This window comes from Rattus rattus, chromosome 17, assembly GCF_011064425.1.
Source record: "Rattus rattus isolate New Zealand chromosome 17, Rrattus_CSIRO_v1, whole genome shotgun sequence".
Lineage (NCBI taxonomy): Eukaryota > Metazoa > Chordata > Mammalia > Rodentia > Muridae > Rattus > Rattus rattus.
The window spans coordinates 1,845,408-1,984,313 of NC_046170.1; the positions used below are offsets into that span (position 1 = coordinate 1,845,408).

General features: G+C 52.3%; 5 protein-coding genes across 12 annotated transcripts in view; 4 read left to right on the forward strand and 1 right to left on the reverse strand.

Moving 5' to 3' along the window:
- The first annotated feature begins 8,478 nt into the window (after positions 1-8,478).
- Positions 8,479-45,385, forward strand: Adgrg1 (adhesion G protein-coupled receptor G1). Its single transcript, XM_032887641.1, has 15 exons — positions 8,479-8,830; positions 15,535-15,625; positions 34,096-34,179; positions 34,640-35,062; positions 36,651-36,783; positions 37,144-37,291; positions 37,592-37,723; positions 38,193-38,309; positions 38,682-38,727; positions 38,974-39,077; positions 39,938-40,056; positions 41,112-41,380; positions 42,087-42,195; positions 43,216-43,484; positions 44,039-45,385. The coding sequence occupies exons 2-15, from the start codon at positions 15,616-15,618 to the stop codon at positions 44,167-44,169; spliced, it is 2,094 nt and encodes a 697-aa protein (XP_032743532.1). The 5' UTR covers positions 8,479-8,830; positions 15,535-15,615; the 3' UTR covers positions 44,170-45,385.
- A 3,009-nt stretch (positions 45,386-48,394) lies between these two features.
- On the forward strand, positions 48,395-76,974 carry Adgrg3 (adhesion G protein-coupled receptor G3). Of its 2 annotated transcripts, none has more exons than XM_032887972.1 (12): positions 48,395-48,461; positions 51,520-51,685; positions 65,254-65,389; positions 66,891-67,037; positions 68,106-68,240; positions 68,724-68,766; positions 68,886-68,983; positions 69,120-69,232; positions 72,105-72,385; positions 72,542-72,635; positions 72,942-73,216; positions 76,554-76,974. In XM_032887972.1, the coding sequence occupies exons 1-12, from the start codon at positions 48,410-48,412 to the stop codon at positions 76,664-76,666; spliced, it is 1,653 nt and encodes a 550-aa protein (XP_032743863.1). In that variant the 5' UTR covers positions 48,395-48,409; the 3' UTR covers positions 76,667-76,974. The 2 variants fall into 2 exon arrangements, with proteins under 2 accessions (XP_032743863.1, XP_032743864.1); XM_032887973.1 differs by having other exon boundaries at positions 48,410-48,461; positions 51,538-51,685; positions 68,724-68,763; positions 68,892-68,983.
- A 13,492-nt stretch (positions 76,975-90,466) lies between these two features.
- On the forward strand, positions 90,467-106,728 carry Drc7 (dynein regulatory complex subunit 7). Its single transcript, XM_032888109.1, has 17 exons — positions 90,467-90,672; positions 90,985-91,159; positions 92,375-92,500; positions 92,987-93,181; positions 95,517-95,675; positions 95,857-96,075; positions 96,844-96,969; positions 99,024-99,096; positions 99,847-99,975; positions 100,125-100,253; positions 101,306-101,526; positions 102,837-103,052; positions 103,609-103,719; positions 103,798-103,908; positions 104,858-105,052; positions 106,261-106,400; positions 106,484-106,728. The coding sequence occupies exons 1-17, from the start codon at positions 90,467-90,469 to the stop codon at positions 106,575-106,577; spliced, it is 2,625 nt and encodes an 874-aa protein (XP_032744000.1). The 3' UTR covers positions 106,578-106,728.
- A 2,739-nt stretch (positions 106,729-109,467) lies between these two features.
- Katnb1 (katanin regulatory subunit B1) lies at positions 109,468-128,236 on the forward strand. Of its 6 annotated transcripts, none has more exons than XM_032887809.1 (20): positions 109,468-109,592; positions 110,836-111,132; positions 115,285-115,415; positions 118,173-118,290; positions 122,714-122,814; positions 123,086-123,127; positions 123,639-123,722; positions 123,883-123,998; positions 124,322-124,393; positions 124,563-124,713; positions 124,819-125,009; positions 125,122-125,252; positions 125,542-125,592; positions 126,325-126,392; positions 126,500-126,619; positions 126,712-126,861; positions 127,085-127,161; positions 127,226-127,312; positions 127,439-127,555; positions 127,823-128,236. In XM_032887809.1, exons 2-20 carry the CDS (start codon positions 111,093-111,095, stop codon positions 127,953-127,955), a joined length of 1,980 nt encoding a protein of 659 aa, XP_032743700.1. In that variant the 5' UTR covers positions 109,468-109,592; positions 110,836-111,092; the 3' UTR covers positions 127,956-128,236. The 6 variants fall into 6 exon arrangements, with proteins under 6 accessions (XP_032743700.1, XP_032743704.1, XP_032743703.1 ...); XM_032887813.1 differs by having other exon boundaries at positions 127,238-127,312; XM_032887812.1 differs by having other exon boundaries at positions 126,503-126,619.
- Positions 128,237-128,938: 702 nt separating this feature from the next.
- Positions 128,939-138,906, reverse strand: part of Kifc3 (kinesin family member C3) — a 97,200-nt gene continuing 87,232 nt past the window's right edge. The window contains exons 7-22 of one of the 2 annotated variants that reach the window (XM_032887551.1): positions 138,838-138,906; positions 138,511-138,750; positions 138,046-138,219; positions 137,530-137,677; positions 137,308-137,438; positions 136,269-136,380; positions 135,347-135,528; positions 134,612-134,716; positions 132,995-133,125; positions 132,506-132,629; positions 131,769-131,898; positions 131,448-131,677; positions 131,094-131,228; positions 130,490-130,598; positions 129,749-129,775; positions 128,939-129,581 (exon numbers count right to left, since the gene is read on the reverse strand). The exon at positions 138,838-138,906 is cut by the window's right edge and continues 75 nt beyond it. In XM_032887551.1, coding sequence (XP_032743442.1) covers positions 129,771-129,775; positions 130,490-130,598; positions 131,094-131,228; positions 131,448-131,677; positions 131,769-131,898; positions 132,506-132,629; positions 132,995-133,125; positions 134,612-134,716; positions 135,347-135,528; positions 136,269-136,380; positions 137,308-137,438; positions 137,530-137,677; positions 138,046-138,219; positions 138,511-138,750; positions 138,838-138,906 — 2,025 coding nt within the window. In that variant the 3' untranslated portion in view covers positions 128,939-129,581; positions 129,749-129,770. The remainder of the gene's footprint in view (positions 129,582-129,748; positions 129,776-130,489; positions 130,599-131,093; positions 131,229-131,447; positions 131,678-131,768; positions 131,899-132,505; positions 132,630-132,994; positions 133,126-134,611; positions 134,717-135,346; positions 135,529-136,268; positions 136,381-137,307; positions 137,439-137,529; positions 137,678-138,045; positions 138,220-138,510; positions 138,751-138,837) is intronic. The other variant, XM_032887550.1, reaches the window with a different exon arrangement.

The window sequence follows — 138,906 nt, forward strand, 5'->3', positions numbered from 1 at the left end:
GCTGGCTCAGGGGTAAAGTATTTGTCTGACACACACCAGATCCCGGCTTCTATCCCCAGCACCATGAACAATCAATCATCAATCAATCAATCAACCAATGTAAAAAGAAACAAATAATACAGACTGAAGAAGATTCTCGAAACTGTGCTAGGTGGACTGTCACTATGGCTACGGTAGCGCCCACAAGGTAATTACCAGACAGGGAACGGTCTGAACAGTTTAGGGTGAGTATGGCCAGGCGGGGTACCAGATGTGCTCTCTTTCGCTCTCTTCCCCAAGATATGCCTCCATCCAGGCTTATGGCCAACAGCATGCGATCTTATTCGAATGGGCAACTTTGGGAAGGCAGAAATGCGTGGCTCTTATTTTAAGGACTTTTAGAAATATTTATTATGTAAGGATTGTATGTGTGCATTTGGCCAAACACATTTTGGCCACACATACCATGTGCTCGTGGAGGTCAAAGGTCAATCTACAGAGGCGGCTCTCTCCTTCCACCATGTGGGTCCCAGGGGTCAAACCCAGGCCGTCAGCGGTAGCAACTACATTCAGCCCCCATCCCTCTCACTGCCTAGGCCTCTTCTGTTCAGGAATGGGGAGCCCCAGAAGTGCAGACTCAGCTTCCAGGGGCCGCCTGTTGTCCAGCGCTCAGTCACGTGGCCACCCTTAACTGCAAGGTGACCTAGCAAAGGATGTTTGAACCCAGCCGTAAAACAGAGCTTCTACCCCTAACAGTGGTGATGGTATTGGGAGACAGCCAGCATCGGCATTGATTCTAGAAGGTCCCAGTTGGAGCCGGGGCTGGGTTCTGGCTTTAGATGGGCTCCATCCGGCTTCCAGTGGCTTTCAATCCTTCAACCACTGCCAAATTTTTAATAATTGGGTTTTTCACACAAAAATCACACTTCTAACTTCTCTGGCAAAAACTGAGGACCTGGCTACACGGTCCCATATTTCCTGCATCCTCTGAGCTGGGCACTGCTGTTGAGGGACTGGGCTCCCTGTGTGTTCTTCCCTCTCCTGCCTGCTCTACCTCCCTGCACTGGCCAGTTTTGCTGCCCATGAGTATCGCAGTTTGTAATTCTTGCCCCAGTTGCATCCAGAGACAAAGAGATGGAGGCCAGAGAAACAAGGGACCAACCCCCAGGAAGATCTCAGCATACCCCCTGCCTCCTCAAAGGACACCCCAGGCCCAGCCAGGTGATCCTGTGCTCGGGAGGAAGGATGTCAGCTTGTGGATAAACAGGCAGGCTGAGGTCTGATCTCCAAACTGGATTCCGTCCTTTTCTAGCGAGAGCATGCGGCGGTCGTTCTCCATGCCGCATCTTCAGACTTTATCTTTGGCCTCCTCGGAGCTCAAGGTGGGGACAGCGAATGTCTGCTGTGTTTCCTAACTGGACCAGATGTGATATGGAACTCAGGATGCGTGAGAAAGCAAAGGTCTTTATCCCCACGTGACATGGGAAGCCTGTGGCTACCAGGTCTGTATGAGCTGCAGTTTCTTTCCTCTGTGGTTGTGGCAGCACCCGTGGTGCTAACACTGTGGTGCTAACACTGTGGTGAGAACAGCTCTGGCAGGCTGTGGAGGTGAGAGCTGCACTTGGCTGGGCAGCTCTGAAAATACAAAGTCCTCTTGGATATAGGAGTGGGGCTGCCAATGCAGGCCTTACCGGTCTCCAGCCCCTGGGGCTGCCTTCTGGGGGTTTAATTATGGCCCAGGTTGGAATAGCCTTGGGGAGACCCAGCTTTCCTTTTGAGTATTTTTAAGGAATGACTTGTTTTAGAACTGGGCTCAGCCTGATACAGCCCCACATCTGGTGTTGGTCTCTAGATAACCCACGTACCTATACACTCACAAGTTTTGTTTTGAACAAACAGCACTTGCACAGCCACAATGGAAAGAATTCTAATGTGGTTTTTAAACACTACCCACAGTCCTAGCCCATGGTTCTGCATCCTGGCAGCGTTGTCTGAGAGCTTGTGACAACTAGGGCACTACATGGTGGAAAGGTCAGGCTTAGCAAAGTTGAGGCCCCAGTGGTAGGTCATCTCCTAAGTCAGTCACCTGAACCCAGTTCCAGCGTCTGCTCCTCAGAATGGCTCTCGTTGACCCCCACACTACATCCTCAGGCTTGGCTTAAATACTCTAAGTCTTGCTATGTAGGTGCTTTCCAGGGTCCCTAGGTACCAGCCCTGCCTCAGAGGAGAAATACTCTCAAGACAGGCAAAGACATAGACTTTGTGGTCTCTATTTCTACTGAAGTTACCACTATAGTAAGCATGTTGCTGCTGTGGCCATACAGATGTGACCAAATGTCCCCACTTACCTAGAACCAAGCAGTTTCTTAGAATGTAGAACTTTCCAGGCAAGGACAATCCTGGATAGAATGAGGTAGTTGGTCCCCTCAAGGTGAAAGCTGGGATGAGTTGTTCCTGGCACTGGGCATGTAGACTATTTCTAGCTCTTTGCTTGTCAGCCTGACAGCCCTGTCACGGTCACTTGTCACCAGAGCATCCCTTCCTCAGGGTCTTCCCCAAGATGAGGAGACCAGGTCTCTGGAGTTCCTTAGAGGACATGCAAGACACAAACCCATATTGTGGCCCATCTCTTATCTGAGCTCATGGGAAGCCATCTGGGGACCTAGGACAGAACTGAGGGGAAGACGCCAATGACAGGAGTTGACCTGTTCAAGCTGGCTCACAGAACTGCTTGGTAAATGTTTAGACCACCTGAGGCTTGGCTGTTAATGACTGTGAATGGACAGGAACTGGAGGGGGTTCATGGCAGAGGGATTGCCTAGCATGTGCTGGATTCCATCTCTAGCCACCCCCCCTTCCCCGACTCCCTCTACCCCAAATTAAAGTTGGGCATGTGCTTGCAGTCCCAACTACTTGGTAGGATGAGGCAGGAGGATTGCTTAAGGCCAGAAGTTTGGAGTCAGTCTACAGACAGCAAGTCCTGATCATAGGAAAATAGAAAGAAAGCTGAAGGGAGAGGAGAGGAGGGAGAGGGGAGGAGGGAGAAGAGGGAGAGGAGGAAGAGGAAGAGGGAAAGGGGAGGAGGAGAGGAGAAAGGAAAGGAAGGAGGGGAGGGAGAGAAGAGGGAAGGAAGAGGAGGGGAGAAGGGAGAAGAGAAAGAGAAGGAAAGGGGGAGGGGAAGGAAATGAGAGGAAGGAGAGGTGGAGGGAGAGGAGGAAGAGAGAGAAGAGGGAAGGGGAGGAGGGAGAGGAATTAAGTTACATAAACAAAATTATAAAGTAGTAAAACTCAGAGTGAGGAACTTCTTTTCTCTCTGCTTTCTAAGACAGGGTCTCGCTCTGCCGGCCTGGAATTTACAGAGATCCACCTGCCTCTGCCCACAGAGTGCTGGGGTTAAAGGTCTTTGTCACCATGCCCCACAGTGTAGCACTTTCTAACTATTCCATTTGGCTATAATCTGTTACTGTTGCTCAACTCTGGTCTCCCTTTGCCTCCTTTGTCGTGGCCATCAAGGTTCTAGGACCTGAGTACAGGATGATTTGACAGGTGTGAGGACGGGGTCTTTCCTGAGTTAATCAAGTTAGCTGGAGGCTCTAAGGATCAAGCCTTATAGAACAGTGAATGTGAGCCCAGACAGCCATGCAGGGACGGTGGGGACAGAGGCCCAGCAATGCCACCTGGTCCAGAAATGTCACAGATGGCTTCCATCCACCAGAAGATGGGAAGAAAGGTCCTTGGGACCCTCAGAAGGAACCAGCCTTGTTGACACCTTAACCCGTACTTTCTGGACTCCAGAACCAACGACACATCTGTGTTCTTTAAGCACTGGACTGTCTTGAAGACAGCGATAGTGTACTCACATACATAAAATAAATAAATACATCTTTTTTTTTTTTTAAAGAAACCAAAACCGTATAAATGTGTTGTTGGTTCTGGTTCTAGTCAAGGGTTAAAGTGTCAACAGGGCTGGTCCCTTCTGAGTACTCCAAGAACATTTCTTCCCAGCTTCTGATAGACGGAGACCATCTTTGATGTTCCTGGAATGGGTAGCAGAACCAGTTCAGGCAGAGTGGCTAATTCTAGCCGAGGACAGACACGTCCAAGGCTGCCTGACTTCCAGCTTCCTTGGGTAACTGGAGTCAGTGTCCAGGAAGGAGGTGTCCTCTCCCAGTTCTTTTTGCCGGTTCCCCTACACTTGGGCCCATTGCCCTTCTGAGCCTTCCCATCCTGCCTGTGCCCTGAGTCCACTCTTCTCGGGCTGCTGTTTCCTTACCTCCTCCAAGAAGGCTTCCCTGATTTCCTAAGCTAATGTGGATTCTGGATTCCATATTCTCTTCCTCACCCCTTGGTTATGTGTAAACATTCATCTTCATATTTCCTGGGTTGCCACATTAGTCCTCCAGCTTTGAAATCTCTTTCCCATCTTCCTCAAGGCATGGGTACCCTAGAAACAGACATACTGTGTGTCTGATCCCACAGAGAGCAGCTCGACACTTGGAAAACGTTGAATGAACGAATGAAATACATCTGGTAAGAAGTTTCATGGTGTAGACAAGCCGGGATAGGTAATCCATTCAGAGGCTGACGATGGCTCTGCTTGGCAATGCAGTTACATTTGGGTCTCAGCCTCCTGGTCCACAATCCCTGGACACGATCCAAACGCAGCCTGAGAGTCAGTGTGTGGCCGGGACCTGAACACACAGGTACTCCGAGGAGCTGAATGTTCTTACAGGTAAAAGGCTGTGGGACTTTGTGTGTGTGTGGTGGTGGGGGTGCCAGGGGAAGAGCTAACTTCCTGCACAGGGAGGTTAAGGGAAAGAGGACAGGTGGGGTTTCCCTGGCAGAGGAGGGTGGGAAGTGGGTTCCCTGTGTGGGTGGAATCTTACTTTGGGGCCAACCCCTTCTATGCTTTTCTGCTGGAGGCCCAGCTGTGACATTTAGTTTCCCCCCAGTTTCCTGTGTCTGTCTAGTGGGCTCATGGCGAGTGCCAACTCCAGGCTGAAGTGAGGGTGAGAGGCTGCAAATGTGATTCAGTCACCTCAAGACACAGGGCAACCTGGAGAAGAGCAGTGTCACGGAACACTGAGGATGTGGCCCAATAGTGTTGACTCATGGTGGAGGGGCACAGGCACATCTATCTCTCTTGGCCATAAACCGAGGACAGATATTGCTCTTAGATCTGCTGGCATGGGTGTGTCTTCCAGCAGTACCCTCCCCTTCCCCTGTACACGCTCCATCTCCTCATGTGACTCACTTGAAAACACCTCAGGATGGACGCCTCATTGTTCACTACTGACTGCAGGTCGGAGAAAGGCTTCAGCTTTGAAGCACCAAAGTGGCAAATGCTTAGACTGCAGCGGGGGTGGTTTCCTGACTTAGATTGGGCATAGATGGATGACTCTGTGTGGAGGGACCTCGATGCCAGACTTGACCTCAACCAGAGGGCACAAAGCTGCCGTGAACGAGCTCACTGAGAACTTAGCCAAGTCTGGGTCTGCCCCACAGCCCCGGGTGGCCTTGAACTCTCCATCCTCTCGCCTCAGCCTCTTGCTGGGGTGACAGTCATCACACCTGGCTTACCGTGAACTCGCCGAGGGCTAGGCAGTGTCATCAGCTACCCATCCCGACTCTTTTCTGCAGAGGACGGTGAGGCAGCCCAGCATGCTGCTGGGGTGGGCTCTAGATAGGTGAGCTCGCACACCCACATTCCTGGGAAGGATGATTTCTGCCGGGGCGGCCATAGGGAGACACTCTGTGTCACTGGAAGCAGTGGGGACCCCTTCTGTTCAGTAGCAGGAACAGCACTGAGCACGTGGAGGATTGCCAAAAGCCAGTACCTTTCCTCTGCTCTGCACTGGGGATGGGGAGCACTTAGAGGGCATTCAAACACGCGTCAGCCATTGATTGAGCATCTTTCCAGGAGTCCTCACAGCCTGGATAGGTGCTCCTAACACCTGCTGTGCACACAGACTGAGGCGGAGGGAGGTGACTGAACAGCAGGTGGGGCTGGGTTTCAGGCAGCCTGATCCTGCATCCCCACTCCCACCCCATCCCCACCCCCCACCCCATCATTTCCACTGCCCGCCCTACAGGGTGTTTGTTTTCTGAACCAGAGAGGCCCGGCACCTAGTACTTACTAGGCAAATATTAGCTCAGTGGATAAATACAGGAACTAGCCTGGGGAAAAAAAAAAATGGCCCGAGTCAGAAACCCTGCCTGAGCTCATGCCTGCCTGGATGAAGCCAGCACCTTCTCAATGTCCAAGGTGCGCTCAACCACGGCTTTTCAGAGTCGGGGAGCTCACCCCCTGACCTTGTGGGCTCCATCAGCTCTGAGAGAGGCCGTGGAAACTTAGCTTGAAAACATGAGACCCCCTGGGGACTCTCTCACCTTCTCACCAGGTACACTGTGAGGAAAGGGAAGGGACAGGATCTGTATTTTGTTTTCAGTGAGGGGTGGGAATAGGGCTGATTCTGGAGTTCAGCTGCCTGGGAGTGACTACAAGCCTGTTTCTGTGCTGACTCTGACCTTTTGGGGAGTACTCTGCCCCTCAGCGCTGGGTAGCTCCTCCCTCCAGGATGAAGGAGGAGTCAGTGACCCACGATTTGCATTTAGCTCAGGGCTGATTGCCTGGGTCCGGTTGGTTACAGTTCACCTCTGCAGGTGGCAGGTCTGAGACTTGGCCAGGCTCTTGTTACATTTTATTTCCTTAACCCACTATCCTAGGGGATGGTCTGGGTCGCCAGGAGACCGTGCCTCCAGACTCACAAACGCTCCACGGTGCCTGCACTGCCAGGGCACACTAAACCTTCCAATTCTTGCTATGTTTGGAGAGCAAGCAGAGCAAAAGCAGAGGTCCCCATTTGATAGGCGGTCTGAGGCACAGAGAGGTTAAGCAACCTTTCCAAGGAAACCCAGCAAAAGTGAGCTCAAGACTGGGATTCTGGCACCAGTCCTTGAGATCAGGTGACAGAATAGTAGTTAGATCACACGTGGGGGGGGGCAGGGCTGAAGACACAGGGGAAGATGTGAAGTGTGGGTGTGGATGTCACAAGCTAGGGAGTCACTGGTGGGCATACAGGAAATCATTGGGACTCCCCTGTGTCCTTATCAGGACAGATGGTATCTCTGGGGGCCACGAGGAACTGAAGTCAGACTTTTCCTGTGGGCCCTCTCACTCCCCATCTGCTCAGCTCTAGAGATCCAGCTTGTGCTGGGCAGAGGAAGTGTGCATGCCCACCCTGTAGCCAGGGGTTCTCATGAGGAAGGCATTTTGGTAGGATTGAAGAGTCTCGGCAGGGCCCGTCTAGAGCTGTCGCCAGCAAGCAGGTGCTGGCATCATCTTGGGACTGATGCTCCCTTTCGAGATCCTTCTCCTCTGTGGTCTCGTCTCCGCCTTTGGTTCCTTCATTCAGCTGCACGGCCGGCCGTGAGCAACCTTCTCCTCCTCATCCCTTAAGTCAGAATCACTGACCCCTCCGCCTTTGCTCTTCTGTCCACCAGAATGCTCTTCTCTAGATACTCCATAGGCTACCTGCTTGGATGCTGTCTGTATTCAAGCATCATCTCCCAATGAGAATCTAACACCGCTCCCCTCACCGGTATTTTCCTCCCCATTCCTCTTACTAGAGCTCTGGGTACATTATTGTTTATCCATTTGTCATCTGTAGCCCTGCAGCTCTGAGAGGGCAGGGGTTTTAGTGTGTGGCTTGTAGCTGTCTCTCCTATGCCCAGCGCAGTGCCTGGGTCACAGTAGGTTTTCCACAAACGTGATGGAATCCATCCTCTGGTCCATTTGTCCATCCACCTATCCATCCATCTTCTTCGTGCGTCTTTCCTGTAGAACGGACCCTATTCTGGGTCTGCCGTGGTAACTGCTGGGGTTCATAGACAAGAAAAACAGAGGGATTGATCTGAGGCTCAAGAAACACAATGGACTGAGTGGGGGTGTTTCCAAGGTAAATTCTATAGGAGCGACACCCCAGCCCACAGCCGTGATTGATATCCCTTGTTCAGAGGATCAGCTTCTGTTTGGATTGGCTTCCTGAGGGAAGTATGGCTCAGCTAGCAGGTTTCTATGTAGGGAGCTGGGTGTGCATCAGAAGAACCCACACACACACCGCCCCCCTGATGCTGGTACCTGATTGCAAGAACTTGAAAAAGAGGTGGGTGGCAGGGTCTGAAGGAATTGCATCCACAGGGCCTCTCCATTGCAGGGTGGAGCTTGCCTGGACTTCTCCCCTTGGCATCCTCCCAAGATACCTAGGGCAGTTGCCACCACCCATCCCTAGCAAAAAAGTTCCGTCCCTGTCCCCCTCACCCTCTGCCTGCTCTGGTTCCGCCTTAGACCCGCAGGGCATTTTGAGAACCCCACCCGCAGTCCCGGAGCCCTCCTGCATCCAGCCTGTGGCTGAGTTTGTATTGCGCTGTAGACAGGATAAGGGGCAGGATTCAGGTGGAGCCCCAGCTCGGAAGAGGGTGGAGAAGCCACAAAGGGCTGGCAGTTTGCAGGTGTGTGTGGGCGTGGCAGCATGCCTCCCACAGCCCGAAAGGGTCTCTGAAGCGCCGAGACCGTGTGATCCCAGCCTCCCACGAGGCAGCTCTTACTAACCAGGAAAGAGATGCCAAAAGTCCATGGAGGCTGAAGACCCTGTAAAGCTTCGCCAGAAAACCTAGGAGTGTTCGAGGGCACTTGGCACCGGAAGCTAGACCTGTAGGCGGAGCCTCACCTGGGTTGAGTTCACAGCTGCCTAGACAGGCTCAGACTAGGTGCTGGGCACCTGGAAGGAGGAGGCAGAGGCACCAGCAGTAAAGCCCATCTATCAACAGAAGGGCCTGCCTAGGCTTGGAGGTAAGACGCTGCTGTTAAGAGTGGGAGACGGAGGTAAAAGAGGGCTGCGGGTATGGCGTGGCTCGGCCCGCTTGACCTTGGTCTCAGGTGCAGCGCAGTGCTTGGGGGTTCTTGTGAGTGGGCTGGATCATGTCTCCCAGGGAACGACTAAGTTAGAGGTTCTAGCTGTTCCTAGGATACCTTGTTGCGCAGAGTGTGGGCTGGGCATGCTCAAGAGACGCCACTGGGGCACGTTGGCTGAATGTGAGGTGTGTCCCTCTTTGCCCAGAAGGGCACCATTGCCATGAGGGCCAGAGTGAAGCTTGGGTCCTGGCGTGTGGATGAGGACTGGCGGACATGAACCCCATTTTCCTCTTGGTCCCTAATGCTCCCCAAGTAGTTTCCTTCTGAGATCCGCGGGGGAACCGGTTTAGCAGCAGCTCACCCTGGTTGTTTGACTTCTGAGGAGGAAGAGGGGGCAGGCAACCTTTCCTGGTAAGCCAGCAAAAGGGCAGGGCTCACGGAGGTCTGTCTCTGCTGCTGCTAGCCACAGGTCCCCTTGCCTGTCAGCCCAGGTTTGTCCCCATCTGCAAGGGTCCTACCAACTGCTTCCCCCACATGGTGGCCCCAAAGATGCATCTGCACCGGAAGGAAAAGTTCAGGCTTGCTGTGGTCTCGGCGGGACCCTGGCATTCCTTCCAACTGGATCCATGTCCCTAGCTGTACCATGACGGAGGTAGACAGGGCCCCAGATGTCAAATCAAATACTGCTTCTAAAGCCCCAGTGCCCAGCCCCCAGCCCTAGCTCATGGCCCCCACCCAACCAGACAAAGGTGGGCGGCTGGCGCCGCTGCTTTGCCTCTGCCAGTCTGGCTCCCTGAGGCGTGTGGGCTGCACGGTGGGTCCCTGCTAATGAGCATCTGTTATCACTCCATTATGCCGCCTGCGCCACCTGCACCCCAGCACTTAATGGGAGACCCCGGGGGGTTCCCTGGCTGCTGGGCAGAGGGGCATGCAGAAGGCAGGAGGTGTTGGGGGGGGTGTCTCCTGGGGTTGGGGTTGGGAATGCTCTGCGGGATTTCTGCAAAGTACTTAGGATTCCAGCTCTTTATTGTATCAAAAGAGAAGCTCTGGAGATGGGTGGGGCGTAATCTCCGCGCTAGGGTAACTGAGGCAGATCCATTTTGAGTTCCAGGCCAACCTGGGCTACATGGAGAGACGCTATCTTGAAAGAAAGGGGGAGGGAAAAGGGAAGGAGGTGGTGGCAGCCTACTGGGATTTCAGGTGAGGAAATGAGTGTCTTTGTGACTGTCCAAGTGAGTCTCTCCGAGCCAACCTCTCACAAATTATCTGTGCTTGTCTGTATGGAGAAGGGGGTGTGGGAGCACATGAGGACACAGCCAAGATTCCGGTCCTGGAGACTGGCAGTGAGTGACCTGGCATAGTGCTCTCCTCAAGACGGAGCATGCCTTACCCATCCTTTCTATGGGCAAGACGTCCTTTCTACGACTTGAGTGTAGTCACTCACCCTCTCTGGGGGCTTCCTTTGCCTGCCTTGGCACAGATACGGCAATGCCTCTCTGCTTGATCAGAGACAGCTGGACCAATTCTGGTGCCTAAGCAGCTGCCACTCAACCTCGGGACAGGACCCGGGGAGGGGCAGCATAGCCTGGGTACGAGTGTGGAACAGTTGGCAGCCGCTGACATGGCCTTTTTGGGGAATGCTGATCACCTCAGACTAGGTCCAGCTCTCTAGCTGAGGCAGGGTGGCCCCTGTGGAAGTCCCTCTGTTCCTGCACACTGGAGCCATTTTAAGAGCAGACTCACAGAGGTAGGGAGATAACTTAGTTGGCAACATGCTTGCTGTGGAAGCTGGAGGGCCTGAGTTCGGATTCTCCAGCACCACAGTCCCAAGCTTGGTGGTTTGTGCCTGCATCCCAGAGAGGCAGAGACAGGAGGAGCTCCAGGCTTGCTGTCCAGCAAGTCTAGCTGAATCAGAGAGCTCCAGGTTCCATGAGAGACTCTGTCTCAAAAAGTAATTTGAAGGGCCAGCAAGGCGTTTCGGCTAAAGGGCTTTCCTTCAAGTCTGATGACTTGAGTTAGATCTCTGGATCCCGCATGAGGCAAGGAGAGAAGCAACTTCTGTGAGTTATCTTTTGACCTCCACATGCATGTAGTGGCACTGTTATCTGCACATGTCATACACACACACACACACACACACACACACACACACACACCTCCTAAAACATCTAACACATAAGATGGAGAGTGATGGAGGAAGACACACACTGGTGTTGACCTCTGACCTCCACACACATGTGCACATAAACATGCACACACATATATACTTCAGCATATGCTCAAAAGCAAACCCAGTGGTCAGGAGGGTGCCATACCCATTTTACATATGAGGACACTGAGGCACGGAAAGATCAAAGCCCAGCAGCTTGATGCTAGACTCCCACAGCAGTTATGGAGAGCTTTGGGGCAATTCTGAAAGGAATCAGAGCAGCCAGGAGCGTGGTTTGGAGCCTCAGTCAGTGGCTCCCCTGCGCCAGGCTGCTTCTGAGCAGAGTATAGGTCAGAGAGTTATGTCCTGAAGAGGCAGAGCAGGGAACCTCATCATGACAACCTGGGCTGCAGAGGGAACCTATGTTAAGAGATGGGTAGGGTCTCCCTGGAGGACTCTAGGTCTCTGGATCCTGAAGCACAGGCCCAAGCTAACAGACTTAGGACAGGACTCGTGAGGGTTTGTTCAAGGTGCTCACCTTAGCCCTGAGCTCAGGGGCTTCTGAATGCTAAGAGGCAGGGGCACGGGAATTTGACTCTCTGAGCAAGATCTGGCTGGTTCCAGCTCTCCTGCTGGCGGGCTCTTGGTGTGGGGGTTGCTAAGGTGAGGGTCAGACATTCTGTCATGCCACCACACGAACCGGAGGCTCTTAGCCAGTTTTGCCTAGCCTCAGGTAGTTGGGCACCCAGGCATGCCCACCTCTCAGGGCAGTCAGTGGGGGTGGCCTTGGAGGCAGCCAGCATGAACTTGGCTGGGGAACAAGACACTGGCTTCTTCCCTGCAGGCAGGAACGAGGTTCACACAGAGAGAAAGGTCATGTGACCATGCTAGGGACCAAGGCCACTTCTTGTTGGCATTTGATCAAACATCCCTGGGACCAAAAAGAGAGACCTGGGGTGGGGGGGAGTGTCTCCCCAGACCACAACCCTAGGGCTTAGGAAATCTGAGAGGCAGGTAAATGTAAACGGGCCACCCAGCTTAACTCCATCCCCAAGGACCTAGAGTGGACTCCCAATAAGGTCTCAGAAAACAGGCAAACTTGACTTGGGCAGACTCAGCTCGCATCCTGTCCTGGCCTTTATTCCACTTTATCTGGTATGATGTCCTTGAACCCCAAGCCTAGGCTTGAATCCTGGTGAGGCTCAACCCACCTTAATGGCTGAGAGAGGCCCCTGTTTCCTTTCCTCTGGACCAGCCATATTTTCCTACTTCTCCCCGGCTAGGGGAAGGGGATACCCCCCAGTAGGGAAGGCTGTCCTGGGCACTAGCACACAGCTGCCTTTGTAAGGGTGACTGAGTCACATGGACACCCCCATCCTTGCTGGACCCTGGGGCGATGTGACGAGAGGTGGCTTTATCATGAGGCTGTGGCTTCCCCCACGCTTGTGGGGAGGAGCCTTTCCCACGGGAATGAAGGGAGCGGGGAGGTGGCTGGGAGCACAGCCCTAGCACATCTGCATTACTGGCTACAGGATCGTGGGGGTGGCTTTGGGAAGGTCGCCTTTCTGTGCCTCAATTTCCATCTCTGATAAATGCACCAGGCATTCCTGTTGTATAGAAGCCCTTGTGTTCATGTTAGCATCAGTGTGCTGGGTATTACGCTCTAAAACATACAGGGACACTGAGCTTGCAAGAGAAGCCTGTACTTGAGCTCTTTCTGTAGAGTTAAAAACCCACCTCTGACCAGGCAGTGGGTTTCCCGGCTTTTTGTCAAGGCTGGACTCAGCTCATTCCTCTTGACAAGGCTGGCTGTGTAACCTGTTCTATTAGGCAGGCTAGAGAGAGATTGAGGCCTGAAGGTGCCTTGAAGTTGTACCGGCCACATACTTCAGGGGGCAGTAGCCCCAGCAAGCAGACCTCCCTGTTGCTTTCTCTTTTTTTTCTTTCTTTTTTTTTTTTTTTTCCGGAGCTGGGGACTGAACCCAGGGCCTTGCGTTTGCTAGGCAAGTGCTCTACCACTGAGCTAAATCCCCAACCCCTCCCTGTTGCTTTCTAACCCATAGCCATGGGTTCCTGTGTCCCTGAAGAGCTCTCCTTGGTGCCCAGAGAGCAGGTGCTAATTTTTTGTCTTCGACTGACAGTGAAGGGGTAGCTGGGTAGAGATGCTTGCCCAAGTCACCATCTGGCAGAGGAGTCTGCTGTAGCCAATTGGCCAGGGGTCCGCATCAGTATTCTCTCTCTTCCATTTCTTATAAAGAAGGGGCAACTGTCAGCTTCCTGTGCTCCCCACCCCATGCTGACTCTGTCACCAGCCTGTAGTCCCACAGCCCTCCCTGTGGAGCCCTTTTCTAGCTGAGTCCTGGCCTGGTGCTTCTAGTAGCCATGGGAACCAGAGAGGACATGTGGTTCCCTAATGCTGCAGATCCACTGTGCATTAGGGTAGCCTTTTCTCGCCGCCTCCCAGATCTGCACCCTACTCCTAACTATACATGTCAGGGATGCTTTTGATACCTCCCTCCCCTTTCCCTGTTTGGCTTTCCTCAGCCTTGTTTGTCTCAGACTTTGGATACAAGACTTTACCCCAGCTTTTCTCTGTCTCTATCTTCAAGACACGGCCTGAGCTCAGCCACTTGTCCACACTTCACATCACACCCACCCAGTTTAAGAGGAGAGACAGGCCAAACAGGATAGCCACCTGGGAATTCTGCTAAATGTTAAGTTCTTATGAGACAGATCTAGGGCACATCTGAAATCTGAGGTTTCTGGCAATTTTTCATAACTTGAGCACTGAGCACAGGTATCCTTCCTGTGAGAGTGGATTTTTTTTTTCAAACTCTTCCATTATCTGGATCCATTTCCTTCAAATGGATCTCCCTATCTCTCCACCCCTGCTGCTGTTACCCCTAGCAGTTTCTTCTGAAGGTCTCTTTTTCTTGAACTTCCTAACTTCAATATTCGGCTGGGCTCCGGAGCCATTTGGTCCACACCCAGCCTTTGGAGGGTATGGCTGAGAGCCCCTTGCTTTCTCTGTACACGGGTCTGCTCTGTATGGTGGTAGAGATGTTGAGGCTAAGGGCCTGTACCTGCTGGATGTTTGCTGAGAGCCCGAGAGCCAGCTGCATCTCACGGAGTGGTGGTGGTGTGCAGTGGGCCACTGGGCACCTGCTTGCCACCTCCTCTTCCCCAGCTGTGAGACCTTGAAGAAGTTAACTACCTTCCCTGAGCATCATTCCCCGCCCCCCTTGCCCCTCTTCCTTCTTCATTACCACATTCCTGGAGAATTCCTTCCGACTCATTAATTGTCTGGGCAGGTGCTGGGAAGCAGGGAGGAGGCAGAGGGAAGCCTGGAATGCTGAGCTGCAATGCCTGCTATTTTGTTACGGCCATTAGTGTTATTGTTGCCACTTGCCCTCATTAGGTTGTGAAATCCTCACCGCGCTTCATTTTGCTCACACAGTATGGGGTATGGGAGAGCAAAGTCCGGAGGCCTCACTCTGGAGGGCCATGTTTATCCCAAACACTCCCCATGCCACCCACTTCCCTCCCTTCCCCCAACCCCCTGGGCTGTGCAGGACCAGTGAACCTCAGCGGTGAAGGGTACATCTAACAGACAGAGTAGGCATGATGGGGTTGGCTCACTCCCAAATTGTTCTTTCTGAGGTTTTGGAATGACTCTTTACTTGGGCCTCAGTTTCCCATTTGGCTCAGCTGATAGACAGGCTATTTCCGGAAGTCCCTGGGGTCTCAGGGTCCAGGATGTGAGTTTTGAAAGGTTGAGACTGAGGTCTGGCTCCCTGCTGGGAAGACGCTCAGAGACATGGGTCAGCAGTCAGCCATATGTGGCCTCCAGCCAGGCGGCCTGACACCCCCTTCCTCTTGGAGTGCTTTCCGCTCTGCCAGTCAGCGCTGGCTCTGCCTGCTGCCACGGAGGTTAGACTGTCCTTCAGGAAGGGGTAGTTGTTGGCTGGGCCTGGAGGAAGGGGCAGCATCCGAGTGGCCTGTTGCCATGGCAAACTGGCTTTTTTGTAAGAACTTCAGGGGAGCAGCCCCCAGGGACTCAATAGTGTGTGTGTGTGTGTGTGTGTGTGTGTGTGTGTGTGTGTGTGTGTGTGTACACACTCATCCCAGCTCATACCCATTTTTGAAACTGTCACCAGGGTGCTGGGATGATGAGAGGAGAGACCCTGGTCCCCACTTGCCAGGCCTGAGTCATGGGCATCCCCCAAGGTCCCCGCCTCACCTCCGTCGGCCCTGCCTCCCTCTGAGAAAGCCATGACTCACAGTTAGCCAGTCATCTCATCGCCAGCCTGAAGGGAGGAGCCGAGCAAGAGCAGGGGGGTGTCCCGGCCTCCCCCCCGGTTCTCCGGTTCTCCCGGCTCCACACAGGCTGCCGCCTGGTCTCTACTATGGGAAAAGGGGCTGCCGGCTGGTAGGAGCCTTCCCCCCACCCCCAGCCAGTGCACTTGCTAGCTCTCGCTCACACTCTTACCAGAGACTTAGACTGGAAGACTCAGCGTTGGAGGTGAATCCTGAAAGGTGGTCCAGCTGCCTGGCTCCTTCCAGAACCCGCTGCATGGCACCAGGTACAGGACTAAGGGGGTGGCCAGTAGGTGGGAGGAGATGGGAGGGCATGTGGCTGCTAAGCAGAAAGTGTAGAATGTAAAGGGATCTTGGGGGACTTTAGTACACTGCAGGGGTAGAGATGTGTGTAAACCAAAAGGTGCCTGGAAACAGAATGGGGCCAGAAGGAACAGAACTTTCGAAACCATTAGTTGTTGGGCATTGGTGAAGCCAAGTCCCTATTGGTGTGGCACAATCTTGAGCCCACAGTGTGTTGGCAATGCTCTGTGCCTTTTGATCGACTGGCTGTTCTCAGCCTTAGGCTGTGGCGTTCATCTGTAATCCCAGTGTTTGGGGAGGTAGAGGTAGAAGGCGTTCAAGTTCAAGGCCTGTCTGGGCTATGAAGAAGCCCCGTGGGAGTAGGGAGACTCTGAGTGGGCAGGCAGTTTGTCTGAGCTCACACAGCAAGTCCAGAGATGGGGACCTGGGCTCCAGAAGAGGGCACTGTGGTAGACTGAGCCTGGTGCCCCTGACAGTAGCCTCCCCTCTAGATTCCCTTAGGGACAGGAAAGGGGCCCCTAGAGAACCAGGGCAGTCTAACAGCTTTTGACCAAGGAACGAAGGCACAGCACAACGTTGGTCTGAGCAGGAGGCACCTGGAGCGAGAGTCCTGGGAAGGGAGGCCAAGACGCCAAGAGCTCCTTACCCACTAACCACAAGTCCTTAGGGCCCCCAGCTGCTTGGGCCTGATAGGACCTCAATCCCCTTCCCCTGGTGTAGGAAATGGGGGCAGGGTTCCTGTCTTCCCCACTCTCCAACCAGCCATCTGTGTGTGGTGCCCGTTAGGGCCCCCAAGGGGCTCATTTTACTGAGGGGGGTGGGGTGAGTAGAGGCAGAACCCCTCGTCCCCCTTCCCCGCAAGGGAGGTTGCTGATCTTAAGCATTAAGTGCCTACTGTGTGCTGTGCCTACTGTGTGCTGTGCCTACTGTGCGCTGTGTCCCTACTGTTCTCCCTATTGCACAGTGAGCAAGGAGGCAAAGAAAGTCACTTGGAACTTGCAGGGGGCTCCCTCCCTCTAGCTCCTCCTCCCAGGAGTCAGAAAGAACAAGCTTCGGTCACTGGGAGCTGGTCACTGGGAGCTGCATGCTGCCAAGGGGTCCCCAGAGCGCAGGCCAGTCCTGGTGCGGGCTTCCCTGCCCTGTTCAGAGTCTGTGCTAGCTTTCGGGGCCAGACTTTCGTCTCCTTTTGCTATTAGGGGACCTGGAAACTTGAGATGCATCCCACCTTGGTCAAAGTCACTCCAACTGGTCTCTCTCTGGGTTGCATGGGGGTGACCCTAGCCACTGCGCTTCCGTGGGCTGAGGACTTGGCTTCTAGAGACCTGGGCAGGGGGATCCTGCCTTCTGGTATGATCTTTGGTTAGGAGGTTGTCCTCCTATTCAGCTTGTAAGTGGCATCGCCATCCTGTCAGGGACAGGCTGGTGAGGAGGTCTGATTGCAGAGGAGGGAGGAGATGGCAGGAGCTCTGGGACTGTGAGAAAGAAGGAGTGTCTGGCCCTAAACTGGGCAGAAGGGAAGAGGGAGGGAGGGGCAGTGTCCGGGCATAGATGGTTGGAATGTCCATGGCAGAGAATATAATATGGGGAGAATTTGGGGGGAACAATGAAAGCTCAGAGGCATGGGGCCAGCCACAGAACTGCAGCTTGATATGGGCCACTTTGGCATACTTCATGTCACGACAGAGGTTTCAGAATGCTGTGCCGTGGGAAGCAATGGTGAGAGGACCGGGCAGCAGGGTGGGCAGGACAGAATGAATGCTGTGGCTCTGATCCGCCCGCTCAGTCCCTGACAGCTCAGCCCCTAGCTGCTCATCGAGCCTCAGGCTCAGGGGATGGCTTCCTGGTTAAGGGAAAGGAAGTGGAACTGATAGTTCAACCACGGGAAGGGAAAAGAAGAGAGCGGACAGAGTTATGATGTGTTCTGCAGGGATGGCCTGCTTATCAGGATCCTGCATGGACAAGAAAGAGACATGGACAGGATGGCCGTGAAGGGGCCCCCCGTGGGCGATCTCCTCTCCAGTGGACGCCGAGCTCTCACTGGGATTCAGGATGCAGGATGAGCTTCTGGTCAGTAGGGGAGGGGACAGGGCCCCGATAAGGATGGTAGAGGTGCTGTTGGGGAGGTTGGGGGATGTGTGACAACACAGGACCCAAACCTCAGTGTTGCACCCTCCCCCTCGGGGTGGAGGTCCTCAGAGTGGCCCTGCTTTCTGACTCACATCAGATGGGGGCATCATGTGAGTGCACCCGGCAGCCGAGGGTGACCAGCCTCCAGGGACCTGGCAGATGGCAAGTAGAGGGGGTAGGGCAGGGCTGGCACAAAGGGGCCTCTCAAATGCAGTGGGTGGAGCACTGGCAAGCCATCCCTTGCTCGGCTGAGAGCTTGTCCCTGCTCCAGGCTCTGGACCTCCAGCCCCATCTGGAGTTGCTGGGGGCCCCTGGGGAGCCTGGAGATTCTGAGAGCAGCCTGAGCTGCCAAGGAGAGGGACTTAGGGTTGCCCGCTGCTAATCACTGGCCTGCCTGGCATGAAGTGGTCTGAGACCATGTGCTCTGAATTCTCCAGGTTCCCTGGAAGCCCAGCCTGGACTAGAATAACCCTGAACCTTCCATGCTGGGCTCAGTGCTTGCTTAAAGACAAAGGACAGGAGCGAGGTAGCTTCCCTGGTGAGGGATTCAAATCTTTGGGGCTCCGTGTCTCACTGTTTTCTGCCTCTCTGGTGAGGCAAGGAGATCCTTGTCTGGGTCCTAAGCTGGTTGTAGGAGGGCATGCCCTGCCACTGGCAAGCCCATTCATTTGGTGATGGAATTCAGGCAGACTTGCTCAAAGAGAACTTGGCTATACCCCCTCCTGGTTGTGTGGGTTTGGGCATGTGCCTCTGTGTCCTCATCTTTAACCGTATCTTCAGGGGGCCGATCCGAGCACCACAGAGTTAACATGAAAACATTCAGAATAGCTCTTGAACCATGGGGAGTTTGCATTCGTCTTTCTGGCTCCCGTTGGATGGATAGGCATACCGAAGTCAGTCATCACCTTCTTATCTCCAAGGCCTGTGGGGGAGCTGGACACTGGAAAGAGTCAGCTTGCCCCCGACTAGTCCGATCTGTGTCGGCAGCAAGGCTAGCATGATTGGGCACCAGGCTCCTGGGCTGGCACTGCCCTCGGTGGTGTTTGGAGTGCAGTTCCAGGCAGGCAGAGATAAGAGCTTAGTGCCGAGAAGCTGGCAGAGCATCTGACACCAGCAGGCAGGCCTCTCTGCACTAAGGGGAGACGAGCTGGGGATGAGGGACACTCTCCTAGTCCCCTGATAGGACCATGGTTCTGTGGCTAATAACTTCAGCCTCCTTCCCCATTTCAGGGCCACTTTGACTCCAAAACGATAAGGTGGGAAACTGTCCTTACTGCCTCTTCATCCCACCCTTCCGTCCCCAGGCCTCTGCCCACTTCCTTCTAGTGATACCTGCCTGGATTCTCAGTTCCTGTGGCAGAAAGTGGGTGAGCACCAGAGACTCATGTGACACTGCCAAAAGTCGGTTTCTCTGGGCCTCGGCTTCCCTGCCTGCGAGTGGAAAGAACCTCCACTTCCAGAACTTCCAGGCCTGCTTCTTGTAAGATTTGTTGCTAGAACACAGGGCAACACGGGCTACAAATGTATAGTTGGCGCGCTGCACTTCTGGGAGTCCTCAGTAGGCCCCGCTCGGCTACTCAGGGTGTTTGACTCTCAACTAAGTTCAGATCCTGGAAGGGTAACCTTGAGCAACTGGCGCTGGCCTCTCCTCCCCTCCCTCTGCTGTCCTGTCCTCCTGCTACTGTCCCCTTTCCTCTTCTCCTCCCCTCCTCTTCAATCTTACTCTTCCTTTTTGCTTTTTGACACAGGGTATAACTGTGTAGCCCAGGCTAGCCTCAAACTCGTGGTCTTCTCACCTCAGCCTCCCAAGTGCTGAGATTACAATCAGGAGCTGCCTCGTCTGGCCAGTAACTTCCTTGCTCTGAGTCTCATCTGCAGTAAGGCGAGGATGAAGGCACTTGAATCTCCAAGAGGCGCCGTGGGGAGCGAAGGATTCCTCCCTTAGCCACATGTTGCTAAGGCTCAGGAGAAGTAGGCTTCACCCTAATCTGCCCCAGACCTTCTCTATCTCCCACTTTGCCAGTGCCCTAGCATAGATCAGGTAGGTGGTTAGGAGTGTGGGCTCTGGGTCCGCCTGGTTCCATCCCAGCGCCTGCAGCTGTGTGAATTTGGATGGGTGCGTTAACCACCCTGCCCCCACCCTGGTTTCCTTTAGTTCTAAAGCAAGAGTAACAATGGCATCTTGAGAGCCATGAGACATTAAGTGCTTCCTTCCCAGTTCTCTTAAGTGCTTCGCTGCTAGTGGTACCATTCTGGAACCTTCTCTGGGGGAGCGGCGGCAAGTTTATCCCAGAGAAACGGTCTGCCCCTTGTCAAGATGTCACGTTATCAGGAAGGCTTCAATCGATAGATAGCCCATGCCCTCAGATATTCCACTGACAGGGTCTTGGTTGGCTGCTCTGAGGATCGTCCTGTCTGGGACTTCATCCTGCCTCCTAAGGCCTGGGGCCATACTGCCAGACTCTTGTCTGCTGGGTATCACTTGAAAGACAATCAGTTTTATTCAAGAGCCACCTCCTTTGGGACTGTCTTCCTCAGAGTTGTATCAGGGGTCCTTGGGTGCACAGATGCTCTTGTCTGGGGAGGGCTGCAGTAAGATGGTGGACGGACAGACTACACATGATGAGTAGTCTTTGCCATCTACTGTGTCTACTGTGTCTTCCTTTTCTCGGGAGAAGGACACTATAGACCTTGACTTTGTAGAACTCCCATGGCCCTTTAGACAGATGTTACTGGTCTGCGAGAGAAATCTCTCAGTAGATGGTGGCTTGCGTTCATCACTCACAGGTGCTCAGTAGTGGCGGGAGGGCAGCCCATTTTGACACTGACTTAGGGTCACCAGGTCTCCTGGGTTCTGCAGTCTTCGAGAGAGATGACCTCACAGTTAGTATTACAGTCAGTCATTTAGCTGAGGCTTCTCTCTAGAATTTCAAGTGCAGGGGAAAGATGCACTTGCGAAAGGCACAGCAAGGGGAGGTGACCTTTAGGCGTGGCCTGCTGTTAGATTATGGCCTGTTTGGCCACCATCCTGGATTCAGAGAAGATGCTTGGGTTCCAGCCAGGCTGGGGACCTAAGTAGCATTCCATGGTCACTCTCTTTTGTACTAAGTTCCCTTGCTCCCTAAGGCCTGGGTTGGGTGGCCATTGCCAGCTGAGTCCAGTTCTCGGCGTATAGTTTTATTTCTGGAAGCCTGGGTTTCTGACCTTGTGGTAGGTGACAGGTGTCAAGACCCACCTGTTTTGATGTGACATATGTGAGGTGTGGACCTCAGACGTTGGTCAGGACAGCTGAGTCATTCTGAGCCTGAGCCCGATTCCTGTCTGTTGTATCATCATCTGGGCACATGCCAAGTGGCTTGGGTTTGGCCAATAGTCTGGCACTGTGGCCTCCACACCGCTGCTCAAAACCCTCATTCTGTCTTTGGTATTTCTGGTCCTCCAAGGCTGAACTTTCCAATCCATGTTTCAGAGATGGTGAAGGTTCTTGGACAGTCCATGGTGGCAGGGACCTGGACTCTGGTCACTTGCCCAGGATCAGTCTTGCTCCCATGTGGTCACCACAGTTGTTCCCACTGGAGGTAGTTAACTTTCCGTTCTTGTATTCAAGTTGGTCAGAGAAGATCTAGAAGCGGGGGCTGGAGAGATAGCTTAGTGGTTAAGAGCACTGACTGCTCTTCCAGAGGTCCTGAGTTCAATTCCGAGCAACCACATGATGGCTCATGACCATCTGTAATGAGATCTGAGGCCCTCTACTGGTGTGTCTGAAGACAGTGACAGTGTACACATATATAATAAATAAATTTTAAAAAAAGATCTAGAAGGGACCTGGGGGATCATGAGGCTCTTCCTCACAATCTTTCTATCCACGAGCTTTCTCAACCCTGGGGGGATGGCCCCAGTGACCACATCCTTTAGTGTTTTCAAGTGTTATACAGTACGTGGGTAGTTCTAGTGCATCAGGTAATGTCTGTGAGTGACGTAATGCCGCCTGCTTTGATGGTCACTGCACCGAGCTCCTGGTGCATCTCTCTACATCTTCAGGGATGTTGTCTAAGCAGCATATGAGGAGCTGGGAGTGACACAACCATATACAGGGTCTGGGGTCTCTTGATCATCGTATAGCCCTGAATCTGGGCAGGGTGTCCATGCTGCTGCTCCTCCTCCACAGCGCTGGCTGTATCACCTTGCTGGATGTGTGGGCAGTGGGCAGGGCAGTAAGGAGCCTTCTTGCCAGACTCCTATGAGCTGTATTCCAGTTAGTAGATGAGCTTGCCCCAACCTCTTGGGATCCCTGCTGGTAGGTCTGGTCGCTGAACCCGGCACAGGATGAGCCATCACCAGCCGTGATTGGGGAAGACATTGGCCTGTCTCCCTAGACACCCTGCTGTGGGTTTCAACACAGCAGGTGCCCCATCTCTGTCTCTGTACTAAGGGGACCAGAGTTCAAAGCTGCAGTAAATGTGTTCTGTGAAGACAGTGGTGTTCACACAGCACATGTGTGTAGAGGGTTGGTCTGGTACAGTCCCTCAGCCGTGAGGCCTTGGGGTTGTGGTAAAACCTCTCTGGGTCTCCATCTTGATCGACCTCTGCCAAATGGCACGGGCAGCTAGCACTCCGCCCTGTGGCGCTGCCCACGCAAGGGTGGTGTGCTGCAAGAGTACAGTGGAGACGGACGAAGGAGTCACAGACTGGATTGGGATCCAGTTTTACCAGCTCCAGGCCCTAGGCATGTTCCTTCCCAAGCCTGCTTCCTCCGCTGTGCAATTGGAAAGAAAATTCCTCCTCACAGGTGACAGTGGAGGTGTGGGGTGCATGTCACGGGGCTCACAGGCATGCGGTCCCTGCTGCACCCTAACTCTGTTCTGTGTGCCTAATCCTAGTCTTTGGAGGCACCCACTCTGGGCTCCTAAGCCCCAGCACGCACTTCCTCCTGATCACCTCAGGTTTCTGTAGGAAGCCAGCTCTACATACAGAATAATACTGTGACCCGACTTCCTAAGTGAAGCTTCTTCCTGGGTTCCTTTAATCCCACACCATAAGAGCAGGCCCTTGAGGGGTCCAGGCTGGTAACATTGTCTGAAAAGAAACCCAGAGTTCCATGTTTACGGGTGCTGGTGGGATTTTTGACGTCGTGCAATCCAGAAGCCTTTGGAGTGGGGCCCCCTCTCACCCTGAAATGGGGTAGGAGTAAGAAAACCTAGGGGTGCTTCAGGGCTTCTCAGAGCTTTTGTTAGGCTGACATGCAGGCTGGAGTTTCTGACTCTCACAGCTCTCAGGCTGTGCATGATTTGGGGGATCCCTGCACTGACCCAACACCCAGCAGAGGGGTGTGCACTCCTCACCTAGTCAGAGGCTAGGGACAGCTCAGTGCCCTGGTCTTGAGCGGACGTCTTGAGCCTGGATCTACAGTATCAGGAATCAGCTGTTGGGGAGACAGAGCCTGGGGCCTGGCTTTGAGCCTCAATTCCTTTCATTTGCTTATGAGTTCAGCTAGCTGCCCTGAGCAGCTGCTGTGGCCCCACGCTGTGCCAGCTGGGGTGTCAGAGGCACTCAGACAGACAGACAGACAGACACAGCTCAGTGGCTAAGAGACAACATTGCTCTAGCAGACTTTGGTTCCCGGCACCCGCGTCAGGGAGCTCACTCTAGTCTACCCTTGACTCCAGACATAGAGATCTTATACCTCAGGCTTCCATAGCACCTGTGCTCATATGCACAGACACACACACAGAGACAAACATGTACCTACATACAACAATAATAGCCTTAAAGAGAAAAAAGAAGAAGACAGAACATGCCACCAAAGAACAGCAAACAAGCTAATTGCAAGGCCACTTCAGAAATGACCTAGGGCCCTCAAAATAGAACAGGTCACTAGAGAGAGACACCTTGACGGACACAGAAGTCACTTTGAATTGGGGAGTCACAGATGGCATTTCAGGAGAAGGACGTTTGAATGAAGGCCCATAGAAGGCCAGTGGGTGGGGAGGTCTTAGAAAGTGCTCACAATGGTGGCGGGGGTGGGGGAGCATGTGCAAAGGCCCTGGGTGGGTGTGAGGAGGGCAGGGTGACAGGTGGAACCAGGGTCACACTCGTGTTGACAGCTCTATTACTCTGAGCCTCGGACATCCGACAGACATTTCTGATCCCCTCCTACCCTCTGCTCTGAAGCTCAGTGAGGACAGAGATGGTTCTATCCCAGGCCCCAGTTTCTGAGCAATTGTTAGCAATGCCAGGCTTCTCATGGGTGAAGATAGGGAGGAAGCTCGGGGGCTGCAGAATGGGGATGTGTGGTCGTGCCCTGGTTTCTTGCCACAGTGAGTGAGTACCAAGTGTGTACTAAGGGTCTGGGTGCCCTCCCCCTGGGTTCTCAGAACCTCAGTGTCCAACCGGCTTCTTTGAGGTCTCAGGGTCCTTTGATCCAATATGGCTACCTTCCCAGCCAGTGGGTCTTGGAGCTCTGTCTGGAGGCAGAGGAAGGTGTCCCCACCCCCACCCCAGGACAGCAGCTCCTTTCTTTGCTTTCTTTTCCTCTTCCTCCAGGCCCAAAATAGAGCCTGAATGGTCCCAGGCTCTGGCAATGAGACAATAGTGGCCTGCTGACCGAGGCAGCCTGCTGGCCTGGGTCCACGGGCTGGAGGCACTGGGCTAGCGTGCTCGGGGCTCCAAGCCCAGCTGCTTTTCCCAGGGCCCGTGCCAGTCCTTCCACCTGAGGCTTGGAATCTCCTAGAGTCAAAGGTGCTCTGAGGAAAGTCTTGCAGTGACTCAGGCTCATCAGAGGCCTGGGACCCTGTGCCTCAGCCTTCCGAGTCCCACTCGGTCCTTATCTGCTGCTGACTGGAGCTGGAGGCCTCTAGTTGCCTCTCTGCTCTCACTCAAGTTTGGAGGTCAGAGGTGACCTCCTGGGATGAATATCTTCCCTTTTGACTCACTGGGTAGAAATGGGTCACAGAGCTAAGAGCTGTGCCCACTTAGAAAGGAGTGAGTGCCCTGTTTAAGGGGAGGGGACCAGACAGGATGAGATGGCTCATTAGAGTCTCAGAGATCTGCCTTTGAGTTTCATATCCTGCCCTTCCCAGCGAGGTAGCCTTGAGCAATCACATCCTCTCCCCAGACTCTAGAGTCTTGGTTCAGCATGGGCTCAGAGTGGTAGAAATGAGTTTCTAAAACGCCCAATGCTAGGTGCAAGGCCTCAGAAGCCTTGAATGTCCTGCTCTCTTCTTGGACAGGAAAAGAGAGCCCAGAAACTCCGTCCATAGCCTGGGAGTGCTAGAAGAGAGATAAGCAGAAGGAGCCTCAGGCCTGGGCTGACTCACGAAGGGGACTCTGAGTGAGCCGAGGCAATCTGGGAAGGCTTCTAGGAGGAGGCAGACTCTTGGCCTTTTCAGGGAAGGATGGCATACACTCTGTTTACTGCAGCCGATGGTAGGGATTAGAGGGTAGGCCACCTGATTTGTGGCCAAGGCCATAGGGAGGCAGGCAGCAAGTGCCCTCCTCCAACAGGTACTCATTTGGTCAAGGGTCTTACTCCCATCCTGTTCTAAAACCACACGGTCATTCTGGGGGTTAGAAGTGGTGGTACACATCTGAGAGCTCAGGACTCGAGGCTGAGGCAGGAGGGTAGCAAATTCTCTCTCCTGTAACCTTGTATCTCCCCCCACCCATCTCCCCAGATGCTCACATTAGCTAATGGCGGTGGGTTGTCGGGGAACCCTAGGGAAGGACCGTCAGACATAGCTGGTCCTCTAAGGGGATACACACAGCATACTTGCCTGGACTACATCGAAAGTCCTTCCTTCCCTCATGTTTCTCCCCTCCAAGGAAAAAATGTCATTGCTGACTAACTGGAAGAGTTCATGCATAAATCTTCCATTCTGCTTCTCTAGAGAACTTGGGTGCTCCGGGGCTTTGGGGTCCCCTCAAGACAGATCCCTGATGCTCTAGGACCTGCTCTCTCACATGTGAACCCAGTTTGTCCCTGCCAGTACCAGCCTAGCCTGGGGGGCCTTAGGATGAATGCGCTCATGCTTTGGTATAGACAAGTTAGAGAGCCCGCGCTCTAAGCCAGGCAGTGACGCAGTCCATGCAGCTGCCAACGGTTGCCAGGGGAACGGTTGCCAGGGGCTGCTGTCACCTGCGCCCCTTCCTCCCCCTTGGCGCTGGAGGCCCAGCTTCTCAGCCCAGCTTCCCGCCTGCCCCCTTTGTTTGGAGCGCTAGTAAGGGGGTGGTGACTGGGGGGGCAGGCTTTCATGCGACCTTCAGCCCCCTGTTCTAGGGGAAAGTGTCCCTTATTCCAGTATTCTGCTGCCTGCAAACAGGGAGTTTTCATCCAGTCACTCTAGCCTGGAGGAGAAAGCCAGGTAGACTCGCTCCTGCTTTTTCGGCTCTTTTTTTCCTCCCTTCTCCTGCTTTCCACCATCTCCATTCCTTCTCCTTTCTTCGCTCTCTTTCCTGTAATCCTGCATCCTCTCCCTCCTCCCTCCTCTGACACTGACATGTAGCTAATGGGTGGTGGGTTGTCGGGACCCTGGAGGCCATCATAGCTGGCCCTCTAAGGGGACACGAACAGCCTGGAGAGCCATCAGGAAGTGGTTAGGGGCAGCCACACTCCCTCTCTCTCTAGCTGAACATTTTTGAGTCTCAGCTGTAGCCGGTAGCCGTGGTCACAGCATAGGTCTCAGAGAAGGGTAGTGAAGGTAGCTGGACAAGGAGAGCTGGTAACACCACAGCCTTGCAAAGAGCCAGAGAGGAGCCGAGATCCGAGATCCGTTGTTACCTGGTAAGTTCATGCAGACCTTTGAACTGGGGTCTTGCACAGAGGGCAGTCTGCTTAACCCAGGGAGATCATTTCATTGTGACTTCTAAAGAGAGGCTCTCACTAGCCCGTAAGCTTTCTATTCAAGAGCGGGCCTCTTCTGGGGTTAGCCTGTATTTCCACACAAGCTTCACTCTTCACTGTGTGACCCTAGCGGGTGACTTGACTTCCCTGGGGGCCACACATTCATCTGTTCAGTGGGTCATGGGCTTTTTTCTCATGGGTTTTAAAAAGAAGATTAAATGTGTTAATGGTGGCTCAGGCCTGTAATCTGAACACTTGGGAGGCTGAGGCAGAAGAAAATTATAAGTCCATTGCCAGACTGGGCTACACAGAGAGACACTGTCTCAAAAGGCAAGCACGTAAATAAATGTATTAATTGCTCAAAGAGCTTTGAGTCCTGCCCTGCCTTTCTGAAGTATTTTATGGTATTGCTGTAGCTGTATTTTATAAGTGTAGCTGTATTACTGAAGGGGCAGGCACCTGCTTGTCACAGAGGAGCTGAGAGAACCTTTGTGTGCTCAGGGAGGGGCCCTCTGGTTACTGCCTTGGATCCAGCCGTAGTTGGGAGCTGCCTGGCTTTGTGTCCCTGAGCTGGCAGCGTCTGGGCCAGAATGGAGGAGGAGAGAAAGGAGGTTTGGTAGCTGACCTTGGGAACAGAAAGATCCTACAGTCCACGGATGGGCATTCTGCCTGGTCCAGCGCAGCCCCCAGAAAGCCAGCGGTTGGCCTTGGGCAACTCAAGAAAGCAGATGGGGAAAGGGGAACTTTGAGGGGACGTGGAGACAGCTGTGGTCTGAAAGGGAAGAAAGTCTAGCCAGGGCCGTGTGTCTTCTTTGTCCCTCACTGCCAACTCAAAGGTAGGTCTTTCCCTAATGCATGTACCCTAAATTGGCCAAGGATGGGGGTCATAGTCTCCCATTATAGAGGACAGGGGTCATAGTTGCCCATTGACCAAATAGGAAACTGAGGCCCACTGAGAGGCAAACTAGCTCAAGATTCCCGGTTTAGGTGGCCTCTCTGTAACTGCTGCCACCTGACTCTGGGAGTCAGATGCTGGCCCCGTGTACCGATTCAAGAGGCTGTCCACAGTGGTTCATTGAATACAACTGTGTGACTGTGTCACACTTGGCTTTGAACTAGCTTAGCGCACTCAGGGACAAGAAGCGACCAGGGCTGCACCAGAGTCCCTAGACTGCCCCAAGCCTTCGCCTATACTGGGCTACCTATGGTATGACAGATGTGAGTCCTCAGGGCATTACCCCTCCCTCTCCCATAGTTTCTCAGACTCTCCAGTGGCCCCAAGATTCCTCGGGGCTTTGAGCATCTCCATCCCTAGACTCCCATTTTCCTCGCTTCCTCCAGTGTCTTAGTTGCTGGAGACTAGAACACGAGCCTAGCTGGCGAGGAGACTGCTCGGCTGTAACGGACCGGATTGCTTCGGGTCAGGCACCAACCACGCTGTCCTTTCCCCATGAGCTGCCGCTGTAGACAGAGGGAGGCAGGATCAGCCTGAATGCGCCTCAGGCTCACAGGGGACCTGTCGCCTGGAAGTGTCCGAGATGGTGATGAGGGGCCCCGGGGAACACTGCAGCCTAAATGACTTCTGTGGCTCATCTCGTGCTAGCTAATAGCCTTGGGACAGCTTGGAAAACAAGGGGCGGGAGACAGTGTATGTGTGTGTGTGTGCACTGTTTCTACTTGTGGGGCTTATGAGAGGCTTTGTTATGCCAAGGCCCAAGAGAAAGTAGGGTCCAAAGGTCTCTCTAATCAGAGGATAAGTGGCAAGTTTTCCCACAGTAAGGCCAGGGAGAAAGGAGGAGGGAAGGGATGCAGTAGCCACAGTGGCTGAAACCATTGCTTTGAGGTCAGACGGGCTTGGTTTGAGTCATGGCACGACTCTAAGCCCTTTGCATATAAAGTTCCCTGCCTTTGGACAAGCATTGTTTTAGAATTAGTGGGGGGTGAGTGGGCTACAGAGTTGAGACCCTGGGCCACTCTGGATGCTGCTGGTGCTGGCACTGAGTGCCTCCTGGAGGGGACCTGGATTCCAGAGTCCCTTTCATTGTTCTGGACAGATCCCCACTGAGCCCCACACTTGGTGTGCTTCCTACTGGTCACCATGATACTGTGAAGGAGGCAGAGGCCTGAGCTGAGGGGACCGTGGATATGTTACAAGTTGGCGCTACAGAAGGACCTGTGGGTAAGGGCAGTTAAGGAAGTGACCAAAGGCTAGCTCATTCCGGGCTTGGTGATGGTCCTTAACCTTCCTAGCCCCCTGCCCACCATGTGCATGCCTAGTTGCAGGAGCAAGAAGCTGCAGAATGAACAACTGCTGAGGCCTTGCAGTCTTTGTGCCCACAGGCCTTTTGCTGGGCTGGCACTCAATGCTCACAGCTCCTCTCCTTCAGTTTCCCTCTGGGACAGGGCTGGCAAGGGTATTACAGCTCGTGGATGTTGGCAGGAAAAATCACAAGAAGGTGAGTCCTGTGCTAGCTGTGCAGTCTTCTATAGCAAGGCTGGGCCTAGGTGGTCCTATCTGGACCTATATGGTCCTATCCAGTCCTATATGTTAGCCATGCTCGGTGTGGTAGTTCCAGCCTGTAATCCTGGTACCAGAGGGGCTGAGGCAGGGGGATTGCTGTGAGTTCAAGGCCAGCCTGGGCTAAGTGAGAGACAAACAAAAACAAACAAACAAGCAACACAGAAAGTGAGCTCTGCCCTAGTGGGTAAGACCTGGGAACCTGCCAGCCTCCAGGGCAGGTGCCAACTTGATTTTTATAATCTTGCAGTCTAGACAGATTCCTGAAGCCTGAAGTCACGATGTTGTCCTGTGACCCTGCTGTTCCTTCTCAGCGAGGGGTAGGTTCTGAGGGGTCAGCTTGCTTGGGTATCAGTCACCCAACTGTGGAGCGGGATCAGATGCAGGATGCAGGGCCCAGCATTCACAAGTGTGGTCAGAGGCTGGGGACGTAGCCGAGTGAGCCCTGACTGAACGGGGAGGGGTAGCGCTGGTCCCCTGGGTCTGGTAAACACCTTTGAACATGAGGCTGTGTGGTGTTTGCAAGTGAGGAGTTGGACTGATGAGCCAAGCCTGGAAGGTGTCAGAGGGAGGATCCCCTCAGCCCGGTGCCCACTCCCACTCTGAGCCTCCTCCTCCTCCTCTACAGAGACTGAGACTTCTTCCCCTTCCTCCTCACCCGGTGCACACTGCAAGCGCACACGCCTGGGCTTGAGGACACACACACTAGCAGCTCTGCATGCTCATACTGGGAAGTCTCCTCTCGTCTCCCGCCCTCTCCCTGAGTCTCCATAGCTCTCAAGGAACACATTTTACAGCCCTCCCTGTGTTAGAAAGTAGCCCATGGTAAGCTGAGGCCTCTTCGGTCTCCCCAGATAGGCCCCAGGTTGGTCGCAGGAGTCACAGACCTGGAAAACGGTTGGCTCCCTTGTTCCTTTATCTGGCCTTATCTCCATCTCTAGCTGTCCTGTGGGAGGCCTCTCAGATGACCAGCCCCCTGCCAAATACTGGGGGACCATATGTCATGTTGTGCGGAAGGGACAGGGATCAGGAGAGCCAGGCTGCCCCTGTCTCTTATCCAGATTTTGTTCTTGCACAGCTGAGTAAATGCAGCAGACCCTTGTCAGGCTGCTGGGCACCATGTGTAGCCTGTCAATCACTGGATACCACCGAAGCCAGGTTCTTGGCCCCACCTGAGCTGTGGTGCAAGAACCCAGGCTATGTCCTTCAAAATACCTCTCCTGGGGTGGGTCCCAGTGCACTGCCAGTCTGGGGCACCTCTGATGAAGCCAGCCCTTGTCAGGGAGGCACAGAGGGCTGTGTATGGCTGGGAAGAAGTCAGGTACTCCTGGAGCCTTGGGCTTTGAGCAGCAGGTCAACAGAAGAAGTCTGTCATTCAGAACCCAAGCACATATCCCAGCAAAGGCCTAAAGCTATGATAGACACCCTTGGGATAACTTGTAACCCTGGTGGGTATAAAGGGGTCCCCGTCACACGTGAGGCGTCTGCCTGGGAAGGGTTAATCTAGAGCTCTCTTTGTTCCATTCAACTTCCACCTCCATCTAGGAGGAAATGGGTTTTCCAGGGGCTGGTGGTGTCTAGGTGACGCAGGTCCACGTAGGCTGGCAGGGGAAGTGACTCAGGCCTCGGGAGCGAAAGTGAGCTCTAAGATTGCTGCTGCCCACCATGCCAGGCCCTTTCCCCAGCAGCCAATCATGCTAGGAATGGTGGGGGCTCACACAGCCTTAGCCCCCACCTCTATCCCGGGGAATCCCTGGGGACCCTGTGATGTTGTCCATTGTGTGAGGTTGGGTCAGCATGTCCTGTTCTCAGCATGTTTCCTGGAAGCCAAGGTCAAGAACAGCAGCCACCCTGAAAAGGGGTTGTCAGTCCAGCAACTTCTCTCTAGGCTGGACTTGGCTACCGTGTGCCTGTGACCCCCACAGCTCCTGCTTTTCTCTCTTCGGGTGACCCTTTGTACCTCAGGAGCTTTGGAGGAGAGGGCTTGGCAGCAGCCTTGTGTACGCTCGGGAGGGATGGCCTTTTTCTGGCCTCAGTTTCCACATCTGTAAAATGGTAAGCCTGGAACAGTACTCTCCAGATGCTGCTGCTACTATTGAGGTGGGGCTGCTAATCCACCTTCTCGGTAGCCATTGGCTCTGGCGGTGCTGTGGCATTTGGTAGCTGAGGTTGGTCTGCTTTGCTGTTCTCCATCTGCACAGGCTGAAGGTGGTCCCCAGAAAGTGGGCCTCTGCTTCCGAGATTTAGTTTCTAGAACACAGAGTTCCCTCATTTTGTCCAGGTGGCTGGCTGCAGGGACTGGGGTAACCAGATCTTAGGGTACCTGCAGGAGGCACTAGGGTCCCATCCTATGATCCTGCCCTCGCCCTTTGGGGTGTGAGCTGGGTGGCAGGTGCCACCATATATATGGGTAGGCCTGGGAGGGCTCAGACAGGTATGTGCCGAATGGATAAATAGGACAGTACTCTTCCTGACCCATGTGGCTATCCCTGAGTTGTCTCAAGAGCAGCCCCACCCCCACCTCCAAGTTGCTCTCCCTGTCCAGCTCCTGGCAGCCTGTGACAGCCAGGGCCACCTAAGAGGAGGGAAGTTGTCTGGGTGGGGTCACAGCCTTCCCGATACAGCCTTCCCGATACAGCCTTCCCAATACTCGGTCCGGAAGGGAGGCTCATGTTCTAGGAATTTCCCCTCAAGTGTTCCGAAGGCCAAGCTGGCCACCTGCAATAGACAGAGGCCTGAGGAGGGAAGCATGGGATAGGGAGTTGGGGTGGGGGAGGGTCTGGGTCAAGGGCAGGAGTACACTGGACGGAAGGTACACAGAGACAATCTAACTTCAGGGGAACCCTGCGTGCACCCGGGTTCAGGGCCGTTTTTGGAGAGCAATAGACTTAATTCTTACAGTGACAGCTGAGGTGGGTTTGATTTGTAATCCTCTTTACAAGAGAGGGAAATGAAGCCCAAATATGGTGTTGCTAACTTAAGGACACACAGCTAGGAAAATATAGGGGCAGGGATTTGACTCCAGGTGGTCTGGCTCTGGAGTCCACTCCATTAAGAAATCCAAGCAGCAAAGCTGCTCCTCCTCACCCTCCTCCTCCTCACCCTCCTCCTTACCCTCCTCCTCCTCACCCTCCTCCTCCTTACCCTCCTCCTCCTTACCCTCCTCCTCCTTACCCTCCTCCTCCTTACCCTCCTCCTCCTTACCCTCCACCTCACCCTCTTCCACCTCACCCTCCTCCTCCTCACCCTCCTCCTCCTCACCCTCTTCCTCCTCACCCTCCTCCTCCTCACCCTCCTCCTCCTCACCCTCCTCCACACCCTCCTCCTCCTCTGACAGGGGTGCTTATCCTCCTTAGAGTGGCTCCACAAAGATGTGAAGTGGAGGGGCAAGAAGTGGAGGGGCAGTCTACCCCTTGTTTGTGCTTGATCCCAGCCATGGGTTGCCATAGTAACCCAGCCTCACTGTGTCCCTCCCATGAGGGGGAGCTTGCTCCTTTCCCTGCCTCTTTTGTTTTCAAGCGCCATTTGGGGATGATCAGTGCAAGATAAATGACTCTGTCCTGTCCTGGACCCCGTGCTGACAGTGGTAGCCCACCTTGAGAGGGACAAGAGTCCTAGTTAGCTTTGTGTGACCACATGAAGTTGTTGGCTATCTCCGGGCTTCAGATCTAAATGTCACAAAATGGAGATGGGACTGAAGTCTCAAGTGATTTGTGAGCTTCAAGTTGAAGTGAGGAGTCTGTCTGGAAGGAGAGAGATTTGGGATGAAGGCTGAATGGACAATGACAGAGACAGCAGAGAGGGGAAGGGAAGAGGGGCTCTGGCCTATCCCTAGATGCTGGTCTGCCGCTGGCAGTTTGACAAGATACAGGGAAACCTCAAGCCAACACGGAAGAGGCACTCTCTCCCCTACAACTTCCCTGTTCCCTGCGGGATGCTTCAGCACCGGATGAGGTCCATGTCCTCAGAAATTGAAGTTCTGTTCCTCGTGTTTCAATGTTCCTCATGTTTGGGTGTGTGGGACTGGTTCTCACTTAAAGGGGCCAGGGTGACCAGAATGAGACTGGCCCATAAAGGAGACAGCAAGGTCCTGCTTGGGCCACCTGGTGCTTAGTTTAACATCTGCCTCTTCCAGGAAGCCCTCCTAGTTTCCCCCCAGACTTAAACTCCCTTTGTGCCCCAGGTTTCCAGATTTCCCTTTGCCTAATTGTGGAAGACGAGTGTCTGTCACTGTGGTCCGACCCACTTCCCTACAGGCGGAGGGATGGTGGTGTGGGTATGTCAGCACCCACTTGGTCACTGGGCCATCTGGGAGGGCCAACACGGGAGGACACCTCCAGTGTTGATGTAGTTCATGTAGGTGTAGGGTAAAGAAGCAGCCAGCTAATAGTGGCCCATGGAGTCAGTGTGGGGAAGATGTGGGGACCTTTATCAGGACGGGAGCACATAGAGGGGGAAAAAAAATCACACCTTTCTGCCATCAGCTTCTCAGGCCCTGGTGGCTGGCTCCCCCTGGTGGTCATAACAGGAAACGTCCTTCCCTCCAGCTCTTTTAGTGAGTTCACCCTGCTGCTTCCTTCTTGCTTACGCCTCCACACTAGGCTCTGTTTCGTAATGTGGCCAGGCTGAATGAGGGAGGAACTGTGCCAGTTGATGGTGTGTGGATAAAAGATCCAGGCAATGGGGTAAGGGGTAAGGTGGATCCAGACACGGCCGCTCTTTGGCCTCTGGGCCCCTCTGTGAGCCACTTACGCCGTGTGGCAGGGCAGCAGAAGTCAGAACAGTGGCTGTACTTATTTATAGCCTCTTGCTGCTCTGGAGAGGCCTGACCATTCCGGTGCGACCTTTAGCTCCCTCCCAACCATGCAGGCCTCCCGCTGTGGGGCTGGCCCCTCCCCCATCCTCTGTCCCGTCCCCACCCCAGTCATAATACTCTCCCTCTCTTCCAGGTATAATGGCTGTCCAGGTGCTACTGCAGATGGTCTACTTCCTACTGACTCTGCTCTTTCTGGTGCAAGGTAGGCTTTCTCGGGGCCCTGGGTTTGTTGTGACTTTGTCTTATGCTTCCATGTCTGTGTGGAGACTCTCTGGGAAAGGGAGGGTCTGCGAAGCAGCCCTGAGGGCACCTTGGGGAAAACAGGCACCTCTTCCTTCTTAGATACAACTTCACAGAGCACAGCTTGGGATGGGTGCCGTCCTCCTTTTGCAGGGAGTGTTCTTGGACAGTGCACACATGTACCACAGTCTAATGCAATCATGGTCTCATTAAATAATTTCCATTAAACTTTGGCTTTTGACTTTGAAACAAATTCTTTATCTTCACTTTTACTTTTTTTTTTTTTTCATATTTTGAAACCAGTAATTTTCTAGCAGGATAGATACATTGTTATACATTGTTGTAGACCGATAGATACATTGTTGTAGGCCCTTGAAGTGTGTGAGTCCCAGGTCCTTGCCCATGGCTGGTCCCATTTATACCCTCTGCTTTCTCAGGTGCACATGGTGGCAGCCCCCGAGAAGACTTCCGCTTCTGTGGCCAGCGTAATCAGACACGTCAGAGCAACCTCCATTATGATCAAACTTCAGAGCCTCACATTTTTGTATGGAACACAGACGAGAGCCTCACGATCCGTGCCCCATTCCCGGCAGCCCCAGACATTCCCTTCTTCTTCCCGGAACCTAGAGGAGTCTATCATTTCTGCCTCTACTGGAGCCGCCATACTGGGAGGCTCCACCTGCGCTATGGCAAGAATGATTACCTGCTTAGTAGCCGAGCCTCCAACCTCCTCTGCTACCGGAAACAGGAGGAGAGCCTGAAACAGGGGGCTCCACTGGTCGCCACCTCTGTCAGCTCCTGGCAGAGCCCACAGAACACCAGCCTGCCGGGAGCTTCAAGCTTCATCTTCTCCTTCCACAGTAAGGCTGGAGGGACGTATGAGTGTGGGATGGGAGTCACAGAAGACATGGAAAGCCCATCGAGGAGGGCCAACCTGGGTTTGGATGACATCTGGTCACCAAACCTGGACATCCTCTAGCAGGAGGGAGCCATGAAAGGTGGCTGGGGAGGAGAGGATTGGACAGTTTGCCTGTCTCTGTTATGATCTAAGATCTCTGCGATGACCACAACATCACTTCAGTCATTAGGAGAACACCTTAGTTACTGTTCCTCTCTATGATAATACACTCTGACAAAAGCTACTTAAAGGAGAAAGGTTTCTTTTGGCTCACAGTTCTAGGGTACACTCCATCGTGGGGGGAAGTCCTGGCGGCAGGTGCTCAAAGCAACTGGTCATCTGCACCCGTAGTCAGGAAGCAGACTATGATAAATACTTCTGCTTAGCAAGCTTCCTTCCTGTTTACATAGTCCAGGACTTAAGCCTAGGGGATGGCGCTGCCCACTTTTAGGGTGGATCTTCCCACCTCAGTTAACCTAACCCCCTTGCAGACATAGCTCCTGTCAGGTGGGTGATCAATTATATCAAAGGGATGGAGAGAAAGAGATTATTACTTATAGGTCCTGAGGTGGAGTGCACATTTGGAGGTCATGCTTACACACACACAAAGGTCAGGATGCAGTGGGAGGAGGGTAAGGGGAACATAGCTTGACCTGGGAATGTAACACTAGAAAATGTAAGCACTGGCAGAGCCCCACTCCAGCTGGAAGGTCCAGCTTCTGTTCAAAGTGCAGGGGCTGGAGGAATGGCTCAGCGGTTAGGAGCATTTGCTGTTCTTGCAGAGGACCCCGGTTCAGTTCCCAGCATCTGTAACTCTAGTTCTAGGAGCCCCGACTCCCTCTTCTGGTTTCTGTGGGAACCCAGTGTGTACACAGTACATGTTTATACACACACACACACACACACACACACACACACACACACACACACACACACACACACACATTAATTAACCGAATCATTAAAAACAAAGTACAGGTAGAAGCAACATGAACTATAGGCATTCCGTATACCCTAGTGTCAACAAAGAGGGAAACTGAGGTACAGAGGGCTCTACAACTAACAGATCGGAGCGTTAGGCTTGTGAAGCTAGCAGCTGACTAGTAGGGCTAGGGAGAATTAAGAGGATAAAGGTCTGGAAAGCAGGGAGGCTGTCAGGGAGTTCTGGGGACCATGTCCCTGTGGGTCAGGAAATGGATGCATTCTTACTTGGGACTCCTCCTAGAGGCACCCAAGTTCCCAGGGGATCAGGTAGAGATAGAGAGGCAAGAGATTAGGAGATCTCCAAAGCTGGCACAAACAAGCCACCTAATTCCCCAGGAGATCTGCTGGGCCTGGTCCCTCAGACCTTCTGCGCTCATGTGGAGCAGGCTCTAGGAGACACAGCCTGGCCTAGCTGTTTGGTGACCCGTGCCCCCTCTTCCTCTTGGGCTCTCGGCTCCTTCTTCTGTGAAGGGAATAAAGGCACGAGTGCCACATGAGGGCTGCATAAGGCTGCATGCTGGCCATCCGCGTAGGCAGCAGCCTCAGGTGGTCTGTTGCTTTCCCAGATGCCCCACACAAGGTCTCCCACAATGCATCTGTGGACATGTGTGACCTCAAGAAGGAACTGCAGCTGCTTAGCAAGTTCCTGCAGCATCCTCACAAGGCCTCCAAGCGGCCCTCTGCAGCGTTCATCAGCCAGTAAGTGCGGATTACCTTCCCAGGGGATGGTGGAAGGTCTAACCTGGGCTAGGAGGAACTGCGACTGGACCTCCCCTATTGGGTCCTGCTGGGTTGTCAGTAGTACCGACAGATACCAATGCATGCCCAGGCAGTGCCCAGCCTCTTGACTCTATCCTGGAGTCTGGCACGTTGAATCCCCCGGGAGAGGTTTGGACAGGCACGAGTGGGACATGGGCATGGGGCACTGTTCCTCGCCACCACTCCCCTCTGTCCTCATACTTAGCTCCTCCTCCTTTCTGTTCCTGTCCATCCTGTGTATCTAGACCACCCCTCCTCCCCCTCTCCCTCTCTCACCTGCCATGCTCTCCCCCACACCAGGCAGTTGCAGAACCTGGAGTCAAAGCTGACCTCCGTGAGCTTCCTGGGAGACACACTGTCTTTTGAGGAGAACCGGGTCAATGCCACAGTGTGGAAGCTGCCACCCACAGCCGGGCTGGAGGATCTGCAAATCCACTCCCAGCAGGAGGTCTGGTGCCTCAGGATGGGGGTGGGCTAGAAGGGCAGGCAGGAGCACTCCACACAGCATGGTAGCACTCCTTGGTTTTCCCCTGGTCCGGGGACAATCCACAGCCCACAGGGAGAACTGGTGTCTGAAGACCCAGAATATAAGACCCCACTGAAGACCTCTTAGCCTTGGCTCTTGTCACCCGACTCCCTGGCCTCTTGTGGGGTAGCTCAGAGCACAGTGTTTAGAAGGGGGTTGTTTGGCACAAGGGGGAACCTGGGGCATTTGGTGGGCGAGGAACTGAGGGACCTCAATACGCAGGAGGAGCAGAGTGAGGTCCAGGCCTACTCCGTGTTGCTTCCCCGGGCCGTATTCCAGCAGACCAGAGGCCGTCGCCGGGATGCCGCCAAGAGGCTCCTGGTAGTCGACTTCAGCAGCCAAGCTTTGTTCCAGGTATGGAGTCTCCTCTCACCTGCTCCGAGGGTAACTGATATGCATACATGCATATATGTGCATATATAAATACAAGTGTATATATGTGTATGTGTGTGTGTACACACACACACACACACACACACACACACACACACACACACACACACATATATGACCCAGACAGACAGACAGACATAAATATCTGACAGAGGGGTGGGGTGGAAAGGCAGTGGCTTATCTCCCTCCTCCAGGAGCCAAAGCCTCTCCTATAAAGGCAGAAAGGACACTCCAATGCAGAAACCTCCTGGGAGAGATGTGAACAGTGCCGTTCTCACTACAGCGTGAATGACCAACAAGGTCCTCAGAGCAAAATGTTAGGAGTGACAGTAGCCTAGAAAGAGTTGGCAGAGGCCTTCTTAGCTTTTCTTCTCAGCCTTAAACCTCCAACCTGTCCTCCCCTTCCCACCCCCCAACCTCCTCTATCTAGGACAAGAATTCTAGCCAAGTCCTGGGCGAGAAGGTCTTGGGTATTGTCGTGCAGAACACCAAAGTCACTAACCTCTCAGATCCCGTGGTACTCACCTTCCAGCACCAGCCACAGCCAGTAAGTGTGAGCGAGCTAACCACGGGGCAAGGGTCCCTTCCTGCTGGGTCACATGTCCGTTTCCTGTCTCTCCCAACTCACTTGTCTTTTATGGAAAGGTTGTCTGATAAGAGCACCCCACAGCCTGGTTCCAGGGGGTTGGGGGTGGGGACTGCGAGGTGGGTAGTGAAGAGAATATGAAGGGTGGGCCATGGGAGGAATGAAAGGTAGGCTGCGGAGGGAATACTGAGGGTGGGTGATAGACGGACAAGGAAGGTGAACAAAGAGAACACAGAGGGTGGGCTATCAAGAGAAAACGGGGTGGGGGAGAGTTGGCAAACAAAGGAACACAGAGGCTGAGTTGTGGTGGGCCCATGCTTCTTGTCCCCACAGAAGAACGTGACTCTGCAGTGTGTGTTCTGGGTTGAAGACCCGACATGTGAGTAGGGTGTTGGGGGGAACAAGTATCTGGGGGAGATGTGGAGTTCTGTTGGGGTAAGAGAGATGAGGATCCCCAGAGATGGATTTCTGGAGATGAGCTTAGAGGAAGGCGTGACGGAGGCCGGGGATCTGCTAGTGGAGCAGAAGTTTGTAGGAATGACCCAGTCTTGTGTTGAGAGCATGGTGGGTGGTGGGTGGGGTCTTGAGGACTGGGGTTGACCAGAGTCCTGTGCTTTCCCCTCAGCAAGCAGCCCTGGGAGCTGGAGCAGTGAGGGCTGTGAGACTGTTAGCAGAGACACACAGACATCCTGCCTGTGCAACCATCTGACCTACTTTGCAGTGCTGATGGTAGGGGTCTCCCCTGTAACCCCTTGCAGTGCCGCCTTAGGCCAAGCTCATGTCCTGTGTTATGTACTTGGAACCGGCTTACTCATTTAATCCCAAATAACCTGCGGAGGTAGCTCTGGTCATCATCCCACTCCAGAGGGTGCTGAGGCTAAGTAAGGCTGCACAGGCCTGTAGAGCGTTGTTCCTTGTTCTCAAGTGTTGATGTGTGATGGACACTCAGATTCCTGCTCCCGACCCACAGACCTGGGCCAGGAAACTGTTTCCTATATGCCCCCACCTGGAAGCCACTAAGACGTGCTCTTGTATTCCCCAGATATCAGACAGAGGCTTTGTCAACTTGACGTCATGCTCCCAGAATCCCTTTGTGTGAGAAGCTGAGGAGCTTATCTTTGGGTGGAATGTTATAGAAATAAGGGTTCTTCTTGGCTTACAACGTGGCTATATCCCGATAAACCCACATTGGGAAAATGTGCTAAGACAACAAATGCATAGGCTTTGCCCCACACCAGCTCTTCTGAGCACACGGGTGAGCATCTCCTAGGCCTCAGGGCTCAGGTAGCTTCAGTGGTCCTAGGAGATCTCAAATTCCAAGCAGAGCTACTGATAACCAGGGCCTGAGGACCATTGTTGAGTAGACGATCCCCAGCCAGAGCCGCCTCCATTGGGGCTTTGCGTGGCTCAGGTGTGGCCAGAGCCGACTTCTTGGGTGACGGTTCCTGGGTTGTGGGTCAGGGAGTCACAGAGGCCCCTCCAAGAGGGCATTCATGTGGGAGGAGCTTGCTAGCTCCCAGCTGGCCAGGAACAGACACTGGCCACTGGGGAGGGAACTATGCTGAGACTGCCACTCTGTCCCCATTCAGGTGTCATCCATGGAGGTAGAAGCCACTCACAAACACTACCTCACGCTCCTGTCCTACGTGGGCTGTGTCATCTCTGCCCTGGCTTGTGTCTTCACCATCGCTGCGTACCTGTGCACCAGGTAGGCCAGAGGAAGTAGAGTGGATCCGTTTTATTTCCTATAGACCGGGCCTCCTACCATCCAGGCTTGCTTTACCCAAAATATTGTTGGGTGAAGCTATGGGTGGGATCTCTGCTGACCACCGCGCTCAGTGGCTGTAGGACCCCAATGATAACATTAGTTAATCCAGCATTAGCACTGAGGATCTGCACGGTCAAAACCCAAACTGCAGGGCACACACACGGCGATAACGCCATGGTCATGGCAATGGGAATAGAGCTAGGCGACTTCGCATGGCTTATCCACACGCTACACACTGTTCAAAGAAGGCAGCAGACCTTGAGACCTCACAGTGAGGGAGTGCCAGAGGTGCTCCAGTTATCAGTGTTTGGCATAACCTCCGCTAAGGTCAGTTAGGACCCAGGCTTGCCTGAGTGGAAGAGAGACAGACACGCTTGGCTGTTGGAGACACCCAACAGGTCTTCAGTTGTCTGGAAGCAGGAGGAGGGGTGGAGCTGGGTGCAGGTGTGCCATAAACAGGTGCATCATGGCCAGGTGCGTCTGCAGGTGCACACCCCCAAGGCTGGGCAGGTGCTTCTGAGGACCAACAGTGTTTGGCTTTGTGCAGGCTGAGGTAGGCAGAGCACTGAGCACAGGGGCAGGGGCATGGGGACTGGTAGGAGATGGAGTGCTCCCTGTACCAGACCCTTGCCAGCTCCATCCTCCCACTGTGTAGAGGAGGAGGAGGAGGAGGAGGAGGCGTCCTGAGGTAGACTGGACTAGCCCAGGGCAGTCCAGAAGTCAAGGATAGTTACGGTAGGGCCAGTGTCTTCTGCTGACATTCTAGAACTCCTTAGAATCCCATGGTGCAGGGTACACACTGCGCTGTCAGGCAGACGTCCACAGCTACTCAGAGCCACGTGGGCAGACAGCCACGGAGCAGGCATGGAAGGCTTCCTGGAGGAGAGAGAAAGCAAAGAGGCAAAAGAGAGGAGGATGAGGAAGGGGGAACAGGACAGGGCCATGCCCCTGCCCCTGCATTGACCCACCAGCACATGCTCACATTCTCCCTGTAGGAGGAAGTCACGTGACTACACCATCAAAGTGCACATGAACCTGCTGCTGGCCGTCTTCCTCTTGGACGTGAGCTTCCTGCTCAGTGAGCCCGTGGCGCTGATGGGCTCTGAAGCAGCCTGTCGCACCAGCGCCATGTTCCTGCACTTCTCCCTGCTTGCCTGCCTCTCCTGGATGGGCCTGGAGGGCTACAATCTCTACCGACTGGTGGTGGAGGTCTTCGGTACCTATGTCCCTGGCTATCTGCTCAAGCTGAGCACCGTGGGCTGGGGTAAGTGTCAGGGGAGAGCGGACCCTGGGACCCACTGCCTCACCACTACCCACTAGGCTTCAGGCCAAGCACAGACATCAGGTTCTGCCCTCCCCTGTTAGGAAATCAACCAGTTCCTCTGCCCGGATTAGGGACATGTGCTCTAGCAACAACTCCACTTGTAGACCCTCACAGACCTCCGTGACAGTCTTTCTATGGCTTTGGCAATGTTTTTCATGGCTGGTGACAAGTTGGTTCACCTGTGACCCAGACTACTCGAGTCAGACTGGGGCCCAGAGTTTCATGGCGTGAGTCATTTTGGATAGTTCACAGAACTTGACCTCCCCATACCCCGGACCCCACACCCCACTTGCTGCTCTTCCTGTGTCCCTCCCATTCACCTTCTGCCCAGGATTTACAAAACCCGAATTGACTGTGGCGGCCTTGGCTATGTGCTGGCGAGTTAAGAAGGCCATGGCGGATGTCCTCTCGGCCAGAGTTCTCTCACTGCCCTCCCCCGCCAGCCCCGCATCCCCTAATCTCCCTGTTTGACCATGCTTCAGCGGTGCACCACAGGCCTTTTCTCCTGGGAGAGCCAGGAAGGGACAGGGGAAAGGTGAAAGAGAGCCTACCCACTATGGAAACAGAGAGGACCTACTCAGGTCCACTGGGAGCAGAGAAAATGGACTCAGAGGGTGGAGGCAGAACTTCCTCTTGCTGTCCGCAGGTTTTCCTGTCTTCCTGGTCACTCTGGTGGCGTTGGTCGACGTGAATAACTATGGCCCCATCATCCTAGCTGTGCGCCGGACTCCGGACCATGTCATCTACCCCTCTATGTGAGTGGCTGTGGCAGGGACAGGAGCGTGGGTCTCGGGGGATGGGCAGGGAACAGCAGTCTTAATTGGCCGGGTTGGCTGGGAGGCTGTGGGCTCCCGTACTCTGGAGGAATGGGCCCAGCAGTAGCCAAAGCCCAGGACTAAGGACCGCAGGGTCTAAGAGAAGCCAAGTCTGCCTTCCAGTGGTCAGGTGCGTAGATGCCCAGAGCCTGGCCTTTCTCTGAACCCCAGAGAAGTGTTGGGCCACATGGTCTCCCGCCACGCTTCTTCCCACACCCATTGGTTCTGAAGGAAGTGGAGACTTGGGGTGGCAGAGAGCATGGGGACCCACTCTTAACCACACCGTGGTTAATGCGTGGCACCAGCTGGCAGGGGACATCCTGACACTAGACCTGAAGCCGGGCGTTCCAGCTCGAGGCCAGGGAGGAATGCTTTCCGCTGGCTCTGTGTTGATGACATAGACTCCCAAATGCCCCTCCTCCCCTCACACCAGGCCTGGTGGGTTTGCCTCAGCCTTGGAATGGCTTCCTTAACCCCTTCCTTTAAGTTATCTGACTGGGTAACCGGCACCAACGATGGTTCAGTGGTTAAGAGTGCATACTGCTCTTGCAGAGGACCTGAGTTTGGTTCTCAGCACTCAAATCACAACCAGCTACGACTCCAGTTCCAAAAGATCTGATACCTCTGAGCTCTGTGGCCTCCATGGGCACCAGCACATATGTGTACACGTCCACATAGATGCACATAACACACCATTAAAAAATAATAAAAATAGGGGTTGAGATTTAGCTCAGTGGTAGAGCGCTTGCCTAGCAAGTGCAAGGCCCTGGGTTCGGTCCCCAGCTCGAAAAAAAAAGAAAAAAGAAAAAAATAATAAAAAATAAATATATGTTTAAAAAAAAAAGATGGCGGGAGGCCAGTGGTGCTTCCTAATGAGTGGTCCCAGCACCCCACCCAGCACCCTCCGGGGTCCTGCTGCTCCCACTCCTGAGCTGAACGGAGCCTTCCACTCTCACTCAGGTGCTGGATCCGGGACTCCGTGGTTAGCTATGTCACTAACCTGGGCCTCTTCAGCCTGGTGTTCCTGTTCAACATGGCTATGCTGGCCACCATGGTGGTGCAGATCCTGCGGCTTCGCCCACACAGCCAGAAGTGGCCCCACGTGCTGACTCTGCTGGGCCTCAGCCTGGTCCTTGGCCTTCCCTGGGCCTTGGTCTTCTTTTCCTTTGCTTCTGGTACCTTCCAGCTTGTCGTCATCTACCTTTTCAGCATCATGACTTCCTTCCAAGGTAGGTGTGGTGGGGGCCCCGCCCCTGCTCAGCAGCCCTTGCCTCTCCAGCTGGTGGCAGGGTGGGGAGGGAAAAGCAAAGGCCCTGTGGTTAGGACAAGTGTTGGGGAGGGTAAGGAAGGGAGTGTGGGTGAACCTCAGTCATTGAGGGCTCGGAGGCAGGATCCTGGAGGCCCCAGCTTGAGACCAGCAGGACCCACACCCTCTGCCCTGTGCCTCTCATACACAGACAGAAAGGCCTATCCCACCTCTGTATTTGGCTATGCCGACTGGACAGGGCCCGTGTGGCCACGTCAGAGTCAATTGGAGTCACCAGGGGTTGGAATGGGATGAGGGGGATTCATTCCAAATTTCGTAGTTAGGCATTTCATCTATGAGGCACGGGAACCTAGGCCAACACTGAACCCCTGATATGCTACGACATATTGAGTCGTTCTGAGTGACTCCAGAGCCCTAGGTGTATGGCTGGACCCCTGGAGCAGAGGGACTGTGAGAGGGGAACAAGGCCAGATGGGGGTCCTGCTATCTGATAACTCATGTGCTTACTGACCACAGGCTTCCTCATCTTCCTGTGGTACTGGTCCATGAGGTTCCAGGCCCAAGGCGGTCCCTCTCCTCTGAAGAACAACTCAGACAGCGCCAAGCTCCCCATCAGCTCCGGCAGCACCTCTTCCAGCCGCATCTAGGCCACCGCCACACCTCCCCTCCCCTCTGGGGTGGGGGGTGCACATGCATGGCGTCTGCTCACATTGTCTGTGGCCTGGTGCTGTGCCCAGCCTTGGTTGGTTAGTGGCATACTAGAGAAGGCCCTGGTCCTTGAAGGGGTAGGACTGCTGCTCTGGTAGGTAGATACCTAGCTTGCCTTGGGGACTACTCTGGTCCCCAAAGGACTCAGAAGCACACTGCCATTCCGTTTGTGGGCCTGCCCTATTTCAGCCTGGAGCTGAGGCCTTGTCTTTCTGGCCACCTCTGGGTCCAGCTGTTGCTGCTGGGTGTTGAGACCTGCAGGCCCAAGCTAGGGTTAGATCTTGAAGGAGGCTGATACATCCAGCCTGAGACACAGCTGCCTTGGCTCTTGCTGCTCTGTCTCTGTGGTCACCACGCGGATCAGGAGGGTGGCACTGGGGGTAAATGGGCTGGGAGGAGGTTAGGAGCTGAGCATCTTCCAAACCTGTCTGTAAGTCCTTCTCTTCATTCCCCACCTCACCCCCTCCTCTGTGGTCCCCTAGCACTCTACCTGCATCCTGGGGTCCTAGACCAGTGCTGTGATTAGGGGTAGTAGTTCCCAGGAGTTTTCCTGGTGCCAGCTATAAACTTCTGTCTGTTGTGTGGGCTTTGGCCTCTGACTCAGGGCAGGCTCCTGGGCTGAACCAGGCCAACCTGTCTGAGCCTCTCTCCAAGCTGCCTCATCTTTGTTCACACCTCAGAGGGGCCTCCACCTCTCCTGAAGACTCCCTCTGGCAAGAACTGTGGGATACAGCCCACTTTTCAACCCAGCATTCCGAAGACCAAGACAGCACCCTCTGGTGACATTGGCCAAGCTTGATGCTCTCCTGAGAAGTGGTCTTCAAATCCCTGCGGGTGTATCTGAAGATACTGGGCTTGCCTGTCGTGAATTCTGTCCTGCTAACGTACAGTGATGCCTCCCCCTAACCCCCCGAAAGCTCTCACAAAGTCCTGGAGCTTTAGGCATGGGGCTGAGAATCCAGGAGGACTTCCTGCAGGAGGCAGCATTTCATCTTGACCTCAGCCTTCTAGTTGGGGAGGAGGATGTTCTTTTTTAAAGACCAGTTCATTTGTCTTTTGATATTAAAGCTCTTTGTAGAGAGTTTGGAAACTGTAGGAGATTGTTGAGAAGAAAAATAAAAATCAGCTGTTATCTAATGCCATGGTAAAAAGCAACAGCGTGGAGGGTTTCCCGCCTCAGTTCTTTTTTTCCCCTCACTTCTATTACTAGTATTGCTGAGTCCGGTGTCTTGAGGACAATCAGGAAATGGTGAAGAGGAGAGGGCGATGTGAGAAAGAAGGCTTCTGAGGACACTTTCTCAGGAAAACAAGAGAAATGGCCAGCTGGTGTCTGCTGGGGTGGTGCTGGGCAGAGGTGTGCCAACGGTCACCTGGAGATTGTGATCATTGGCTGCAGCTGACCATTGCTGGCATGGAGGAAGACCTGGGCAGCCCCATCAGTTGCCTTTCATGGGGAATCCAGACTGGCTCATAAAAGCTGTTGATCTTACGATGTTTGGCATATTGAAACTTTCCATAGCCAAAGAGGTCACTCTTTTTTTTTTTTTTTTTTTTTTTTTTTTTTTTCGAGCTGGGGACGGAACCAGGGGCCTTGCGCTTGCTAGGCAAGCACTCTACCACTGAGCTAAATCCCCAACCCCAGGTCACTCTTGAGTTCAGATTTTAACTGGCCACGTGATCCAGGGACCAGTTTGGCCATCAGTCTGGAGCAGCTGGGCACAGGTTAGACATGTCCCAGGTATCTGTCCCCCTGGGTTACGTGTGATTGTCCCCATCTGTCCAGGTACAAAGAGGTATAAAAAGCAGGGTGTGGTGGCCCCTGTAGTTCCAGCCCTTGAGACGCTGTGGCAGGAGATTGAGAGTTCAAGACCAGCCTGGGCTGTGTAGTGGGACTCTCAAGCAATGAAGGAAGTAATTCCTCTTTATTTCAAAGTCTGAGATTAGCACAGGTCTGCAACTCCAGCCCCCACCCCCACCACGACCCCTTCCCCCTGCTACACCAGGGGGAAGTGGGGGTACACTGGGGTGACAAAGCTGAGTGGAAGCTGCCTCATAGTTCTGGGTGCACCAGCAGTTCCCAGGGCATGGCACGAATGTGGCAGATTTGGGACCCGTCTGGACTTTAACACATGGAAGCCCCCATGCCTGTTTCTGCTTTGGCGTTCTGTTGGTTCTTTTTTTTTTTTGAGACAGGGTTTCTCTTCTCTTTCCCTGGTTGTCCTGGAACTCACTGTGCACACCAGTCTGGTCTCTTAACTCACTAAGATCGACCTACCTCTGCCTTTTAAGTGCTAGGCCCCCTGAAGAAAGAACCAGACCTTCCCGAGCCCCTCTGCTGAGTGTCCTGGCTAGCCAGGGTCCCAGTGCTTGTAGGCCTCTAGGTCTCTGTGAGAGTGTCTGTCCCCATGGACTGACATCCCCTCTCCTCTTACAGGCAAAAAGCACCCCCTCCCCAATTTCTTTTTTCCTGAATGTCTGGTTTTGAGGCTGGCTCAGATAAAGATATGAGACTGCTGGTGTCTCTAAGGGCCTTCTCTTGTCCAAGTTGTTCTTTCTAGGCTGAGGGTCTGCAGACATTACACTTAACCTTCCCACTAAGATGAGCAAGGGAATCTCTAAAGACACCTGTCTGGTTTGGGATACAACCAGGTGATGCCAGCCGGTGTGGCAGAGGGCTTGAGGCCTTGCTGACTAAGAGACATTGGGATAAGCTGGGGTGACAGGTAACAAAATGGGACATGACAGTTACGTTAGTCCTGAAATATGGGGGCCCGGGGCTCTGCCAATACCTAGCCTCATGGGGTCTTTCTAGAAGCTCTGCAGGGCCTGGCTCTCCCACCTCTCTAACTGCCCTTACTGGCTTCCCAGGAACACTGGATGTCATGCCTCTGTCTGCAGATCACCAGCCTTTTATTTAATGCACCTGTGAGACCCGTGGAGCCGACACAGGTGGTTTCAGCATGTCGGGAACCACTGTCTCACAACACCCTTGCCCTTGCCTGAAGTTGGGATGGAGGCCACAAGCAGCTAGGGGATGCTGGCCTGGGAAGGGGCAGGCCCAGTGGCTCTCGCCTTCCTGTTAGAGGAAGCTTAGAGACACAGGAACTTCTGGATTCTGACCTGGGACTCCAGGCCATATCCCCCACCCCAACCTTCTCCAGAACAAGAATGACCTGTATCCCTTCCCACACCCTATCAGATCCAAAGGGCTCAGCAGGGGACCATGTGGAAGGAAGGAGAGACAGATGACAGTTAGAGCTAGACAGTTCCCCAGAGAGTGGAGCAGAGCTAGCTCAGACCTAACAGAGGTGTCAGTATTGAGGCTCTTCTATTCGCCTGAGTGGCTGTGGACAACCAAGGGCCTGACCTCATCCATGACTTTCTTGGGGTCGTCAGACTGACAGACTCCACCTCTGTCCCAAGCGTGTGTATGTGTGTTTGTGTGTATGTGCGTATATGATTCCCCTTCTTCCTTCCTGGACCAGCAATGACCAGCTTGGGGGACAGGGTGACTGTCACTTCACAGAACTGATCGCTATTGGGGGCTAGTGCTGGGTAACTGATGAAGCACCTTCTCTTCAGAACAGTTCCACACATCTCATGTCACGAGCCCTTCCCATGTCTGTGAGAGGGGCCAAGCATCAGATAGCTCCTGCAGGGTCATCAGGCTAGGCAGTGGCCACGAGAGAGATGTCAAGCTGATAAGCTCCCCTAGATGTCCACTACCTCCACAGGGACCAGCCCCCTATTCCTGGCACTAGCCTACCAGCGTATTTTGCCTCTTATCCTGCTTTGTGGGACAGGCTCGAGGCCTGCAGCATCAAGTCCCCTCCCCTCTCCTCGAGGGGACCCTGCAGGTTAGGTCTCTGGCCTTATACATATGCTTGGCTGGTTATAGGTCTCATCAAGTCCAGACACTGACAATCCGCAGGCGTTTGACCCTCTGGTTTAGCCCAGTTCCCTCTGCAGGTGGTCTCAGGGGCCTGAGAGACACAGAGCTCCACCCAGTTCCTCACATTCACCTTTCACAACCCCTCCGATGGCGCCATTCATTGGTCAGGAAGACCGAGAAAGAGGCCACAGGAAACAGTAGCCGCACGTTAGGGGGCAGGGAGAAGGCCAGTCGGACGGAGCTTGGGACTGAGGAACCACACGGCCGTAGGACTCCGCTGAGCACCGATGGCAACAGCCAGGAGCCTGGGCTTACTGCTCTTTCTGCTGCTGACTTCAGGTGAGCGAGCGGGGCTCCTCTAGCTCTCCTGCTATGCCTGGGGGACTCAGTGCTGCAGAGGGATTCAGTCAGGGATGGGGAAATGGGGAATCATGGTGACTACCTCATCATCTCTTCTGGCCTTGTCCCTCCATGTCATCCCTGTCCTAATAAATTCCATCCAGCTGGGTCTCAGGTTCCCGCTGACACCCCATAGTGTGCTGTAGGTGGGCAAGAAAGAAAATGCTCATCTGTCCTGGCTGGAACCGAGTTCTAGGACATGGTGGGTCAAACAAGCTATTCAGTTCTGGGCAAAGGCATCTGGGAGCTGAGCTGGGAAGGGTGGGCATCTGCTTGGCCCACACAGTCCATCCATCACAGACTCTCCATCTCTGTCAGCACTGTTCCGTGTCATCAGTGACAGGAGACGGGACCCAGACCACTCCCATCACATACGGTTCAGCTTGGTAGGCCAACGTAAGTTCCCAGTCCTGCCTCTACCCCAGTTCAGCCTGCTACCACCTTCACCTCGGTGGACGGCTGTGTCCTTCTTGACTGTTGAGTGATAGTCATGTGGAGTAGTGGGGTGTTCCATCCCCGTGCTCCACCTCTCCTTGCTTGCTCCGACTTTGGCAAGGATCCTTAGGTGTCCACCTCTCTAGGTGTCTGTCACCCGTAGACAGGCAACTAGCCACATGGATTAGCATCTCTTAGTTCAGAAAAAAAAAATCTCTTCTCTTCAGATGCTGGGGGAGTCAGTAAAGGGCAGAGCTGAGTGTGTGGCTCAAAGGTGGACCAGGGATTGTGACATCCACTTGCACTTGGAAGGTAGAGGCAGAAGACCAAGAGTTTGAGTTCTGTCTCAGCTACATAGTGAGTTCGAAGCCGGCCTGGGCTATTGGAGACCTTGGATGTAGAAGTGGATAGAAAGTGACAGGGCTGTCTTTCTTGTGGCCAGGGGTATCCTGGGGCAGAGCAGGCTCTGCTGGACAGGCCAACAAGCCTCCTCCGAATGGAGAAATAGATCCAGTGGTGGCAGATATGCTCATGTGACAAGGCAATGTGTCAGTCACCTGGGTGACATAGGAGGTGGCCCTGGATGCCCTTTGTCCCTTTACCCGCTGACTCTTTGCTCACACACTCAAGAAAGATGCATGGTGTCAAAAAGAGGCACAAAAGTGGTAGCTGCTTGCCTGAGGGAGGCTCCTGGCGCCCTGAGCCTGAAGGCCGAGGAATGGGCTGTTCTCAGGCATTGGCTGCAGAAGGGAAAGAGGCTGTCGTTGAGCAGAGGGAGGGGGGTGAAGAGACAAGGGGCAGGGTATAGGGAGCATATGGGTCACCTTCTGACCTCTGACCTCCAGCTGGCCCCCACCTGCTGCACCCCCAACTGCTGGACTCACACCAAAGCTCTCACAGTCCTCAGAAAACACCCCAAAGGCATGGTGCTTCCCAGGATCTTAAGTTTGAGGCTAGCCTGGGCTACACCGTAAGGACCAAGTGGGGTGGGCTCTGTACTTCTGTTAGGTGCCAAGAGCTTCCCTTAGGTATCCTGCAGGATAGAGGGAAGCTACATTCTCACCCACACTGAGGCCACCCTCCCTTTCCTAACCCTTAACCACCTCCCCTTCATTGAGTCCTTCCTCCTCCTCCCCAGCCCTCCTTAGATTTCATGTGAATGCAAATGGGGCCAGACTCAGGGATCTGGCCTCAGTGTGTCTCATAAGTTCCACACACTATCTGAAGCTGAAGCGAAATTGAACAGCGTGAAATTGAACAGCGTGTAGACCCAACATTTATAAAATATGCTCTACTACTCTCTGTTCACTCTTTGTCCTGCCAGGTCTTTATCATGAATTTTATTTTCTGTACTAATATTTGAAAATGAACCAGCTTCCTTTAAATCGAAAGTGATAATGTCCACGGTATATTTTAAATCAAACACCAGCAAAGGATATTTAAAAAAGCAGGGGCTGGAGAGATGGCTCAGAGGTTAAGAGCACTGACTGCTCCTCCAGAGGTCGTGAGTTCAAGTCCCAGCAACAGCGTGGTGGCTCACAACCATCTGTAATAGGATCTGATGTCCTCTGGCCTGCAGGCATACATGCAGGCAGAAAGCTGTATTCATAATAAATAAATGAGAGAGAAAGAGAGAGAGAGAGAGAGAGAGAGAGAGAGAGAGAGAGAGAGCGCAAACCCTGTCTCAAAAAACCAAACAACAACAACAACAACAAAATCTCCAAACCAACCAAACAAACAAAAAGTCACACCATAGCCAGGTGTGGCAACACATGCCTTTAATCCCAGCACTTGGGAAGCAGAGGCAGGAGGATCTCTGTGAGTTTGAGGGCCAGTTTGACCAATGAAATAGTGAGTTCCAGGACTATGTAGAGAGACGAGAGACTAAACCGGGTTTGGAAAAACAAAAAACCAAAAAAAAAAAAAAAAAAAAGTTACGTCACGTCAGATGGTCTGTGGTCTGTGTGCTCTGGTATATCATCTCTTTTCATCCCTAAAACTTAAAGGGTGAGAGGACCAAGCCTCGGAGCGATTGAGTCATTTGCCTGGGGACAAACCGCTAAGCAGCTACAGGAAGTTTCTGCATTCCATAGCACAGGGCTCTGCACCAGAAGTCACAGAACTGGTCTCTAGACCAGGAGTAGCTTCCAACATCTGCCTCCTGCGCCCCAGCCTCAGCCTGCTGCGGCCTCTACCCACTCCAGGCAAAGATGAGAGGCTAAGGCAGAGCAAGCCAGAATATTTACAAGAGTTAGAGAATCGCGCGCGGCTGCCTGGCCTGGGAGGATCTGATGGAGCAACTGCAGGAAACAGGCAGGCTCTGTGGAGCAGGTGGTTAAAGAGCCACGGTACTGATAGGTAAAATTTATTATAGTGCACTACTGTGCAAAGCCTTTGTCGGAGAACCACATGCCCTATTTCCCCATCCCTGCGAGGTGCAGATGCCGCTTTCCCCTGAGAGCTCTGGGAATGGAGAGGGTGGAGTCTGCACCTAGCTGATTGACAGACCAACTAACTCCTCCCCTAGGCCACTGCCCGCCTCCCACCTGCCTCTCTCCCTTAGATGAGAACAACGGTGAAGAGCCAAGAAACCCCGAAGAGCCAAGAAACGTCTGCCGGCTCAAGGAGGACTATGAGTATAACACCTTCGACTTGAGTGACATTGCTCAGTGTTTCACCAAGTGCGGGCAATCAGACACCAACTCCTGTGAAGTGGGGAACTTGCAGAGGTGAGGGGGTGAGGAGTCTGGGAGGAACGGGAGGAGTGGCCTGTTGAGAAGCGGTCCGGTCATAAGTTCCCAGGGCTCTAGAATAACATGTTCCCCTTCCACCCTTTCATGTTCTTTCTCACCTGGCCCCACCCTGGCTATCAGCGTCGTTACTGAGGAGGACAGTGGTTCTCAACTTGTGGGTCTGGATCCCTTTGTGGGTCAAACGACCCTTTTACAGGGGTCACCTAAAACAGTCAGGAAACACAGATATTTATATTATGATCATCACAGCAGAAAAATTACGGTTATGGAGTAACAACGAAAGTAATGTTATGGCTGGGGGAGGGGGTTCATCACAACGTGAGGAACCGTATTAAAGGTAGCATTAGGAAGGTTGAGAACCTCTGGACTAGGGGACGCAGAGACGAATCAGCCTATCTCTGCCTTGGGAGCAGCAGAGGGATAGATAGATAGAGATGTTCGTAGTGATGACTGCAGAGGTGATCAGTCAGAATTGTGGACAAGGACAACACACAAAAGAGGACATCTGCCAAGACCTTGTTGGGGGGTGGGGGAGGACGGCATCCTGGCAAGGGCTTTGGGGAGCACAGAACAGTTTTCTGGTGAACCACACAACAGTGGGTGATGTGGTTACTTAACTTCCTAGTATTGGGAACGGACAACAATGCTTTGAACTGTAAGAGTATAAAGAGATGCTAGGGACAGAGGGGCAATGTCGAGATGAGACAGGGGGATTATCGGACTGGAAATATAAGCAAGGAGTCAGGGGTGAAAGACCGAGTTAACTAGACCATTATGGGGAACAGGGAGACTGTTTTTGATTTGAAGTTAAAAAGGGTGTGGTCGACTCTGCATTCTAGATTGATTTCGGGGACAATCAATGGACTTTGGGGAGGTCCAGGGGTGGTGACAGACGTGGAGATGTGATCCAGTAGGGTGGAATTCTGCAGGCACTGTGAAGCTACTCAGGAAAGAAGGCTCAGGCAGGCTTCCTGAGAGCAAGAAGCTGGCTAGACAGGGCAGGGGAGAAAAGCTTCCCAGTGCTGTCCCTGCTGGAACTGTTACCATAATAACTCTGCCTCTCCGCTCTTCTCTGGGCTCCAGGCAGAGGGACCTGGGATGCCACAGAAGTGCCCTGCTTACAGCCAGAACTCACCACTGAAAATGCCCCGAGCCCTGCCTAGAGTCGCTCTGGCAGCTTCTTAGACACTGTGAAGCCCAGAGTGCCTGTGTGCCATCCCGGCTCGGATAAGCACCTCGGAGAGAGCAGGCGCTTTGGTACTGCTGTAAGACCCCGTAGTGGCCTTACCTCAGGAGCGCCACCCACAGAGCACAGATTGACAAAGTGACTGCTGCAATAGCATGAGGGTATAACGTTTTTAATCCACGTACGTGGGGTTGCTCATCCACGTGGGGAGAGGCAACCCCGAACCCCGAAAGCACACAACTTTTATTCATTACAGAGGGCAGACTTCAACAACAGGGTTAGCTGGCCCATTCTCATTGGTGGGACACAGGACAAAGGATCTGGTCAGGTATTGGCTGGCCTGCTCATGGGGCTGTTCTTGGCTCAGTTGGTCACTTTCCTCATCCATCTCTGCACCTGGCCTTGGAGAATCACTAGGAAAGGGCTAAGTTGGCACGTCCCTGGGTGTGTGTGTGTGTGTGTGTGTGTGTGTGTGTGTGTGTGTGTGTGAACTGGGTGGTCAGGCAGGGTCAGGATAACATCTTGTGGTTGTTCTCAGAATTTACAGGGAGGGGCAGGGGGTCTTTCTGAGAACAGTTGTTTTTGTTTTGTCTTAATTAGCTTAGTCAGAATAGCCTGGTCTTCTGACTCAGTATCTTGATCACCAAAACTTTATCATATCGCTGGGCATCCTGACGTCAGATGTATCCCTCTCAGAAAGGTCACAAGTTTGTCATAGGCATCCTGACCACCAGATGTGTTTCTCAAAACCTTGTTTTCACAGCTTCGTTTTTCATATCTGTGAAACTATGAAACTTTATTTCTTCAGTACTGAAGGGTGCAGTCCCGTCCCACTCCACCCTTCAGTCTGCCCTTTTAACTTCATAACAACACTGTCTTATCGCCGTTACAGGACACATGGCAGGAGCAGCCTAAGGGAGGAAAGGGTACTGTGCACCATGTCGGGGAGGGGCTGGTGGATGGAGAGGCGGTGGAGGCTTACAGCACAATGAGCTCACACATCAGGGAGGAGCTAGAAGCAGAAGGGGACAGGAAGCAGGTCTGGCTATTCTATACGCGCCACCTGGGCCCAGCTTCTCAAAGGCTCCATGACCTCTGATGCCACCAGAGGAGGTTGAAATATTGAAACACATGAACCTGTGGGGACATTTTATATTCAGACCATGAGGTAGGTAGGTAGGTCCTGTTATCAACCTGTTTCTCAGATGGGCGAACCGAGGCTCTGTGCAGCTGAATAACTTGCCTGTGGTTACACGGTAGGTAAGAGGCAAACCATAGAAGAGCTGGCCATAGAAGAGTCAGAGGAGGCACTCGATGTGACAGGCTGAAGCCAGACTGCCAGTGCTCAGGTGGCTTCCAGTTTACCTACCTGTAATGGGATTTACAGAATGATGGGGGAGGCTAAATAATTCTGCACCTGAGAGTCGTGGTAACCCCATCATCTACACTGTCACAGTGCCAGGTCCTCAAGCCCCTGTTCCCGACCTCTCAGGCTTCCTCACATCACTGAATACTGGGCAAATAGTGCATGGGGGAGCTATTAACAGATAGCAGGAGCTCAGTAAGTGTTAGCGTGCTTTACTTTAATGGCTCTCTTGATTATAAAAGTAATACATGCTGGGCATGGTGGTACATGCCATTAAGGCAGAGCGGGTTGATCTCTGAGTTCGAGGCCTGGACTACATAGTGAGTTCCAGGACAGCCAGGGCTACATAGTGAGTTCCAGGACAGCCAGGGCTACATAGTGAGTTCCAGGACAGCCAGGGCTACATAGTGAGTTCCAGGACAGCCAGGGCTACATAGTGAGTTCCAGGACAGCCAGGGCTACATAGTGAGTTCCAGGACAGCCAGGGCTACATAGTGAGTTCCAGGACAGACAGGACTACATAGTGAGTTCCAGGACAGACAGGGCTACACAGAGAGAGCCTGTCTCAGAAAACAAACGATAAAAAGTAATACGTATTCATTGGAAATTTGCAGAGAAAGGAAGTGAGAATTTCCCTTAACCCATCAACCAGAGATGGCGATTGTCTTTATCTGGACGTGTTATCTTTTTAGCATCTGACATGACACAAACCTAACAACGTATTTCGCAATGTGGGTGGCTCCTGCTTTTGAACATTCTTGATCATGTATTGGACTGAACTTGTATTCCTAGGCTTGGAATTAGTGACTCGTGGGGACAGGCATAGGATTAATTCCAGCTGGCTAAAGTAGTCAGATCAAATGTCACCCCCCCCCCCGCAGGCAGATTGGGACATTCCAGTTGCCCCATGGCCTTGTCAACTCTTGGTATTGTCTGCCTTTCCCCTTTAGCCATCCTTAACGAGGTTCTAGTGCACCTGGCGGTGATTGTGATGACTGACATCAAGCACCTGGCTTTATTCCTTTCATATCTTGACATCTCTATTTCTGCCCGTTGGTCTACAAAGCTGTTTGAATTTTCCATAGTGATTTTGAGGATCCTTTGTTTGTTCGGTGTATGTCTTTGGGGGATGTTGGGGGACTAGCACGCTACAGCATGTGTGTGAAGTCAGTGCTCTCCTTTCACCTTTACATATGTTCTGAGACTTGTGACAAACACCTGCTCCCTAAGCCATCTCACCAGGACTCTTGTCTGTTGTCCCATTCGGTTCCATTCCGTTTGTTCTGTTCCGTTCGATCCGTTCCATTCGTTCCGTCCCGTCCCGTCCCGTTCCATTCCGTTCTGTTCTAGGCAGGCATGACTGTTGGAGCACCTGTAATCCCCAAACTCAGCAGGTGGAAGCAGATCATCAAAGAGATCTGTTCCTGCTGTGACCAGTAAGGTGTGTTTTGTGATCAGCAGTGACCTCCATCCATCAGCAGTTTAAACTCTTAGTAGGAAGAGCTTAGGAGGAACAGATATCCCCAGGAGAAGAGGGGCCACAGGCACTGAACCTCAGGTACTTGGTGAATGGGGCCAGCCTAAGCTACATTAAGACCCTGTCAAAGACAAAAAGAAAAGAAAACAAAAACGATAAAAGTGATTGCTTTTTACACCAAGACCACAAGAATGCTCCTTTTCTGGTTTCTTCAAAGGCTTCACTGCTTCCTTGCTCATGGGTCTACGATCTGAAAAGAAAAGGGCAGACAGAGGAAATTACAGTTTATTAAGGACCAGGGAGTCCCAGGCTTGTTTCTCTTCCTTCACACCTCCTCCGAGACCCAGAGGCCCTGCTGTGGCTCTGTAGCCCCTGTGCCTGTCTGTAGGCAGAGTCTCATCTCACACAGGCCACAGTCAGCACTGAGCCACGTTCCTCCCCTGGACATGTCTGTCCTGATGACACACACGGGAAGCCAAACAGTATTCGGGAATGGCTTCCTCCCCCTTAGCGTGCTCTTGGGGTCCATTCCTGCTGTGACCAGTAAGGTATGTTTTGTGACCAGCAGTGACCTCCATTCATCAGCAGTTTAAACTCTCAGTAGGAATTGCTTAGGAAGAGCAGATGTCCCCAGGAGAAGAGAGGCCACAGGCACTGAACCTCATGTTTATGGTTTTCTACAGGATGTCACCTCAAGGTCGTCCCTGTCCCAACTGCTGTTGATAGCAGGCCACAGTCCCCTTGTGTGACTTGGCTTCTCCATGCATTCTTAGGAAAACAGGCAACTCTTTCTGATTCAGAAGCAGAAGCCCAACGCCATGATTCTTAAAAAATAGATATGCTGAGAAGTAATAACAGCTATTGTTATTATTATTATTTTATTATTATTTAAATGCACAAATGTTGGAGCTGGAGAGGACGGCTTAGCAGTCAAGAGGACTTGCTGCTCTTACACACCATTCTGGCTAAAGTCCCTGCACCCGGCGGCTCCCAGCCACTTATAACTTTTGTTTCAGGGGATCCAACCCCCTTTCTGGCCTCTTCCAGCTCCCGTCTCAAATGTCGTGCAATTTACATGTGACCACACACATTCTTCTACCCCTTCCCTCAAAAAGCTGAAAGATGTTTCTAGTCTCACAGAAGGCTTCTCATGCTTCCCCCAACATCCCACCATGGTGGTAATCACGGTTGGTGGTTCATTTTTCTTAACATTTAATTTTAGTTTTTTTTTTAATTTACTTGATTTTTGTCTGTGTGTTTTTCTTACATGTGTATGTGCACCATAGACATGCAATACCCGTGGAGGCCAGAAGAGGGCACCAGATCCATTGGAGCTGGAGTTAGGAATAGTTGTGAACCACCGTGTATGTGGGTCTTTTGCAAGACCAACAAATGCTTTCAATCACTGAGCCATCTCTCCAGCCCTTGATGGTGATTCTTGGCGGTCAACGTGATTATGCTGAGCAACTGGGAAATCACAGGACATTCCTCTGATTGTGTCTGAGGTCATTTCCACAGATAATAAGATTATGAGGGCTCTGCAGTGGTTCAACGTACTCATTGGGTCTAAACCCTGCATTAACAGCTAGGGACAGGAGAGTGGAGCTGGGACGGTGGCCTCCTTGGAGCATCCTTTGAAAAGGTACCTTTCAGCCCCATCTCTTTCCTGTTATGCTCTCTGCTCCCCAGTGGCAGTGAAGGGAGCAGCTTCTTCTGCACATTGCCGAGGCTTTCTGCCTCACCATGGCAGAGAAACAGTAAAGGCACTGATGGGGGCTGAGTGAGCCCTCTGAAGCCATGAGCCGAAACAAAGTGTTTCTTTTAAACCGTGTCTCTCGGGCAAAGCACTCGATAACAGCAGTGCCCTGTGGTCGCTATTCTATACCCCAGTGCTTTATTTTCCTGTTTTCAAGTAACACATCATTTTCCCCTCATCAACATGCCTGTGCCACAGTTCTCTCTCCCTTCCCCTCCCTCCTCTCTCTCCTCCCTCCCCCTCCCCCTCCCTCCCTTCCCCCACCCCCTCTCTCCCACACTCACTTTCTTAATAGTCCCCAGCCCAAGTTGGCCTCAGACTCACTATATAACGAAAGATAACCTTGTCCCTCTGATCATCTTGCCGATATCTCTCCTACATAGTGGGATTTCGGGCATGTGCCACCACAGCTGATTTATGAAGAGCCGGATTCTGGCACACCACATCTCGTTTGACCTTTAATTTGGGTGCATTATTTTCTTTTTGGCTGGTAGGGGCTGGGAGTGTCAGGGCCTCATATAGCCCAGGCTTCAAATTGGCTACATAGCTAAGGATGGTCTGGAACCCCCGATCCCTCGCCTCCACTTCCCAAGTGCTCAGGTCATGAGCGTGCGCCACCACAGAGTTCGGTGCCCTGGTGTGTCCTGGTGTGTCCTGGTGTGTTCTGGTGTGTCCTGGTGTGTTCTGATGTGTCCTGGTGTGTCCTGGTGTATACTGGTGTGTCCTGGTGTGTTCTGATGTGTCCTGGTGTGTCCTGGTGTGTACTGGTGTGTCCTGGTGTGTCCTGGTGTGTCATGGTGTGTCCTGGTGTGTTCTGGTGTGTCCTGGTGTGTTCTGGTGTGTCCTGGTGTGTCCTGGTGTATACTGGTGTGTCCTGGTGTGTCCTGGTGTGTCATGGTGTGTCCTGGTGTGTTCTGATGTGTCCTGGTGTGTCCTGGTGTATACTGGTGTGTCCTGGTGTGTTCTGATGTGTGTCCTGGTGTATACTGGTGTGTCCTGGTGTGTCCTGGTGTATCCTGGTGTGTCCTGGTGTGTCCTGGTGTATACTGGTGTGTCCTGGTGTGTCCTGGTGTGTCCTGGTGTATCCTGGTATGTCCTGGTGAATACTGGTGTGTCCTGGTGTATCCTGGTGTGTCCTGGTGAATACTGGTGTGTCCTGGTGTATCCTGGTGTGTCCTGGTGAATACTGGTGTGTCCTGGTGTATCCTGGTGTGTTCTGGTGTGTCCTGGTATGTCCTGGTGTGTCCTGGTGTGGTGTGTCCTGGTGTGTCCTGGTGTGTCCTGGTGTGTCCTGGTGTGTCCTGGTGTGTCCTGGTGTGTACTGGTGTGTCCTGGTGTGTCCTGGTGTGTCCTGGTGTGTCCTGGTGTGTCCTGGTGTGTCCTGGTGTGTCCTGGTGTGTCCTGGTGTGTCCTGGTGTGTCCTGGTGTACTGGTCCTGGTGTATCCTGGTGTGTTCTGGTGTATACTGGTGTGTCCTAGTGTGTCCTGGTGTGGATGCACCTGGCAACCCCGCATGCTGTGCTCATCATGGGCAGAGTTCAGTATCAGAATATCTGCATGGCATGTGACGCTGTCGCTGCACTCACTCTCATACCATGCACTCACTGTCCATACCCCCACGCTGTTCCTGCTTCACCACCGTCAGCTCTGGCTGGCCTCCTTTTGAGGATTGTCTCTGGTCATTTTGTATGATGGGATCTCTTTTGCACTGATCTTCTCTTAGCACACTGATCCTCATCCATATCTCATGGTATTCACTTTAGTGCGATCACCCCCATACAAATATATTGCATTATGTTGTCCATTTGCCAGTTGAGGGGCAGTTGAATTGGTGCCAGTTATTGATTAGTCTGATCATTGTTCCCGTGAACATTTTAACTCAGGTCTTGGAGTCCATGTGTTGCCGTTTGGTGGGGGGAAATCTATGCCTGGGAACGGAATTGCCGGAATAGATACTGAATATGTGCTGAGCTCCATCAAAGACTGCCAAGCCGTTTCCCAAAGTGGTGGTGCCATTTGCTTCCTGTCAGCAGAACCTAGTGTAGAGGGACGTCAGCCACTCTAGTGTAGAGGGACGTCACCTGGGCTTCCTGCTGGCACTTTGTCATGAACCATGAACCTCAACATCTTTGTGGGTGCTCCCTGGCCATTTGGGGATTTTCTCTGGCAAAATGGTCTCGGTCTCTCTCTCTCTCTCTCTCTCTCTCTCTCTCTCTCTCTCTCTCTCTCTCTTCATCCCTCCTTCCCTCTTTCCCTCCCTCCTTCTTCTGGTTTCTTTGTCAGATTTTTCAGGAGGTCCCTTTCTGACGGAGGGTGGTTTCAACATACTTACATGGTCCATATAGGGTGTCAGTCAAGTAGCTTATTTCTACCTGCCCTCTTGGGGAGTGGTCATCAGGAGCACCTTGGCAGGAGGCAGATGTCTGGATTGAACCCATCCAAAGACTGGAGGAGTGGGCGTGTGGATGCTTCTGAATGGGAGACTCCCACTTACTCTCAGGATGATTGGCAGCTCCTGTGTGGGGGTGGATCTGCAATCCCAGCCTTAGGAGATTGAAGGAGGAGGGCTGTGAGCTTGAGGCCAGCCTGGGCCTGCCTCACAGAAGAGAAAGGGGAGGCACCAAAGCAACAGACAATAATAGGAATTTACTATATCTGAGAGCCCTACTGGGGAATCTTCCTTAGAACTGTGGATTGAGCCGTTTTGCAAAGATGAGAAAGATCACAAGGTAGGAACACAAATATTCAGTCGCTTTCTTTGTGGCTCACCACTTTATGTGGCAACAAAAATCGTAATTCTTCTAAAACTTCCTATTTTATTTGGTACCAATAAAAGCCAACTGTTCTCTGACAGTCAAAGTGGATAATCCGTGTGGCTCAGTGAATTCTGACGGCCTCATCCCTGTTTCCGGTCAGTGGTCTTCTTATGCTGTCTCGCATGTGTCTTGCATGGCTTACTTTTCTATCCTACAATTTATTTTCTGTTTTCTCTGTAGAGCCTTCTCTCCTTGATAACTATGGCTATTCAAAAACAGAGGCAAAGCCGGCCTGTAGCTTAGTGGTAGAGCAAGCACTTGCCTAACATGCCTAAGATCCTGTGTCACACGCATACACACGCATACACACGCATACACACGCATACACACGCATACACACACACATACACACACACATACACACGCATACACACACACAGAGGGAGGGGGAGAGAGAGAGAGAGGAGGGAGAGAAGAGGGGGAGAAAGGGAGGGGGGAGAGAAAAGAAGAGAGACAGGAGGGAGGAGAGGGAAGGAGATAGAGAGAGGGAAGGAGGAAGAAATGGAGGGGGGGAGAGGAAGAGAGAGGAGAGAGAGAATTCCCTTTTGTCTCCATAGCTACTCCTTTTCATGGACTCAGTTTGGATATCTCCCTCTAGCCCCTTGCCTCCTAGCACTGTCTCAGCCATCACCCGGTCAGAGATTTTTAGAAAAGTGAATAGCGGAGAGAGGGCGGGGAGATGGCTCAATCAGTACATGGTGCACAAGCATGAGGACCTGTGATCTCCAGGACCATATAAAAAAACAGGTGTGTGTGTGTGTGTGTGTGTATGTGTATGTGTGTGTATGTGTGTGTATGTATATGTGTGTGAGTGTGTGTGTGTATGTGTGTGTGAATGTGTGTGAGTGTGTGTGTGTGTGTGTGTGTGTGTGTGTGTGTATGTATGTGTGTATGTGTGTATGTGTGTGTGTGTGTGTGTGTGAGTGTGTGTGTGTGTGTGTGTGTGTGTGTATGTGTGTGTGTGTGTGTGTGTGTATGTGTATGTGTGTATAGGTGTACGTGTGTGAGGTGTGTGTATGTATGTGTATGTGTGTGAGTGTGTGTACGTGTGTGAGTGTGTGTGTATGTATGTGTATGTGTGTGTATGTGTGTGTATGTATGTGTGTATGAGTGTGTGTGTGTATATGTGTATGAGTGTGTGTGTATGTGTATGTGTGTGTGTGTGAGTGTGTGTGTGTGTGTAAGTGTGTGTATGTGTGTGTGTGTGTGTGTGTGTGTGTGTGTGTGTGTGTGTGTGTGTAGGGGGTGCTGGAGCTCAGCAGGTAAAGGCTCTCAACACAAGTTCGACGACCTGACTTCAATTCCTAGAGCCCACATAGAAAGAAGAGTGACAGGACCAATCCCTGCAGTTGTCCTCTGACCCCAGAAGCAAACTATGGCATACAATGCAATAGGCAAGTAAATAAAGATAACGTAAATGACTTTAAGTAAGAGACAGCCATTCGTGGCTGTGATCCCACTGCTAAGAAAGCAACAATTAGGGCCCAAGGGTAGAGAGGGACCCAAGTACGAGGACCATTCTAAATTTCAGCACCACGGAGAGTGACTCCACATGCCTTCCCTACAGAATGAGGTCCTACAGAAGAAGCCCCTGTTCTGTTTGTCTCTAATACCATCTGCTCCCTGGCAGTCAGTTCCCACGAGCCTTAGGTTTCTTTCTTAAAAAACAAACACGGGGGTTGGGGATTTAGCTCAGTGGTAGAGCGCTTGCTTAGCAACCGCAAGGCCTTGGGTTCGGTCCCCAGCTCCGAAAAAAAAGAAAAAATAAACAAACAAAAAAACCAAACAAACATGAACGAACAAACAAAGAAACCATTTATTTAAGCCAGACATAGTGGCAAATGCCTTTAATTCCAGCACTTGGGAGGCAAAGGCCAGTGTATCTTTATGAATTTAAGGCTAGCCTGGTCTACATAGTGAGTCCCAGCCTAGCCAAGGCTACATAACAAGACCTTTCTTTTTTTTTATTATTTATTTTATGCGAGTACACTGTCGCTGTCTTCATGCACACCAGAAGAGGGCATCAGATCTCATTACAGATGTTTGTGAACCACCATGTGGTTGCTGGGATTTGAACTCAGGACCTCTAGGAAGAGCAGTCAGTGCTCTTAACCACTGAGCCATCTCTCCAGTCCAAGACCTTTCTTTTAAAAAAATATAAAAAATTTCGTATATTATTGTGTTTATAATGTGCGTAGGCCCATGCCTGTCACGTCTACATAGTGAGTTCCAGCGTAGCCAAGGCTACATAATGAGACCTATCGTTAAAAAAAATTAAAAATGTGCTCATTATTGTGTTTATGATGTGGGCAGGGCCATGCATGCCACTGCACACCTGTGGGGGTCAGAGGACAACTCTATCCAGTCAGTTCTCCCTTCCCACCTTTAGGTGGGTTCTGGGACCCAAACTTGGGTCACCAGGCTTGCTTGACACATGCCTTTGTCCGTGGAAGCACCTTGCTGGTCTGTGGCTCAGTTTCCTTTTTTTTCCTCTCTCTCTCTCTCTCTCTCTCTCTCTCTCTCTCTCTCTCTCTCTCTCTCTCTGTTGTGGCTCAGTTTTCAAATGCTGAATTTTCACTATATAATTAACACTCAATAAGCATGTTCAAAGAGATTTATTCAGATAAAATCAACAAAGCCAGAAGTGCATGAGAAAGATGGTCAGCCACTGGTCATTAAAGAGATGCAAAGCCAAGCCACCAGAAGACTCCTCTTTGCACCTATGAGATACAGTTAAAAACAATGACACAAAGCCAGGCATGGTATGGCACACCTTTAGTCCCAGCACTCAGAGGGCAGAGGCAGGCAGCTGTCTGAATTCGAGGCCAGCCTGGGCTGTTACACGGAGAAACCATGCCTCAAAAATCAACAACAAAAAAAATGTAAAACAAAACCCTTGTGTCGGCAAGGCTTTGGGGCTGGTGGAACTTTCATACCCCGCAGCTACGGGTGTGAAATATTTCTGCTGCTGTGGAACGCCATTCGGTAGCTGACCAAGAAGCTATAGGGAGAATTACCATATGCCCTAACAGCGCTACTCATGGGTCTATGCCAAGGGAGTTTAGAATAAGTCTTCCATGAAAGCTCATTCACGGATTTGCACAGCAGCCCTACTCACAGAAGCTGAAAGGTGGGCGTTCTTGTTTGCTTTCTGTGGCTGTGATAAACACCACAGCCCAAAGCAACCTATGGAGAGAAAGGGTTTATTTAGCTCCACATCTACACTGCAGTCCCTCTCTGAGGGAAATCAAGGCCAGAACTCAAGCAGGAATCCAGAAGCAGACATCTGGAAGGATGCGCCTTACTGCCTTCCTCCCCGTGACCCATTCAGCCTGCTTTCTCATTCAGCCCAGGATCCCCTGCCCAGCAGCGGGACCACCCATAGTGGATTGGGTCTGCCTCAATCATTAATCAGGAAAATGCCCCCACAGACTTGCCCATAGGACAAGATAATGGCATCAATCTCTCAGGGCCTCTTCCCAGGTGACTCTAATTTGTGCCAAGTTGACAAAAACTGTCCAGTCAAATGCCCATTTGTGGGCGGATGCGCAGAGCTGTGTGCCCATCAGAGGATGGATACGGAGAGCCATGTGTCCACCAGCGATGAAGATCTGTGTGTGCTCCTGGGTGGAACAACGTATTCACACGCCCACCGGTGGGCAGATGAACAGGCCTGTAAGCCTAGCCGTAGATGGGTGCATTTCATCCAGGAGGACTGAAACCACAATGAAGGATTCAGAAATGATGAGTGGAGACAATATGCTAAGTATACAAAGCCAGACTCTGAGGGCCCCATGGCGTGCGCTTCAATATACCGTAGATTCAAAACAGGCGGAGTTGGGACTGGATGTGGCTGGGTTGGTAGATGCTTTCCAGCAAGCACGCGTCCCGGCACTGAGAAACTGGTGTGGTTAGCACATGCCTGCAATCCCTGCCCTCCAGGGGAGGAGGAGGCTGGAGGATCAGGAGTTCGGGTTATCCTTAGCTGAAGAGTGAGTAGGAGTCCAGCCTAGGCTACGTGAGACCTTGTCCAAAGAATTAAATTAGTGGTTTTCAGGGGCTAGAGAAGGGGACAGAGTAGCTGCTCAGTGAGCATGGGGTTTCCTTCCATGGCGGTGGGACTGTTCTAAAGTAAAAAGGTAGCAATGGTTTCAGAGCATCACTGATGTGCTCCATAACACTGAATGCTATATGCTAAGACCACATTGCTATTTTAAGCATGGGCTGGAGAGATGCCTCGGCATTCGTGAATACTGACTGATTTGTGAAGACCCAGGTTGGGTTCCCAGCACTCACTTGGTGACAATCATCCCTAGTGCCATTGCCAGGCGATCTGACGTCCTTTTCTGAACTCCAGGCATGCGAATGGTGCATGTACTGTAACACAGGCCAAACACTCACACCCACAAAATAAGCAGTTTCGAGACAGACATTAAGATATTGTCTTAGGGTTTCCATTGCCGTGAACAGACACCGTGACCAAGCCAACTCTTACAAAGGTCAACAACATTTAATTGGGGCTGGCTTACAGGTTCAGAGGTTCAGTCCGTTATCATCAAGGTGGGAAACATGGCAGCATCCAGGCAGGCATGGTGAAAGAGCTGAGAGTTCTACATCTGGTTCAGAAGGCAACCAGAAGACCCTCTTTCAGGCAGCTAGGAGGAGGGTCTCAAAACACACACCTCCAACAAGGCCATACTGCTTAATAGCGCCACTCCCTGGGCCAAGCATATACAAATACATGCGTCTGTGGGGGCTAAATCTATCCACAGATACCCAACCTTCATCCGGACTCCTCCAGGGTCAGCTCCCAAGTCACTCCTCTTCTTCATCTTAAAAGCCCAGGGTCTCTGGTATTCTGGATTAGCGATCACCCTAAGAGCCTGCTGAGCGGATGGCTCAGTCTGTAAACTCCTCCTCCCCCAATCCCTTGCCCCATGCAGATACTGGCTGAACTACGAGTCCCACCTGCTGGAGAATTCCATGGAGACCGTGGACATGCCTTTTGTGAAGGCCTTGATTCAGAACATCAGCACGGATGTCTCGGAAGACCTGCTTTACTCTCTGGTGCCCTCTCAGGTGAAGAGCTTCTTGTTGGCTGGCTCTGACCTCTCTGCTAGTGCCTATCAAAGCTTCCTAAGTCTATTCAGCCGAGCTGTCAGTGAATTAACTGGATGAGTGGAGCCTGGTGGTGGATTAGCCAGGGTACCGGGAGATCCATGAACTGGCCCTCCGACCACTGCCCTTGATGTCCTCAGGAAGTCTCCCTCTCTTAGAGCCGTGGGGTGCTCACCTGAAGATGAATCCCTGGCTCATGCAAGCCTAAAGTGCCCATTAACCTCTCTGCCAGAGCACATATCTGAAGTCAGAGTAAGGGAAGGGCACGCTTGGCCTCGGAGAGACGGAATGGGAGGAGTCTACATTTACACTGGCCCAGATTCAAACCCCGTCTCTGCCCTTACCAGCCGTTGCCTTTGTGGGCACATTTACTCTTCTGACCCTCAGTTTCCTCACCTGTAAATAGTGAGAGAGCGTTGCCCACTTTCAGGAGTATCGGAAGCCAAGCAGGACGATATCCTCCCAACACTCAGGAGGCAGAGGCAGGAGGATCGCTCCTGAGCTCCAGGCCAACACAGCTTCTTTCTCAAAACAAACCAAAGAGATTAAAACAAAATAAAACAAGCCATAAACGTGTTGGAAAGGAAATCTGAGTTAATTCTTGGTCTGGCCAGGGCTAGGCAGTTCCCCAGCGTCCCTGCAGAGAGGAGGTTGAGGGCAGAGGTCTAGGGAGATGGCTGAGTTGCTCATCAGCCTCTGTGGAGGCTGTGCCCTCTGGGTAGCATCTTCACTGGGCCATGACATCATTCATGTGTCCTTTTGGACAAGATCTCGAAGGCAAAACTTGGGCTTCAGCCCCAACTCTTGGTCCCCTGTTCCCATGAGCATGGGTCCTTCTGAAGCAGGGAGCCAGAGCTTGCTGAAGCTCTAGGGTAGCCAGGAGGTCAGAGACTAGACAAAGAACGCCTGGTGATTCCTACGGAGGCTTGTTCTAACATTCTAACTATGCTTGGTTTCTAAACCGCTTCGCCGTTGGGCAGGAGGGGCTTCCCAGTCAAGGTGAGCATGAGTCCTCTCACTTCTTCCTGGGACACCCCTTACTGCTCGCACACGTGTGCACACACACTCGTGCACACACACACCACACACACACCACACCCCCCCACCACACACACCACACCACCCCACACAAAAACCCACCACACACACACACACACACACACACACACACACACACTTAAAAGCAGAGTGTGTCTGTACCAATGTAGACATTCTCCACTGATCCCTGCAATGGGGAAACTGAGGCTCCACTGTTAATGCTTGTCCAAGGGCCCAGACCATGAGGAGCAGAACCTGGACTTAGTCAGGTGCTCCATGTCCTGGCCCCGAGCTAAGAAGTCCTCAGATGCTGCCCCTCCACTTGGCATGCTGCACTTTCCCTCCCAACTGGAGTGGTTGTAGCATCTGACTTGGGGCTGGAATCCTGAGGGGAAGGTGGGAGCTGCTGGATCCATGCTTACAGATCCCGAGGAAGGTGATGCGAGGTGAGGAGCAACCTGCAGACAGAGTCCGACTTCCCAAGAGCCTGTTTGGAGCCTTGCCTGGCAACAGGTCTGCAGTCCGGTTGGCCATAACTATTCTAAACATTGGTCCAGGAAATGTCTTTAAGGTAAGAGGCCTGCTGGGAGCCCAGGAAGCGGCAGTGTTAAATGCTCAGGGTCCCTGAGTTTGTCTCTGAGGCAGCCAGGTCATCCATGAACCATTTCTATAGTCTGTGGCTTGAAGACTATTACGATACCGTGACATCAGCACCTACCAACTGTGTGTGATGTCCAAGTGTGCTCATGTATGCTTGTGTGTCCTTGTACATGCATGAACACACATGTCCTTCTATATCCCTGAGTGCATTTACTCAGGTGTGATCAGATGTGATTGTGTTTTCATGGGCAAACCTGCTATCCCTTGCCAGTGCATGCCAGATGTGTGTTCCTGAGACATGTGTCCACCCATGTAAGCTTGCATGTATGTCCCCTTGGATCTAAAAGCACTCATCCCCCCTGACCTCGAAGCATTCACTGGCATTTACCCCATTTCCTGGCTGATCTTAGCCTCAAGCTCTTCCAGTTCAGAGGGTGGCTTTTCAGCAAGGTATTTTAAGAGCCTAGAGCCCAGCCCTTCCTAGCACCACCCAAGCATATTATAGAAAGCAGAAATATGAAGGGCGCCTATAGTCCCCGGGTACCTGATCCCCTGGTGTCCCAGGTGAGGGCATGTCCTAGAGTTCACAAGACCCCTACATAGGGCAGGAACGGTCAACCTACCCCCTAGCTAGCCTCCTGCCAATCTCCTCCCAGGGCCCCAGGAACGTCAACCTACCCCATAGCTAGCCTCCTGCCAATCTCCTCCCAGGGCCCCAGGAACGTCAACCTTCCCCATAGCTAGCCTCCTGCCAATCTCCTCCCAGGGCCCCAGGAACGTCAACCTACCCCATAGCTAGCCTCCTGCCAATCTCCTCCCAGGGCCCCAGGAACGTCAACCTACCCCATAGCTAGCCTCCTGCCAATCTCCTCCCAGGGCCCCAGGAACGTCAACCTTCCCCATAGCTAGCCTCCTGCCAATCTCCTCCCAGGGCCCAGGAACGTCAACCTACCCCCTAGCTAGCCTCCTGCCAATCTCCTCCCAGGGCCCAGGAACGTCAACCTACCCCCTAGCTAGCCTCCTGCCAATCTCCTCCCAGGGCCCCAGGCTTCTTAAGGACAAAGGCAGCAGCGTGTTGGACAACCGCATGGTGGGCTTGAGTGTGGGCCAGATGCACGCCACCGGGCTGTCAGAACCTGTAGAGATCACCTTCTCCCACCAGCATCAATCACCTGTGAGTCTTCACCCCGGGGCCTGGCAGTTACTGTGGGGGCACACGATGCATGAGCTCATGCATGGGACCTTGTGCCCTTTACCCTTCTACGTGTGCCCAGAAGAAACCATCAGGAGCATGCGCAGTTACGCCCAAAGACGTCTGTCTGCCCTGCACACGTGAACACATGTGAACACACGTGCCCCTACACCCTCCTACCCCCTTGTTCATAAATGTGTGATGGCCTGGAGGACCCATCTATGTATAAGCTTTCTACCCCCACCACCCAATGATCTTGAAGGCACGCATGATCAGACCCTCTAGTGCCATATATGTTGTGTGTCCCACATGCACAATGGTCCAGGGAGCGTCAGCCGATATAGTCAGTTTCTCATGTAGGCTACAGAGGGCTTCCTCTTAAGGCACACGCAGACCCCTGGTAATACCCTCTCTTTCCCCGTGTCCTGCCTCCTTCCTCTCCTGACTCACACTCTCTGGTTTCAGAATGTGATCCTCACCTGTGTGTTCTGGGATATGGCTAAAGGTACGTTTGGAAGACCACTTCCGGAATGAGAAAAGAGGAAGCGATGGGCTTCCACAGGGCAGAGGCTGAAGATAGAGGCAGGCCCGCCCTCCCCTCCCGCTCCGCTCTTACTTCGCTGTGGCCCACAGGAGACTGGGATTCCCATGGCTGCTCCACGGAGCCGGGGGACGGGAGAACTGTCTGCCACTGTGACCACTTGACCTTCTTCGCCTTGCTGCTGGTAATACCCCATGCCATCCCAGACTGCAGTGGTCCAGCCTCTGTCCCTGGAAGAGGCTGCCTAGCTGGCTGGGGTTTGGGAGATGTGTAGGTCTGGCCTCTCAGTGATGTGATCAGAACTCGGGGGTCATCTACAGAGGCCGACCCTGGACCAGGCCACGGCACGGACTCTCACGCGCATCTCCCAGGCAGGCAGTGCAGTCTCCATGATCTTCCTGGCCTTCACCATGGTTCTCTACGTTGCCTTCAGGTAAGTGAAGACAGACACCCCTTTTTCCTCCTGTCCTCAGGGAAGTACAGGATAGGGATAAGGTGTCTTTGTTCTGTGGTCTCTCGTTGTCTCCTCTGGTCTTTGGTTAGCTCACTGAGTAGGTGGGACATCAGATTGAAGTTGAAAGTGGCAGAAACTCAACTCAGATTGGTCGGCGCAGGGCGAGAGGGATTTGTGGAACTAGAAAACTCACAGCATGTGGCCTCCAGGCAGGGAAAGAACTAAGGGATCCCACTGAAGCCCTGGGGATTGGTTTTTCCTTTCACAGCTTGCTCTCTCTCTTTTGTCAGGATGCCAATTTCACCCTGGTGCCTCGAGAACTTTGGGCTCGGGTCCCAGCTCCTTAGATACTCAAGCGAAAACGAAGCTCCAGAATTGAAGTCTTTAAGAACAAACGTTTCAAATTAATTGTAGGCTAACTGGAAACTGCAAAAATAGCACAGTCTGTGGTTCCTTCCCGGAACTTCCCCAAGTGACATGTCGTATGTAGCTGTACAGTATCATCTAAGCCAGGAAGTTGGCAGTGGCAGAGCATAGCTAAGTAGTCTCAAGACCCCTTCAGCTCCACTGCTTTACACATCGTGTGTGTGTGCATGTGTGTGTGTGTGTGTGTGTGTGGTGTGCACGCACATGTATGTGTATGCATGTTTATGTAGTATGTATGCACACCTGCACATGTGTGTGCATGCATGTACATGTGTATGTATGTGTATGTGTGTGTATTCAAGACCCCTTTAGCTCCACTGCTTTACATATCGTGTGTGTGTGCATGTGTGTGTGTGCATGTGTGTGTGTGCATGCACATGTGTGTAGGCATGTTTATGTAGTATGTATGTGTACCTGCACATGTATATGTGTGTGCATGCATGTACATGTGTATGTATGTGTATGTGTGTGTGTATTCAAGACCCCTTTAGCTCCACTGCTTTACATATCATGTGTGTGTGCATGTGTGTGTGTGTGCATGCGTGTGTGTGCATGCACATGTGTGTAGGCATGTTTATGTAGTATGTATGTGTACCTGCACATGTATATGTGTGTGCATGCATGTAAATGTATATGCATGTGTATGTGTGTATTCAAGAGCCCTTTAGCTCCACTGCTTTAGATTGTGTGTGTGTGTGTGTGTGAGAGAGAGAGAGAGAGAGAGAGAGAGAGAGAGAGAGAGAGAGAGAATGCTGTGTGTGTATGGTATGTGCATGCACATGTATGTGTATGCATTTTTTTTTTTTTGGAGCTGAGGTCCAAACCCAGGGCCTTGCGATTGCTAGGCAAGCACTCTATCACTGAGCTAAATCCCCAACCCTGTGTATGTATGTTTATGTAGTATGTACATGCACCTGCACATGTATATGTGTGTGCATGTGTATGTAGTGTGTGTGTATGCACATGTGCACACACAGGCATACACATGTATATGTGTGTGTTCATACATATACATGTGTATGTGTGTGTATGTGCGTGTGTGTATTCAAGACCCCTTCAGCTTCATTGTTTTAGATACCATGTGTGTGTGTGTGGTGTGTGCATGCACATGTATGTGTATGCATGTTTATGTAGTATGTATGTGCACCTGCACATGTATATACGTGTGCATGTGTGTATAATGTGTGTACACATGTGTATGCACAGGCATACACATGTATATTTGTGTATGCATTTATATGTGTGCATGTGTGTATAATGTGTGTGTACACATATGCATGCACAGGCATACATATATATATATGTGTGTGCATGCATGTACATGTGTATGTGGGTGTATATGTGTGTGCACATTTCAGTGAATGTATGTGTTCATATCCACATAGGAGTCTTGTCTAAATGAAACTACATGGCCCAGTCTTCAGAGTAGTCCTAGTTGCAACAGATGGCTGAGTATTAGCCAAGTGTGTGATCCCTGTGGGCACAGGACTCTAGGGGTCACACTCCAGGGATGCTGGGTGTTCTACGAGTGTGCATGTTTATCTCATGAATACTCAGTTGTTTTAGGGTTTGACTTTGATCACAGACCAACAGCTGATTGGGCCATGATGGTTGCAGGGTGGAACACACAGGCTGGCCAAGCCATTTGGCTACTCTTGGATTAGTAACAAGGGACTAGCTACCATCTCCACAGTTACTTGTGATTAAGTGTGGGGAAGGATGCCCCTTCAGGGATACATGAGCTTCTCTAACAAGGAGCAGGCACAGGACAGACATAGGAACAGACAGCACTGTCACTTGGCTGTCCTGAGCCAGGGTCTGGCCAAGAAACCCTCGGACTTGCTAACTTGAAGGAGTCTGTGGGATCAGCCTCTGCTCAGCCTTGCCTATCCCTATCCCCTAGAGCCTAGGCTTGCCGGAATCCATCTAGAACATTCTTTGGACTTTCCATTTTCCAGGCCATGGATTCCCTACTGTTCTTCTCCTGTGCCTTTGTGCCTCAGTCACTAAGAGAAGCCCTGGGCTTCAGCCCCTGTGAGCTCACTCATGTCACGCCTCCCCTCTCCTACCCGACCGAGTACTGGTATAGAACAGTCCCCAGCCCCAGTCTCATCCTCCGTGTCAATTCCTCAGCATCACAAGTTACACAATTTAGCTAAGGAATCTGTCAAACGGCGAGGCTGGCAGGACCAGCGAGCATCCACAGAGCCCAGAGAGCCATGAAGGGGCTTGTGGATTAGAACCTGAGAGCTTGCACACTGACTCCTAGCAGAGGAGGAAACTGAATGGTCAGGCATGAGGAGATGGCCACGAGGATGATGGCAGCTGACGGTGGCACAGAACTGAGGCAGGGAGATAGACCAGCCTGAACACCCCGTGCAGGCTGCGGCTCCTTGGGGCTTGTTCACTTGCTCTTCTCTCCCAGGTTCTCTCTGCAGAGGTTCAAGTCTGAAGATGCCCCTAAGATCCACATGGCTCTGAGCACCAGCCTATTTCTCCTGAATCTTACCTTCTTGATCAACGTGGGGAGCGGCTCTCAAGGCCCCCCAGCCTCTTGCTGGGTCCGAGCTGCCATTTTCCACTACTTCCTGCTCTGTGTCTTCACCTGGATGGGCCTGGAAGCCTTCCACCTCTACCTGCTGGTCATCAAGGTCTTCAATACCTACTTTGGACACTATTTCCTGAAGCTGAGCCTGCTAGGCTGGGGTAGGCACAGGCTGGAGGGGTAGAGGAGGCTGCAGGGTTGAGGGGAAGAGCCTAGGGAAGCCCAAAGCTCGAGCGATGGATAGCTGGAGGGACGGAGGCAATCTCCATCGAGGGGACACTGGCATTGCCAACTCTCCCCCTCCCCCTTGTCCACAGGCCTGCCTGTTCTTATAGTTATTGGTGCTGGAAGTAGCAACAGTTACGGGGTTTACACCATCCGCGACCAGGAGAATCGCACCTCGCTGGAGCTGTGAGTGGGGCTGAGGGGTGCAGAGGGTATGGAGGCCTTTGGTTTCCCTGGAGGGAAGAAGAGGAAGAGGTCTTAGGGAGGGGGCCCTCCATGTCAAGGTTGGGAGGATAGTCACATCTAGCTGGCTTGTAGTACAGGGGGTAAATAGAAGTCTGGAGTCAGAAAGGGAAATAAAGGAGGAGGCCCAGGAAAGCCAACGGCAATGGGGGACATCTCCTAGGTCACGAAAGATCATCCGGGGAAGTATCCTGGGGCTCAATGGTCAGGGGTTTCCTCCCAGCCCCAGCGGCTATCCACCTCCTCCAGGTGCTGGTTCCAGAAAGAGCCTGCCCTTTATGCTACTGTCCATGGCTACTTCCTTGTCACCTTCCTCTTCGGTGCTGTGGTGCTGGCAATGGTGGCCTGGAAGATCTTCACTTTGCCCAGTGTCACAGCGGGCAAAGGACAGGGGCAGACCTGGAAGTCGGTCCTCACTGTGTTGGGCCTCTCAAGCCTGGTGGGCGTGACCTGGGGACTGGCTGTTCTCACACCCCTCGGCTTGTCTACCGTCTACATCTTCACCCTCCTAAACTCTCTGCAAGGTAAGTCTCCAGGGAGGCCACAGGCTGTCTCACGGGCACCAAGGGGCACTGGTAATTGAGGAAGGTATTCTACAGATCACAGGATTCCACAGAAGCTAGCTCAAGTCAAAGGTGCTAATTTTAGATATCCAAGACTCTTGTGGGATCCAGGGAAGCAAGGGTGGTTGGTGTCTTGGGGCTGGGATCAGAAAAAGCCACATAAATCAAAGCAGATGTCCCCACCTATTGTTTTGGAGTTGAGTATTGTCTCCTGTCTAGCCTCTGTGACAACAACTTGTTCTTCTCTCTGCTTTCCAAAATGGCTGCTGACTCTGTGCTCAGAGCCAGATGACTAGTTCTCTCTAGGAAGTCAGGGTCATGAGATTTGTTGTGACATGACGTTGAATCCTTATGAAGCTTTTAAAGTATCAGTTTTTGGTTTGGTTTGGTTTGCTGTAACAAAATTTTCCACTGTCTTGTGGTTTCATGGCTGTGAAGAGACAACATGGCTGAGGAAGCTCTTATAGAGGCCAATATTTGCTTGGGGCTGGCTTATAGTGTGAGAGGTTCAGTCCATTATCATTATGGCGGGAAGCATGGCAGCATCCAGGCAGACACGGTGCTAAAGGAGCTGAGAGTTCTACATCTTGAGCTGAAGGCAGCCAAGAGGAGAGACTGTTCAACACTGGGTAGAACTTGCATACTAGGAGACCTCAAAGCTCACCCCCACAGTGATCCACTCTCTCCAACAAGGCCACACCTACCCAACAAGGCCACACCCACTCCAACAAGGCCACACCTACCCAACAAGGCCACACCTACCCAACAAGGCCACACCTACCCAACAAGGCCACACCTCTTAATAGTGCCCTCTCCTTGGGCCAAACATTCAAACACATGAGTCTATACAGGCCAAACCTATTCAACACCACCACACACAACTAAAGCAACTTAATAAAGGTCTTGGCTCTCATTCAAGAGTGCAGAGGATGCAATGATGGCAAAGGCAGGACACAGCTAGTTACACCATCCCTGCTTCAGGAAAGAGACGGACAGACAGGTGCTGGTGGGACGCTCTCTCTTTTTAATTTTTAAAATTATGGTTTTTTATGTATCTATTTATCTATTTGTTTACGAGTGCATGTGCATGTGCATGTGGAGGTCAGAGGACAGCCTGGGAAAGTCACTTCTTTCCTTCCACCATGAGGGTCCCAGGATGTAACTCATGTTGTCGGGTTTTCTGGCAAGGGTCTTTAGGCACTGAACCCTGTCACCAAGCCTCTTTCACATTTCTTCCAGGTCCTCGGAATGGTGCCCCCAACTTTTAGGGTGGCCCTTTCCACCTGGATTAGCTGATCCAGAAGCTCCCTTACAGTTACTTACTCTGGGGATCAGAGGTGTGTCTCATAGGTGATTCTAAGTCCTATCAAGGGGACAACCACTGTTCACCATTTCCCAGGCAGGTGGTACTTGTGTTCCTTATTCATCTAAGTCAGGGCAGTCCTTGTCCCTTGAACATGCCATGTTTCATGGTGAATGGGACCCATGTGTGAGACTTGAGAGGTCTTCAATACACAGGGCGTAGTACTAGAGTCCTAAGGGCCATTCAGAGGCCAGCTCCAGAGGTCCCCAGTAGAACACACACTTGCCCCAGTCAAACGACTGGTAAAAGCAGCAGTGAAATAGAAAAGGGGGTATTGAGAATAGCTATCCTGGAGGAACAGGAGAAACAGCATCCTCTGCCCTGACTTCAGGGTGATGCCAGTCTTGGTGTTATACAGGGAGGGCACAAAAGCCAGGGAGAGCAGCCTACACAGCCAGCATGCACAGCCAGCACGCACAGCCAGCATGCACAGCCAGCACCTTGTTAGTCATTACCTTAAAACAACCACACAGGGGTCTGTCTGCAGTAAGAAAGTGGCTCCTGCCTTGGGGTAGCTTCAATTTTGTCAAAAGATGCTCATTTCCACTATTCCTAGAATCCAAGGTGGCTACAGGAGAGGAAGACTCAGAGAAAAGAACAGGTCAGAGAGGGGCGGGAGGTCTTCACATGTAGTACATGACTGGAGACCGTCAGCACCACTCCTGTGCTCTGGAACAGGATCCTGCAAAAGCTACTGATTAATAATCTACTTTCTATGTTAATTAAACAAACAAACAAGCAAGCAAAAGTCTGGGGAGATGGCTCCATGGTTAAGAGCCCTTTCTGTTCTCACAGAGATCCTAGGTTTAGTTCTCAGTACCCACACAGGAGGTTCTCAACTATCTGTAATTCCAGATCCGGTGGCTCCAGGTACCTTTTGCAGCTTCTGACTTCTGCAGCTACCAGGTGCACATACATATGTGCAGGCAAAACATTCATATGTAAAAAAAATCTTAAAAGACAACACACATACACGCACACTCACACACACTCAAACACACACACATCACACACACTCACACACACACTCACACACATACACTCACACACACTCACACACACATTCACACATACACACTCACACACATACACACACACACACACACACACACACACACACACACACATACACACACATACACACACACTCACACACACTCACACACACACACTCACACACACACACACACACTCACACACACTACACTCACACACACACACATTCACACACACATACATACTCACACACTCACACACACACACTAACTGCTTTAAGGTCATCTAAGATGGTTCCCAGAAAAACAATCTCAAGTGCACATTTGGAAAGCCCCAGAGGTTTAGAATCGGGAAGAGAGGCACCTGAACTTAGAGGTGGCGTCATTCTTCTCGCATGGCCTACATTACCATTTAAGCCTGTGCCTGGCACTCTGATGAGCCGACATCATTCAGTTTTCTTGTCACCTTCCCATGCACAGCAGAGCCTGTGGTACCCTTTAGTCTCGACCTTGGTATTGTTGTACAGTGTTTTCATTATAAATTCCCTTTGAGCACAAAGCTTGCATTTCTCAGTCAATTCAGTACTCTGGGTTTTCTCCACTCTACTGAACCTCCCTTTTCATCTTGCTGACATGCATCCTCTAGTAATCCTTTATAAAGGGATGGGGTGGGGAGACCAATGGTTTTATACATGTGAGAATAATTTTGTTTTCCTTTTCCTTTTTGGCGATAGATACATGTGCAATTTATTTCAAGGCTGGTGTTTTCTGTCTCTAAAGTTTTTATTCCGTTCTGTTTTAGGAATAGGTTTCTTTCTTTCTTTCTTTCTTTTTTTTTTTTTTTTTGCCTAACCTTTTCATTAGGTGCTTGGACATTTATAGTGGAGTCCCTTCTGTGTCCCTGCCTGTTCTGGGCTCACTGAAACCCTCTTTACCACAGGACTCTTCATCTTCTGCTGGTTCATCATCCTCTACTTCCCGACTCAGAGCACCACAACCTCCTCCTCCGGCACTGCCCGCCTGGACCAGGCCCACTCCATGTCCCAGGAGTAGTCTATCGGTGGCTGCCGTTTGCTCTCACCTCTGGCTGGTTTGTGGGACCATGAACAGTTACCTACTTCCTTCTAGACTCCATTGCCTTCTCTGTACAGGAGGGAGAGGGTGGGGACCAAACAGGGCCATGTGGCTTCCAAGTTCCGATTCAGGAGGCTGGAGAAATGACTTAAGAGGACACTGGTTCAGTTCCCAGCACCCACGTGGCATCTCTCGGCTGTCTGTGACTCTAGCTCAAGAGATCTGACATTCTCCTCTGGCTTCCAAAGGGCACCAGGCATGAAGGTGTGGCATATATACACGGTAGGCAAAACATCCATACATATGCAATAGAAATAAAAAATATTTTTAAAGCTCCCATTCACGTGTGTTCATGGGTCCAAAAAGCCACACATGCAGATCTGCAGGACTCTAAAGTCCCTGTAAGCCCTCGATCCGCAGCTGACAGGGTTATCTTTACCCCTCTGCTAAGGAGACAGATCTCTATGGCTAAGCAGCTGTTCTCAGCCATGGACCACCTCTAATCTCACCAGGAGCCTGAGTCACAGAGGGTAGACTTGGTGAAACCCCTTAAAGGAACCCCAGGCCATTGTTCTGTATGTGCTAGGGGAGCAGAGGATAGGTATGCTTGGGGCTATGATTAGCTTACATCTACCCTGTCTTTGCTGCCTAGCTGGGGCCTATCCTCATTGCTTGGTGCGCCCGAGGGTTGAGGTCCTTCTAGGTGCCCAGGACACTTGCAGAAAATGCCACCGAGAGAGTGAACTTCCAGCAACATTCCCCCACCCCTTGCTCCACTTGGCTTCCAGGGGTGAGGTGCAATTCTGGTCTGCTGTCATTGTAGGGGCAGAAGGAGAGGGTCCAGAACTGGACGCATGTCTGCTCCATCTATATATGGCCGAGGGGGGGAGGGGGAGAAAAGGCAGCTCTTCCCACACTGGCTGTACTCTTAGAAGAAACAGGTTGCTGGACAGCCTTACCAACCATTTCAACCCAGCCTGAACATCAAGCCAATTATCATCACACATTAAATGTTAATTAAAATAAACAAATAATTGTTGCCCAAGCAAGTGGATGTATTTGTTTGTATTAACCTGATAAGACTCCCAAAGAAGGGGATGCCTCAGGCAGGGTTTAGGTTAAGCCTGTTGCTCTGGGTGGCTCAACCTAAACAGAAGTCACAGCTGCCTTGCAGGAGGCACTGGCAGCCCTGATCCCTGCAGCCTGAGGCATTTCCTTTTCCCTGTCTTTGTGGAAGAAAGGAATTTCACTAGAGCCTGTATAGAGCCTTTTGTTAGAGTGGGGAGGGAAGGGGAAGGGAAAGAAGGGCGGGGGAGAGGATCTGAAGGGGAAAGGGAAGGAGGAAGTGGGTAGAGAGGGAGAGGGAGGGAGGGAGAAAGAGAGATGGAGAGATCTAAACGTAGATCTAAGCTCGGGGGCTTGAAGACCTGATGTGGTAGAACACACCTGATGGCCTGGCTGCTCAAGAGAGGCTCCCACCCAATTCAGTGACCTAGCAGTCGCCACGGATGTTTGTGTGATCTGGGTGGCTCAGGGTTACAACTTGGTTGGTAAGGAAGTCTCTTTTCTTCCTCCTTTTGGATAAAAGAGATCATACGTTTTCTCCAGAGGTGCCACGTAGGTCCATTATCTGATCAGATAAGACGATGGGTCATGGGGCCCCGCTCAAGAGGGTTCAGTTGTGTCTTTTACTATAAGTGGGGTTCCTAGAACACTATAGATTTCCAGTTGGGAAAGGAAAACCACTGTATATGGTCAGACCCGGAGTACAGTTCTTTGCTGTGTTAGTGTTCTTGTTTGAAATGCCCCTAAAAAGAATAACTGGGCCGTGTGGGCAGCCCTCACAGCCAGTGTTCACTGTGTGGAATGCTGGATGCTCAGCTGTCGAGACTCTTCAATCGGACTTCGAGGCGAGGGGCTCCTTTCCCTCCCATGTCCCCTAAATTCTCCTCCTTCTCCGGCCTTAATGAGAAGCAAAAGCCCAGCAGGAATAGAGAGAGCCCGATATGGTGGGTTACACCTGTAATCCCAGCACTCAGGAGGCGAAGGCGCTGATCGTCACAAGTTCAAGGCTAGTTTAGCACACATCCTGAGACCTTGTCTCAAAAAAGAAAAAGAGTAACACAAGTATGGGGGCTAACTTTTTTTTTTTTCTTCTCAACAGCCTTTATTGCAGGAACACCTCATTCTTGATATGGGGGAACGGGGAACAAAGGCACTCGCCTTAAGTATAAGACAGACAGTGGCTGTCACTTTTTTTTTTTTTTTAATTTATTTATGTGTGTGGATACTTTTTGCCTTCCTGTACTCTGCACACCAGAAGATGGCTTCAGAAAGTGGTGAGCTGCTATGTGGATGCTGGGAATTGAACTCAGGCCCCCGGGAAGACCAGTGAGTGCTTAACCACTGAGCCATCTCTCCAGCCCCGCAATCTTTATTGTCAACTCGATTGCATCTGGAATCAACTCAAGTCAACCTGTGAGAGATTTTCTAGGACAGGTTTTTTTTTTTTTTTTTTTTTTTTTTTAAACCCACTCTAAGTGAATGGCACCTTCTGGTGGCATCCCAGATAAAAGGACAAGAAAGAAATTTTGCCTGCTTGCCCTCACTCTGGATGGCAAACTCATCTATCCTGCTGCTGTGGCATTCCTTGGCTGATGGGGAATCAACTTCTTTGGGAATCCAGTGTGTAAGGCTGGAAGTGAGTCTTAACTACCAGGAGGCCCCCCCAAGTGAGACACGAATTGGGGTCCACCTTCAATCAGCCCCTCGTGGCGAGTGACTAGAAGGCGGGTGACCCCCTAATGGCTATAACAAGCGGTTTTTATACCTTTTAGGGGTACAGGTTACATCAGCATGGTTACAGTTTAAACTTACTGGCTAAGCATATTGACCTTTGAATCTATTGGCTAGCAAGCATATGACATGCATTCGAACTCTATCTGGGACCAGAGGGTCAGGTGACTATCAGTCGGTACATTCTGCGGTTTTTCAAGAATGTCCCTGCTCCTCCAGAGAACTGTGGGTGGAGAATGGAACTTGGCCTAATCTTGACCTGAGGCAGTGGGTGTAAAGTTGTCGAAAGCCCTTAGGGTCCTTCACAGGAGCTCCATAACCTCCCTACTTTCTACCAGGCCAAGCCTCTTAATAGCTCTTACACTTTAGTCAGAACTAGGGTCCTTCAAGTGTAGACTGAAGACCAAGAAGCTCTCCAGGAATCTCCCAGGCCTTCATCCATGGATCGGGACTGCTACAGCATCCAGGAATTTCCAGATTCTAGAGTGACATAGTTATTGTTGGGTTACCTAGACCAAGTCCTTCCTGTAAACTGGTCAAACTCATCAAACTCATATATATGTATATATGTATATATTCATTTATCAGTTCCGTTCCTTTACAGGACCCTAATACAAGAGCTTGCCTTGCTTTGGCCTACAGTGCACTCCACACCTCCCTCCCCAGGCCTTTATCTTTACTTAGCTTCCTGCCTCCCTCCCTCCCCATTGCCAACACCCACAGCTAGGCAGTAGTTGTGCCTGAGGGCTGCCAGCCCCTTCCTGCCCAACTAAGTGTACTTATAGCCCTAGGAACATCTCTATTTCCTGACTTCTGGCTCACAACAGGAAGGCAAGAAGCCTGCTGCTGTGCTCTTGAAGAGGATCCTGTGGTTTGGACATGGTGTCTGTTGAGCCACAGTCTGTTTGGGTGGACGGGCTTGGGCCTTGTCAACACGGATGTTTCTCATGCCTCAGAACTGATGGTGGAGTCATCTCAGAAAGAACTGCCCCAGACTCTGACAGGCCTGAATATGAATCTTGGCTTTGTAACTCGGGAGCTGTGTGACACTCGGCATGCAGTCTTGCCTCTCAGAGCCTGAAGTAAGATAGGTATTACAGAGTCCCTGCCTTGTCCTGAGAGGATTTAAGGAACGTGGAAAAGATAAATTTCCAGTCCTGATTCCTGGTGATCCCCCATCCTTCCCCTACCTCTTAAAGAATGACTGGCCAAGGGTCCTGGGGTGTGGGCATGAGGTTAGAGAGGGACAGCAATTTGTGGATTGCCCTGGTGCTGTTTGTATTTTGATGCTTCCTCAAGAGGGGCTTACTTGGGCAAGGAGTGAAACATGAACTCAGTTGACTTCATGTCAACCTTCTCTCCATTTTAACTGGTCAGGTAAAGGCTAGAGCCTGTGAGAGACGAGAAGAAGGAGAGAGAGGAAGACAGAAGAAGAGGAGGTGGAAGGAAGATGAAGCAGAAGCATGTGACCTGGAGGAACCACAAATCGCAAGGGATCTCATAGATGGAAGATAGAGTAGTACAGTGGTAGACCTGTTCAATCTAGGCGTGCAGCTTGTATTCATATTAATTGAGTTGTGTTTTCCTTGCCCGGACTTATCGGGGTGGGAGATTTACCACAACGCAGCAACCTTTCTACTCAAAGCCCACCCCAGGCTGGGTTGAAGCCAGAGTGGCACTTCTGGGATGCCAACTCCACTCAGGGCCAGGAATCCAGGATTCTGGACTTGGGAGAGCACATGTCAGCAATTCAACACTCAAGAGCGTGCAGAACCAATGACAAGACAGTGGGCAAGTCTGAGAGAGACTTGCAGGCAGGAGGTTGGCGAGTTCCGGGTCAGCCTGGGCTACTCTGGTAATTTAATGAGAACTAGCCCCATAGGCTCATATATTTAAATGTTTAGTCTCCAGTTGATAAACTGTTGGAAGGATTAGGAGGTGTGGCCTGATGTAGAAGGGGCGGGCGACTCTTCTCCAACAGCAGGGAGGAGGTTGGGGCATCTCATTTTCTAGAGTCCCCACAAAAGCAGCTCCCAGTGCACAGCAGAACTCCTAGGCTGATCCAAGAGCATGCTGAATGTACCAGCAGGGACTGACAGGCAGAACTCTTCTGTTGTTGCCTGGCAACAGTAATTGCCCAGGAGGGTACATCTGTTTAGAAGAACCAGCGTCCCAAGGTGGTATACGGTGGTCTGTCTCTGCCTTCGCAGCTCCTGGTGACCGGGAAAGCAAGACTTCTATTGCTGCCACAGGACCATGGCAGAGTGGTTTCCTGAGATGTAAGCACTGCCAGCGCATGACCCCTGTCATCAATGAAGGTGACTAAGTCAGAGCATGGCCTGCCCCCTGTTGGTGGTCATGGTGGAGGAATCCCTACCTTACCCATTGCTCTGTGTTGTCTGCGCACTTCATAGCGAGCTTTTTAAGTTTATTACAAGACAGGTGGTGGTGGTGGTGGTGGTGGTGGCGGTGGTGGCAGCTGCACCTGTGGCTTATGCCTTTAATCCCAGTACTCAGAGGCAGCGGCAAACAGGTAGATCTCTGAGTTCAAGGTCACCCTGGGCTGTTATGTGGAGAAACCCTGTCTCAAAAATAAACAAAAACACAAAACACATGGGAAATAGGATGAGTTTGCTCTATGCTCTCATTAAATATCTTAACATTGAAATATATGAAATTCTTCCCAAATTAGCATGTGAATCCAAATTGTGATCCCTGTCAATCTTCCTGAGATTGGGAAATGTGGCGTCGCATAGATCCGGCCATGCTTTCTGAAGCCTCTCCCTCCCACCAGGTTCACCTACAGTGGAATTACGTGTAACCTGTGGTCAGAAAAGGCAGAGGAAGTGGCTTTGAGGGTAAGGGCTTGTGCTTCAAAGCCTGGTGGCCTGAGCAGAAATCCCCAGACAACCCACATGGTGGGAGGGGAGAACTGACTCCTGACCAAGCCAGCTCAGTCAGTGAACAGGTTCTCCAGGGCAGGAGCGAGGATTAAAAAGAAAAATGACAATTAGACAACGCTGTAGCATGACCCCAGCCAGTTCTGAGGCTGGGGCCGGATTATTTTTTTTCCTGATCTGCTTTTTATATCACTTTAAATACGTGCAAGTAATAAGGTCAGTTCTAGGTTAAAGAACAAGCAAGACAATAAACACAGTTAGCCATGGAACAAGGAAAGCAGTAAACAAAGTTCCACCATCACTGTTTCTAGAGGCTTATCAGGATGACCAAGCTATCTGAGCCTACTTCCCTGTCCTAGCCCAAAGCCATATTCTTGCCTGAAGCCTATTTCTTTGTTTTGGCCTGAAATCAGATTCCTGCCTGAGCCTTACTTCCTTGTCCTGGCCCATTATTAATTTTTTTTTTTTTTTTTTTTTTGGTTCTTTTTTCGGAGCTGGGGACCGAACCCATGGCCTTGCGCTTCCTAGGCAAGCGCTCTACCACTGAGCTAAATCCCCAACCCCCTGGCCCATTATCATATTCCTGCCTGAAGCCTACTTCCTTGTCCTGGCCCAATGTCAAATTCCTGCCAAGCGCGGAAAGCTCTCCACAGACTCACAGGTTGTCCTCTGATCTCAAACATATGCCTTCTACCCCTCAATAAATAAATGTGTTAAAAAATACTAAAATGAAAATAAAGGGGTTGGGGATTTAGCTCAGTGGTAGAGCGCTTGCCTAGCAAGCGCAAGGCCCTGGGTTCAGTCCTCAGCTTGTAAGACTCTCAGAGAGAATCTTCCCTCAGGAGGGAGATCCTCGAGCCCAATGACCAGTCCGAGTCCACAGGCTGCAATCTGCAAGAGGATTTTTATTGATCAGGATACACAGGTATCTGTGGGCGTCCCAGTCAATTCGGAAGACTGGCGCGCCTAGCAGAACCAGGGACGGGTTTTTATAGTGTTTTGGGGAGCAGAAGCAGGCTTACAGAAGCAGATGCATGGTTACAGGGATGTGATTGGTGGAGTAAATGAGGCATATGTGTACATTATCTATTTTGGCTATAATCATAACAGTGAGTTAGCAAAAAGTACATGGTGGTCAGGGCTTCCGGGGGGTCAGGGACTTTTTCTTTTTCCCTGTCAGGTGGCCCATGGAGCAATGCCCATAATTTAGTCTGGTTTCTGCATTTTGTTTTCTTTTATGGTCTGTTTCGTCTAAATGATGGGTCAGCTTGTCCCACAAAGCTTGGACACATCTGAACTTTCTCAGGCTTATTTTAGTTCTGACTCTGTGTATCTAAAAACTTACTTTTTACTTCTATAGTTGAGGGCCTTGGGCTTGTACAATTCCCTTTCTGGGAGGGGGTCTTTCAAGCTCAAAAAAAAAAAAAAAAAAGAAAGAAAAAAAAGAGAAAATAAAGGACCAAATCTGGGGGCTGGAGAGATGGCTCAGCAGTTAAGAGCACTCACTACTCTTCCAGAGGTTCTGAGTTCAAATCCCAGCAACCATATGGTGGCTCACAACCATCTGTAATGGAATCTGATGCCCTCTTCTGGTGTGTCCAAAGAGAGTTGCAGTGTACTTATATATAATAAATAAATCTTTAAAAAAAAAAAAGGACCAAATCCTTCCCCTCACAGCCTAGGAACCAGAGGTAACCTGGCTCAGGTGTGCACTGTGGATAACATTAACCAGAGATATGGGACCAGGCTGCCTCTGAAGCCCCTAAGAAGGGGCCCCCTTTGTCTGGGGGACCCAACTCCCTTCAGAAATCAGCTGCGTGCTGTCTGATGTATTAATGAGTCTCTTACATTGATGATTTAGTTCAGTTACCTTTTCTCCAATCTCCTTATCTTTGCCCATTTAAGCTAACACATTTTAAAAGTATACATTGAGTCTATTTGTATGTGTCCAAGTGTGTCTACATGTATTCCCTGCAGGCAGGAACCCATAGGGGTCAGAAAAGGCACTAGATCCCCGGAACTAGAAGTAACAGGTCCCTGTGAGCCATGAGCAGTAAGCGCTCAGCCCCCTAAATTAACAGTTTTCTTTTTATTATTTGCTTTGTTTTGTTCGAGATGAGGGCTCATGTCACTCAAACTGGCCTTGAACTCAGGATCCTAGTATCTTCCCCACCCAAGTGCAAGACAGAACCAAACCTAGGAAGGTATGGGCCAGCTAGCCTAGTTTACAGGGCACAATGCAGAAGCAAACAAGGAGGCCCTGCTACAAACTAGGCAATAGGTGAGGCCCAACACCCTCAGGTTGTCCCCTGACCTCCATGTACAGAAACCTGGACACACACATGTTCCCTGACTCCTGGAATGGGATGTCCTTTGCCACCTCAGGACTCTACCCACAGGACGGTCATCACCAGATACGGGCCCTTACATTTCCAGAACTCTAAGCTAAATGACCACTTTTCTTTTTTTTTTTTTTTTTTTTAAATTTCTTTCTTTTTTTTTTTTTTTTGAGCTGGGGACCGAACCCAGGGCCTTGCGCTTGCTAGGCAAGCGCTCTACCACTGAGCTAAATCCCCAACCCTACCACTTTTCTTTAGCGCGTTACCCAGCCCCAGACACATTGTTGTACCTTGTAACCTAGCACAGAAGAAATCAGACTCAGCGTGGGATGCTCCACCATGTCTGAGGGGAGGGGACACATCCGGAGTTTAAAGACCTGTTTAAGGAATTTAGCTGCTTACAAAACAAGTTTTAACATGTTTAGCAAACTGTCTGATCACTCAGCATTTCAGGTAACAGCGTCTACAACCCTCATCAGCCTCTGTACCCTCATCAATGCCTAGGGATCTGCCAAGCCCTACCTGGGGTCACGCTGCCAGAGAAAAAGACCAGGCATAAAAAAGATCAAGGTGAAAGGGCAACATAAACCCTTCTGTCTCCACTTAAGGACTAGGCCTGATTTTGGGATAAATAAAAAGGCCATAAGGTACCAGCTCCACTAACAGACCACAAATACCAGAAACTAGGCTCTAAGACACCAGCTCTAGGAACAGACCATAAAATCCAGAAGAAGATCATAACTCCCGCTTGCCCCCAAAGAACAGCCTGGGGATAACCACAGAAATGGGAAAATATCTTACCTCAGAGTGGGCCATTTGTGCCGGGCAGCCCTGTCTCACTCTATGGCTAAAATGACAGGGGTTGGAAATTTAGCTCAGTGATAGAGTGCTTGTCTAGCAAGCACAGGGCCCTGGGTTTGGTCCTCAGCTGGTGTGTGTGTGTGTGTGTGTGTGTGTGTGTGTGTGTGTGTGTGTGTGTGTGTGTGTGTGGTTCGTGACAGAGGGATGCAGACCGCTGACCAGCTGTGACCCCCGGCACGGCACCCACCAATGAAATTTTAGATTACCTAATCCTTCTAGAGGGTCGTCTTCCCACCCCCCCAGTTCCCTATAAGAAGGCCTGCGTGTCTTTGTCTGAGGTTGCCATTTTGGAGAATGGTTCACACACACACACACACACACACACACACACACACACACCCTGCCCCGCATGCTGGATGTTTCTGCAGAATAAATGCTCTTCGTCTTTGCATACTATGGGAGTCTGGGGTTTTCCTTCAGCAATGTTCAGACCCTTCAAAGGCACCTGGGGAGTTCTGGGGCACCTACACCGGCGTTGGTCAATGGAGGGACAAAGAGATAATTAGTGTGACTCCATACAGCAACAAGGTGAATCGTAAGACTGCAACTTAGGGGCCGGAGAGATGGCTCAGCGGTTAAGAGCACCGACTGCTCTTCCAGAGGTCCTGAGTTCAAATCCCAGCAACCACATGGTGGCTCACAACCATCTGTAATGAGATCTGATGCCCTCTTCTGGTGTCTGAAGACAGCTACAGTGTACTTATATATAATAAATAAATTTTAGAAAGAAAAAGAAAAAAATAATACAATTTAGAAAAAAGAATACAACTTAGAGGAAATGAGCTGAATATGGTGGTACACACCTTTAAAATTTTAAAATTTTATTTTTATTTTTTGAGATTATAATAAAAACTACATTTCTTCTTCCCCCTTCTCTCTCTGCAAACCATCACATCCCCCTCCCTGCTCTCCTCCAGATTCACGCCCTCTATTTTCCATGATTGTATTGTATGCATATATGTCTATGTATATACATAGATAGTCCTAGTATAACCTGTCAGTCAGAATAATGGTACTTGTATGTATATTTTCAGTGCTGACTGTTTGGTACAGATAACCAACTGGTGGGTGTGCACCTTTAATACTAGCACTCAGGAGGCAAAGGCAGGTGATCTATGTGAGTTTAGGGCCAGCCTGATCTATATAGTGAAATCCAGACATCCAGGGCTACCTAGAGAGACCCAGTCTTAAAAACCAAAAGGAAGAGAAAAGGGAAATGAAGTATGAACAGAATACTGACTTTGAAAATACACACATGCAGGCTGGGGCAGAGGGTCAAAGTGACTGCTGTACAGTTACAAAGACTGGGGTTGGAGGGGTGGAGAGATGGCTCAGTGGTTAGAGCACTGACTACTCTTCCTAGAGGTCCTGAGTTCAAATCCCAGTAACCACATGGTGGCTCTGATACCCTCTTCTGGTGTGTCCGAAGACAGCTACAGTTTACTTATATATAAAATATAAATAAATCTTTAAAAAAAATAAAATAAAGCCTACAGGACTGGGGTTGGAGGGTTGGAGAGATGGCTCAGTGGTTAGAGCACTGACTACTCTTCCTAGAGGTCCTGAGTTCAAATCCCAGTAACCACATGGTGGCTCTGATACCCTCTTCTGGTGTGTCCGAAGACAGCTACAGTTTACTTATATATAATAAATAAATCTTAAAAAAAGAAAGAAAGAAAGAAAGAAAAGACTGGGGTTGGAATCCCCAGACCCCTAACACTGGATGGAATAGTAGACAGCTCTGATCCCAGTGTCCCTACCCTACAGTGAGGTGGTAGAGATGGGAGGCCCAGGGGTAGCTAGCCTGGCAAGCAACGAAAGAGATGCTGCCTCAAACAAGGTGTAAGAACTGAAATCTGATGTGTCCTCTGAGCACACATGCATGCAGGCACACGAGATTTTTTTTTTTAAAGATTTATTATATAAGTACACTGTGGCTGTCTTCAGACACACCAGAAGAGGGCATCAGATCCCATTTACAGATGGTTGTGAGCCACCATGTGGTTGCTGGGAATTGAACTCAGGACCTCTGGAAGAGCAGTCAGTCAGCGCTCTAACCACTGAGCCGTCTCTCCAGCCTGCACATGAGATTTTCTTTTTAGTGCGAGCAAGTAAAGCAGTACTGATTTTGGAAAATGTGTGCCAGAGGGTGGTGGGTGGGAAGAGGGTCTGAAACCCACCTTCCATCCTTCCCACCAACGGCACCGGTTTTCCAGTCCCTCTTTCGTCCCAGGTTACCTGGCCCTTCCAGGGACTCTGAATAATGATGGTTGCACATTCTCTCACCAGCTTCCCCTATTGAGTTTAGTCTACTACAGTTAGGATCTAGAATGCTCACTCTCCAAAGGTTTGTATGTTGGTCCTCAGCCTCCTGGGAGGTGGTGGAGTCTTTAAGAGGTGAAGGCTTAGGTGACCGGAGGTGTGCCCATGAAGGAAGCCTAGTCTCTCAGTTCCAGCCCTGGGCCCTTTGCCACCCTAACACCATGATGGCACCACAGAGCCAAAAGCTACAGGGCTTGACTGACCTTGGTTCCAAACCTCCAAATTGTGGGTCAAACCTTCTTTATCTTTTTTTTTTTTTTAAAGATTTATTTATTCATTATACATAAGTACACTGTAGCTGTCTTCAGACACACCAGAAGAAGGCATCAGATCTCATTACAGATGATTGTGAGCCACCATGTGTGTTGCTGGGATTTGAACTCAGGACCTCTGGAAGGGCAGTCAATGCTCTAACCGTTGAGCCATCTCTCCAGCCCCAAACCTTCTCTATCTCAAAGTTAAATTTCACCCTTATTCTTCACAAGCTGCATGATATTTCAACCAACAGGAAAAGCATTATGCTTTATTATTGAGAACTGAGGGGATCTATAATTCTATATTCTGACAATAACAGGACATTGGCAGTATTTCCCTGAACTCACTCCCAATCCATGAAGAGCCTTTATGGGTTCCTTCCTTCAAAAGCAAAGAGTAAAATCTTGTTTTTTGAGACTGTGTTGGTACAAAGACATAGCTGGACTAAACTTTTAGGTATTTATTGATAATTCTATTTTTCATTTTGAGTGTGTATATAGCAGGTACATGTGTGCATGAATGTGTGTCAGTGTAACAACGGAGTATGTCGGGGTGTGTGTGTGTGTGTGTGTGTGTGTGTGTGTGTGTATCCCAATGTATGAATGTGTCAGTGTGAGAGTGTGTCAGTGAGTGTGATGGTCTGAATGAGAATGGTTCCTTTCTCCTGTGTCTGCTTCAGCTAAACGTTCATTCCTTCACGTGTTTGCCCCAGCAGAACGCCATCCAATACAACTGACTTTCCAAAGAACCCTTAAGTTCCCACTTCGGAAAGTAGTCAAATAATTGGGAAGTGATGATTTTAGCATTTGCTACTTTTTTTAATATAACGACTTCGCACGGTGGTTTGAGGGACGTGACTCCCATGGGCTCGTATATTTGGATGTTTGGTGGTCTCCCTTTGGGGGAACTGGTTAGGATTAGAAGGAGTGGTTTCAGTGGGAAGAGGTGTGTCTCTGGAGCTGGGCTTTGAACTTTCAAAAGTCTATGCATTTTCAGCTAGCTACCCTCACAACCCTCATCTGGCGCCTGTAGATCAGGACGTTAATGCTTAGCTACTGCCCTGGTACTATTCCAGCCTCAGCCAGCCTGCTGCCATGCTTGCTGACATGATGATCGTGGATTCTAACCCTCTGGAACCTTGAGCCCCTTGGTTGCCTTGCTCGTGTATCTCTCCACGGCAATAGAAAAAGTAAGACAATTCACTGGACGTTTTCAATCGTTTAATGATGCTGCATTTGACAACTGGCTCACAAAAATCCCTAAAAGCTTGGTGATCGTCTGCTGTATTCTCCAACTCTACCTATACCACCCAGCACGCGCACTATGGTCGTAGTGGTGGAAACTGGATCCTAAGCAATCACAGGAAACTACATTTCCCAGAAGCCTCCTCTCCCAGGGCCTGCCCTCTGTTGTTACCATAGAGACAAGTAACAGATAGTAAGGCTGTTCTTGGAGGGTAAGGAGGGAACTGGGAACTGGGAATGGCTGGATAGAGAGGAGGAGGGACCAGGGAAGCAAAGTATTCCTTTCTGGAGTCTCCCTGCCCTGCCCTGTCTGTGAAGGATTGTTTTGTGGAGAGGAGAAGGTTGCTGCTGGAAGGAGGCTCTGGGAGGACACTATGGGTCAGTCAGTAACAGAGGAGGTAGCCGGTGTGGGGAGTAGTGTTGTAGGTCTGGACCTCAACCCACTGTAATGGCCCAACCTGTGACCTTGAGCCCCAGCTAGAGCTGGTCTGCCCACTGACACCTTAATCTTTCTGTCATGTTTCTTTCCTTGCTCTCCATCCCCACCCTTTCCTATCCATAGCTCCCCTCTTACGTGGGTTTCAAAAGCCAGAAATACGTGGGTTCCAGTCAAAGATCTGCTCTCTGCTGGCTCTCTGCTTGGATGATTCTTTTAGGCTCTCTAGTCCTTGGTTTTCTCACCTGTAGAATGGGTCTCATAGGATTAACTACACCAGAGTCTCTTCAGTTTGAGGGATATCATTTTTGTGTAGCCCCAGGGCTTGGCACACAATAGGTGTCTAGTGAGCTGTGAATGTCTTGAAGGTGCGTTACCCACTCCTTGGTTGTCCCCCTTGTGCCTGAGAGGTAGCAAAGGGCTTTAAAAACCAGAGTATGCTGCTGGGTTGGAGGTCTGTCCCTTGCTGGTGGAGGGAATGCTTCCAAGGGATGTCGTACCTTCTCTGTGAGGAAAAAGTACCTCTGGCCACTCTGCATGCACAAGTGACTTCTTCCTGACAGATAGCAGCCATTTTGAGCATATTTGCTTTTTCCCTGCAGAGATACTCATCCCTAGTGATCAGGATGGAGGTCCTGAGAGAGAAAGTGGAGGAGGAGGAGGAGGCTGAGCGTGAGGAAGCAGCTGAAAGGGCGGAACGGGCAGAGAAGGCAGAGAGGGTGCTGAAGGCATCTGAAGTGAGCAAAGAGGGGATCATTCTGAGCCAGGATGACCTTCGAGACCTGGAGGAGAAGCTAATGGCCATCGAGATCCCTACCCCAGCTGATCACTCGTGAGTATCCGGACTTTCCACCCAGTGGCTGGCACAGTCAGAAAGGACCAAGGCAGGATGCCATAGAGAGGTGTGGTTCAGTTTGAGGTTCCATTCCCAGATTCCTCACCCTTCCTCCAGCTGGATGAGGAGGGGGCAACCTTTTGCAGCCTCCATTACTTTGTCTGTGTAGGAGTGAAAGTGTGAGTAGTGACAGTCTCACGTAGTTGTGAGGATCAAATGAAGACAAGGCAAAGTCAAAGACAGCTCAGGCACTGTGGGGGTTTCCTGGGGGTGCCAAGCATGGCCTCACTCAGATTATTGCTATCTCAGGGTTATATGCCAGCCCCCCGTTGATGTCACCAAGCTCCCTCCTTCCTACACTACCAACTCAGTGAAGGAGGAACACTTGCTGCTGGTGGCAGACAACTTTTCCCGCCAGTACAGCCACCTGTGTCCGGACCGCGTGCCTCTCTTCTTGCACCCACTTAACGAGTGCAATGTGCCCGTAAGCCGGGGAGGCGGGTGTCTTTGAGGGCAGGGCCAGAGTGGGAGCAGGGAATGGGGCTGGGCCTGGGAGGCACACCCAGTTCTCCACTGTCTCTGGGTCACATCGCCGCTGTCCTGCAGAGCTGGAAACTTCTGTGAAACAGCTCTGGCCTGTCAGACAGAGGGACATACAGACTACTGCAGGGGGATGCCAGCCTGGGATCTGGATTGGAAGCTGTGGATGAGCCCAGGGCCTGACACCTAGTAGGCTGGCATCCTGCCACTGAGCTGCATCCCCAGCTTTTAAGTCTTGAGTTAAGGTGGGGTGTCACTATGTAGCCCAGGATGCCCTCTAACTGTGGCTTTCAGTGTTGCTTACTAACCAACATAGGAGACCTTCCGTGCCTGTGTACAGGGCAGCCATAGATGAGGGAAACTGAGGCCTGGAGAGGCTCAGGGAGCTACCTGGTGCCATGTGACGGGGAAGGGCCTGCTCTGCTCCACTTCGTCCACTTGCTTTGCTTCTTCCCTTGAGGGGTTGGTACCTGCTACTGGAGACCACCCTGGTCACTAGCTATCCCTGCTCAGAACCTCTGTAAGCCTCTGAAAAGGCCTTGTCCTGGTCAGAGATCTGTGGTTTTTAGCTCTTATTGTGCAAGCTTAGATAATTCACTTAGTGCCTTAGTCAGGGTTCTCTAATGACACAGAGCTTATGAGATATCTCTCTATGTGAAGGGAACTTATTGTAATGACTTACAGTCCGTAGTCCAACTAACCCAACGATGGGCCGCTCTGAGTGGGAAACCCAAGAGTCCAGTAGTTGCTCAGTCCCATGAGGCTGGGTGTCTCAGCTGGTCTTCTGTATAAGCTGGAGTCCTGAAGAAGTAGGTTCCCACAGAGGTGTTGGCAAGTAAGTGCAAGCAGGGGAAGAAGAACGAACCCTTCTTTTTTCCACTGTCCTTACGTAGGCCTCCAGCAGAAGGTATGGCCCAGATTAAAGGTGTGTCCTACCACACCTGGACATAGAACTTGTTTTGTCCCAGGCTGGCCTTGAACTCAGAGATCTGCTTGCCTCTGGGCCAGCGAAGGTGGCAATGGCCAATGCCAGAGACTGCCCCACCACCCTGAGGCCTGTGAACCAGGTCTCTTCAGGGTTCCCCTGAGAATTCAAGAAAGGAGGCTAGACCAGCCAGGCATGCTCTACAGGGTCCCTGACAAGATCTCTCACTTCCAGAAGTTCGTGAGCACCACCCTGAGGCCCACACTGATGCCCTACCCTGAACTCTATAACTGGGACAGCTGTGCCCAGTTTGTATCTGACTTCCTTACCATGGTTCCACTGGTTGACCCCCTCAAGCCGGTAAGTGCTACTCCCTGGTTACATAGGGCAAGCCTGGGTGATAGAAGGTCAGTTAGGCTCCGGCCTTCTGAGAACACCCTTAGGGGAAAAAGAGAGAGAGACAACCACTGACCCAAGGGTACATAGCAAGCCTAGTCTCTCTCCTACTAGATTCTGCCTCAGTCTCCCTTTTTAACTTTAGGAGGGACAGCAAAGAGCTGGGGGATACCAAACTGCCTAGAGCCTTCAACCCCATCTTTGGGCTTCCGAAAGATTCAGTCAGCCTATCATTGAGAATGGAGGGACACAGGAAAGAGGGGCAAATAAGGAATCGTTGATAGAGGATGAGGAGAACCCCCAGTTCCTTAACGTGGCAGGCCCATGTGGGTCTGTTTGTGGCACGTCCTCAAGAGGCTCTGGACGCACCGGGGACCCTTCGCCTACGAGTGGGTGGTTGAGCGGTGAGCGGCAAGGTATCTGTCGAACTGATGGGTGTGCTGTGTTCAGCCCACACACTTATACTCCTCGACCACCGTGCTCCAGTGCCAGAAGGGGAACTGCTTTGACTTCAGCACCCTGCTCTGCTCCATGCTCATTGGCTCCGGCTACGACGCCTACTGCGTCAATGGCTATGGCTCACTGGACCTGTGCCTCATGGACCTGACAAGAGAAGTGTGTCCACTCACCGTGAAAGCCAAAGAGGTATGCCTGGCGCGTGGCAACCCAAAGAATGCACAGTCCTGGGACCGCCCATCCCTCCTTAAAGATCGGGGCGCTGCCCTGGCCATCCTCAGAGAAAACAAAAACTGGGTCTCTGCCCTGATCATTCTCAGGGAAGTGAAGACTATCTCTGCCCTGGCCGTCCTTGGAGAAGCAAGTTCCCATGTAGGCTTTCCTTATACTTGTGGGCTCCTGACCCATCCCCGTGTATCCACTGTTGCTCCAGACTCCCTGTTGCAAACCTTTGGTGATTTCTCTGTCCTCGGCACCACCCACAGCCCACTTCTCCAAACTGCGGTCCCTCTTTCCTTGTCTTAGCTTGGTTGAAGACACTGTGCTCCCACTGAGCAAATTTCACGACTCAAACGGCTTCTGTCTTATATACAATTATCACAAGTTTACCTACTTCCCCCTTACAGATGATAAAAGCCTGTCTGGTCCTTTTAATGGTGGGAAACAATGGCCAAGCAAGTGCTTGATTCTGAGCCTTCCCCCCAGACAGACAGACAGACAGACAGACAGACACACACACACACACACACACACACACACACACACACACACACACACACACACAGGACAAGCATGCTACTCTGAGCTACATCCTCAGCCCGTTTAGTGGGGGAAAGTTAGCACTGCCCCCAGTGAGTGACACTGGAGTTTCCTGTCTGCTTACTAAGAATGTATGATCACCAGCGTCTCTGCAAACAAAAGGAGCACTTTTCAAATTTAAAAATGTTGAGGCTAGCGTATGAAGTGCTGAGGATGGGTGTGGGTGTGGTCATAGGTAATGAACATATTATGTGTATGTTTCATGCCAGAATCACACAGGCAAAAACAACAGCAACAACAATAACAAAACAACAACGACAAAATAATCTCTTTACACTTGAAAACACACCGTGCAGTGCACAGGAAGAGCTCTGAGCACGGATTCCAGAGGCCGGTGACAAGGATCAGGTCCCTCTGAAGCTGAAGGATGGAGATCCAGGGGTCTGAAGCACTGAGCCAGAGGTCAAGGGAAGAACTCTCCAGGGGCTACTGAGGTGGTCTTGGGGTTTCTTGTGCTGTGAGGGGACACCATGACCATGGCCTGCTCTCCCCCCACCCCTCGTCCTCCCTCTCCCCCACCCCCGGTTTTTCAAGACAAGGTTTCTCTGTGTAACAGCCCTGGCTGTCTTTGGACTTGCTTTGTAGACCAGGCCAGCCTTAAACTCACAGAAATCCCCCTGCCTCTGCCTCCCAAGTGCTGGGATTAATGGGACCATGACAACTATTAATAAGGAAAATATCTAACTGGGGCTGGCTTACAGTTTCAGAAGTTTAGTCCATTATGGTCATGATGGTACACAGGTAGGCATGGTGCTGGAGAAGGTCCTGAGAGTTCTACATCCCAATCCACAGGCAGCAGAAAAAGAGAGAAAGAGATGCTGGGCTTGGCTTGAGCATTTGAAACCTCAAAGCCCACCCCTTAGTGACACGCCTCCTTCAATAAGACCACACCCACTCCAAACAAGGCCAAACCTAATGGTGCCACTCCCTGGAAGCCTATGGGGCCTGCTTTTTTTTCAAACCACCACAGGAGGGATGAGCAAATGCTCTCTTACATTTTTTCCCTTCCATGGCCTCTGAGCTTCTCTCCTGGCCTTCTTGTTTCAGAGGCAATGCAAAGAATCAAATTTATGTCAATAAGTAACGAAGGCAGAGAACTTTCTGGATGACAAACAGGTTTAATGTGGGCTTGGGCTGACTTGGTGGCTATTCATGGCACCCTGGGTAGCTAGCTGGTGTTACCCCTCTTAGTATACAGAAAACGGAAATGGCGTGGTTAAGAGGAAAGTGGGGTAACATCTTTGGAGCCACCAAAATGTGATAACATGTTTTGGAGGCTGGAAGCCTGGGTCTGATCCCCAAGACTGGAGATTGTATTTCTTTCACAGCCATAAGCCCACCTCAGCAGCTCCTGGAGAATTCTTTCCTGGGAACACATATCATCATTTCGTACTTAATTATATACACAGGTGCACACGCATACACGTAGAAACACACATACTTTTCCTTCCTGGCCCAGAAAACTTAAAACTTGGAATCAGTGTATGAAGTCTCCCAAGGATAACCCCTGAAAACTCTTACCCCAGACTACCTGCCCCACCCTCTGTCTGGGATCCAGGTCAACTGGGCTGCACTTGCATTCGTGCAAGCTTATTTGAGTTTGTGTGCGTGCTTAAATATTCTCGTGCTAGCCCTCTTCTGTCCCATTAAGCCTGTGTAGAGTGCAGAGTGTAGAGCTCGACTTCCCGCTCTTCTTGGGTGACAGGTAGTCGCGAAGAAAGAGAAGGTAGCGCCTAAGAAATATGCCATCAAGCCGCCCCGGGACCTGACCAGCAGGTTTGAGCAGGAGCAAGAGGAGAAGAGACTACAGGCGATAAAGGACCAAGAACTGAAGCGGCTTAAGGAAGAGGAAGAACGCCTCCTGGTGGGTCTCCACGGCCATGCAACCCTGCCATAGCTGGTTACGTGGGCCCAATGGATAACATAGAGGACCTTCTCTTAAGATTCACCAAAGCACCCCTTATCCGTAGAACGCATTGCATTTCTTTGGATGAAATCTCACCCAGGGTGCCCTAAAGAGCGAACCACCCACCTTCCCTGTGTAGGAGGCAGAGAAAGCGAAGCCTGACCCCCTGCATGGCCTGCGTGTGCACTCCTGGGTCCTGGTGCTGTCGGGAAAGCGCGAGGTGCCTGAGAGCTTCTTCATCGACCCTTTTACCGGGCGCAGCTACGGCACCAAGGATGACCACTTCCTGGGCATCGAGAGCCTCTGGAACCACAAGAACTACTGGATCAATATGCAGGACTGCTGGAACTGCTGCAAGGTGCGCGGGAGTTGGGGGTGGAGACCAAGGATGCGGCCCGTGGGTGGTCTGGCCACCCACCCCCGGATAGCAGGGTTACGTATGGTAGAGATGCCAAAAGCCGCACCCCCGGCTCTCAAGGACCATTCTGGCAAGATGACCTTCCCCAGTTTGTTCTGTGCGTCTTTTTTTTTCGTTTTTTAAAAAAGATTTATTTATTATATATGAGTACACTGTAACTGTCTTCAGACACACCAGAAGAGGGCATCAGATCTCATTACAGATGGTCGTGAGCCACCATGTGGTTGCTGGGATTTGAACTCAGGACCTCTGGAAGAGCTGTCAGTGCTCTTAACCACTGAGCCATATCTCCAGCCCAGGATAGAAACTTAAAGAATGAAAATTCTTTGATTTACAGTTCCGGAGACTGGAAATCCAGGACCGAGATCCTGGCAGGGCTGGTTCCTTCTGAGATCTCCTGTAGCCACATGGCTCCTGGTTCTTCCCTCCCTTAGTGACCTACAATGTCTTCATGTACAGGCTGTCCCCAGCAGGGGGCACTGATGAGTCTCTTCTGGACATGCTATAGGATTTCTTCCTTGGGAAATGGGATGATGGGATGGGAGTGGGAGCCTCAGTTCCCCTGATGAGATGGAGAATGTGGCTGGACTCTTAGAGACTGGATGGAGCTGACATTCTGCAGAGCCTCAAGGAATAGCCATTGCCCCTTAGGAGCAGGCATAGTCACGGGGTGCAGGGGGTACACTCAGTTGGTTCCCCCTCCATCAGGACTTGATCTTTGACCTGGGAGACCCTGTGAGATGGGAGTACATGCTCTTGGGGACCGATAAGCCTCACCTGTCCTTGACTGATGAGGAAGACGAAGGGCTGGATGACGATGAGGACGAAGAGCAGGTGAGTCTGGTAGCATGGGGGCGGGTCGAGGGTCCTCACTCCATTTCGGGTCAGGCAGCCTGACAGACATCCCTGAAAACATGTGCATGTATGGGGGATGTCCAAACATATCAGTCGTACACTCTTCAACGCAGAGGGGTCTGTAGAGCTCTCATTTTACAGATGGGTAAACAGAGGCCTAGACATATCCAGTGAGCATCCCAGAACCTCTCAGGAGGTTAGGGGAGGGACAGTACTTGAATTCAGTCTCTCCGGTCTGGAACTCTGATCAAAGGTTTGGACAGTTCCTTAGAGAGACCATCTCTTGGAGTAGGAGCCCCAGGGTTCTCTTTGCTAGCTCCTCTTTAACCACCATGATGGTTAAAAGAAGATGCTAGCTTCTATCAAGCTAGGACTTTCCTTCTGATCCTATTAGGTCTTCTAAAGACCCCTGGCCTGGGTATCCCCTCATCAGCCTTCTGTCTGTCATCTTTCAACAAGGGGATGTGTGGGGTGGGGTACTTCATGCATGGGGTCCTGTGTGAGAAAGGAGAGACTAGGAGGCAAATTCCCCTTGCTTTGGGAATCTCCCATGCCTTCTTTACATGTAAAACTAGGGTGAGGGTCATGGTCTGTGTTTGGTATCCATAGCAATGATAACACATGTATCTGCTGGCATCGCCATAAGGGAAGCCCCACACTCCCGGAGGCTAGAAATTCAGGATCAAAGGTGCTAGCAGGGCTGGTTTCTTCAGAGATCCCCTGGGTTTGCTGATGGCCATGAACACCGTAGTTTTATCTGGTCCCCCTCTCTATGAATCTGTGTCCTAATTCCTTTGTCTCATAAGGACACTTTGCATATTGTAATAGGATCACCTAAAGACCCAATTTAGACTCCATGACCTTACCCATAAAGACCTGACTTCCAAATGCAACTGGATTCATAGGTACTGGGGGTGAGGGCTTTAGCACATGACTTTAGAGGTAGGTTGAGCAAACCCATATCAACAGGCAACACTGCGGGGACAGGTTCTGTTTCTAGTGCGGAATCTGAGTTCTCTCATGTAAATATCTCCTCCTGAGTAGCCAAGGACAACATATACACAGCAGGGCCAAATGAGACACTGAAGGACCCACCCAATAAGTGAGAGATCTGGGAGCCAAACCCCAACAGTCTGGTTGCCTATCTGGGTTCTTCATGGTGACTGTTCAGCTCAGAGGGCTGCCTAAGAATGACTGAGGCCACCTTGTTCTCCCTCTCCTCGATTCTGAACACTGGTGTCCCCATTTGCTGCGGGGCATAGACCAGCAGTGTGTACCCTTCAACCTAGGAGCCTGCCCCTTCTGGAAGCCCTGTCACATCCCTGGAATGAGAATCCTGGTCCCTCCAACATGGACAGATGATACATCCTGAGCGCCAGCTCTCAGCTGTAGGGCCAGGCCTGGGATTCCCGGGTTGTCTCAGAAAAGTCCCTATGTCCTCTGCTGACTGAGATGACCTCGTGTGATCTCAAAAGAAGTCACAATTAGATGAGCACGCGTCCAAGGTGTCAGCATTGTCTGTGGCAAAAAGAATACACACAGAAAATCTTGAGCTTGGTTTGAGGATCACTTGTCTAGACCAGGCCTATTTCACAGACCTCGGAAGAACAGCCAAGACTTACAACATCCATTAGTCCTCCCAAGAGGCCTAGTTAACAGCTAAAGAAACCTAGGTTTAGAGTGGATGAAAAGCTTACCCAGCCCTCCTTACCTGGTACTAGGTCTAGTCAAAGGCTTGGCTCCCTCTGACTCAGGATCCCCTCTCTGAGTAGCCGTCATGGCCACAAGTGGTTTGGCTGGAAGGGTGGGATCTGAGAACAGATGCCAATCATCTTAGACCAGGCAAGTAGGGCTAGGCAAGTCCACCCAAACCTACCCCTCTCCTCCCCTATCCTGGATCATCTTCCGACTTCTTGCTTTTCTGGGGGAAACTGACAGCCCCCTCAGCAAGTCTGGGTCTCGGGTAGGGGACAGAGCTGCACCATGGCCTCTGCTCCAAATTCCTGGCCAGCAACCACCTCTTTTCCTCACAGGGCAAAGAGGAGGAGGATAAGAGCTTTGACATGCCGCCTTCGTGGGTCGCCCAGATTGAGATCACTCCAGAAGGTCTCTGTCATTCACTGGTTCTCAGCCCACAGCTCAGCATAGAGGCTTCCTGTGCCCTTCTTTCCACCCCTCTCAACACCCTGCCCGCTCTGTGCACAAAGCCTCACACTGTCTGGCACGCAACTAGACTGTTGACATCATGAGTGCCAAGGTCCGGAACATGGCTTCTTCCCTTCCCCAGAGCCCCTGTTCAGAGGAGACCATGGGCAGAACATGTAGTATATAGTGCAATGGGGCCAGGCCACAGGAAAAAGTAGGCAGAGAAGACAAGAGAGTAGGCTATCTTTTGCCCAGTGTCTGCATAGGCCCACCTGGAAATGCCTAGACTCAGAAGAAGGGCATTCCTTGGCTGTTCCGGCAGGTGGCAAAGGTACAGAAGTAGTCATGAACCCTGGGGTAGGAGCACCCATTACATCCTAAATAAGGATAGAGGCAAAATGGGTCTTTAAGAAGTAGTGGCCATTGGGGCTGGGTTTTAAAGGACCAGATGTCATTCTAGCACATTGTTCTCAGTGGTGAAGGCCTGGCAGGGGAAAGGAGTGGCTGGATCACAGATATGATTCTCGGCTAGCTCTGGGATGCTGGCTGACCCAAGAATACCTTGGGAAGAGTTGAAGCCAGCCCTGGTGAGTATTTTCTTCCTCCTTGGAGCTGGTTGTGGGCCTGGAGGTACTTTATAGGCAATGCAGAGAATGGATGAGCATTCGGGAAGGGTAGGAGGAAAGACCCCAGCTCCCTCTACATCCACAGAGTTTGAGACCCGTTGCCCCAGTGGGAAGAAAGTGATACAGTACAAGAAGGCACAGCTGGAGAAGTGGTCCCCATACCTCAACAACAATGGCCTGGTATGTCGCCTCACCACCTACGAGGACCTACAGTGTAAGTCACGTTGGGGGGCACAGAATGGGGGAACAACCAAATGCTATGCTTGGCAACTCTGAGTAAATCACTTCTAGTTTTTTAGTGTCTGTGTGGCAGAGGCCAGGGGAGCTGATCTGCCAGCAGCAGCCATCTTTGGGTCCCCACAGGTACCAAGGTTCTGGAGATAAAGGAGTGGTACCAGAACCGGGAGGACATGCTGGAGCTGAAGCACATAAACAAGACCACGGGCCTGCACGTGGACTACTTCAAGCCAGGCCATCCCCAAGCTCTGTGTGGTGTGTGGATCCCATTGCTGGGCAAACCAAGAGCCATGGGGGAGAGGTGTTTACATATAATGACCCTGATGGGAAGAACCAACCCTAGGTATCACTGAGGTGGCAAGCATGGGCATTACCTCTGACTCTGTGAGATAAGGTGGTGTGCAGGCAGCCGAGGAAGCTCAGGAAAGGAAGATGCCATGGCCATTGGCTCTCTAGGAAAGTCAAAGCCAGGGCCACGTGCTGTCCTCTGGCTGGGATCAGGCCGGAACCTCCACCAGAGGGCGCACAATATGGGCCACATGTAAAGGGTCTTAGAACGATGGGCAGTAGAGTCAACCAGCACCACCAACGAGGCCAATGCAGGAGTAGAGTGGCCATTGTACGGCTAGGGCTAGGAGTCCATGAGGTTGGGAAGAGGGGAAGGAAAGAAGATGCCTCACGAGATCCATGTCCCACCCCAGACTTCAGCAGAGAAAAATCTGGAGCCAACGCACACCTGGAGATATACCAGCCACACTTGGGAGTTGAAAAAGTTCAAGATTAAACCAGAAAGGACCAGGCCACGACCTTTGTGTGAACAAATGGTCCTACCCTGACATGTGTGCCAGGGGTTGAAAGTGGCAGAAAGCTATTCCCTACCGACATCAGCAGGTCGCTCTTTTCATAAGAGTAATTGAACTAAATGTATTACTGATATGGAGACGTCCTCAGTGGTAGAACACATCCTCAGACAGGCCCCTCGTTCCATCTCTAAACAGCAACCATAACGGCCTTAAAATGTGAGCACATCTTGGCCCAGTGTTTCCTCTGCTGACAATATGTTCTTAGCCAAGGCTGAACAAGCACAGTAAATTTATAGTTGTTCGTCATGGTATTGTTTATAAAAACAAAAAATCAGATGTAACTGTAACGCCCAGAAAGTAGGGGTTGGGTATGTGAGCGATAACTCATGTGTACTTCAGAACTCCCTCTCCCTGGGCCTGGGATTGGGTTACAGAGCCGGCTGCCCCAGCTCTTGATGCTCACCCAGGCCCTTCCCCCTCGCCTCCTGCCCCCACCCCCCTCAGTGCACTCATACAAGTCCATGCTACCTGAGATGGACCGCGTCATGGAGTTCTATAAAATGATCCGTGTGGATGGCCTGGTAAAGCGGGAGGAGACGCCCATGACAATGACCGAATACTATCAAGGGCGCTCGGACTTCCTCTCCTATCGACACATCAATTTTGGACCCAGAGTCAAGAAGCTCACCCAAAACAGCGCGGACTCCAATCCGAGGCCCGTGGTGGTGAGAATACACTTGGGCTTGGGGGACCGGCTGCCCACTGGCTCCGGCAAAGAGGGTGTCATCAGGATCAGGGAAGCCCTGACTCTGGCATGGTTATTAATGCCTGTGATTTTGCCAGGGTTCTAAATATGAACCAACCACTTAACAAATGCACATCCCTGGGCTTGTTAGGGCTAAGCTGCGTCCTCGGCCCCTAGGCAAAGAAGCAGGGTTTTCTCATCAGAATGAACAAAGACATACGTAATAACCAGACATCTGGAAATGTGTGAAACTAAAGAAACTTAAAAATATTTCAAATGGGGTTGGGGATTTAGCTCAGTGGTAGAGTGCTTGCCTAGCAAGCGCAAGGCCCTGGGTTCGGTCCCCAGCTCCGAAAAATAGAAAAGAAAAAAAAAATATTTCAAATGACTTCTCTCCAATATTACAGTGGGCTAGCAGGTTTGTTCAAAGCAGGACAATTAATCCCAGCACTTGAGAGATGATGGCTGAAGGGTGGAGAGTTCAAGGCAAACCCTCAGCTACAAAGTAAGTCCCAGGCTGAGCCACATGAAATCCCATCTCAACGAGTGGAGGAGACAACTCACTCAGTAAAGGGTTTGCTTTGTGAACACAAAGATCTAGGTTTGATCCCCACGAAAACAGCGTGGCATTGTGACTCGAATCTGTAATTTCATCACCAGGGAGGCATACGTGGAGTTTGCTGGCGTACCTGTCAAGCCAAACCCGTGAGGTCCAGGTTCAAGTGAGCCCAAGTTCTGAGACAGAAACCCTGTCTCAGAAAACAATCAGGAGAGCAATTAAGAAAGACAATGTCAATCTCTGGCTACCACACAAATGTGTGTGTTCACACCAAGACACACACACACAATTTATTCTCGAGAGTCTTTTAAATTTTATTGAGATCTTGGGTGAGGGTTAGAATACCCATTATCAGCTGTTTTGCCTCGAATTGAGCTCGGTTTCTTCTAAGACGCTACAAAGTTCTTGGCTATTGAACTTCCTGGCCACACACCGAAGATGCTCCTTTCCATAGTAAGGGATATCTGATAATGGAACAGGCTTTCTGGAGAGGTGGAGAACTCTCCACCTCTAGAAGCAGACAGAGCAGAGTCTTGTGGAGGAAACTGGAAAAAAAGCCCAACACCATGTGAGGCTGGGTCCTGAAAACCCACGGGGGTCATAGAATCCATTGTCTGGCCAGAAAGGGCCGATCACACCCCTGAACTCCTGGGTCTTGAGAGTCCTTCCCTCCTGCCCACAGAACATGCACAGAAACCCACATCCCTCCTCTGCGTGTTCTGGCCACACAGAAAATCACAGAGCAGTTCTTCCGCAATCCGGAGAAACCTGCAGACGAGGATGTGGCAGAGCGCGTGTTTCTGATAGCCGAGGAGCGCATCCAGCTTCGCTACCATTGCCGCGACGACTACATCACTGCAAACAAGCGAGAGTTCCTGCGGCGCACGGAAGTCGACAGCAAGGGAAACAAGATCATCATGACACCAGAAATGTGCATCAGTTACGAGGTGGGTTGGTGACCGAATGGCACACAGGATGGTTGGGGGTGGGGGGCAAACTCTGAGAACTGTGTCTGCAGTAACTCGAGAAACCCCAAGTGGATCCCCTGTTAAGACTACTCTGGGAAACCCATCTCTGTCCCTGGTAACTGGCAAAGCTCCCATCCGAGGACCTTTCCCTTGCAGCTGCTCTGAAAATCATCCCATTTCCATCAAAATGAAAACCCAGCCAGCTGAGACTTCCTCGTGGTCCCTACCTGCACCTCTGGGGAACCTAGACCCCAGATCTCAGGGGCCTATCCTGAAGGTGGCTGGATAGTCTTATGCCCTAGAATCTAAGATGGCCTCACCTTCCTATTCTAATAGCATAACCGTAAGCCCCTCTACATCTTCCTTTGGTCCCTCTAAGTTACTAAGTTCTTGTAGAGAAGGATCCTGAGTTCTGGAGAGGTTAAGCACCTTGCTTGAGGTCACACAGCTAGGAAAAGGCAGTAGATTTAAACCAAATGGTCCCTAACCCCGCCCTGGGGCAGCCTCCCTGTCACTATGGTGGTTCTGGTCCCAGGTAGAGCCAATGGAGCACACCAAGAAACTCCTCTACCAGTATGAGACCATGATGCACCTGAAGAATGAAGAAAAGCTGTCCCGACATCAAGCCTGGGAGTCAGAGCTGGAGGTAAGGTCCTACCAGACAGCAGAGGTGGCAGGGAGAGAGGGCCCTCGTTATGCATATCCTCCATGATGTCCGATCAAGGTGCTGGAGATCTTGAAGCTTCGAGAAGAGGAAGAGGAGGCACATATCCTGACCATCTCCATCTATGACACCAAGCGCAACGAGAAGAGCAAAGAGTATCGGGAGGCCATGGTGAGCCTCCCTGCTTTCCCCAGGTCTCCTTCCCTGGAGCCCTACCTCCAGGGTAGGGAGACTATGGGAACCGTTCGTAAGGGATGATGAGGGAATATGCCAACCCTTTGTAAGGCATGAAGTCACTGGCGATGTCAGGCATGAAGTCACTGGCGATGTCAGGTGATTGTCCTTGTTGGCTATCACCTGCCGAACTGACTTGTGTTGATGGGTCACCCCCAAAAGGCATGTAAGATCCAGGCTAGGCGTGCTTACCCAAATGAAAGTCTCTACCTTGTGTGGAGCATGAGAACTCCACGTCCACCTCTACCAGGGCTTCACTGAGGCTGTGTTCTGAACTGGGAGTCCAGCCAAGAGATTCAGGCACAGGTTGAGCATCAGGACTCAGCGAAAGCAGGGCTTTGGCTTTACCCGTCCCCCAAGCAGAAGGACCAGTCTGGGTGCCCAGGATCGATCCTAAATCCTCCTCACCAAGCAGTGAGGATCTCTAAAGTAGTTTGGAGTTGGCCTGACAAGGCTGGGCTTTGGAATGATCTTGGATCATAGAGGAAAGGGCAACTAGACCACGTCTCCATGTTCCTTGGCTCCCATGTGCCCCAAGTAAGGCCGACCTTATGGGCAAAAGAGAAAAGTGGGAGCTCGGAGTCATTGCTAAGCCACCGCCATTCACCGTAAGTCCCCGCTGTGGACTGGCAAGGCCTGGGTTATGTGTTTTCCAGACGCGAGCTGGTCTGTTTTCAGACTGATTGATGGATTCATGTCAGATACAGGCATTACATGTCAGAAAGGAATAAACATGGATAAAGAGGCAATCATGTCTCATAGGAACCCTACCCTGGGACCTGGATTTAGGGACTGGCTTTGTACTATATTACATAATGGACTCAGCTGCTTGGGAGCCCCCCCTGGATATCCTGATCGACCTTTCAACTGGTTCCCTGGCCCGTAGGAGCGTGTCATGCACGAGGAACACCTGCGGCAGGTGGAGGCCCAGCTGGATTACCTGGCCCCGTTCCTGGCCCAGCTCCCTCCAGGCGAGAAGCTGACCCGTTGGCAGGCAATGCGCCTCAAGGACGAGTGTCTCATCGACTTCAAGCAGCGGCTCATCGACAAGGCTAACCTCATCCAGGCTCGCTTTGAGAAGGTGCGGCCAGGGCCCAGGCAGGGGAGGTGACCTCACCATCCTCTGTCAGAAAATAGCACCTGAGGTCTTTGCTCAGTGTCTCGCAGATCTGTGAGAGACAGATGAGCGGACGAGTGTGTGTGTGTGTGTGTGTGTGTGTGTGTGTGTGTGTGTGTGTGTGTCTGTGGTCAGGGCTTCCAAATACCTGATTTCTTCTCTCCCCCACTCCCTTGTTATTGTATGAATGGATGAGTGGATGGATGGGTAACTAGGTGTGGGGGATGGGCAGGTACAGTTGGATATTCGGTGAGTATTGGGGTGAAGTGTAGGTGAATGAATGGATGACTGAGTAATGGTATGGATGGGTAACTAAGATGGGCAGACAGAGGGATAGAGGAGTGGATGGATGGATGGATGGATGGATGGATGGATGGATATTGCATTATGATAGCTCCTAGTCCTTGGCCCATTCTGTGAGGCACGTGAGGTGCATACTATGTAATCCCCATGCAGAGAAAAGTTGGGTAGAATGGATTGCAAAAACCCTTACTTTTAGAGACAAGCTGCTGGGGGCTCTGAGCTCATCGGCAACTCGTCTAGATCATGTAGCTATTTTGGATGTATGGGTGTTGTGTCTGCACACCACATGGATGCCCAGTGCCCTCAGAGGCTAGAAGAGGTCATTGCATCCCCTGGGACTGGAGTTTCAGATGATTCTGAGCCTCTGTGTGAGTTTTGGGACTCTAACCCCAGTTCTCTGGACAGCAGGCAGTGACCTGTTTTGTTGTTTTTTTTTTGAGACAGGGTCTCACTCTGTAACCTTTGCTGGCCTGGAACTTGCTATGTAGACCAGACTGGCCTTAAATTCATAAAGATCCATCTGCCTCTGCCTAATGAGAGCTGGGATTAAAGGTGTGCACCACCACACCCAGCTGTTTTGATTTTGAATGAGCTCCTAGGGGTGGAACCCAGGGCCATGCACTAACCTTACCCCTAGCTCTGACTGGCTGTTTTGGCCCCGCTCTGATTTCACGCACATGTGTCCTTCAAATCATGACCCCAGCAGTTCCCACCCACAGTAGTATTTTGTGACGCTCTAACTCTGTTCCTTTCCTTGGGGGTCAGGGCTGGGATATTATCTTCTTGGGGCCACCGGGTCATCTACGGGCCTACCGCCCAGATGCAGATGAGTTCACACCTTCCCCGTGCTCATCTCTGTGTGCTTCCAGGAGACCCAGGAGCTGCAGAAGAAGCAGCAATGGTACCAGGAGAACCAGGTAACCCTGACGCCGGAGGATGAAGACCTGTACCTGAGCTACTGCTCTCAGGCCATGTTCCGCATCCGAATCTTGGAACAGCGGCTCAATCGGTAAGGGGCAGAGTCAGGAGGACTCCTGGGAGCGCTCTGATAGCTTGTATGTCCCTCACCTTCTCCTTCCTCACTTCGCTCAGGCACAAAGAGCTGGCTCCACTGAAGTACCTGGCGCTAGAGGAGAAGCTCTACAAGGACCCACGCTTGATAGACTTCATGAAAGGCTATGTTTGATGGTCCCTCACGGGGCTGCAGCAGACCGTGCCAGGGGATGGACTCCTCCCTTTTCCCCAGACACTGTGATCCTATACCAGCCACATCGCCGCACTGCCTCCCTGTCCCTCACGGCCTCCCTCAAATAAATGGACTTCCTATTTGCCATTTATACCTCAGCGTTTACAAGCTCCAGTCCCCACCGCCCTAAGTCTTTCTCCGCCATCTTCTCTGCTGGATTATCAGATGTTAAGCTCTCTCCAGATGGTTCCGCAGCCACCTGCCAACATCTGGCTAGAGCTCAAAGTGTTGATGGCGGGCAAGCTTATAGAGTGAGAGAGGCCCGGCTAAGGAGCACACCCCAGGATCAGGTGGCTTGATATCAGAGGACAAGGGACAGATTCCAAGTTCCTCTTCCATGTCACCACCTGTGAAATGGGGCTGGCGATGTTTTCTGAAATGTCTTAAAACACACAGAAAACTAGGTATAGTAGCACACGCCTGTAATCCTAGCAGGAGGTAGAGACAGAGGATTGAAGTTCAAGATCTGTCCCAACTACCTAGGGAATTTGAGGACAGCCTGGACCACATGATGCTCTGTCTTAAAACAAACAAACAAACAGGCCCAAAACAAAACCAACAAAAAACAAAAAGTAAAACAAAACAAAACAAAAAAAACACCTTGCTTGTAATCTCAAGGGCATGACGCAGCCACAGCAGGTCTCACAGCAGCTGTGGTTGCCTGTACAACCAGAGCCAGTGACGAGGCAATCACGGATCAGGGAGGGACTCCTGGGACCCTGTCCCTTCTTGTTGAACTTCTGGCTGCTGCTGAATTCTGGTGCAGGGAAGTCATTGTCTCTACTCAAAGATGAGTCCAGTAAGCTTCAACACATAGTTCCAAACCCATGGTTAAAACCAGGGGCTCATGCCACATGTGGTGGCCTTTAATTTCCTTTAATTTAATGCCTTTAATTTCCGCTCTTGGTCTCTGTCAGTCCAAGGCCAGCCTAATCTCCAAAGTGAGATCCTGATACAGAGAGAGGAGAGAGGGGTGGTGGGAGAGATCTGAGGAACAGAAATAGGATGATCTTGGAAGAGACAAGTATACCAAGAATGCAGAATCTTGTCCCCTCCACATGTGGTGTGTGTGTGTGTGTGTGTGTGTGTGTGTGTGTGTGTGTGTGTGTGTGTGTGTGTGTATACAAGTCCCATTCTTTGCCTTATTCTCTAGTCAGTCTCTCACTGACAACCAACAATCCCTAGCAATCCTCCTTTCTGCTCCCTACAGCACTGCTTACAGGCACACATGCAACCATGCCCAGATTTTTACATGAGTGGTAGGGATTTGAACTCAGGTCTTCATTCTTACACTGCAGTCACTCTTAGCCACTGAGCCATGCCATTTCTCTTGTTCCTAGGATGTTTTTATTTCCAGTGCTAGGGATTGAACCTCCTGCATACTAGTCAAGGCTCTCTATCCTGAGCTACATTCCCAGTCTTGTCCTAACTTAGAAGTTATTAAGCGTTTCAGGGATGATGAGTCATTTTAATATAGTCTGCATGTTAGAGGGTTATTTTAGGAGTGGTGACATTGGTTATGTGACTAAGAGTCCTTAAAGAACTTATGCTCAGTGTTGTCATAATTGAAGTGTCTTGGGATCTAAAATGTTCAAATGATTGTAGAAACAAAGTAGATATGGCAAAATATCAAAATGAAGAATTTGACTTTTTTTTTAATTAAAAAGTTGAGAGAACAGCAAACCACAAAGTTTTGATCAAATATTATTCTCCGAATCCAGGCCCCTTAATAATTACCAATATCTACTCAGTGTCAACTTCCCAGAAGGCTGGTGGATGTCTTTCGTTCCTGTAAAGGTTTTGCATTTAATAAGGACTTTGCATGCCTTGAATTTAACAAGAAAGATTTAAGTCTTGGGTCCGTTCTTCCAGATGTTTGGTCTTTTCACCACAGCATCTGTTTCCTCTCTATAAATGGGAAATCCCTTCCTTTCAGAGCTGTGTGGGGCAGAACTCCACATGTAGCAGCCCCGACCAGAGGCAAGTGAGTGTATAACAGACCCTGGTATGAGGTTATTTCTGCAATAGGTTGTGACCATTCCTCAGTGAACATGTCCCCGATTCATGGTAGGTTATGTAGCTTCTCCACGATCCCAACTTGCCTAACGTGTCACAGCCTTTCTCCGGTTCCCTAGTTTTATAATTTCGGCACGCAAGCAGGCACAAGCCTACTCATCACATTGTGATCTTAGGGACCCACTCCTGGGCTCGACATCGACTCCACATGGAATCAAGCTCTGTTTCCCTCGAGGTTAGTGAACTCAAGGAAATGTGCGGATCCGAATAAAAGCCAAGTGCTAGCTTCGACAGCACATGTACTAAAATTGGAACCGAATAAAAGCCACGCCTCACACCGTGCCGGCAACATTCACGGGCTGAGGGCCGGGTCCCGGCGGCCCTGTTCCAATATGGAAGATCTGCAACTTCATACTGCTCTAGAAGTACCCTTCCCATTGGTTAGTTCAGAGTCGGTTCTCCAATAATACTGACGTTTATTGGTCCAGCAGAGTTGTTGCTGATGTGATTGGTGCAGCCGCCATCGGGTTTAGCTCGCGGATTTTTTAAACATAACCGGGGTCCAGGAAATGAAGGAAAAGGACGGAAAAAACCCAGCCAGACTGAGGGCGGGACTAAGAACGCAAAAGCCCGTATTGGTTCTTCTGGGACCTAAGGGCGGTCCGTAAGCACTTCTTTCTCGTGATTAGTCTGAGTCGGGGAAAGGAGGCGGGTAGTTACGTAAATCGGCAGAAGCGCTTGCTTCCATTGGTCAATTCCAAAGGAAGGCGGGGCGTTCGTGGCGGCTGATTGGTGTATGAAGTGAAGTGGGAGGGACTCTAGACCGGAGGTTTTGTTGTGAGGGTCGGTTGTCAGGCAGCGACCAATCAGGGCAAAGGATGGAGGCAAGTGGGGGTCGCGCCTGGAGGGAAGCCTTGGCCTCTAGAGCTACAGCTGCAGGTAGAGTGGCCCTCGGGGTCTTGGAGGCAAAGGGAAGATGGCCCTAGTCTTCGCCGAGCCTGGACGGGACAGTCCCGTCGCCGGAAGAAGGCTCTCGGCCAGGGCAGGCTGGAGCCAGTGCCCCTCAAGACAGAGGGGCGGAGGGTCAAGCGAAGCTGAGGGACCCGTGGCAGATTTGGGATGAGCGAGCAGGACGGGTGTGTGGAGGCCGGGGAGAGAAAGCTGGTGGGTCGGAAGCAGAGCTGAGGGTATGCGGAGGACTGTATTGAGTTGGGGCTCAAGAAACAGGAGAGCGAATGAATGGGGGACTCTGGTAGCAGCGAGAAAAGAGAAGTAAAGAGGGTCTGGCGAAGCATGACCGACTAAGGGAGCTCAAGATGTGCCAGAATGGAAGCATAGGCAACAGGAGAAAGAGAATCCAGGGAGAGGGCGCCTGGGCAAGAGGTGAAGGGCCGTGGCTGTGGGGAGGCTCCATCCATGCTGTGGCCTCTTAGAATTGAGGAGTCATCCCGACTCACACCTAGACTGTAGACTCAATTCCTAGCTATGCCCTTGAGAGTTGCAGGGAGTGGGCGTGGCTGGAGATGAAGGAAGCAAAGAAGATTGGACTCTCAGAATCCTCTCAAAAGCCACCCCACCCCGTGTGTGTGTGTGTGTGTGTGTGTGTTTGTGTTTGTCTGTCTGTCTGACTGTCTGCCAGTCTCTCTATTCATCACTGTGTATCTCTCTGCCTTTTGGATGGGCCCCTAAACATAGCCTCAGACTCCAGTGCCCCATCCAGTGCACATGAGGTCCAAATCTAAGTGGACTGCAGATACGTGATCCTCTCTGCCCCATTGTAGGTGCTGGCACTTGAGACACCCAGCATCCCAGAGCACTGCTGTAGGCCTCTGAGAAGTCAGCCCCCTACACCTCTCTGCCTCTCCATCCCGTCCACTGTCTGTCTGTCTGTCTTTCTGTCTTTCTTCCTTTCTTCCTTCTCCTTGAAACAGGAACTGATGGAGATTTGCCTACCTCTAGCTGGCCTCTTGAGTGCCTACATTAAAGACGTGGGTCACCAGGCCCAGCTACTTAGGGAAGGTCTTTGGGCTCTAAGTCACAGGTTTTTCCAGACACGGTGCACACTGCAGCTACAGGCCCTGGAGGCTTTGGTGGGTCTGTATCAAGTGGCCTTGATGACCAAGGGACTCGAAGCTCACCTCAAGCAGTTCCTAACGCACCGTCACCTCTGCTTGCATTCTAGCCCAGTGTTGAGCCGAGATGGCCCAAGCCTGACATTCCATGATCTGGGATCCTGACCTATGTGTACAGGCTGCTGCTTGCTAGCGGATGATCTAAACCACCAGGCAGACCTGGGCCAGGAGAGGAGGACTCTCTGCCTGGATGTGTGGGAACTCCCTGCCAACTTGATTGTCGGATCTGGGGGGGATCCACCCCCACCCCCACAGAGAAAGCACAATCTGTTTTGCGGGTGGGGTCTCAGGTGTCACCCCCTGAAGCATGGCCACCCCTGTGGTCACCAAGACTGCCTGGAAGTTACGTGAGTACTTTCCACTTTTCACCTATCACACTGTCGTCCTGTGAGCCGCCCATTGCTGAGTGGTCCCGGCTTTTAGCTCTGTCTCCTCTCCCCTGGCACAAGAGAGACGCACAGTCCTTGCTTTAAGGCAGACAGTTGTAATTCACACTGGGCAGGTGACTAAACAATCCTTCGGTAGAACGAATCATCACACCTGTGCTCGGTACTGGCCCTGAGAGTCAGGTGAGGTCTGTCTAGTAAAGCGCTTTGTAAAGGCTTTCCGTGGGCTGATGGGAAGGCCGAGGGCATTCCAGGAATCCCAGACCAGTTCCAAGTTCCTTTTCCTTCATTAGATGACAGTATCTTGGGATGGGGGTGGAGGGAAGGTCGCACAAACAGGCTGGCAGGGCTCTGAAGTGAAATCAGGCAAAAATAGTTCAGAAGTTTTCGTCTAAATTATTTTCTTAGATTCTTTTCCTTTTCCTTTTTTTTTTTTTCCTTTTTTTGAACTGGGATGTCCCTATAGCTTTGGCTGGCTTGGACATGTCCTTCTGCCTCCCGTGTGCTGAGATTAAAGGACTGTGCCACCGTGCCAGGCTCTCTCGTATTCCTAAAAATTATCGAAGACTCCAAAAGATTGCCATTTATGAGAGTCATACTTACCGTGTGTTCTCTTAGAAGACAGTACGGAGACATACGTGCACTCAAACCTGACAGGAGTGATGATGTCATCACAGGTGGCCTGTCTTCCCAAAGACTCCCCTGGCGCAAATGAGAACACCCAAGGCCAATCCCAGCCTAGATTTAAGATAATAGCTCTGGAGGACCCGCGTCTCCTCCGCCTCTCTCTCCAGCTGCTTGTCATGGGCTTGGTGTGCCGTGCCTTCCACTCTGCTGGCAACTGTCCCTGGGCTGTTCTCAGGAGCAGATAAGGAGACTTTGGGCAAAGCTTTGTTGGGGACTCGGTTTTTCCAACTGCGAGGTCGGGATCATTTTCACGTTGTTCCCTGAAGCTGTAGGGTTCTGGGGAGGACCGTGTTAATGGCGACTTTAGGCAGAGTAGCTTTGTATTTACTGGAATTATGCATCCAACTCTCTAACGGCTTACTCTACCTGAAAGCGGAACCACGTGCTAGGGGGCAGGTGAGGGCCAAAATACCCAAGGTCACTGCATAGTGGGAGCTCAGCCTCGGGAGAGCAACAGGCAGGAATCAGAACCACAGCCGTCTCTTTCCACTGCTGCTCTAATTCTGAGCGTGCCTGCACGTGTGCGCGTGCGTGCGCGAACAGGTGCGCGCTTGCCTTGAATCAGCTGATTACTGATGAGGGTAGAGGGGGCATGAGCAGCAAGTGCAAAGGCCCAAAACAGGAAGCTTCGTGCACTGGGAAGACTTACGGGAGACCACGGAGCCTTCACACATCAGCAAGGAGAACGGGTTACCATGTAAACCTAGTGAGTTCTGCAGGGGCGCACGCCCACAAGACCCTTGTTATTAAAGACTCCAAGCGTCAAAGTATTTGAGCAGCGGGCAGTGATATGATCAGGTATGCTGGGATCTGAGAGTTTCTTGAGCACAAAGGCTTTTGGGTATATAGGCTGGGGCTCTGGGGCTTCAGGGCGTGATGAGGATCAGGAGGCTCCTTACCCAGTGTGGGGTTGCTGACCCCTGTCCCTTGTATCTGCCCCCTAGGATGTAAGTCCTTAGCACCTGTGGGCAGACAGAGTGATCCTCAGTTTTGACTGAGTTGTGCCTGGCTATACTGCTGGGGCTTGGCGAGGTGCTGGTGGCTGCTGCTGGAAGGAGCAGCCGTCGTCTGGCCTGCAGGACACAGCGATGAATTTGATTTGTTTGCATGGGCCATTGCCGCTTGGTGTTCTCTAAGCCAAACGAGAGAGGAAGACTCCTGTGAGGCATCCCTTTTGCTGGTGCCTGTGCTGTGTCCTCCTGTCCTCCCCTGCTTAAAGGGGAGTCATCCAGCCCTCACCCCCTGCCTGTGACTCTGCCTGTCCCAGGCCCTGCCCAGGGTCCATCTGATCCCTTGGAGCCTGAGGACAGGAAGCTCTCCTTCCACAGCCTCCCAGTGCCAGGCCTAGAGCGGATGCTTAGAAGTCCCTTCCGTTAGACTTTCACGGCTGTCTCTAAAGGTGGTCCCGAGGCTTGTTGACCTTCCTCTCTCTGCCTGGGAGGGTGAGAACCCCAGCAGATGCCCGGGGCTCTCTGACGAATTCAGGGTGTGGCGCAGAGAGCTCGGGAGCAGCTGCATCGCTCTCCTGCTGGGTTGGACGGATATGTAAGAGCTTATGGCTCAAGCTTGTGGGCAGCTGTCCCCAAGTATGCAGAGGACAAGACTGTAGTTGAGCTGAGAATTAGAGAGAGACCCTACTCCATTGGGTTCAGGTGGCAGGTCCTCCAGTACCTAAATTGGTAGTGTCTGGGCTTGCAAGGCACTCTCACCCTGGTTGGGCCAGCTGTGCCCTGCCAGGCCCTTCAGGGAGGTGTCATTTCACAAATTAACTGTCTGGCTTTCCTGGCCTTGTTATCCCGTCTCGGTATGGTCTGCGGTTCACACAGAGCTACCCAGACTGGGTAGAGGAGGGAATGGGAGGAGAGGGGACCCTTTACTAACAGCCATGATGTTCCTTTTCTGTGCCACTCAAGCCAGTTTCCAGCTCCTTTCGGGCACCCACATATTGGGGTTCCCCTTCCCCTCTCCTTTCTACTTGTTCCCAGAGGAGGCTGGAGACCAGGCTGGCTGGAGGCCTAGTCTGCCTGCCGATTCTCTGCTGAGTCGGTTCTTTCTGGAGCACTGATAAGGCCTCAAGTTCCCGCCTGTGTTCCCCACTTTGGCCCTCCCACCGTGGTCAGGCCTGGGGCTCAGGTGGACGGTCCACAGGCCTTCTCTCCTATCTACAGGGTCAGCTTTTCCCCACCCAGCTCCTGCTGTGTCTGCTGCCTCCTGCCATTATCTGTTTGGAACTACTCCCTGCCTACCTGGGACCCTAATGGCCACCCTGTCCCCGTGGCCCCTCTTCTATCCGCATCTCAGCCCATTCCCAATGACCTGGCCCTGGGCCATCCTGTTCTCCAGACAAGGACCCTCTCATAGAGAGGATCCATGGCGTGTCCAAGGTCATGCAGCCAGCAGATTAGCCCCTGATTCAGGATTCTGAATTGGTTCCTAGGGACAACCGTCTAGACAGAGGTCGAGTTCTTCTCAAGGTGTCCCAGGTGGCTCCGCCTCTGGCGGCAGCTGAGCAGTTGAGAGACCCTCGGGTGATGCATGGTCTATTTTTTTTTTTTTTTTTTTTTTTTTTTGGTTCTTTTTTTTGGAGTGGGGACCAACCCAGGGCCTTGCTTCCTAGGCAAGCGCTCTACCACTGAGCTAAATCCCCAACCCCGGTCTATTTTTTTAAAACATTATTTTTAATGTTTTTTTTTATCAGAAAAAAATATTATGAGTGTATCTGGATATTAGTGCTTAAGACAAGGTAGATAAAAATTGGAAACCAGTTTTTAAAAAGTGAACTTAGTCTTGCCACAGTATCTGTGGTGATAGGTTCTAGGACGGCTCCACACAGGTAGCCAAGTCCGTATACAGTGATGTGCACGCGTGCACAGCAACCTGCTATGGCTGCCTTGACTCATTGCTGTTTCCTGTGATACTTAGCATAGTGCGATGTCATTTGAATATTTCTTGCATCGTAACGTTTATGGATGAGCAGCGAGGAAAAGTCCACGTGTACTGATAAGGGCAGGTGCCTGTTTCCCCATGTTTCCCCACAAGGTCTTGCATGTGGCCCAGTCGGCCCGGATCTCATGATCCTTCTGCCTTAGCCTCCCACATGCTGAGTTTACAAATGTGTGCCCTGTGCTCAGCATAATGGATGTGCCTGTCCAAGCATCCCCATCAGCAGTTGGTTGAACATGAATGTATGGAGGGTGTGCTGTGCCACGGTTGTGAAGAGAAGGAACTCGGAGAGAAAGCGACCTAGCAGGGCAGGCTAAGGTGGAGAGACAGTCCCCTCAGCCTCTGGCTTACACTTTGCCTTGCTGCTGCTCCTGAAACTAGTGGGGGTTATCTGGGCGTCCTGCTCAGAACTGGTGGCTGAGCATTCTCCATATGGCCTGTCAAAATCCCCTGACCACTTTTCCTCCCTCCTGTCCTATGTAGAAGAGATCGTCGCCCATGCCAGCAATGTGTCCTCCTTGGTGCTGGGCAAGGCCTCGGGGCGGCTACTGGCCACTGGTGGGGATGACTGTCGCGTCAACCTGTGGTCCATAAACAAGCCTAACTGTATCATGGTAAGTGATGACGCACCCCACCCGGGGAGGGGGAGGGGAGGGGAGAGCACCCTCTGCAGGCACTGCTGATCCCAGCACACATTAGTGCTACCCCAGTTGTCTGCTCAGTAAGGCCCAGGATAGCCCAGGACAGCTCTCGGGAAGCGGGATAATACAGTAGTCATGGGAAGGTTTAAATGAGCACCACTCTCCAAGTGCCAGATGTGTGGGTCTACTTTTTTGTCTAAGGAAAGGATCAGAGGGGACTCTGTTGGAGGCCATTGTTTAAGCAGTTTTATTGGTCACACACCATACACAGGCTGCTTTCCAAGGCAGGCCAGCACAAGCAGGAGGGAAAACCAGTCATTTTCAGGCAGTTCTATTGGCCAGAGATGACCAGGTCTTAGTCTGCACCTTTCTAGATAACAGAGTAGAAGCATACACATGTCTACACACATGGGTTTGGGAATACTATCTTCCTGTAGTGTGACCTGGTTCTTCAGAGGGACAGTGTCATGAGGATCTTCCTATGCCAACAAATAATGACTTAAGAGTGTGCTTTTACATGGCCGCTTTGGTATCCACCGCTGAGATGAGCTGCAATTAGCTTAGCCACACCCTGTCATCAGCAGGGCTGCTGGCTCCAGCTCTTAGCTTCTGCTAAACCACACTATGTCAGACATTCTCATTTGGCCAAACCTTTGAGCAGGCCCAGAGGATGCAGTTCTGAGACGCTGTCCCGGTGGCTCCAGGAGTCACTTCACACTTTCACCTGCAGCATGGGAGCATGGCTGTGCTCATGTTCTCTCGAAACATCCGAAGCAATTGTCATGCTTTTGACTTTTGACCAAGTAAACAAACAAACAAAGCACAAACCGGGGGAGTTGGTAGCTCTTAGGGAAAGCTTGGTTATTTCAGAGATTTTTGTGAGACTGAGTGAAACCGAGATCACAGCCAGTATGTCCGGTTTTTGTAAGAGGAGAATCATTTTGTTGTTCATTTGTTTGTTTTTGTTTTTATTGTTATTCTTTTTTTTTATTTTTGTGGTGTGTGTGGTATGTCCGTGCATGTGTTCCTGTGTGTGTGCGTGTGTGTGTGTGTGTGTGTGTGTGTTTTGCCTGCATGTATGTCTGTGCACCATGTGCGTGCAGTGCACATAGAAGCTAGAAGGGGGCACTGGATCTCCTGGAACTGGAGTTACACATGATTGGTAGCTGTCATGTTGGTGGTGGGCATTGATTCCAGGGCCTCTGGAGAAACAGCCAGTGCCCTTAACCACTGAGACATTTCCTGAGCCCCTGTTTTTGTTTTGTTTGTGGGAATCAAGTGTTTTCATTCCTCATAAAACGCAAAAGTAGTGTCCATCAATTGAAAAGTAATCAGCACAGACTAGAGGGGTCGTTCAGTGGTAGAGCGCTTGCCTATATATTTTTCTAGAAAATAAAACAAAAGTTCACCAAAAGATCAAAAGGTCACTGCTGAAGTACTTCTCCCTTCAGTGACTTCTGTGTCCTCTCTGGAGATAATTAGGCCTCCTTCTGTGTTCTGGAATTTAGTCCGTGGAAAAGAGGATACATTCATTTCCCCGTGTACCCGACTGTAGCCCTGTGGAGCTCAGTCCTCTTCGTGTTTGAAGGGTTACTATGGAGGACATTTACATGGACTCCAGTTTCTTGCCATGAATAACCTTGGGTTTGTGCTGGTAGAGAATAAGGTCCCTGAAGAATTGTGGAACTGTTGTATTTTTGAGGCGGGGTCGTACAGTGTAGCCCAGGCTGGCCTTGAGCTTAGAGAGTCTCTGCCTCGGAGACCAGGGATGATCCTTACTGCTGAGATCTCGGATGTGATCCGACACCCAGCCTTGGACTGTGGGTTTGAGGAGAGCGTGCTGCTTCCCTGTGGGGTTGCTTTTGTCCAGTTGTGACTCTGGAAGCTGGGCCATGCAGACCTTCCACTGTAAGCTGCTGCTGCAACTGCAGACTCAGGCACAGGTGCTGAGGAGCACCCCCATCCCCCATCGCCTTAGTAAACACTGGTGAGATGGCCACAGTGCCTTGAGGAGTTGACATTGAGCAGAGGGTGACAGGCGCCTTGGACTTGGGTTCCAGTCTTCTCTTCCAAAGCTGAAGATGACAGCACCTCCCACTTACCTGGCCCAGCTCTCTTTGCTCCGTGTGCTCTAGACACTCAGGAACCTACTAGTCCTCCAGCAGACCCTCCCCGGGCCCCGGGGGCGCGAAGCAGGCACTCCCAGGGAGCCAGGCATCCACAGGCAGGCAGCGGAGATGCATTGCTAGCTTGCTTCGGCCTCTCTGATCAGAGCAGACAGATGGGGATAGCCTGGATGGGCTCATTCAGACTCCGGGGTAAAAGTTCAACATCTCTTCATGTTGATCCCCTGCTCCTGTCTAGTGGCCCAGAGTCATTTCTATAGGCGACGCCCATGCCAGGAGCACTATAGAAAGGATAAGGTTCCTGGGGTTTGGGTTGAATTTGGCTCCTTTTTTTCTTCCAGTCTCAGTATATAGTCCAGACTGGCCTGGAACTCATCCTCCTGCCTCTGTCTCCCAAATGCTAGGTCACTGGTGTTTGAAGGGCTGCTTCATCCATTGTGCTGGTGAGCCACGATGGTCAGCTGAGTTAGGGTATAGGTGGGGCCCCAGAGAACAGCTCACCACATGTTATTTCTTACAGAAGCCATTCTCAGGGACCTAAATCTGGAGCAGTGGCTGGGGGGTTCCCCTGCAGTTCACTGGAGCTGCCACCCTCTCTCTGCAGAGCCTGACAGGTCACACGTCCCCCGTGGAGAGTGTCCGCCTCAACACCCCTGAGGAGCTCATCGTAGCTGGTTCCCAGTCGGGCTCCATCCGCGTCTGGGACCTGGAAGCTGCTAAAAGTAGGCCTTTCTCCTTACTGTCCTGTGTGTGGGTCCCACCAGCTTGGGCATTGGGCGCCAGCTCCAGGAGATCTGGGTGCTTTGTCCCTGAGCACTGAGCAGAGTGGGTGGCAGGCCACCCATATCACGTTGTCAACCCAGCAGCGGTAGGCACTGCCATCCCCAGCTGGTGACATGAGGAGATGCCCAAGTGATGAACAGTGAGCTGTGTACATATTCGCGCTCAGACCCCGCAAGGACAGCAAGTGCTAGGGGGTGGCCTGCAGGACATGTGAATGAGTTGACTGCCATGTGGGGAGAGCCAGAAAATACGGCGAGCCTCCACCCTGGGTGGGTGTGGGTGCTGATCTGTTTGCTTCTCTTCCCTTTGTCTTCATTTAGTTTTTCACCTTAACAGGACTAACACATGTTCTGGAAGTTTATTTTATCATGAACTTTGATGGCAGGCACTAGGTTGATGAAGCCTTCGCCCCAATCCTTCCTTTCTGTCGTGCCCACAGCACCACCATCGCTTTCCTAAGCCCACAGCATTGCACTTTCTTTCCCCTTTAGAACAACCAAACAAAACCAGGCTGGCCCTCACAGCAGTGCCTGCCCAGAGCCCAGCACTCAGGCCAGAGAATTGCTGTGGAGCAGACGGCCAGCCTAGCCTGTGGTGTAAGACGCCTCACCTCAACCAAACAAATAGGAAATCTTCAAACAAACCCTGTACCCTCCTGCAGTGAGAGGCAGGACTTGGTTCTCAGCAGCCATCCCAGGCTGGAGCCCGTTGTCCACATTTATCTTCCTGTCTTTGCAGACCATTTACATGGTCGGTATTTGTGCTGTAAGAACCCCAAGTGCTTGGGTTCTGAGTTGGTTTCCCTGCGGTGAACAACTGCTCCTTTTCCCGCATACGTTTTCAGAGTCCCCGTCCACCGCAACAGGCACACTCTTAGAGGAGCCGACTTCCAGCCCCTCGTCTAGTCCAGCTCTGTCCTCCTCGGGCCCAGTGAGTGCTGGGGAGGCCTGAGGTTGCCAACTAGCCATCACCCATGGCCTCCTCGCCGCTGTCTTGGCTGTCCTGTGGTTTGCAGTTCTTCCCTGGTCTCCTCTTCCCCAGATGGAGGGACCTTGGTGTGGTATCACACACGCCTAGAGTCTGAGCTCTCAGGAGGCAGAGGCAGAGGCAGGAAGACGGCAAGCTCAGGTCTGTCCTGTGCCAGTGTAGAGGCAAGTGCCTAGCTTAGTGGTAGGGCCCTTGTTTGGCATCTGGGAGGCCCTGGTCTGGTCTCTGGCACTGAGGGTGAATGGCAGGCACAGCGTTAGAGACCCTCCATGACTGAAGGCCACTCTAGAGAGTTCAAGTGTAGCGTTCTATTGGAATAGTTACTATTGGGATTTCGAAGGTGCCACTCACCTGCTTTTAGGTTCCAGAGTTGCTGGTGGAGTCCGGTGCTGTTTTTCCTGCCTTAACATGGGCCCTGCCTCTGCCTTCCCTCCTCCTCCCTCGGTTTGTAAGATGGCACTTAGGCCTCACTGCTACAAGCCCTTCTTCTGTGGGTGTGTTCTCACATCTGAGCTTGGACCTAGAAACTCACATCCTGGGTGTGGCCACACAGAGTCTCAGTGCCAGCCCCAGCAGCCCCTCAGATTTGTCAGAGGGGTCTGGAACTTGATGTGAAGTCCCCCCTACCCCTGCACTGAGGTACTGACCACAAACTCAGCATGGCCTTCCAAACATAGCTCTGCCGACCTTGGGAGATCTGAGTGGAGTCGCTTTGCTTGCTTCTGGGGCCCCTTGCTGCATCTCAGAGGCCCCAGCCTCCTTTGTCCAGTGAGAGGCAAAGTCTGAAAGGTGCTCTGGCACAGGCTCTGCCAGAACAGTAGCACTGGCGTGCGTGCCCGGCAGTGAGAGCGAGCTCAGGATGGTGGTTCTGTGTTGTGAACCCCAGGGAAGATGGCATCCCCTGGAGTGACTACATGTTGATGATGTAGTGAGTACCCCATGACAAACGGCTGTGCGCTGTGTCTTAGCAGATCTTCTCTGCCCAGGCCACATCAGGCCTCAGCGCATTTTGTGCTTATCACTGGACATGAGAGGCAGGGAGGACCACACCACGATGGCAGGCTCTGTCTCCAGCGAATATCACTACTCTTCATGCTTTGCCAAAGGGAAAAGCTACAAAGCCACAGCCCACCCAGGCTTCCTCAGCCACTGTGCTCCTGGGGGAGGAGAGTGATGCTTTTGTATAGCAAGGTGGGAATGAATCATGGTTAGCAGGCTCCCCGTTCTGATAGATGGGCAGACAGACCATCAGGGCACAGGGCTTAGTGAGAACCCTGAGGCTATCGGTGGCAGAACTCCTGCCCCCACCCCCAAACCATGCTCTCTGCTGTCCATTTACGACCTCAGTGAACGATCCTCAAGCTTGTCCTCAGAAGGGAGAGCTAAGATCTCACAGCCACTGCCATCCCACTGGCCAAAGAGATGAGAATCCAGAGAAGCTTCAGGTACACAGGGGTTTCTGAGAGAGCCACAATTAACCGTGGAGGATGTGGGAGGAGGCTGAACAACCACTCCCCTGGAGGCCTTGGTGGTCCCCACGTGTGCAGACAGTTCCAAGTCTCTTCCACTCAGCAGTCCCTAGAGCCTGTGACCAAGGCTAGGCATCCCATGGGAAAGACAAGTAAGGGCAGAAGTCATGGCAGAAGAATGTGGTCCTGCCAGCTTTCCATGTACAACTGGGAGGTAAGGGCGCAGGCCTGCTGATCCCACAGGAAGGCACCCACACCTCAGGCGGCTGGCCAGTGTTGAGTGGGCCCCACCAGCCTCTGGTGTCTTGAGTTTCCCTTGCTGTGGCAGCAAGACAAGAGTTGGCTAGGGCAGCATGTTAGCCAGGCTTCCTGAACTTGGAGAATGCAAGACAGCTAAGGAGCAGGAAAAGTCAGAGGCTCAGTGTGGGGCGTAGTTGAGTTGGACATCCACCACGGATGAGTCACCATGGCAGAATCCTTAGGCATGAGGAGGAGGCATCGTCCCAGCTGCAGTGCCCACCAGAGGGCAAGCGTGGAGCTAAGACAGTAGACCTGGGCCCCAGCTGATGGCTGGCATGGGCACTGTTCCCTTTGTGCTATTCCTGCCTGGCAGCTCGGCTCCAGTTCACTGCTGAGGCCCAGAGCTCCAGAGGCAGCACTTGACCTCTGCTGGCCATCCTCAGGCGTCATCCACCCACCTCTAGCCTTGTCAGTGGGACTCTGACTGAGTCAGCCAAAGCTGAACAGCAGAACTGCTCAGTGGATGTGCAGTGATGGAGGCACCCGATGGCCATAGCTCTGAGTGGTGCATCTTCTCAGACCAGAAGATGGGGAGGACTCGTGCTCTGAGGTAGGGGAAGAAGGATGAAGGTCAGAGGACAGACTGGAGGAGGTGAAGGCAGGCCTACGGAGGAACTGGAATGGGACCTGCAGTCCCACTTTGAGTGTTGGGTAGTTGGTGTTTATTTTCTCATTGTTCAGTTTTCATTGTAAACCAACTGAAGGTCAGAGAACATAAGTGATAGCCTAGAGTCACACAGCAATTAGGCAGAGCCGGAACAGGGAACAGATCTCGTTTTGTCAGGCCGCCGAGCTCATCCTAGTGTAGATGGGTGGGTTCTGCAGTAGTTACTCAGGTCATCTGTGCTTGGATCTTTGCGTACCTGTGGAGTTCACTCCGTTTTAAACCTTGGTATAACCTAGGGATTGCTGGACTCGATAGCCCTCGGCCTACCACTCACGGGCTGGTAGGCTTTATCTGGGCAGTGGAAACATAAAACTTTCAAAAAGCAAGACAGGAGATAGACTTGAACACTGCCTGGAATATTCTGAGACAAGTTTGCCACCCGGCCTGCCAGACCTTAATGGATTAGATGTGGCACCAGGACAGCAGTAGACGACTAGTCTGTCCTCCGTTCTCACTTGGTTTAGGGCCATCATCAAGGTCACTTGTATAGGTGCACCCCACTGGGCATTGTGAGTCCCAGCCATGCCCTCCTCTTGCCCATGGTTGCATTTAGCCGATGCTGTGCCTGGTGTTCCTGGATTCGTTAGCCAAGCAGTTTCCCCAATGGCAGCCTCTCTCTGCTCTCTCCTTGGTACTGTCCTGGGGGTTATTCACCCAGCATGGTAGCTCCATGGCCATGTGACCTGGCCATTGTGACTACTGTTACCCAGAGGCCATGGTACACATAGGCTATAGGGAATGCTGTGTGGTTTTTTGGGGGACGTGAGTAGTGACAAAAATGACTGTAGAACTCTCAGGGTGGCAGGGCTCTGGTTGATCTCCCGTTTTCACATCGGCATCCCAGTTTCTGTGCCAAAGGGTGCACACAGATGGACTTAGCTGCCTTCTGCTGGCAGCCAACACTTAACACAGCACGTCTGCTTTATCTTGCTTCATTAGTTCTTCGAACACTCATGGGCCACAAAGCCAACATCTGCAGCCTGGATTTCCACCCCTATGGCGAATTTGTGGCCTCAGGTTCCCAGGACACAAACATCAAGGTGAGACACTCTGCTGCTCATCTCCCAATATTACCAAGTGTAAGGGACATGGTAACATCCTCACCATCCTTGGGACAGAGGACCTGTGGACTCGGGCCAGACACTTCAACTTGGGATCCCAGCTTGGGCAAACCTCCAACCTTTCTCTTTGGGGCTCAGTGACCTAGAGGTATTCAGAGTCCTCTCTGCCCAGAGCTATACTGTACCCTCTGGGACATAACTTTTTGTGGTTCACCTTTCCTACCCCCACCTCTGCTTCTCTCCCCTACAGCTCTGGGACATCAGGAGAAAAGGCTGTGTCTTCCGATATAGGGTAAGCATGGCCTGTGTTGGTTACCTGTGACCCCACACAGAGCTTGGGTCCACACTACAGTGGGGCTGGGGGGCTGCAGTCCATTGTAGGTGACTCAGAGCAGACCTGAGTAGGAGGAAGTGCCGTGGGTTGGTGTACTGGACCCCCAGCTTTCCCCAGTTCCTAGAGCCACATATAAACCACTCCATGCTTTGCTCTGGCAGTCAGAGGGCTGGTGTCCCGGGGCTGGGCTTCCTTCTTAGGTATGTGCAGTACTGCGGCTAACAGAATCTTTCCTAAGAGCTTTGGAAGAGACCATAAAGTGCCTTTAACATGTAACAAGCTGCATTTTTGTGTTTTCCTGGAGGCCTGGGAGAACACATAGAAAGTACATAAAGAAGTGTTCTTGTGTCTCCTGGTATGACCATCCACCCTCTCTCTGTGGCTGGTCCCTAGGAAGGCCTTGTATTTGGGGGCAGGCAGCAGGGATGGGGAGGTATGAGATCCAGGCCCCTCTTTTCACTCTCCTCAGGGGCACAGCCAGGCTGTGCGGTGTCTCCGGTTCAGCCCTGATGGGAAGTGGCTGGCATCAGCAGCAGATGACCACACAGTGAAGGTAACTCCTGATGTGCACATGCAGGCTGTGCCCGGGTATCCTGATCACACACAGGCTGGCTGTCCTGCTGACTGCGTTATGTGCCCCACACTTGTTGAGAGTAGCAGGAGCTCAGGCCCCTCTCAGGCAGCTGGCTCTTACTCTTGCCGCCCTGGTCTAGCTTTGGGATCTGACGGCTGGCAAGATGATGTCCGAGTTCCCTGGTCATACAGGGCCTGTCAACGTGGTGGAGTTTCACCCCAATGAATATCTCCTCGCTTCTGGCAGCTCCGACAGGTGAGGAGATACCCTTTCATGCTCCTGAAGGCCTACGTAGACTAAACTTAAGCCAGGATTGGTTCTTGGCCCCATCCCTCCCTGGCTAGTGTCCTGCTCCTGTGCTGACCTGTTAGGATCACACTCCCTAGTGGGGCACAGTGCAGGGGAGACCCCTGGCAATTGAGGCTAGCTCTGGGGCATAGCCTAGGTCCTCTTCCCCCTCCCCTCTGCATACACAGGGCCATCCCTGCCCCAGACATCACTCCTAGTGCCCCTGCAGGGAGGGCCCTGGAGAGGCCCTGGATAACATGAGGGACTGGCTTCCTGTGGCCTCTTTGCAGGACAATCCGCTTCTGGGACCTGGAGAAGTTCCAGGTGGTGAGCTGCATTGAAGGGGAGCCGGGGCCTGTGAGGTAGGCAGAGCACTTGGGCCCTCTGTCCCTTAGTCAAGTAGTGGGATGTTGGTACGGGTGTTCTTTCCTGCCTCTGCTCCCGCTTCTCTGTCCTGGGCTCACCTGCTTTCTTGGTGTGGGGTACCAGCTAGGTGCCCTAGGACTGACAGCCATCTCTCAACTGGCCTAGGAGTGTTCTCTTCAACCCTGATGGCTGCTGCCTGTATAGCGGCTGCCAGGACTCGCTGCGTGTCTATGGCTGGGAGCCTGAGCGCTGCTTTGATGTGGTCCTTGTCAACTGGGGCAAGGTGGCTGACCTGGCCATCTGCAATGACCAGCTGGTGAGGGCTAACTCACCCACCACCTCCCCCTCCCCCTCATGCTCCCACCAAAAGAGCCTCCCAGGGTCTGGGCCCACTCCATACCAACTCTACCATGTCCTGCAGATAGGTGTGGCTTTCTCCCAGAGTAATGTCTCCTCTTATGTGGTGGACCTGACAAGAGTCACCAGGACAGGAACTGTGACCCAGGACCCTGTGCAAGCTAGCCAGCCTCAGACACAACAGACCCCTAACCCCGGTGTCTCCCTTCGCCGCATCTACGAGCGGCCCAGCACAACCTGCAGCAAGCCTCAGAGGTGGGTGCTGATGGCCCCGGCAGGATGTGTGTCCCAAGAAGGCTCCTGAACACTCGGCCCTTGGCCTCACTGAGGATCCTGGCCTCTCTCTGTTTGGCTCTGCACCTGCTAGGGTAAAGCACAACTCAGAGAGTGAGCGGCGCAGCCCCAGCAGTGAAGATGACAAGGATGAGCGCGAGTCGCGGGCCGAGATCCAGAATGCGGAGGACTACAATGAGATCTTCCAGCCCAAGAACAGCATCAGTGAGGCCATACCCTCTCCCACCTCACAGCCTGGCATCTTGCTGTGGCTCTATGCCCTAAGCCTTCCCTGCTCTCCACATTCTTGCACCAGGCTGATTTCTAAAAGCGGGAACCCAGCTCCACTCACTGGTGGCTCCCGCCCACCCTCTGACCTGCTCTGAGCAGAGTCTATAGGTGCATATGGGTTCACTTTCTAGCCATGCATCTGTCTTGAGACCTCGGCCACATACAGAGCCTATTCCCAGAATGCTTATGGGAACCCTAGTATCCGCCCCCTTTGCCTTGGCAGGTCGGACACCGCCCCGGAGAAGTGAGCCCTTCCCAGCGCCCCCAGAAGATGGTGAGTTGGGCAGTGCTGGTCTCTAAGGACCAGGTCTTGACTCTCCTGGCCTAACCCCTGGCCTACCCAACTAGACCTTGTCCCTATACCTACCTAAAAGTGCCTATCGTGTGCCTGACCCTAGGGTCGACCCTGGAGGTAGTGTAAGCAAGGCAGGTAGGTGCTTCTTTGTAGTTCATGCCAGAATGCTTAGAGAAAAACATGCCCCTGGGGTGTATGCTGCTGAGGACTAGTCTACTGCAGACACGGGGTGATCAGGGCTCTGAGAGGCTTAGGGGCTGGTGAGCAGAGGGAGAGAAGAGCTGGGGTGGGGAGGGGTCAGAGGACCATCAGGACCCACACCTGGAGCAAGAGCCACGGAGCCAAGTTTGAGGCTGAAGGGACAACCCAGTGTCTTTGGGATGGCAAAGGTCTATCCTCAAAGCATCCCTAGGGGACCCAGTGCCTCCTCTTTATCTTCATGAGACTGAGAATCTCTCCCTGTTTCCTGCTTACTGCACTCCTGATGGCAGGATTGTTGAAGCTACTGGGTCCCATCCACACACATCCAAGAACAGCTCTTGCCTCAGCTTTCCAGGACCTCCTAACCTCCTGCTGGGCTCCCAGCTCCCCTCTGTCCATCTGCTGGCACCTGCTTCTCAGTCACAGATGTCATGAAGTCCCATTCTGTCCTCTGACCTCCTCCCCCAAGTCCCTCTAGGCTGGCATTGAGTCTTTCTTTTTTATTTGTAGACATAGCCACAGCAAAGGAGGCCTCGAAACCCAGCCCAGCCATGGATGTGCAGTTGCCGGTGCCAAGTGTAAGTCTGAGCAGAGGCAGCCTATGGGTCTGAGCCAGGGTTGGGATCTTCCTGTCGGGAGCTGAGGGATGCCCAGCTGGTGCCAGCTCAGCCTCTGCTCCCTGCAGCAGGAGGTCCCAGCACGACCGTCAGTCATGACTTCCACTCCTGCACCCAAGGGTGAGCCTGTCATCATCCCTGCCACGCGGAATGAGCCCATTGGCCTAAAGGCCTCGGACTTCTTGCCCGTGAGTGGGACCTGCCCAAGAGTGTGGTTGAGGGCTGAAAGGATGAGTGTGCTCTCTGCTCCTGTGCCAGCGTCTGGGTACCGTCCCCATAGGCCGTGAAGGTCCCCCAGCAGGCAGAGCTGGTAGATGAGGATGCCATGTCACAGATCCGCAAAGGCCACGACACTATGTGCGTGGTGCTTACCAGCCGCCACAAGAACCTGGACACTGTGCGAGCTGTGTGGACCACAGGAGATATCAAGGTGAGCGTGGCTCCTTAGCACCGGTTGCTTGGGCTTGCGGCTGAACAGAAGCCTCACAGTGGGGCTCTGGGGTAGGGCAGCCTTGGTTATAGCAGCCAGCTTCCATCAGATGTCACTGAGGTCAGGCTGCGCCTTGCCCTCCTTGTTGGTACAGTCTATTTACATGCCTCCACCCCTACTCACTCCCATCCCATCCTACCCTCTTAATGGAGCTTGTCTGCAGACATCGGTGGACTCTGCAGTGGCCATCAATGACCTGTCTGTGGTCGTGGACCTTCTGAACATTGTCAACCAGAAAGCGTAAGTAGCCTCGAGGAGGAGGAGGAGTGGGGTGGTCAGGGCTGGCTGATGGCATCATACTCAGCTGTCTCTCTAGCTCCCTGTGGAAGCTGGACCTGTGCACCACTGTGCTGCCCCAGATTGAGAAACTTCTGCAGAGCAAGTATGAGAGGTAGGGAGCCCCTCCAAACCTGGAGCCATCAGAGTGGAAATGAGCATGTGTGTGTATGCCCCATCTGTGGAGGACCCCTCTCTCTCTGACCATCTGTGTATGACTCCATTCATCTTGCTCTTGAAGCTATGTCCAGACTGGGTGTACCTCCCTCAAGCTGATCCTGCAGCGGTTCCTACCCCTCATCACTGACATTTTGGCAGCCCCGCCCTCTGTGGGTGTGGACATCAGCCGAGAGGAGAGGTAAGGGTCTGATGTAGTTCCTAGCCTCTGTGGGTGGCTATGCCTACACAGCCTACAGACAGCAGCAGCCTACAGTGCTCAGGATGCAGCGAGGACGGCAGAGCACAGGCTTTCGTGTCCCTGCACACTGCTGTGGCTTGGGGGACATTTTTGTGCTCTGAGGAGGGGAGGGACTAGAGTGGTTTGGGGAGCAAAGCCCCAGACCTGGCAGGCATCATGGCCAGGTGGGGTGGCCTCTATTCTAAGGTGCTACCTTTTGGCCTACAGGCTGCATAAGTGTCGACTCTGCTTCAAGCAGCTCAAGAGCATCAGTGGCCTCGTCAAGAGCAGGTCGGGTTTGAGCGGCCGCCATGGCAGTGCCTTCCGTGAGCTGCACCTACTCATGGCCAGTTTGGACTGAGGAGCTCATGGTGGGAGCACCAGCAGCCCTCACTGGTTTGGCCTCACACTCTAGTTTGCTGTATGCTCGTGGCCTGTGAGCCTCAGCCTGGCCTCCACTCTTGCCCCGATGGCCATCCTGGAGGCATGGTTGCCAGCCTGCTGACCACCTTTCTCAGATGTGGACTCAGTTCCTCTCCGCAGTCTTGTACCGCCCCTGCTTCTCAGGGCAACGCCAGCCTTGGAGCTGCTGCTGTAAATTATCAGGCAGATTTATTAAATTTATAACTGTTCCTGACTTCATATGAGAGGGATATCCATTGGCTCTCCCAGACACACTGTGGCCTGCCCAGAAGTCTCTGGAAGCTGAGACTGTCCTACTCCAAACGCCAGTGCAGCCCCCAGCTGTGGCCAGCAGGGGACAGCAGAGTACTGGGCACAAAGCAAAGGGCTGCCTGGTCAGCTTCCCCTGGAGAAGCGGAAGTGGAACAGGTGAGGCCATAGATGTCTTAACCACTCTCAGTTGGCCTTGGGTCTAGCTACCACTAGGTTAGCTAGCTAAGAGCCTGTTCTCGCCCTCTCTCTGACCTCTGGATGCCGTGAGAGACTAGACCACAGTGGTTGCATGACCTTGGAAGACGCTAGAATGGTTTTCACAGCCCACGGGAAACTACTACTGTACTTGCTGGCATCCCTGAGTCTGCCCTCCAGAACAGCTTGTTGATGCAGCCAGCAAGAGGCAGGAGCCCTTGGCAGTGTTCTCCAGGCACAAACGCGCACGTAGGGACTGGGCTCAGTACTAGTGAGTTCTGTAGACTGGGAGGAAGGAGCGGTGGAGCTGGCAAACCTGGCAGGTGTTTGAAGCTGTAGTTTTCCTTGTGACAGGAAGGGATACCACGACAGGAAGGGATTGTGGCGGGGGAGGGGGGGCACACTGTCTTCTGCATGGTCAGCCAGCAGTGGGGTGTGCAGTGTCTAGAGGGACTCCAGTACCAATGACTCAGATTATGCTTGTGTAAAAAGACGTTCATTTTAATAAGTAAAAATGGCTAAGCTTCCAAAAGTTCTTAAATAGGATTTAGGGAGAGGAACATGTTGAGAATCAGTGGGCAGGGAGTGCCTGGTGTCAGGCAGATGAGCCGAACCCAGCCCTTCCACACTGGCCTCTGCCAGCCATAAATACAGCCCAGACCCCTAACAGGGTAAGGACTTCTATGTACACCTAGGAACATTATATACACGCCCTAAAAGGGCTCCCCTCCTCAGGAGGGTAGCTAGAGGTGCTCTTGCTCTCCCCAACCGGTTCCTCAAGCCTCCCTCCACGAGTAAGAACACCTCAGCCCAAGGGCCAGGTGGGGAGAGGGCCCACCCTCCCTGCAAGGGCTACATTCCCACGCCCTTGGCCTACCACCAGGCAGAGTGCCATCCCTGCCCTTCCAGAGAAGCCCCATGCTTGGGTGCCCAGAGCCACACAGAGACTCGCTTCCTTCTGAACATGTTTCTCATCTCTGAGGAAGAGCAGGACGGGAGAGCCTCCATCTCCTGCATTCATGGTGGGTGTTACAGCAGGTAGCCAGGCCAGAGGGCCCACCCAGGTCCAGGCCTGGCATTGAGGCACATCTTCACACAGGCACTGGCCTCAACTTCCCTGAAAAGGTAGAAAAGGAGTGCTCAGCCTCTTGTCTCAGGAGGCACGCCCAAAGCAGATGCAGAGCAGGGGGCCAGCGAAGCACAGCGGGCGGGCCAATATGCTAAGCCCTGACAGAGCCCTGCGGGCAGCAGGCGGGCAGCCCCAGGCCGCTGACCCCCACTTACCTGGAGACTGCAGCCCCAGCTGTCAGGCTGAAATCAAAGTGATAGCCGTCTCACTTGGGGAGGGGGTGCTTGGCCCAGCTGCCACCGCCCACTTTGGACCCAGTGAGGGGCCAGGCCCCCAAGTGAGGAGGCAGGAATCTCAGGTCACAGCCCTGTGGTGAGGCCTCCTTTTCTATTGGGGTTGTCTGGACTGCTTTGTGGGTAGAATCAGGTCTCACCAAGGCGAGGGCCACTATATACACAGTGTGGGCCTCGAGTCAGTAGCACATGGTAGGAGCTTCTAGGGCTAAGTCCTTTGTCACCTTTTCCAGGGATCAGTAAAACAGTTCTGCTTTCCTACTCCTGCCGGGGCAGGCAAGGGAAGGAGACTAAACTCCCATGTGCTCAGCGAGCAGCTTCCCTTTGTAGGGTGCAGTCTCACTCTATAATGTTCACTGGCCTGAAATTCACTGTGTAAACCATGCTCGCCCAGAACTCGCCCCTTCTGCCTCTGCCTTCCAAATGCTAGGGGCACACGGCACAAACTATCATGCCCAACTACCTCCTTTTTCTGACTCTGTATCGACCAGGCTGGCCTCAGACTTGAATCCTCTTGTGTCAGTCTCCCGAGTAGTTGAGATTATAGGGTGAAGCCGCCAGGCCTGGCTCAAGGCTGTTTCCTCCCTTTCTAAGACAGCATATCCTTAGCTAGGAAAGGATGGCCGGGCCCCTCCCATCCAGTCTGCTCCTAGACAGGCTTACCTGACGGCTGCAGTTTCCTTCGGATGGATCCCGGGCGGCTACTGGTCCCAGAGCCAGGGGCAGAGTGGGCTCGTGCTGTAGGCTGTGGTGTCTGGCAAGCTGGTTCCCACTGTGAGCAGAGATGGCAGAGGGACGGAAGCTGAGGCTGCCCTGCCTCACGGTCTCCCGACACTGCGCTTCCCTTCTTCCCTGACAGTGCTTGCTCATCTACAGAGGGACTAATGACACTACACCTCGAGAAGTCACAGGGCAGGAGTTAAAGATTATCTACAACTTAACGTGCATCTACCATGGGCAACTGCTGGCCCCTGAGACAAAGGTGGCCAAAGGGGTCACAAGTAGTGCCATACAGCCTTAATCTCAGCAGTCAGATCTCCTGGGTTTGAGGCTAGCCTGGTCTCCAAAGCAAGTTCTAGGCCAGTCAGTGCTACCTAGTGAGACCCTGTCTCAAGAAAACAAAAGCACCACTGAGCTCTGGTCTCCCCCACCTTCGGACAGCTTCCCTTCTCACTACACCAGCCTGCCTGCCCCTTCCCTTACTCAGTACCAGCCTCCCCTCCCCCCACAGAAGCCGTTCCCCGTCCTCCCCTCTCCCATGCAGTACCTCTAGATGCTCCTGGCTTGACCAGGAACCCAGCTCTGCACGGCGGGACCCAGGGCCCAACTCCACAGAGCGAACCCTCTCAGCAAACTTGAGGGAGTACAGAGTCTCACTGGTGTTCTTCTCCACTGGGGACACCTAGGGGAACAGAGCTCAGGTCCAACCCATGGCAACTGGCTGCCCCCATGGGCTACAGGGGGTAGCAAGCAGCATGGTCCCCGAGGGTGCTTCTGGTCAGTGGAGACCACTGTGGGCAGTGAAAATGGGCAGGGACCTGAGGGTGTTGGGGGGGCTCTATGTGGGGGTCGGGGAAAGCAAACGGCCTGGGGAAGCCCTTCCTGAACCCCAAGCCCTCACCTGTACCACCATGAGGGTCTTGCTGTCACCACTGAGTGAGTCCTGCAGTAGGTAGGTGAGTTTGGAATTGCGGAAGGGCACATGGCCCTGTCGAGAACGCAGGGCAGCGATGACGTCCCCCAGGGCGGACAGTGACCTGTTGATGTGCTGTGCCTCTCGCAGGCGGTTGCCTTCAGCCCCCGACTTCCCTACACGCTCGGAGCCAGCCAGGTCCACCAGGTTCAGCTTCCCTGCAGGCAGGGCGAAGGGGCAGGTCAGCACTGCCCCAAGGATACCAATGCCTGGAGGGGTTGACCAGAATGCCCACCGTGTGTGTCTCACCCGTGGTGCGGAGGCCTGTGCTGCAGTCCACGCCTCTCACTGTCACAATGAGCAGAGCGTGGGAGCGTGAGCTGTGTTCATTCAGGTTGGTGAACTCGGTGGTGCGGTTGTTGTAGCCAAACTCAAACACCTGGGGGCAAAGACAGTGGGGCTCCCTTGGGAAGGGCAATGCCACCCTTGTGTTTGATCTGGACACAAGTCTTTTTGAGGTTTTTTTTGTTGTTATTGCTTGGTTTTAGGCGGAAGCAAAGTCATACTGTATACACCAAGCTGCCCTCCAGCTCAGAGCTCTGCCTGCTTTTGCCTCTCAGACACTGGGATAAAGGGCTGTAGGGCATCACTTCTTGCTTGCTATATTTTTTTGTTTTGTTTTGAGATCAAGTCTCACTCTGTAGCCTTGTCTGGCCTGAAACGTCTAAGTAGAGCGGATGGATCTCACAGACCCACCTGCGTCTGCTCGTGTGCTGACACTAAAGCTGTACACCCAGCCCTGTTTTTGAGACAGGGTCTTGCTAGGCAGTCAAACTGGTTTCAGATTCACAACCCTCCTGACTCAGCTTTACTCAGCTTTACAGGGTGCTCCTAGGTCTGCCTTTCCTCTCAGATGAGGAAACAAGGCTTGGACTCACCCAAGCTGCATAGTCGGGTGGTGGCAAAGGCCACCCTGGAGCCCAGTTGTGTCCGCTGGAGCAGCTGAGGGTGGGCAGGGCCTCCCGCACTCCCCCAGGACTCCTTACCTTGTTGATATCATCCACGCTCTGCACCTGGAACTCAGTCAGCCCTGGCACATACAGCTGCCCGCTGCCATCTGGACACAGTCGGATCTCCAACTTCTCCTGAGGCTCTTTCCCCAGCAGGTCCCTGGAGCAGCAAGGGAGACATTACTTCTCCCCTCCTGCTCTGACCCAGTCCCTAGCCTGGGATCTGCCCATGCACCAATCTTGGACCACAGGGCTGCTGACCTCTTCTCTCCATCCAGCATCTCCCCTGCACTCAGAAAAGAGGAAACGGACTTCCACAGAAGTCTGAGGACTGTGCAGCCTGACTGGACGGGGGGCCCCATCCCTACCCAGTACAGTGCAGCCCACAACAGGGAAAGGAGTCCCAGGTAAGGGAGGAGGACCTACCTCCTAAATTTAGGCAGATCTTCCTAGCCTCATCTAGAACTTAGACTTGGAGGCCAGAAAGCCCCCTACCAGCACTGCAGAGCTCTGGCCCAGGCCCACCTGAGGACTTCGTTGTAGATCTCAGCTGCACTGACGGTGATGTTGTACTGCCAGTCGGACGCCTTCTCCTGCACCTCTGAGAAGAGCAGTTGCAGGGCCCGCTGATTAATGCCTGGGTTCTCGGGGGTGCCCTGTTGGCAAAAGTAAAGGCCAAGTGGCCCCACAGATGCTCACACACGTTACCCTATGCCCTCAGGTACATACACCCCTACAGGGGAGCCTCTTCTGCTGTCTGTCCTCAGATTACCCTCTGCTAGGTATAAGCAAGTTTCCCTACCTTGAAGGTAGCATTTCCCTGCCAGGAAGTTAGTGAGCATGAAAGGACTGAAGAGCCTGACAGACTACCCCTGCGGAGCACCAGGCTTATGGTCTACTGGGCCTCCTGGAAGGGGCAGCTGAAATGAACAGGGCCACCCACTGCCCACTGGGAGGCTCCCAGTCAGGGAGCCAGGCTCTCTGGGTGAAGTGCTTGAGGCTGGATGAAATGGCCACCTTTCAGAAGGAATCGAGCCCACCTGAGTGGACCGTAGCCACCTCCCCTCTGCTCTGTAGGCACTTCCCTCATCCCATCCGTGTTAGATCGGCATCAAGGACGCTGGCTGCCGGGCACACTCCAAAGCCCTGCAGGTCTGCCTGTCCAAAGTTCTACAGCAGCTCCCTCCGGTACCCCATCCCTGCTGGAGTCACTTCGACTCTGTGGCTGTCCCTGGCACCTGCAGGGGAACCTGCTGATTTACTGTGCTCACTGCCACTCCAACAGTCAGGTGGGACCCTGGCAGGCTCTTCTGTCATTGCAGGTCTCTCGGGCCTCAGCAGAGAGCCCAGGACAGAGCTGAGTACTCTGGAGCCACTGTGCCCACCCCCTTCTATCCCATCTGTGTCCTGCTAACCAGAACTGAGTATGTGAGTTAGGGGTGGGGGGTCTGGGATGGTTACAAGAGGTGTCCAGTGGCCTGACCAGCAGGGAGTGACAAGCTCTTGTGCAAACTTCTCCCTAATCCTATGTGGGGGAGTCCACACCAGTCACTAGTGAATCAGGAAACTACTAACAAAGCAATACGCCACAGGGCTAGAGTCTCCTCTCCGTCAGACTCTTCAGCTCTACGCTAGGAGGGGAGACGGAGGCCTGAGGATTGGATCAAAGGTCAGCCTGGCCAACACAGTGAGTTCCAGGACAGCCAGGGCTACATAGAGACCATGTCTCAAAACAACAGCAAAACAAAATTCTACTCAAGTAGAAGGATTCTCAGGCTCTCGGGATGAGTGGAACGGCATCAGCCCCCAGGGAGGCCTTGGGCCATGGGCCGGAGAGACTGCCTACCTACATGACTATAGTTGTGGGAGGCTGGGCTCTCCGAGAAGGGCCTTATCCCAGGCGTGTGCCCAGAGCCAGCCTTAAGCATAGTCTGAGGCAGCCACAGCAAAGCACCGGGAATATACGCAGGTCTCGGATGGCCTGTCCCCACATGAAGCCTATGGAGCAGGCTCCTGGGAAGAGCTTGTTTGTAGGCTTGGTCCCTTGGAGCCAATGCAGGAACAGCAGTGCAGGTGGTTGTGAGACTAAGACAGAGCATACACTTAGGCCCCTAAGTCCTGCCCCACTGGGCAGACACCTACCTCCATTGTATACGTCTTGCCGGCGCCCGTCTGGCCATAAGCAAAGATGCAGACATTGAAGCCATCGATGCAGGAGGTGATGAGGGCCTGCACCTCCTGGAACACCTGGGGAGACATGGGCCGGGGAGCATGTGGGGCCCCACAGCTCCAGCATCAGCCTCCTCCCAGCCAGCCCTTCATCCACGAGAGCACAGGGGCTGGGACCTGTTCCCAGCTCGTCCATTCCCAGGGAAGGACCGACCAAACCAAGGCTGAGGATATATGTGCCTGACACATTCTCTGACGTGGGTCTAAAGGACAGAGCAGACGTGAGCTCTTCCGAAGCAGAGAGGAGTGTGAAGTTGTGACTCCCCCAGCCTTGGCACTGAGCAGTCAGCGACAGTGGAAGGTTCTAGAACGTTCCATGGAACTGTTACAGGAAAGAAACTCAGGGCAGGGGAGGCCAACCTCCAGGCCTACTGGCAGATGAGTGCGGTCTTGGGGTGGGAGGAGCCATGGGGTAGGTAGGCTAAGGTCCCTGGGTAAGGCAGGCTCTGTGTGGCTCTCCGTCCCTAAGGCCTCTGACTATACCTTCCCACCTTCTTCTTTCTTCCAGGTAGAAAAATGACCCATGATCCTCCACTCTTAGGTTGTTTTTTTTCTCCACCTAGCCTTGACCCCTGTCCTGTGTCTGTCCTTTCCTCTGTTGCTTCTTCCGTGTCCCCACAAATACCCTGTTCGTGGAGCCACACTCACATCCTGCTGGGACGCCCACGGGGAGAAGACCTTGTCCAGCTCGAAGGACACAGGCTTGCCCTTGTGCAGCAGGTGGATGATGGAGTCATCATCAGGGTCAAAGGTCACAGCATTGGTTGCCTCAGGTCCTTCCCCATCCTCCTTGGTGACTGGCCGGACTCGGGCAATCACCCGGATGTTTCCTAGATTGGGTGACAGAGACGTGGGGGGATCAATGCCAGACTGCAATTCCAGGCAAACTAGTGGCCCAGGAGCCCCATCTTTTATGCAGAGACCAGGGAGCAACACAGTATCGGTCACTCAGATCACTGTATGAATTCACTTACTACGGTTTCTTCCTGAGCAAAGTCAGGATGCTTTGCCCTGTGGCCAAACAGTACAGTCAATCTTAAAAACACTCTCTGTGGACCTCATCTAGCAGAGATGTTTGGACTCCATGAACCAAGGGATTTATTCTATTAATCTAAAGGGGCATGGGCAATGCTAAGCAGGACTTGGGTACCGGATGGACAAAAAGGACAGCTATATGCGTGCTCCCAGCCCTGGTGACGGGACACACCTGGTGATGGTCACTGTCCCTTCTCTCAGCCACCATGAACATGGCAAGGGCTGTGGTCTGGGGACACAGTTACTTCCCCAGTGTCTGCAACAGTAGCTGGCACACAGCAGGTGCTCCCTGGGGCTCAGGGCAGGGATCAGTGACCCCCAAACCGGGAACAAGTGCTACCATTGCACAGTACCCTACCACATCCCCCAGGCCTGGGCAGAACCTACCATGGGCAAGGAGCTTGGAAGATGATCAAGTTCAGATCCGGGGTGGACCATACACTAGGTGTGTCTTTAAGCAAGTTTCCTGACTTTTCTGTGCCTCGGTGGCGGCAGCAGCAGCGAGTACAGCTCTGACACAGTTGAAGACACTCACCCTTCAGCCGCACCAGCTCATTATGGCACTTCTTGCGCAGCTGCAGCTCCCGGCGGTACTTGCGCAGCAGCTCCTGGTTGTTGCTGTTGACCTCCTCAATGGCCTGGCCAATCTGGGGAGCAGGCACAGTGCCTTCAGACGCCTGCTGCTGGCCTCCCTTCACTGGCCGCTAGGGTCGCTACCCTCACCAGCCCAGACAACCTTTCCCCACAATCCCTCTGAGGAGGTATAGCCAGTGCCCTCACTTTATAGATGGAGAAAAAGAGCTCTAGACTAAGACTGAGTGAAGACTCGGGACTGAGGACTTGGCTACAGCATGATCCAGCTACTCTCAAATCTAACCTTTCCCGAGCCGCTAAGCACAAGAAGACATTCCGTCGGTTCTCTCCATGGGTGAGAGGGACGGAGAGACATTAACCCAAGACTGAGGATGCTCAGAATGACCTGGGTTCTTCACAACATCTGTGTATCACCGACATAATTCTTTAAAGAACTATTTTCTTTTCCCAAAATGTATCCATCTCTGCAGAGCTGTCAAGTGAACCTGAGAAGCCAGTGGCTATGGAAGGCTCGGTCACACGGGAGACACTCAGGAGCCACTAGGTCTCACAGTGTGATGGTTTTAAAAAACAAAATGAGCACAAGGATAAAGTTCGGGGGTAGAGCTTCTGCCTAGCGGGTGTGAAGCCCTGGGCGCAATCCCTAGCACGTCAGGTACATAAACAGAGCAAGCCAGGCATGGTGGCGAGGCTGAGTCAGGAAAATACAGAATCGAGGTCAGCCCGTGCGAAAAGCCCTGTCTCAAATAAACAACCCTGGTAAATACAGGGGTACAGCAGCACAGACGGAGCTCATGAGAGGACAGTGTGTGCATGTGTGTTTGTGCCTTGTGGAGTAAGGCAAGAGGGGCCTCTGAATAAAGGTGACTCCCGCTGGGCTCCCTTGCTCACCTCAGCTTTGACACTCGGGGAGAGCTAACCCCCACTGGGCTCGCTCACCTCAGCTTTGGGGAGAGCTAACTCCCACTGGGCTGGCTCACCTCAGCTTTGACACTCCGGAGAGCCTCCTGCAGCAGCAGGGGGAAGCCCCGCACCTGGCGCTTGAGCCCATTGTAGTCGTTGGTGAGGGTCCTCAGCGCAGGCTGCAGCGTCAGCAGGTTGGTCCTGACACCTAATGGGGCAGGGTGTTAAGGCATCTGCGGGTGAGGCAGGGGCGTGGGGGTGGGTGGGAGCGGGGGGTGGGCGGGGCCAGCTCAGCTCACCTGCCAGGTTCTCGTGCACGGCCTTCATCTCCACCTGGGCCCGCGCAAAGGCCTCCTCAATGGCCCGGTTCTTATCTTCCTCCAGGGACTGCATCTCCTCCAGCATCTGCCCGTGCGCCCGCTCCAGCTCTGCCTCATACATGGCAATCTGATGGCCAGGCCAGGCCAGGCAAAGGTGCAGTGACGGGGCAGGGGCAGGGATGAGGAAGGGAGGGGCAAGAGCGGGAAGAAGGCATGAGCGGAAGTGTTATGGCTGGTGGTGTAGAGGATGGAGTGGCCTGCTGTCCCCCGCAGGGCTGTGAGTCTGTACAGCCATCACCCCCCTGTATTAGCCCCAGTTCCCACTGGTCTGTACACATAGGCGGCAGCCCACATGCCCCCAAGGTACACAGGCTCAGCAGATTGGAAAGAGCAGGGGCGGGACAAACTGAGCACAGCACTGGGTGGCCAGGGAGAAAGAGAAACTGAACCCCAAGTCTGGGGGGGTCCCCACTACAGCCGTCTTGGCCAGCACACCTGAGCCCGCAGCTGTACTGTCAGCTGATGTGAGTTCTGCAGCTGCTGCTCCATCTCCTTAAGCACCTGCCTCTGCATGGCCACTTGCTCCTGCAGGTGCTGGTTCCGGGTCTGGGACTCGCTGAGGGCCTGCTTGGTCTTGGACGACTCTACCTCCACTGTCTTGATGACATACTGCAAAGAGAGGGAAGGACAGGGCGGATCACTGTCAGAGGTGGCTGACCCACGAGTGCCAGCCCAATGACAGCTGCTGCTAACACCTCTAGGAGCTGAAAGGCTCTGCTTCTGCAGACTGCTGCAGGGCCTTCTGGTGTCTTGTGAAGGGGAGCCTGCTGGAAGCCTGACAGCCTGGGCTGGGCACAGACTGAAGAGGGACAGCGACAACAGCAGGTACACCTTTCAGGGGCAAGCCCTGCCCTGGGCCCGAGAGTCCTTCAGGGCGGTGCAGCCTCTCTGGCCACTCACCTTAATAGGTGGGGACTGGGCCTTCAGACTGGCGATGGTCTCGTGGCTGTCACGCAGGCGCCGGCTGAGTCGCTCCTCTTCCTGTGCTTTCTCAGCCAGGCAGTCCTTGAGCCGCAGCTCTACCTCTGCCAGCCGGTCGGTTTTCTGCTGCACCTCCAGGTTCAGCTCCGACAGCATGCCCTTGTTCTCGGCCACCTCCAGCTGCAGCTGGGATAACCTGTCCCGGAGCTGGGCGCTCTCCTGCGGGTGGTCAAGGCAGCCGGGTGGGAACAGGGTCATCTCGAGCTGAGCCCACAGGCCTAGGGTGGAGGCTGCCTTCCAGCCTACCTGGCTGTGCTCGCAACCCTGGCAGGGCACCACCGGCTGTGCCCGGAGCTCCTGAAGCTCCGCCTCACA

Bases quoted from the DNA above. Each gene is read 5' to 3' on its own strand.
- Adgrg1 (XM_032887641.1), top strand. The intron at 34,180-34,639 runs GCCCTGGGTTTG...CTGCTTTCTCAG, and splicing joins GCAAGGTAGGCTTTCTCGGG to GTGCACATGGTGGCAGCCCC. The intron at 42,196-43,215 runs GTGAGTGGCTGT...ACTCTCACTCAG, and splicing joins CATGTCATCTACCCCTCTAT to GTGCTGGATCCGGGACTCCG.
- Adgrg3 (XM_032887972.1), top strand. From the start codon at position 48,410: ATGGCAACAGCCAGGAGCCTGGGCTTACTGCTCTTTCTGCTGCTGACT. The intron at 51,686-65,253 runs GTGAGGGGGTGA...TGCCCCATGCAG, and splicing joins GAAGTGGGGAACTTGCAGAG to ATACTGGCTGAACTACGAGT. The intron at 72,386-72,541 runs GTAGGCACAGGC...CCTTGTCCACAG, and splicing joins GCTGAGCCTGCTAGGCTGGG to GCCTGCCTGTTCTTATAGTT.
- Drc7 (XM_032888109.1), top strand. From the start codon at position 90,467: ATGGAGGTCCTGAGAGAGAAAGTGGAGGAGGAGGAGGAGGCTGAGCGT. The intron at 91,160-92,374 runs GTAAGCCGGGGA...TCTCACTTCCAG, and splicing joins TTAACGAGTGCAATGTGCCC to AAGTTCGTGAGCACCACCCT. The intron at 103,720-103,797 runs GTAAGGTCCTAC...TGTCCGATCAAG, and splicing joins CCTGGGAGTCAGAGCTGGAG to GTGCTGGAGATCTTGAAGCT.
- Katnb1 (XM_032887809.1), top strand. From the start codon at position 111,093: ATGGCCACCCCTGTGGTCACCAAGACTGCCTGGAAGTTAC. The intron at 123,999-124,321 runs GTGAGGAGATAC...GCCTCTTTGCAG, and splicing joins GCTTCTGGCAGCTCCGACAG to GACAATCCGCTTCTGGGACC. The intron at 126,393-126,499 runs GTAAGTCTGAGC...TGCTCCCTGCAG, and splicing joins TGCAGTTGCCGGTGCCAAGT to CAGGAGGTCCCAGCACGACC.